The sequence below is a fragment of the Cucumis melo genome, chromosome 8 (genome assembly GCF_025177605.1).
Source record: "Cucumis melo cultivar AY chromosome 8, USDA_Cmelo_AY_1.0, whole genome shotgun sequence".
Taxonomy (NCBI): domain Eukaryota; kingdom Viridiplantae; phylum Streptophyta; class Magnoliopsida; order Cucurbitales; family Cucurbitaceae; genus Cucumis; species Cucumis melo.
Window position 1 is genome coordinate 22,206,924 of NC_066864.1, and position 144,179 is coordinate 22,351,102.

A 144,179-nucleotide genomic window follows, 5' to 3' on the forward strand; every position below is an offset into this window, starting at 1 on the left:
AACTAGTGTTAAGTTAAACCTAGTTTTATCATAACTCTTGTTTGGGGGAAGGGTTTAAAAATGTAGTTTTATGATAATATGTGTTTTTAGGAAGGGTTAGATGGGTAGTTTTATGGGAATTTTATGATAAAATGTGTTTGGGGGAAGGATTAGGTGGGTAGGTTTATGTGGATTTTATGATAAATTTTATTTGGGAAAATTGTTAAATGGGTCGGGTTAATAACTTTTTTTATGTGGTATAATATTTTTTAAATTAGATTGTAAATATGATAAAAAAAAAATTATTGCATACTTTTTTATGAAACCCTCGAATCCGTCTTATTGCAAATAATTTGTTGTATGTGTAATGTTATTAAATTAGTACATACAATTGTCCAAATTAAAATTAATTTCTGAACATATTGTGAAAAATTTATTACAATTCATTTTTTAGAAAGATAAAAAGATTATTTAATATTTCTAATCGGCGATAGCGATGTCCTCCTATTTTAAACCTATATAAATAGCCGTTATAACGCTTTTGAGAAATTGTGACTATTTTCCTTAATTTAAAATAAACATTAGCAAGGACGAAAATAAGTTCTTTACAATAGGAAATGCATAAATAGTCAACATGATAGACAAAAAAACGTAAGGAAATAATAAGCAACCCAGGTCCGTAGAAACATAAACTATCTCTCTATGTCTCGTAGGAGGACTCTACAAAATCCCTCCCTCTCATCCTCAGGCATGAGTACGAAACCCCCAAAGGTCGTCCATACGAGACAAAAGATGCATTTGCAATAACGCCCTATCCAAACTCGTAAGTTCTGGCATCTCACGCAATATGCGGAAGAATTTCGTGCGCACATGGTTGTCATTTGCAAGGTTGCGTGCAGGCCACTCCGCAATCTGCCTGAGTTGCTCGTTTGTTTGGTCGAGCGCCAGATGTATCGCTTCAACATCGAAGTCTCGCTGACTTCCCCTCTTCCTCTTGGTTCCACTCGATCCGGTCCTACCCTCTGAAGCGCGAGAAGGTCGGGATGCACGTACATCGTCCTGCAAGAGGTCAATCCACTGGCTGTACACGGGCGGGAACTCATCGTTTCCATCCCCCATATCAAATCTGCCATATCCGCCACCAGGCTCGTTAGACCCGACGTTCGCGAATGTCTCAGCGAAGCGACCGGTCGCCCTATCGCGATCGAAGACATATGTAAGTTCGTCGTAATACGGGAATGGTTTGTTGAGGAGTCCCTTCGCTATAGGATGCGACTGCAAGCAAAAAAAATATCACGTATGAGTACTGATTGAAAAATTGTTAAGTAAATATACATTGTAAACGTTGTGTGACGTTTAAATTATTTTCCTTACCTTAACCCAATTATCAAATAATTCCTTCTCCGCAATGATACATTTCTCTTCATTGTTCCACCCAAAGCCACTGCACGCTGCAACCCGCATTTCGGCAATGGCCTGGAATGTTCGCTTCAGTGTCTTAATTCTACAATCAATTACAGTTGCTGCTCGGACCTGACATTCAGGTAGTTTCTCCACCATCATGCATACCAACTGTGCAAGGTAACCTGGGCGGAACGTACCATTATCTGATTTCCATCCCCCCATTGACACCAACTCCATTAAACATTCCACAAGAGTGCCTTCCTCCTCCTTCGTCCAGACATGTCTCGGGGCATGATTTGAGGTTGACATACTGAGAATGAGAAATTAGAAAAAATACATGGAGTACGTAAGTAATTTCACAATTTAACAGTAAAAAAAAGGCATGATACAAATTCATGGCACGCGTACATTTCGTATACAACACCCCATATTACTTTTTACAGTACATTTTAGACATGATAGAATTTCAACCTTACAATCGAAAACTTGTAATGTAAAATTGTCTTAGCTAAGCGTTACGCAACTGCCAATCGGTGAACATCGATTCGGCTAGGTCGTCACGCCACTGAGACCACTCGTTTGTTGTCTCATGTACTGAATGTCTTCTGAAGCGGTGGTCGTCGCGTACGTGGAGTCCCCCTCGTCCTCGTCGTCAACATCATCGCAATATGTCATTTCCATGTTGATCAAATTGTGAAGCAAGGCACATGCTAGTATAGTGCGACACTGGACTTGAAGGGGATAGTACGACTTCCTACGAAGAATGACCCAACGACCCTTGAGAACACCGAACGCGCGCTCAATAACATTCCTTGCCGAGGAGTGCTTCATGTTGAAGTACTCCTTTGCATTTGTTGGCGCATTTGCAGCACCACGCCACTCTTGCAAATGGTACCGCTGGCCTCTGTACGGGGCGAGAAACTTCTCCGCGTTTGGATATCCCGCATCGCACAGATAATAGTATCCTGTTATTAAATGGTTCGTTTATGACCTTTAAATAGGTAAGTAGGAAGCGGCGGTGTTTTATTATAAAGAAGATATACCCTTTGGCACTTGTAGTCCATTTTCTCGTGAAAGGGCATGACGTAGGATCCGCGAGTCTGCTGCGGATCCTTCCCAACCGACGAGGACATAAACGAAATCCCCTTTAGTGTCACACACCCTCAGAACGTTTGTGGCAATTTCCCTCTTACGCGTTCTGAATGTAGGTCGATCTCCTGTGGGGACATTGGCCTTTATGTACGTCCCATCTAACGCGCCAAGGCAATTCTGCAGGTTGAAATAAACACGTTGAAATAAGTGCGACGTAGGTAAAGGTCAAATATAGTGAACTTCTATGATGCCCACCTCGAAACACTTCCAATGTTGATTATTGCAGCTACTTGTTATCGGAACAGGTCTCTTTATCAACTCCTCGTACAGTCGAAGAACAGCCAACAATACGATGTTAAAATGTCGAGATATTGTCTCACCGGACCGTACAAATTCCCGTTGGATGACGCGGTTCTTCACGTCATGAGCAAGGACGTGCAAGAACATTGCTAACATTTCCTCAACATCGACAATCTCAGTCGACGAAAGACCAGCCACATTTCTAAGTAAATGGTATAGAATTGCGAATGTTTGCCTATCCATCCGCGTGCTCTGCTGACACACAAGATCTGACTCGTGTATCATGCGAAAGTAAGCAAGCTCCCTAATTCTATGGCGTGTATCGGACGGTGTATGTGGAAGACGCTTATTGTTGTTCATTAATAGCTCCAATGTTAGTAAAATCTAACGTTGGGCCAATGTGAATGCAGTTAGGACTCCAATAAGTGTTTGTTCATCCATTACAATGTATGTAAAGTTTCCTAAAAAACATGTACTAAGTGAATTAGTACAATATCGATATATATTGTGAACATAGAACAAAGAAAGTAGATTATGGGTGACTAGAACATTGAAAATGATACATAAAATTAAAGAAGTTGAAAATGGAAGGCATGTAATTAAATATTTCCATGATACATAATGTACGTACTCGAGACAATAGTATTTAAAAAAACCGAACAATAGTACTTAAAGACATATTTTCCAAGTTTATGAAATGTGTATTCCATTAATATAATTTAATTAGTATCAAAATTTGTGATTATATTGAAAAAAACAGTATTAGTAAAAAGTTGTTCATATGCAAATTTATGATGATATTCAAAAAACAAGATTAAGGAAGGGTTGTTGATATGCAAATTTATGATCATATTGAAAAAACACTATTAGTAAAAAGTTGATATGCAAATTTATTATCATATTGAAAAACAGTATTAGTAAAAAAGTTTTTGATATGCAAATTTATTATCATATTTTTACCGAATTAAACACTTGTTTTCAAAAATCGATAACATTACTAAAATTATTTATATTACTAAAAATCATTGGTAATAAAATTAAAACTTTCTACTTATAAAAAACATTGTTAAATGTACTTATTAGGTAGTAGAAAAGCTTTTATATTTTTTAAATTACGAATTGTTGTTAATTAGTTTGATAGTTAATACGAATTGTTGTTAATATTTAATTGGACAATTAATTCAATTTTTGTTAAATAGAAAATGTTGTTAATTAATTGCATATTTTGTAAATACAAATTGTTCTTACTATATACAAAAAAGAATAGTTAAAAAAGAGGAAGTTAATAAGATACAATATTTAACAAAATTAAACAAAATGTTCTATATACATATTATAAACTGAAACAAAATGTTCATTATAAAATTATACAAAACCCAAAAAAAACTAAATAAGAAAAAATACAGTATACAAAGCCTACAAACGGCCATTACAATAGTACCTCTTCGAATAGTAAATTCGTGAATCGCGACGTTCTACATAACACAAACAAGATGGATAATAATTGTACATAACACACGATAAGAAGGTACGAAAAAAAATATTACATATACATACCTTTTATGACTACAAATCTTACCCCAAATGAATATTGAATGGGGAAACCGAAACAAGAAGTTTATTTTTAAATTCATAGCCTCAGAGTTTTGATTCCATTCAAAATAATGAATGGAATTCCATCATAGTTAACACATAAAAAAATAAAGGAGGACAGAAAGGTATAGGAAAAAGATCACAAAAACATAACAGAAAAGGAGGACAGCAACTTAAAAGAAAAGGAGGACATAAACATATACGAAAAGGAGAACAGAAACATATAGGAAAAGGAAAATTAAAACATATATGCTAACACAAATGAAGAATCAGCAAACAGAGAAAAAGAAAAAGATAACTTACAAAAGATAAGTTAGAACCAGAGAGAGGATACAAAGAGAGACAAGAATGCAGTGAATGAAAAGAGGAAACGTGGTTATATATAGGGGAAAGATGGGGCAAGTTGAGAGGACTTTAATGGAGGCAAACCAAAAAATAAAGACCAAAGTAATGGACTGCAACCTATCTATCAATAAAAGACAGGGAATCTTTCTGCTACAACTGACATAAAGCATAGCAAAGTCCAAAGAGTCAAAGCCTATATACTGAAAGCTATACCAAAACTATACAATAAAAACAGAGGGAAGAGACAACACTGGAAGGTATACAGAAAGGAAGACCAATACAGTATGAAAATAATAGAAGAATGTAACAATATAGTATGAAAAGAATAGAAGAATTGTAACAAAATTTGTAAGAAAATAGTATGTCAAAACCATACAATAAAAACAGATGGAAGAGACAACACTGGAAGGTATACAGAAAGGAAGACCAATACAGTATGAAAATAATAGAAGAATGTAACAATACAGTATGAAAAGAATAGAAGAATTGTAACAAAATTTGTAAGAAAATAGTATGTAAGAAAAGAATACAAGAATAGAAGAATTGTAAAAAAGTAGAAGAATTGTAACACATGGCCGGAAAAGCTAAAGCAATAACAGAGAAGACATGGCAACAATACACAACACATGGCCGGAAAAGGTAAAGCAATAACAGAGAAGACATCACAACAATACAGAACACATGGCCGGAGAAGGTAAAACAATAACACAGAAGACATGGGCGCAATAATACAGAAGACATGGCTGCCAAAAGTAAAGCAATAACACAGAAGACATAGCCGCAATAATACAGAAGACATGGCCGCCAAAGGTAAAACAATAACACAGAAGACATGGCCGCAATAATACAGAACACATGGCCGCAAAATGTAAACAAATAACACAGAAGACACAACAGAATGCAAAGAAATACATAAATTCCAAAAGAAATCAGTTTCAATTCAAAATTGGAACTCATCATCGGCTTAAAAAAAGTTGGATTCAAAACTCCAATACCTCCCTACCAAGCTCCATCGCATCCAATGGCAGAGTGAAGTTTCTGTCTTATCAGTGAAGGAATCACCAAATGCCAAGCGAAACACCCGGCCGCATAATGGAACCGCGAGCGACATGGAGTAAAGAAGAAGCCAAAACCCTAGATTCCAAAAGGAAATCGTGTTTGGAGCCAACGACATTGAACGGTCGGCTTCAACAAACACAAAAATCCTTTCGGGAGTGAGAGAGACGGATGAGAGAGATGCAGAGAAAGATTCAGCGTAACGAAATCGGGTTTCATCGTGAAAACGCTACGGCAAAATGAAGGAAGAAAATATACAGAAAGTGCGGGTTAGGATCGTTGAGGGAGAAGATGACAAAACGAACGAAATGGATTAAAGGATGAAGATGAAACAAAACGAAATGGAGCGGAGAACACAGAACGAACAGAAACCCTTGATTCGTTGAGGGAGAAGACAAAACAAAATAACACGCAGTCGATTCCTTGAGGGAGATGAAACAAATGGAGAAGACGAAACAAAACGAAGGAAATGGATTAAAGGATGAAGACGAAACAAAACGATATGGAGCGGAGAACACAAAATGATCAGAAACCCTCGATTCGTTGAGGGAGAAGACGAAACGAAACAACACGAAGTCGATTCCTTGAGGGAGATGACAGAAAGAAGAGAAAAACGAAAATATTTTCGATGAAGAAGGGTTGAGGAAAAGATTGAACACGGTTTCAACGCGGAAATGGAAGACGGATTGAGGGGAATGACGAAACTGGATTAACGAAAAGGGGGAAGACGCGAATCGGCGTACAAAGCGGCAGACGAAAACGGGTTAAGGAAACCCTAAAACTAGGGTTTCCTTAACCTTCGGCCCAAACGGGGGTTAGGGTTGGGCTAACCTAAGCCCACAGTCCCAACCCTAACCCCAAACGAGCCCTTAGGGTTTTGGGATTTTGAATTTTGAATTTTGTTTAATGACACACAAAATTTGTATAAAGAGAAATTATATTATGTTAGTAAAATTATTCATCAACGACACAATTTAATCTACCTTATCCTTTTTTTTAGACATAATATCGGTAATGTCATTAAAACTCATTCTAATAGTGAGAGAACTAAGAACAACCACTTAAAACACTTAAACAATCCACACTAAAGAAGCAAATATAACAAACCATATTTAAAAAGGAAACCAAAGCTAGAGAACACGTGAACGTTAAGTTAAAGCCAACAGAAGATCAACAAGCAAACACTTAAAATTAGAATGATATTCAAACTGAGTAAGAAGTAATTTCAGGTTCAAATATTTGATTTCTCCATTCACATCAACTAACATCCCAAATTTGGAGCAACTTATTCTAGTATATGGCTGCAAGCGAGCTGTGAATAAGAGATGAGTTAGGCAGCCTCTATTGAACTTTATTAGTGCTCAATCTTTATTTGTTTACAAAGACCCACAGAAAAATTTCACCTTTCTCAGGAACTTTAACCTTCCAAATGAGATAGCTACTAAACTCCCAAGTTTACAACATCCACAAGCCCCCATTATGAAGCTAGTTTTTTAAAATAATATAGAAAGCTAGACCGGATCTTGGGAAGAGTTGTTGTGATTTGTCAACTCTAAACTGGGGGCGTGGTGATTATCCATTGAAAACTAGTTAGATAAAAATGGATTTGGTAGTTTATCGTAGAATTTGGAAATTGATTAAACAATTGGTATTTAAAGGTGAATGAGATTGTTAGACAGAAATCTCTTTCTGTGAAGTAGACAAGTAATTAGTGGGCGTAAATATTAGATCATACATGAGTTGTTGTCGATAGAGAGATAGAGAATCCTCGTATGGATTTCTTTACTGTTAACAAGGAAGCGGTAACTTTGTCATTTTGAGAGGTCATTCTGTCAAGACTCAAGAGCTAAAGGGAAAACTAAATAAGTGGTTTCTTAATGCTCCTCCAACTATACTTGAACATGGTACACCATTATATGTCTTGAAAGAACAAAACTAAAAAAATCGTTACTTATAAAGTCTAAGGGATAAATTGTTACTAATTTTACAAGTGTAATGACTCAACCATTACAACTCAAGTTTATAAACTAAATTAGGACAACATTTTCCTCTCCATATAAATGCATGTTATCACATTAATTTCTATGACTAATCAATGGCAAAACAGAACAAAGTAAATGAGATATATTTTAAACAAAAAAGTAGCACCAAACGCTTGAGAAGCCAATACACAAACATTGTAGATATAACATTGCAGTTTATTTAATTAAATATACTATCAAACTTCAGCATAAACTTCAACTAATTAAACATACATCCATGTTGTATTAACATTGTAGTTCATTATTATCCCATTCTTTGTTCTTTTTGTTACTTATTGAAAGTGACGACGGTAAGAGATCAGATGAAGCTAAGAGATCGCAAGTATGGGAGATGAAGCCAAGAAATAAAAAAAGTGACAATGGTCGTGTGAGAGATCGCAAGTCTTGGGAAATCGCGTGATGGAAAGTGACGACGGTCGGAGTAGAGAGACGAACAGACGCGACGATGACGAAAATAAAGTCAGTAGAGAGACGAATAGATAGACATCGTCGTTGGTTGAACGGCCATTGAGGGAGGGAGGGTATTGCGGTGTAGTCGATTGTTAAAGTGTACCATATTCACACGAGCAAAAAGACGAAATGAGAAAAGAAAAGGGTTATTTTTTATGTGTACGAGTTTTTCGATGGGATTACACGCCCCCCCCCCCCCCCTTCTCTTACCCCTTTTTCTTTTCAATAGCCCATTTTAAATGGGTTATACTCCAAAGCTATTAAAAGCTCAGTGAAGTAGCAGAACTAGTGGTTATAAAGAAGGGGTTTTAACTAGTATAACATAAGTAGGGTGCCTTATTACAAGTTGAACCTAATAATATTGCCAAATTTTTCATAAATGTTCTAATGTACTTCAATTTTATACAAATGTAAAGCCCAATAAACTAAACTACCCATCTTTATTATTAATAATATACTAAAAAAATAGAAAAATGAAATAAGAAAAGTTGACCATTGCATGTGATTAAGATTTGCATTTATTAGATTTCCTATGTAAATATGGTATGAGATTAATTCTATTATAGTAATATTATAATCAAGATTGAAAAACAGTAAGTATAATCAAGGACCCTTCATTTATGACTACAGTTAATAATGTAAGTAATCACTAGTGAGACAGTAGAAGAGAATAACACATGAGACTTTAATAACCCAGTTCGGCCAATATTATCTACGTCTGGGGAGCTACGCACAGCTCAGATGAGTCATTTTATTAATAGTCACCATAAACATCAAGACATCAATATAGTTTATGTATACTTCTCAATACTATAACTATGTGACATGAGTATTAACGTTAGACTCCAGGCTCCCCCTGGAATAAAGAAGACTCCCGTCAACAACGTCTGATAGTCAGACTCCCCCTGAACGTATGCGTAACTCTACTATTAATCAAACCAACCATAGATTCATTCTGTATATTACTCATCCGCAGAATTCTCTACTTTAGGTAGTCATGTTGTTTCAAAAGACCTAACTCAAGCTACCTTTCGTTGCAGGCGCTTTAATGATAAGCCGAAAGGAAGTATCACCAACAAGACTTTTCTCACTATTTCTGCACACCTTTTACCGATCTTCAAAACATATATATACATATTAATCCAGATATGTATAAGACTTGTATCTTTAAAAAGATCCCTAAGGAATATGAGCTTATTATATTCTTGAAGATAATTAGAGAGATTCCCTAAATATAGGAGAATCAAATATTCATTGATTATCTACTCTTTTAAATAAATCTTCTCTTTTAATTTTAAAGATATTCTTTTAGACAAAGAACACTTCAACAAAGATTACCCCTTAATTATTTCTCTTTTGGTGATAATTTTGTCCAAAAATTATTCCCTCCGTTTGGTCTTTCTCACTTTTCGATCTCCCTCCATCCATTCTTTCTTATACCGTTCATCTCCTTCAAAAAATTTCAGTACGTCGGTGAAATTTTTTGGTAGATTTTTCCTATAAAGAAAATTTACTGTGAATAAAGTATATATGCCAAGTAATTTACAGTATATACCCCTATTTACAGTCAGTCAAGTATATATACCACGTCATTTTTTTCGTTTTGCATTGTTTTCTATATATTTCACGTAATTTAATAATTTTTTATATAGACTTATTTTATTTCATCAAAGTTGCATTAATTTTCATATATTGAAAGTTAATTTGTAAAATCTTACCATGATTGAAAATATTTTCGATTTAAATAGATCATTATAAACTTCTGTATATTTAACACAATATTAGATAACAATGTATATGTGCATACCTAACAAAAAATAATACAAATATATGAGTCACTGATTACGTGTTATTGCAAATAGTCATGAGTATATAATGAACATATAATAACAATATTCGAAATATGCATTGGTATATAATAAATATGTGGCACTGCTTATGTATTCTTATAAAAATGGAAGTGTACATGATGAACACAACATAAAATCATTTTAATAATGAAATCGTATATACTAAAAAAAAGACAAGAAATTCATTATATAATGTATACTATATTTAAAAAAATAAGTTCATTAACCTCACACTCGTATTTAAATAAGAAAATGAAAAAATTTCATTATGTACTACATACTATATTTCAAAACCATTTGGCTTTTAAAACCACGATCAAATTCAATTTTAATACTAATAATTTTGGCTTCAACTAGATTTTAGTCTTTTGTTCAAAAGTTTCTGAACTAACTTGTCCTTGATCGATATAAATATCATTGTTAAAAGTAACAACAACGGAATTGAATTTGAAAATTTAGGTCTTAGGAATAACTCCACATGCCACTAGGACATTTTTTTATTCATACAAGTTTGACTAGCTATATTAGTCTGAAATACACTCACCACCTGAAAAAACAATGTGAGATAATCAATTAAGTCTTCAGTTAATACTAAAGCTAATAACAGCTGTAATATCTAGAGGGACAGCAGAAGAGAATAACACAAGAAACTTTGTTAACCCAGTTCGGCCAATATTGCCTACGTCTGGAGAGCTGTGTACAGCCCTGATGTGTAATCTTTATTAATATTCACTTGAGTCAATATACATCAATACAACATATGGTACTCTGTTCAATAATACGACTTAATAACATGCGTCTTGACATCAGACTCCAGGCTCCCCTTGAATTACTTATCTTCACGATGTCTAGCTTTAGGCTCCCCCTGAACACATGAGTGAATATCTTTGACAACGTCTTTAAATCTCTCTAAAGATCTCAATGATCACTCAAATCACTATTCCGTTTGTTACTCATCAATTATTGTAACTTCGACCAACATGCGATCTCATAGACATAAGATCATAATACCTTTAAAATCCGATAGCTTCTGCAGACGATCACTGATATGAGTAGTCTTCTTCAACTTGTGTTTTTCAGCTTTTTTGTCATCTCCCACAACTACACCGTAACAACCTATTTATACACATATATCTTATATGTATAAATCTTCTTTTCTTTTAAGGATATTAGCAAGCTTCCTAAAATAATGGGAAATCTTTTATCTTTTGAATATCTCATCTTTTAATTAATTCATTAATCAAAGATATCCCTATAAAATCTTTTAGACAAAATCTTCAACAAACTCCTCCTTTTGTCTAAAAAGAATTTCTTTTCTAGTTCAACTGTATCGCACGTTCTGGCTGATGCCTAAAACGAATGATAACAATGTGTTACATACCACAGACTTCGGTACTGATGAATTCATTTCCAAATATGACTTCTCATAACACGAACAAAATATTTCAATTACTTCAGTCATTAAAAAGGAACAACAAAACTACTTCTGTTACTAAAAGACAAACAACTCACAAAGAAAACAAACTTCAAACGAACAAAATAAACTTCAAACAAACAAAACAACAATATCAGCAACAACAAAAACATCAGCCTGCACCACCACCACTCCCCCTTTGAACCAGAAAAAAAATACATCAATTAGAACTAGGATCCCCTCGACTTGATGATGGAGCAAAGGTCTTCAGATGACGAATAAGAGAATTAATTTCCAAACGACGTTCATACAACAAACTAATGGCAGTGGATAGCGAACGAGACTCGGCTGTAAGGGAATTAAGAATTCTGGAAGCCAATTCTCTATCAACAAAGAACCCATCAGTAGCTTCATCCCAGTCCGTTGTATCAAACAATCGAGGCCCTAGAGAAGGATGCACATCATGATTTATATCAAGCACATGACTGCCCTAAAAAAGTCTGTAGCTCAGTGATAAGGTCTTAGGATCAGGACCAGGTGCATCCGAGGTGGTTAATACAGCAGCATTTAAGTGTAGCAGTAAATCAGAAAAGGACCTTGGTAGAGCAATCGGAAGCTTGACCCCAAATGATCCAACATGCCTTAACAGTTAATTATAGATAAATGCATTAGCGTCTACCCTGTCGTCATTGCTGATGCGATACAAGAATGTCCCTAACGCAACAGAAACGCTAGAAGCATGGGATGAAGGAAACCAATTTGCAATACCAATCTTATGCAGAATGGCATACTTGACACTTAGAGCAATAACAGGTATACCATCAGTAGGCCAAAAAGATAATGTCCCTCTAGATAATACAAAAGCTAAAACATCAGTGTCAGAGCTGATGGAGAAAAGTTATTTGAAACAGTATTCTCTAGAAAGCCATTTATCATAGTAGGAGAAATTGTAAATTTAAAACCCCTAATATGAACAATCTGACTATCCGGGCTACCTGGATCATTAAAATCAGCTGGCAAGTTAACTATGAATTCTCTAATAAGCTGAGGATAAAACGGGCCCACATCCGAAATAGTTTTTGACAACCCAGCCTTCTCGATAAGATTCATAATACTAACACATGAATGATGTTTGTCTGAAATATTTACCTCGTCAGCTATTCTCCGTTGCACAACAAACTTCTACCGCTATACGCTTTCCTCCTGATGAAACGATATACCATCAATCGGGATTGATGGGATATTTAGAGGAACTTTCTTTCTACCAGTTTTGGTAGTAATGTTTCGTCGATTTTCCTGAACCTTCTTCCTAGATGGCTTTGGTTCTGTAAGAACTGATTGTGTTTCTTGTTGAGCACTCTGATCCACATTATCATCAACGGGAACCTCATCATTATGATCATCAGTGTCAACATGCTCAACAACATCTTCATTACCAACAGGTTCAACAACATCTTCATCTGAGTAGAATGTGGATCAGTCGAAGCAATATTGTCCGTAATAGGTGACTGAATCAGAGGGGAATAATGCGATGGACCTGGTTCTATAGAAGAAGTTTGGCAAAGTCCAGGGGTAGGGACGAACACATCTTCAGACGACGAACTCTCTTGAGAGTGAACAGACAAAACAGGATCAGCAGATTTTTCAGGAAAGACATCAGGAGCAGCAACCTTCTTTAATAATCGAGCTAAAGGAACGTCATCTAGGTCATCAGAGTTTGTAGGAAATGTCTACATGTGATTTCTCAGACAGAAGTTTATATGGTCTCCATGGCAGGGTGCTTTTGAATTGTCGTCCACGAACTCGTATGCCATGCACAGCTGCTCTTGGACTCGGAGCTTCAAGCACTTCTTCAGTGGACTTGTCAGTGTAGGTTCCCTTACGATTGTTCACCATTGTTGAATCTTCTTAAGGATAATAAACTTCAAACGAAATCACAGCTGGATATAAGAAGATGAAAAAGCTTGACGATTTAAGAATGAAACGTGCAGCTTAAAAAAACCCTCAAGCCTTCTTAACTACTCTCTCTTACCAAAAAGAACTACCACAGAAGCCGAAGAGATAAGCGTTAATCCCTATTACGGCGTAGACAAATCCATCATTACGGAACGTGTAAAAGTGCTCCGTCATTTTAGCTAGTTAAGGAGCTATATTTTACAAACTCCTAAACAGACACGTAAGTGCTCAAACGTGGTTGCATCAAGAGGTTTAGTAAAAATGTCTGCCAATTGTGAGTTCGAGCGAATGTGTTGCAATGTAATAACCTTATTTTCAATGAGCTCTCTAATAAAGTGATGTCTTATATCAATGTGCTTAGTTCAACAATGCTGGACTGGATTTTTTTTATATATATCTACATCACTCATATTATCACAATATAAAGTCATAACATCTTGAATAATCCCATATTCATTCAACATGTTTCTCATCCATACCAATTGAGTACATCCACTCCTTGCAGCTATATATTTAGCTTCTGCTGTGGAAAGAGATACACAATTTTGTTTCTTACTGAACCATGAAACAATATTATTTCAAAGAAAGAAACATCCACCAGAGGTGCTTTTCCTATCATCAGCAGAACCAGCCCAGTCAGCATCACAATATCCCACCAGTTCAGAAGATGTATTGTAGGAATACAGAATTCCGAAATCGGTTGTTCCGTGAACATATTTGATTATTCGTTTAACTGCATTCAAGTAAGAGATACGAGGATCTGACTGATATCGAGCACATATTCCAACAGCATAGGCAATATCCGATCTGCTTGTCGTTAAATATAAGAGGCTCACAATCATGCTCTTGTACAATTTATGATCTACTGCAATACCAATACTATCCTTGGTAATTTTAGCATGTGTCGCAGTTGGAGTCCTTTTGTATTGTGACTGATCCAGACCAAACTTCTTGAGTATGTTCTTGGCATACTTTTCTTGCGATATAAATATACCTTCACTTCTCTGTTTGATCTGCAACCCCAAAAAGCAAGACAATTCACCTACTAAGCTCATTTCGAATTCTGATTTCATTATGTCAATGAAGTTATTAACAAGTGTTTTAGGAAATCCACCAAAGATAATATCATCAACATAAGTTTGAGCTATAATGAGATCAGTGTTGGTTCTATTAATAAACAGTGTCTTGTCAGTTTCTCCCCTGGAATATCCTTCTTACCCAGATACTTTGTTAAACGTTCATACCAAGCCCTAGGTGCTTGCTTTAATCCATATAGAGCTTTATTAAGCTTGTAGACATACTGAGAAAATTCAGAATCAACAAACCCTTTAGGTTGTGCTACATAGACTTCCTCATTCAAGTATCCATTTAGGAAAGCACTTTTAATGTCCATTTGATACAATTTAAATTTTCGGAAACAGGATACATTGAGCAAAAGGCAAATAGCTTCAAGTCTAGCCACAGATGCAAAAGTTTCATCAAAATCAACACCTTCTACCTGTGCATAACCCTGAGCGACCAAACGGACCTTGTTCCTTATTACACACCCAGATTCATCAGTTTTATTTTTAAAGATTCACTTAGTTCCTATGATGTTTGCCCCATCAGGTTTAGAAACCAACGTCCATACATCGTTACGCTTGAACTGTGGTAACTCTTCTTGCATGACATTTATCCATTATTCATCCTTGAGAGCATTTTCAACAGATATGGGTTCTATTGTTGACACATAACATAAATCAACAATCATTTTCGTGTAATCTACCTTCTCTTTCCTTCTGGTAGTGATTCTAGCTGACGGATCACCTATTATGGAACTTGGCGGATGATTCTTTTTAACATGTGCAGAGGGGACAAGCACAGTTTCATTGTTTATGACCTCATCAGTTATTTTTGAATTTGTCTTCGTACTGTCTAGATGAGAATCATCTTTAGGCATTTTCTTAAGAAGAGTTGAAGTAACATCAGGTGTAACATAGGTCTCATCATCCTCTATATTAAGCTGATTGACATTAGATTCAAAATCATTTACCATAACATTGATTGTTTCCATAATTGTTCCTGATTTAATATTAAATACTCTGTATGCTCGACTATTCTTGGAGTAACCAAGAAAGATTCCTTGATCTGATTTCACATCCCACTTTCGATGATACTCTCTATCGGCCAGAATGTAACAAGTACTTCCAAAAATATGAAGATACTTAACATTTGGCTTACTTCCCTTCCATAATTCATATAGTGTGACTGTAGTACCAGATCGAGTGGTGACCCTATTGTGAAAAAATTCAAAGGTAAGCTTTTGGCATGTATCATAACTCGAGCCATTTCTTGTAAAGTTCTGTTCTTCCGTTCAACTACTCCATTTTGCTGAGGGGTTATAGGAGTAGCAAATTCATGATGGATTCCTTCTGACTGACAGAAATTATTGAGGTCTTCATTATCAAATTCCTTCCCATGATCACTACGGATCCTGATTATCTTTTACCCCTTTTCTCGTTACAAATTCACACATAGACTTATACATAATTTAATAGTATCTGATTTTCCTTTTAAGAACCGAATCCAAGTAAATCTGGAGTAGTCATCCACAACAACCAATGCATACTTCTTTCCACCAAAACTTTCAGTTTGCATGGGACCCATAAGATCAAGATGTAGGAGTTCAAGGACTCTGATTGTATAACATTCCTTAAACTTCTGTGAGACGTTTTGGTTTGCTTTCCAACTTGGCAGTCCCCACAAAAGAATTTGTCATTGATATTTAAAGAAGTGATGCCTACAACAACTTCGTTTCTGTTAACTTTATCTAAGCTTCTCAAGCTAATGTGCCCCAGTTGCCTATGCCACAACTAGGTTTGGTCAGTTTTAGTTAAGTGACATATGTTTGAACTATTGGAGCTCCAATGATAACAATTATCTGCTTGTCATCTGCCACTCATAAACACTTGATTATTTTTGTCAGTAACTACACAACCAGTGTTGTCAAAGTTTACACTGTATCCTTGGTCACATAGTTCACTTATACTAATCAAGTTTTCCTTCAATCCATCCACATATCTAACTTCATTAAGACAAGGTAGATTACTTTTATTAATGTTTCCTTTTTCAATAATTCTACCTTTGGCTCCATCTCCAAAAGTAACATGACCTAAGGCACATTCCTCTAATTCAGTAAAGAATGATCGATTGCCAGTCATATATCTTGAACATCCACTGTCAAAGTACTAGGAATCAACATGGGTTTGAACTGTGTAAAGGCAACATTGCACTTCTCAAAAATCTTCACTCTCCAAATCATGTGGGTTCCCCTTATATTATTGTTCCATTCGGCGAACATACAATTATTCTGATGATTTTTAAATTTTGACTTCTGATGATAACTCCTGTCTCTTAGTAATTTGTAGCAAAATGACCGAATATGACCTTTTCGACCATAATAATAACAGACCCATCTGGAAGATTTACCACCTGTATTAGCAATCACATTTTTATAATTTGGTTCGGTTGTTTCTTTTACTAAAGTTGGAACAAATCTTACTTCAGTTGTAATTTTGACACTCCTTGTTGAAGCATCAAACCTGAGACCATACTTACTTGAATCATTCTGCCCTGAGTTCAGGATTGAGTCTAAGCTGTCAGTTCCTGAATTCAGCATTTTCACATACTTAATTGTTTTATCATACTCATTCTGTACCTCTCAATTTCACTTTTAGAGATGATATGACTCCCATTAACCGTTCATTTTCTTCCATCAAGTCTTGAATTCTTTCTTTTTGAATCGCTCTGGCTTTAGAGTCTTCCTTCCTCAGCATTTTGAGTTTTTCAAGCGTTAGCTCTTCATCCTCATCATTATCAGAATATTCACTCTCAACTTCAGAATTGATTTATGTAATACATGTTGTGAATGCATTCATGCTATGATCAACTTTGTCATCATCTGAGTCCTCATCAGACAAGGTAGCATAATAATTTTTCTTTTATCTTCTGAGATACGTGGGACATTCAGCCTGATAATGACCAAACCCCTCACATTCTCTACATCTAAATGACCTCCCTATATCCTCTTTTTTCTTACCATGGTCGCTATTTCTTCTGTATGAGAAGTCATTACCCTTTCTTGTAGAGTTCTCACCATCATGTTTTCCAGTTTTAACAGTTGTTCCAGTAGTATTCATACTTTTGAACTTTCTGGCCATCTTAGAGAACTGTTTCGTTAATAGGGCTATTGATTCATCTTGATTAAATTCATTGTCAGACTGATTTACAGTGCTCTTCTGTTCACAGGCTGATTTAAAGACAATCCCCTTAACCTTCTTACTTTCTCTATTTAACGTAGTCATTTCAAAAGTAAGTAGCGACCCAAATAGCTCATCAAGTTTTAAGGTTGTTATATCTTGAGCTTCTTCTATGTCAGTGATCTTCATGTCAAATTTCCTAGGTAAAGAGCGTAACACTTTGCGAACAATTTTAGACTCAGATATCTTTTTACCAAGTAGTAGTGAATCATTAGCTATCTCCAGAACCCTCTCATTATATCCAGAGACTGACTCATCTTCGGTCATTTTCAAAGCTTTGAATTTTGAAGTTATCAACTGCAGTCTGGATATCTTCACTTTAGAAGTTCCTTCGTATGCAACTTCCAATATTTTTCAAGCTTTTTTAGCAGTGGTGCAGGAATTAATAAGTTTGTACACATTTAAATCCACACCATTGAAGATAGCATTTATAGCTCTTGCATTTCCAATTGAAGCTTGTTCTTCAGCATCTGTCCAATCAACTTCCGGTTTTGGCACTGATACTCCATCCATAGTGACAATTGGAGGTTCATAACCAGCAACAAGGGCTCTCCATGCTTTTCCATCTAAGGTTTTAATGAAAAATATCATACGAGGCTTCCAGTACGAGTAATTTTTGTCGTCCAGTATAGGAGGACGAGAAGTTGATGGTCCCTCTCTGATTATCTCCATGATCTAATAACCCGCTCTACTACAATAGCTTCTGCAGACGATCACTAACGTGAGTAGTCTTCTTCAACTTGTGTTTTTCAGCTTTTTCGTCGTCGCCCACAACTACGCCGTAACAACCTATTTATACACATATATCTTATATGTATAAATCTCCTTTTCTTTTAAGGATATTAGCAAGATTCCTAAAATAATGGGAAATCTTTTATCTTTTGAATATCTCATCTTTTAATTAATTCATTAATCAAAGATATTCCTATAAAATCTTTTAGATAAAATCTTCAACTCCACCACCACATGCTATAATATTGAATGACACATAATAGTATATAAATGTATATATTATTCATAAAACCTTTACTGAACAAAAAAATGAATAAAATGATCTAAATATGTCGTAATGAAACAAAATACCATTAGTGTTACGTTAATGTGTAATCTAACGAACCGGAAGATATGATAAACAACAAAATTAAGAACATGACTGGAAGACAGAATTCACTGAACATAGGGATTACGAGGTAGGTTTACGGTAACTCATATACTAAAATATAAATAAATAGAAAAGATAAAGAAACATGAAGTAAACAAATTTTGAACTAACCAGATGGGCTTGAAGGAGACAGAAAAAGTGATTGGAGAAAAATGAAATGGTTGACGATGCCGGAAAATATGTAAAATTTTGATATTGAGTTGACTATGAAATTGGAAACAGTTTGTAGTCACCTAATTTTATTCGAAATTATTTAAAATCAATTTAATTGTTAGATTAATTTTTGTCATAATTTGGTTTATGTTTAATTTTGTGATTAACTACCTTTTTCTAAAAAAAAATGTTATTTAACTATTTATAAGTTTTGTAGGTAGTTTGGTTTAAGTAACTAAACCATTTAGTTAGGGTAACTAAGATAAGTGGAGAAATACCGAATATGGTATCTTTTTTAAATTGGTTTTGATAATAAAGGCTTCATGCCATTTTGAGGTGTAAGCCAAAGATGACATTATTTCAAATTAAAAAAAAAAATCCCACCCTTTTGAACTTTTAGCCATTTGAAGAAATGATTTTGGCTATAAATATTCCTCTTCTTCATCCAAAACACAACACAGTGAAAAGTTCACACCAAAAAAAAAAAAAAAAACCTAAAAGTTTTGACAACATTCACATCCTCTCGTATTCATCTAAGTCTCTAACCTTCGTAGCCCCTACTTCTAACCTTCATATCTTCTTAAAAAAACCAAAAAATCTACAACATCCATTTTTATCTTCTCTAAATCTTCATCTATCTCCCTACAATGCCAATAATCCAACACAAAAAAAAAAAAAAAAACTCTAACTTAGTTGAAGGTGTATGGTAGGGCTTTGGTCCTAATGATCCACACCTCAAACAACAAGTAAATTTAGTGTGTTGGAATTTCAATCTCTCTTTTCTTTTTTTTCTTTTCTTATTATTTTGTTCAATTTTTCTTCAAAGTTCTTTATTTTTTTTTCTTATTCTTACTATTCTCACTCTTTTATTTATCTTTCTTCACGCTACCATGAAAAATGTACAAAAAAAAATGAAAGAAAGAAAGAAATATCAAATGATTAAATATTTACTTATTATTTTTATTCTTTTTTTTTTTTTACTTTTCTTTCTCTTGTAATTATTTATTTATTATCTTGTGATAATTTTATTTATTTATTTCTTCATACCTTGTACTTATCTTTTATTTATTTATTATCAAGTATTTCATTTGTTAAATTATTCTTAAGCTTTATTTTTTATATATTGTACCTTTACTTTATATACATACATATATATATATATATATATATATATATATATATATATAATTATCATTTTTATTTTTTTTCTTTTTATATCGTTGATTATTTCTTCTTTAATATTTTTCTCATCTTTATTATTGCTTCTTTAATATATTCTTGCTCTTATTATATATTATTTAATATTGTATTTTCTTCCCTTCTTTTGTGGTTAATTTAATATGTTATTACTAATAGTTTTTAGGTTTGTTAACATTTTAAATTATTTTTTCTTTAAAAAAATCTAATGATGGAATCTAGGAAATTTGGGAATCTAATTTCTTAGAATTCTTGAGGTGCGGAAATCGATTCTTTGTAAGTTCGAGATCGATGCCCAATATGTTTTTATTAATATCTCAATATGTTATTTTATGTTTGCGTAATTTATTACGATGCTTATTTACTCTTGTTTATTTCTACTTTATAAGCTTCATTTTGTTTCCTATTTGAAATTTTCAACTATTTGTAATTAAAATTCTCAATGTTTTAAAATCTTTCTAACTTAAAACTATCCAAGTTTTAAAACATTTCACAAAACTATTTTCTTTTAATCATTTTAAAAAAAAATTTCTTTTAAAGTTACAATTTTTTTTATGTTTTTTAAACGTTCAAAATTTAATTTATGATTTCATAAGATTTTTTAATCAATATTTTCTAATAAATTATACCATTTTTCCTAAACAAAATCCTACAACGGAATCTAGAAAATTTGGGAGTCCGATTTTCTAGAATTCTTGAGGTGAGGGATTACATCTTTGAGAGTCCAAGATTTGATCCCAAGAAAAAAATGATTTTAATTAATGTTTTAAAAAAATCTCTTTGTTAGAAGGCTATTATTATGACAAATTTTGAGAAATTGTACTAATTCCTCACATTTTTTAGGTGAAGATTTTCTTCAAAATAGTCTAATTGATGGAATGTTTTCCACTTATTTTATGAGATGGTCAAAATAGTCAACGACTTAGGAAGGAATATACACGAACATGCAAGTTGAGATGGAGAAAGGTCGTACTTGGTGTTTGGTGAGCCTTAACTAATGAACTAGATGGAGGAATGACGACAATGTGAAACGGATGGAGGAGGGAGGAGAGGCATTGGACAGTTTGGTGGGCTCTTTCAAATGGCGGTTGAAGCATCTGTGAGAGAGAGGGAAACTTGCGAGGATTTGAGAGAGACATGACGATGCAAAAAAAATGCCAAGGTTGTTTTATGGAATTTACAAGAGGGAAGGGAATTTGTTTGGAAATAATTATTTTTTATTAAGGTAATTATTCAATGACTTGTTAATTCACGGTGCATAAATTTTGTCAAGAAAAATTAAATTATGTCAATAAAATTGTATCAATAAAAATTCCATATTTATATTTTTAACAACACATTTTATCCTACTCTATCATTTTTTTTTCTTGATTTCTTGTGTCATTAAAACTCATTTTTCTAATAGTGAAAAATATATACATATATATGTTTATATACACATTAATAAATATGTATGTGTGTATGTACATATATATATATAATATATGTACATAATATATGTGTGTATGTACATAATATATATATATACACACTTATTTATATTTATTTATTTATTTATGTATTTATATTTATTTATGTTTATTTATCAAAAGTGAAAAAGCAAAAAAAGAAAAGGGAAACTACATCCCCACGATATCCCCATCTCGTTCTTGGTGTAAAAATTTGTGGACATATCTAGTTTTGAGTTCAAAACCTCCATTTTTATTTTTTATTTAATTTGTAATTTAAATGAACAAATTACCAACTTTCTATATATATATATATTTAACAATGGTCTTGAATTTAAAACCTGACCACCTATCTTTTTTATTTTTTTATTTTTTAGTTTACAATTAACTGTATGTATAAAAAAAATTATTGTTTTGTCTGTTACCAATTATGTTTTAGTTTGTTACTAAACAATTAATTTAAATCCATCTGTATTGAAATTTCAATTCTTTTATAGATTGTGTTTTATCTTTGGTTCATTTATCACTGATATTAGGAAAATTTATAATTATATTTTTAATAATTAAAAAATATAAATAGCATATGATTTTAGCTTAATTGACATCTATATCTTTTTTAGGATAAGAAATTTTGGCTTCATATCCCCACCCGAAGTTAATTTTTGAGAAAAGACCTTTAAAAAAATATATGATCATTTTATTTTTCTTTTTAATAATGATCCATAACTAAAAACAATAAATGTAAATTAAAATATATGTATCAACGTTTTACATTCATTTAAAAATTAAAAAAATCAATGTCTTCTGTTATATATATTTAATTGTCTTAATTTTATTTAATTTTATGATGTTTTAATTTAGGGGTTTTTAAAAAATAGAATAAAGCACGAAAAAATTTACAATGTATAAAACAATTTTGAAAAAGGAAAAAAATTACAAGCCCACAACATGAAATAACAAAAATACCCCCGCGATTAATCTGTCACACACACGTGAAAAAACGATTTTGTACCGAGTTTAAGCCATCTTGTACCATTGTACAAAGTCTAAACGATCTTGTATACTTGTACTTAGTCTAAACAATCTTGTATTCAATCTAAACGATCTGGTACCAAATATAAACAATCTTGTGCCCAATCTAAATTTGTACCAAATATAAACGATCTTGTCCAAATCTAAATGATCTTCTATCTAGTCTAAATGATCTTGTACCTTTAACCTAGTAACGATCTTGTACCAAATCTAAACTATCTATTAGTGATAGTGGTCTATCTTTGTCAATTTGGGGATAAACACTTGATCATTTAGATATTGGTACACGATCATTTAGATCCTATACCAAAATCATTTAGATCTTGCACCATGAAGAAAAAAAGATGAGAGATAAAGAAGAAGGAAGAAATTTTGGAAGAGAAAATGAAGAAATCACGAAGAAGAAGAAGTGAGAAATTGAAAGAGAAGTGAAGTGAAGATTGGTCCTACAATATTCAAAACCGACAAGGGACAAATCTAAAATTTATGAAAAAACAATAATGGCTTCATGGACTTTAATTTTTTGTATACGAATCATAAATATTTTTGGATTTTGTTATATTAATGTAAATTAACATTTTAATTTATGCGAAAAAAAAAAAGAAAAAAGAATACAATGACATTTATAGGTTGTAATAGTTAATTAAATTTTTTAATGAGGAAGACTAAGAACAATATATAAATATAGACATATAAAAAGGAGAGCCGTGTCATTTGATATCAATTTAATTTTGGTTTCTAAGTTTTCTCTCCTTTTGGGTTGGTATGATTTTGTTTGTTATATTAATTTTGCTACCCTAATTCTTTCTTAACCTTATACATTACAACTCCTAAATAACGAAATTTGAGGCATCCACATGAACATGACTAAAAATCTAAACAAAAAGCTGAAAAATGAAAAGAGAGAATAAGAGATGGAGGCTAAATAATGAGATTGACTTAAAGGATGAAAAGAGAAATATATTTAGAGTAATCATCAGATTTCTTTTCATTAGGATACAACCAAGTATATTTAGAGTAATCATCTAGGAAGGAAACTAGTATTTATAGTCATTTATTAATACTTCTGGGGTAGGGCTCCATACATCACTGTGAATAACTTGGAAAGGACACAAAAAGGAAGATTTTGTTTGGAAAAAAGGTAGTTTGTGCATCTTTCCATACAAATAGAATTCACAAAAGCAAGATGGTTTAGTACAAGTAGGTAAGCATAGATGTTTAAGGATAGAATTAAGAACTTGTAAATGCGGATGGCTAAACCATTTTTGCCAAAGAAGAAATGAAGTTGAGGAGATTTGATTCCAACATGAGCAATGGGTTTGCTTTTGAGAGGAGTAAGAGGATAAAGACCATCGACACTTAGACCTTGATGCAAAATGTGGCCCGTAGTTATGTGTTGAATTTTAAAGGAGTTAGCATCAAAGATAATAGAACAATTATTATCAAGATATAATTGATGAATAGAGAGCAAATTTGTGGATATATGAGGAACATATAGAAGTTTGACAAATTAAAGGAAGAATTTGGTGAGTAAGATAGGGTACCACTGCTTGTGTGAGATATGGGAAGGTTGTGTCCATTACCAACTGTGATGTTTTCCTCTCCATTGTATATTCATTTGCTATGAACAAATTCTCAAAGTCAGAAGTTTTAACATCAACATTACAGCAACTGGAATCAACCAGCCAAGGAGAAGAATGATTATTCTGATTGTTGAAATATTGATGTTTTTGAGTTGCAACTGTGGTTGCTTGTTAATGACATTGATAATAGTAATTCATTCGATTATAACAGTAAAAAGTTGTATGACCAAGCTTGTACAAACTTGGCATATAACAGAGTTTTCTTTATCTGTCATGGAAATTGTTGAAGTCCCTTTCCACGACCAAAACATGAATGAGATCCATTATTACCACGACCAAAACCTCTTCCTTGACCATTGGTTATGACAACGATCTCTTCCTCTAGTGTTTGATTTATTTGTTGAAAATTAAACATGTTTAATGAATAAGTTATATGTGCATGAGAGTCGAGAAATTAAAGGATGTGAGAGTTAAAATGTTAGAGTTAATTTAGTAAGAGTTTCACCTTAGTTAATGTAGGATGTAATTTGTTATATTTAATTGTGATAAGCGTTATTCTCATGACAATCCTATAAATAGGATTGAAATGTTGTAATCTAAATCATCCAAGTGTGAGTTTTATACACATAAAAAGTCTTCTAATAAGTTTTTTTTCCTCTCAAATATTCTATTTGGTGATTATTTATTTGGGGTGTTCATCACACGCTTCCAACAAAGTGGTATCAGAGCTTGAGTTTGGAGTTTAAAAAATTGTTTTTGCAAATGGAAAACATCAATTTAGTTCCCTTCCAAGTACCTCGACTTACGAAAGAAAATTATAGTAGTTGGTGTATTCGAATGAAAGCTCTACTTGATTCATAAGATGTGTGGGACATTGTTAGTAATGATTATAAAGAACCAGAAAGTGATGCAGCTTTGAATCAAGCTCAACGAGAAGCTTTACAAAATACAAAGAAAAAAGATCAAAAGGCTTTCACCGTCATTTATCAAGCCATTGATGATTCCGATTTTGAGAAAATTTTTGGAGCAACTATTGCATATCAAGCATGGCAAATTTTGAAGAATACGTATAAATGAGTAGATCAAGTCAAGAAGGTTCACCTTCAAAAATTGAGAGGTGATTATGAATCACTACATATGAAGGAGTCTGAATCGTTTTCATATTATACTTCAAGATTGCTAGAAGTAGTAAATGAAATGAAAAGATTTGGTGAGACAATAAGCGATGAGCAAGTAGTAGAAAATATACTCTACTCATTGGATGAAAAATTTAATTTCATCGTTGTAGCTATTGAAGAATCAAAGGATTTGAGTACAATGTCCATTGATCAACTTATGGGTTCTTTACAAGCCCTTGAAGAGAAGCTTCTTAAGAAGAACAAGCAGATGGCTGAGCAACTTTTTCAGTCAAAGTTGAAATTAAAAGACAAGGAAGACATCCTAGAAAAAGGCAATCGAGGTCGAGGACGTGGTGGTAATCGTAGACGTGGAGATCGAGGTCGAGGAAGCTATAGTCAAAGAAAATTTGATAAGAGTAATTTAAACTCAAATTCATCAAAAGGTCAAGGAAGACAACATTATTCGAGGTCAAGTAGAGAAAGATCAAATAATGACAGAAGGTATAAAAAAGACAGGTTGAATGTTATATAATTGTCATAAATTTGGGCATTATTCTTAGGAATGCAGAAATAAAGTTGAAGAAAATGCAAATTATGCTGAGAAAGATGAAGAAAGCGGTGATTCCTCATTGTTTCTAGCATGCAAAGGTGCAAAAACATGTGAAAACAGTGCATGGTATCTCGATAGTGGTGCAAGTAATCACATGTGTGGAAGTAAATCAATGTTCGTGGAGTTTGATGAATTTGTTGGTGGTGATATCGTATTTGGTGATGCCACAAAAATTCCAGTTAAAGGAAAAGGTAAAATGTTGATCAATTTGAAGAATGGGAAGCATGAGTTTATCGCTAATGTTTATAATGTGCCTAATATGAAGAACAACATTTTGAGTTTGGGACAACTCTTAGAGAAAGGCTATAGTATTTTGATGAAGGATTATAGTCTTTTGATAAGAGATAATCATGACAAAATAATTGCTAAAGTGCAAATGGCGAAAAATAGAATGTTTTTATTAAACATTCAAACTAATGTTGCTAAATGTTTAAAGTTATGTTTGAAAGATCCCAATTGGATTTGGCACTTGAGATTCGGGCATTTGAACTTTGATAGCTTGAGATTATTAGCCAGGAAGGACATGGTGAAAGGGTTACCATATGTCAAACATCCAGATCAACTTTGTGAAGGTTATCTTCATGGCAAACAATCAAGGAAGAGTTTTCCACAAGAATCATCTTCGAGAGCAAAGAGACCAGTGGAGTTAGTTCACACCGATCTTTGTGGACTAATCAAACCAAGTTCTTTTGGTAAGAATAACTATTTCTTATTATTTATTGATGCTTTCACCCGAAAAACTTGGGTTTACTTTGTCAAGGAGAAATCAGAAGTATTTGACATGTTTAAGAGATTTAAAGCTCTTGTTGAAAAAGAAAGTGGTTATTACATTGCTTTGAGATCAGATAGGGGAGGTGAATTCACTTCAAATGAATTCAAAACTTTTTACACAGAAAATAAAATTCGTCGATCTATGACAGTTCCATTTACTCCTCAACAAAATGGTGTTGTTGAAAGGAAGAACCGAACAATAATTAACATGGCTCAAAATATGTTAAAGTGCAAGAAGATGCCAAAAGAATTTTGGGCACAGGTTGTTGAATGTGCAGTGTACTTGTCAAATCGTTCCCCTACTAGAAGCTTATGGAACAAAAGTCCTTAACAAGCATGGACAGGAAGAAAACCGTCCATTGCTCATTTGATAGTATTCAGATGCATGACTTATTCGCATATACCTGATCAAAAGCGTAGTAAGCTTGATGATAAAAATGAGAAATATGTTTTTGTTGGCTATGATGCAAGCTCAAAATGCTACAAGCTTTATAATCCTATTACAAAGAAGACGATCGTAAGTAGAGATGTTGTGTTTAATGAATAAGCATCATGGAATTGGAATAACGAACCAGAAGATTACAAATTTTTGTTTTTTCCCGACGATCATGATGAGCCTAGTGACATTGCTTCTCCATCAACAACACCAACATCGCCAATTACTCAACAACAAAGCACATCTTCATCATCTGCAAGTTCAAGTGAAGGGCCTCGTGGCATGAGAAGCTTACGAGACATATATGATGAAACTGAAGAGTTAAGTCAAAGTTTTAATAAACTTACTCTTTTTTGTCTGTTTGGTGACAGTGAACCTCTGAATTTTGAAGAAGCTTTGCAAAATGACAAATGGAAGATTGCTATGGATGAAGAGATAAAAGCCATAAAAAAGAATGATACTTAGGAACTTTCTACTCTTCCAAATGGAAAGAAAGTAGTATGTGTCAAATAGGTGTTCAAGATAAAAAGAAATGAAAAGGGAGAAGTGGAGAGATACAAAATAAAATTAGTTGCAAAAGGATATTCTCAAAGAAAAGACATTAATTACTTCTTAAGTATTTGCTCCCGTTGTTCTTTTGGAAACCATAAGCTTGTTAATTGCTTTTGCTACTTAAAATAATTGGAAGATCTTTCAGATGGACGTCAAATCAGCATTTTTGAATGGATATCTAGAAGAAGAAGTCTACTTAGAACAACCTCCTGGTTATTCTGTGAAAGACCAAGGGGATAAAGTTCTAAAATTGAAGAAGGCATTATACAAATTGAAACAAGCACCAAGAATGTGGAATAGCAGAATCAATAAATATTGTTCCTTGATAATGGGTATTTGAGGTGTCCTTATGAACATTCTCTTTATATTAAGGCGCATGGTCATGAAGATATTTTGGTGGTTTGTTTGTACGTGGATGACTTAATTTTTACAGGAAATTGTGCAAGTATGTTTAAATATCTCAAGAAGGCGATGACCCAAGAATTTGAAATGACAGATATAGAACTGATGTCATATAATCTTGGCATTAAGGTGAAGCAGTCAGAGGAAGATATTTTCATATCTCAAGAATGATATACTAGAGAAATTCTAGAGAAGTTCAATATGATCAATTCTAAGCCTGTCACAACTTCGATTGAAACTGGGACCAAATTGTTCAAACATGAAGAAGGAGATGATGTTGATCCTTCATATTTCAAAAGTTTGGTTGGGAGTTTGAGATACTTGACTTGCACACGACTAGATATTCTTTTCAGTGTTGGATTGGTGAGTCAATTTATGGAATCTCCTACAACTACTCATTTGAAAGTGGCAAAGAGAATTCTTCGTTACCTGAAAGGTACGCTTGGCTCTGAGTTGTTTTATTTTTCATCTAAAGAATTCAAGCTTGAAGGCTATTGTGAGAGTGACTGGGCTGGAGATACTAATGATTGAAAGAGCACTAATGGATATGTTTTCTTCATTGGTAATACTGCATTTACTTGGAGTTCTAAGAAGCAACCTATTGTGACATTATCCTCTTGTGAGGCAGAATACGTTGCTGCAGCTTCATGTGTTTGTCATGCAATTTGATTAAGAAATTTGTTAAAGACAGTTGGAATTTTGCAAGATGATCTAACTGTGATCAATGTAGACAATAAGTCAAACAATTGCTTTAACAAAGAATCCTGTGTTCCATGATCGTAGCAAACACATTGATACAAGATTTCACTTCATTAGAGATTGTATTTTAAGGAAGGAGGTTCAAGTTGAATATGTGAAGACTGAAGATCAAATTGCAGATATTTTCACAAAGCCACTCAAAGTTAATGTGTTTAACAACTTAAGAACTTAGCTTGGAGTTTAAAAAATATATATATATGTTTAAGGGAGGATGTTGAAAATTAAACATATTTTATGAATAAGTTATATGTGCATGAGAGTTAAGAAATTAAACGATGTGAGAGTTAACATGTTAAGAGTTAATTTAAACTTAGTTAAATGTAGGATTTAATTTGTTATATTTAATTGTGATAAGAGTTATTCTCATGACAATCTTATAAATAGGATTGAAATGTTGTAATATAAATCATCCAAGTGAGAATTGAATACACATAAAAAGTCTTCCAATAAGTCTTTTTTTCCTCTCAAATATTCTATTTGGGGATTATTTATTTGGGGTGTTCATAACGCGCTTCCAACATTATTTAGAAAGAATTTGGACAAGAAGTGTGGTTGGACTTCGAGGTGGCTGTAAACATAACCGTAGGTTTTAAGGAGATATCTTCTTGTTTGAACTGTTTACCCATGGCAGTTTCTTCGGATCCCATCAAAGTATGTAGTTCAGTGAATGTGATTGACTGTGACCTAGTTCTCATTGACATGTGGAAGGTGTTGTATTTATGGGGAGTATTTAGTGCATAACTCAATAGATTTTAATCATCAAGAGTAAAAAAGTTTGCTACTGTGTCCTTATTTTCCTTGATTGGTTTAACATATGAATCAATCTAATTTCTTCGAAATTGACTAAAGACCTATTTTGAGAGTCGCAATATTTGATTGAGAACTTGAGAAATAATGCTTTTTAAGGGTAGTCCATACCTCATATGCAAATGTGCAACCAACAATGTAAGTGAAGGCTTCAGGAAATAAGGTAGCGTTGATCAACATCATGAGTGCATTATCTTTAGCAATGGTAGGTGAGGGTATAAGTGTATTTATCGAAGTGGATTCAGTCGTTGCAGATGACGATGGATTTGTGATTCGTATAGAAGGTGCAGGATTAGATCCATGACCGAAATTGGAGAGTTTGTGTGCTCTCCATGTTAAGGAAAATTGGAACTTTCAAAGAACATTATTTGAAGAATCAAGTCTGATTGAGATGAGATTGCAAATTTTCATCAGAAGAAAAAGCAAAGATGAAGTTCCTTCGATAAACTCTTTGATGAGGAAGCCATGGATTGGGGGAGAAGAAAGAGAAGAAAAAAGTTTATGAACAAAGGAGGAGATTGTGATGTGAGTCTATATGCTCTGATACCGTTATTTTTAGAATTTGTGAAGTAATTTCTCATTCACTCTTTTATTTATTTTTGTGTAATTATAGTAACTCATTCTTAACAGACTCACAACAGAATAATAAAAACTAAACTAATCTCAACAATATAACTGATAACAGATACTACAAAATTTCAGTCTGCCTTCAATCCATTCACCATATACATAATATATATGGTTGAATTTGAAGATGGACGGACAAAATTCAAGCAATGCTCAATAATTTTTAAAACTCTTTATGTAATAGCTTAAGTAATAAGATTTTATAAAATCAGAGCCATCTAAGTCTGTTCCAGTTTCCGTCAAAACTCAAAAAAGGGAAATTCTAAGAATTTCAACTCGTCCTATTGATTTGAACAGAAAATATCCTTCCATTTTTGAAGAATTTCTTCCTAGAGACATTGGAATTCAACCTCATGTCAAGCTAACCTCTAAAGTTCTTGAACTTGATGCAGAACAACTAATGTATCAAACTTCAACTTGTAGACAATTAGCTGCAGATCGACTTGTGAAACTCTTAATGTTATCAAGAGTTAATAAAGTAACTGTAAGTGTCGTTGATCAATTGAAATGGGACTTGGGTCTTCCTAAAGATTATGTTCAAAGTATAGTTCCTGATTTTCCAGATTACTTCAAAGTTGTAGGACATCAAAATTTTGCATCTGGATTAGGTGATACGCGGGTATTGGAATTGGTATGTTGGAACAATGAATTGACCACTTCAGTTGTAGAGAAGATGGCTGCAAAAGTAAAGTTTGATACATATAAAGGAATGCATATTACTTTTCCTATGAAATACTCGAACGGTTTTGAGATGGATAAGTTCAAGAAATGGGTGGATGAGTGGCAAAAGCTACCTTACATCTCTCCCTATGAAAATGCATCACATCTTTCTCCTAATAATGATGAATCTGAAAAGTGGACTGTTGCGATTTTACATGAGCTTCTTCATATGCTTGTCACGAAGAAGACTGAGAAGGAAAATATATTGTGTATAGGTGAGTATTTTGGTTTAAGAGAGCATTGCTTCACCATCTAGGGATATTCTACATATCAAGTAAGGCTGGAACCTACATGGTTGTCTTGAAAGAGGGGTATAAAAGGGGTTCCGTGGTTGAGAGTAATCCTTTGATGAACATTAGAAACAAGTACCTTCACCTTATGAACATAGTGGAGGAAGACAAACAACAAGCAAGCATATCGGTACTCGCCAACAGAAGCAAAAACAGAAAGAAAGGTCAGATGATGCAGCCCGAGAACATAATGAAGCTGAATTACTCAACTCCTCGGATGATGAAGATGAAGATGAAAATACTTCTAGTCGTCGTAATGTTCGTGCTGACCAGAGAGACCACGTCAATGTTAACTCTATTTGACTTTCGCTTTTGCATGATTCTTTTGCTTATGCTTATTTTGAAACCTATTAGACTTTTTTTTTCAATAGATTTACTTCTTTTGATTTCTTGATTGGTGGTTTATTACTATGGGTTTTCTTCTATAACGGGGCATTGGATTTATTTTGCTTTCTTAGTCATCATGACTTGTACATAAGAGTATCATATGGGCTTTGTTTGGAAAGAACAGAATCCAGTTGAATGCCCAATGAAGATGTAAAGCATTTTCCTTAACCGTCTTATTTTCCCTTTTTCTTTGTTCTATTAACTGGATTTTTGCAACATATTTTAAGGATTTGTCAAGGAAATTGCAATCTTTCATGGATTTTGCTTGTTTTGTAATTTTTGTTTTCGATGACTCTCTAACTGTGAAGAAATTTGAGTAATCTGTGTTACTGATACTAAATTCTCTCAGGAATCTCTTACCTATAATTTGAAACTGCATGATGCCTTTTATCTATTTATCAGGTTAAAATGTCTTGATTTATCTGTGGCTGGAACTTAGGGGCCTGACGCTCATAGTTTTGCCATCTTGAGGATCAGCCGTCTTTGGAAGTAGTAGTACTTTGAATATATGTCAAAGAAAACACCCTTCTTTGGTTTGTCCCTATGGGTTTTGATCTGCTTATGTGTTTGTGCATTTATTGTTTTGATTCTTGGTATCTTATCTGTATGGGTGATGTTTCGAAGACAAACAAGGAGATCCCTAGAAAACTTCTTTATTTCTCAAATACCAAATGTCTCAAAGGATATTAAGGTGGACGGAATCACTACTCAATCCGCTGACCACAATCATCTTATATTTCTATTAATGATAAATCAAGTGAGAAGAATGTAGAGAAGATGATTGGTCATTTGGGTATGAGCAAGTCTAGTGATCCTGATAACATGAGCCAATGCAGCTTCAATTATCATCATGAATGGGTTTTTAGCTCACATTCAGGAGAAGAAGGAAGCTCTGGTACTGTTAGAAAACAGTCTTCAATGTCATATGGAGGGAATAGAGGCCTTGTGACTACCACTCCTCTCGTTGGCTTGCCTGAAATTTCACATCTTGGTTGGGGTCATTGGTTTACACTCAGGGATCTAGAATTTACCACAAATCGTTTTGCTGCAGACAATGTGCTTGGTGAAGGAGGTTATGGGGTTGTCTATAAAGGCAGACTGATAAATGGAATTGAGATTGCTGAGAAGAAACTTTTCATTAATCTGTAAAGAATTTAGGAGTTTGAAACATTAATTGTACTATTGTATTGATGATTGTTCTTTTCAAGTTTAAGTTGCTTCTATATAGGGGACAAGCAGAGAGAATTTAAAGTTGAAGTGGAGGCCATTGAGAAAAAAGATGGAGCGTTCGAATTGGTGAATTATCCTATTGCTTATGTGGTGGGCTTAGGTCAGTATGTTTAACATTCCTTACCATCAATTGAACTCCTTGTTTGCTTGTTTAGATGCTTTGAATCTGGGTCTGGCTCTGCTTTTACTTTTCATCTCATATTACAACTCTAGTTCTCTTGATGCTCTTGTCTGAGGTTTAGTTTGGCCACAATGCAGCCTAAACTTTATATAGGAAGAGACATATGCATGAAGACATGTTCTCATTACTGAAGTAAGTATACCTTTATGTATTAATTCCTTTACTTCCAATTTATCACAAGGATTGAGGGAAGTTCCACTCAAGTGCTGCTACAGTTGTAGCATTGCAAATTGTGACTACGATTTTAGGTTAAGGATCTTATGCTAGGTTGCTTTTTGGTTATTTGAGTTTTCTGCTTTGGTATCTTTTCCCCTTTGCATTACTTGTTTTGTTGACAAAACTTTCTTGGGTTCAGGTACTCACTGTTTTGGATTCTGCTGCTAATCAATAAGCTAGCATTCAACTACTATGTAAAGGTGATTTTCCCATCAATCATTAATTTGGTTTTAGTATCTTACTGATATCATAAATACTATTAATCTATTTGTTTTTTTTTCTTTTTTGCTTTTGTATTTAAATAGGAATACTTGTAAAATACCGAGAGTCAATGCAAATAGTAACTTATAGGAAATGAGTTTAGGTTATGGTGCCACCCATTTAGAATTTAACATTTTATTAGTTTTTTTACCACCAAATATAGTAGAATCAAATACTTTCTTGTGAGACTAATTGAGGTACATTTGGTAGCCATCCATTGAGGATTCAACATCCTATTTGTTCTTTTGGCAACCAACATATAGACTTGTAAGTACATACAACCATTAACATTCTTTCTAGCTTATGGATTTTCTTCATGCTCTTCTCAATAAATTTTTACTCAAATTGGATAAATCCTTTTAATAAATTTGGATCCTTTTAATAGCTCTGGTTCCTTGACTGAATAAGTTATACATTGAAGATTGATTGCTTTGCATCCATTACAATTATTTGGAATGGGGCTCAGAAAAAGTTATACGATCTTGTTTGTCATTCCTTCATTAACTATTAATTAACTACTCTTTATATACCATGTGATATTTTCTATTATTTAACTTTTAGTGAATGACTAGTTCCATCATCAAATAGAGATTCAAAGGGAAAGAACTTGATACCGTAAAAAACTAATGATCATAACATTACTTAGAGGTTGAGTAATTGGTCAAATAATGTCAAATTTCTAAAATGTCTTTTTTAAGAATAGTTTAACTTGTTTAGTGCGTTCTAATTCTATCTAAGGAGGCTATACGTTCAGCTTATAATTAATGACTTCTAGCCATTACTCTAGTTATTCATTTTGTTGTATAAAATGTACTCTTCCATCACAGGATGAATCACTAGTAAGGAAGAATGTCACCAACTCCTTTCATGTGTGGAATGAGTTCATACTAACTATGCGCCAAGAGGACCTGATCAGTAATAGGTCATCACCTCAATCAAGTTCAATTGATATAAAAATTGGAAGATCCCTACATTTCTTTTGACTCGAACTTTCATGCAGGGATAGAGATTTACTACTTGTTCCATATTCTTCAAACGATGTCTCAGTAGTCCAATGGCCTCCTTTCTTGCTTGCTAGTAAGGTATAAAAAGATCCTTGAAGACTTGTAAGAAAACTATTTAGGTGACTTACTTCACTTTCTGCTAATTATACGTTAGATTCCAATAGCATTGGATATGGCAAAAGTCTTTAAAAGGAAAGGAAGATGCTGATCACTTATTCAGGAAGATTAAAAGTAATGATTGTATGTATTCTGCAGTAATAGAATGCTATGAGACACTCAGGGATATAGTAGCTGCACTTTTGAAGGATGAAGAAGACAAGAGGTAAGGCGATCATGATATCATATTCAACGTTTTATTTTTATATAGTCTCAATACTGCCTTTCCTGCTATCACTTCTCAGGATAAATTGATATTTTCTTTTATAAAACAGAATTGTGTGGGATATTTGCCACGAAGTAGAACTTAGCATACATCAGCAAAAATTCTTAAGCAACTTCAGGATGAGTGGTCTTCCTTCGCTTAGTGAGAAACTAGAGAAATTTTTAAAACTTTTGGTGGTATGTGTCTATTGTATTAAAAACAATGTTACCGACGATGATGGTACCTTTGATAGACTGATGGCATGAACTTGATTAACTGTGTACATTTAATCAAGTATTTTCTTTGACAGCGTGATGGTGAAAATGAAGTTGGTGGGTCACAAATTATCAATGTTCTTCAGGACATCTTTGAGATTATCATGCAGGATGTCATGGCCAATGGCTCTCAGTAAGTCTTTTGAAGTATAAGTACACGTAAACATTAAAACACTGTCTTCCAATATAATGAAGTTTGTTTGATATTCTTGTATGTGTATAACCCTATTTTCAATGCAAGAATTCTTGGAGCAGATGAAGACCCAAATGATAACTCTGATTGAGAAGGGGTAGAGGTTTGAGAATATTAACATAGACCTTACACAAATCAAAACATGGATAGAAAAGGTTTTCTTAGCTATCCATTAAGCTTTTTGATGTTATTTTCTTTATATGTCATCTAAAAATGAGGGTTTATACCATATTGTTTTTGTTAAGAGGTTAGGCTTTCTTTGCTTTTAACTGTCAAAGAATCTACAATTAATGTGCCTCAAAACTTGGATGCCCGTTGGCGTATCACGTTCTTTGTGAATTTCTTATTTAGGAAAGAGAAAGGTTTTGTAAATACATAAGCATAAAAAAAAAATTGATTTCCAATACCAAAATATAAAGAAGATAAATAATTTTTCCGAAGACTATAATATAAACCGGACAAAAAAATGTGCAATTTGATCACGTTCTTCATTCATTTTTATTTCACGAACCGAAAGATCATGTTCTTTATTGATGTACTCATAATTTCTTTTACAGATGTTAAGATGAAGTAGATTTAGCAGAGAGAAACATTTGTAAACCCCTATATTTAAATATATATATAAATACACAGTGAAAAAAATATTATCAAAGTATTTAAAAATAAAAATAAAAACAAAAAAGAACGATGGAGTGAAAAATAGATAGTAAAAAGGAATAAAAAAATAGAGAAAGAAAAATAGATATTTGGGAGAGTTTGTTCGTTAAACACCAAATAAATATTTAAACACCAAATAAACATTTATTTTAAAATTTGGTTGCATGTGTTTTTTCTAAAATGATTTATTTCATAATCACATTTTTTTAAAAATCATTTCAAACCAACGCAAACACCTTAATTTAACTTAAAATGAATTATTTTAAAAATTAAACACTTCAAAAATCCATCCAAACATATCATTGATACCTTGAAATGATTTTTTTGTCCTGTGTGCAATTTTTCTTTGTTATTAAAGAAAAATTAAGTTGTGGCTCAAACAATCGGATACCTCCGGAGCAAATAAAAGTTTGCTTGACAACTTAAATAAACCTAACTTTAATACCAAATTCCCCAAAAACCATGCATGAGCTAAACTTGGTTAATTTTCCCTTCCTAAAAAGTTTACTTCTACTTGAAAACCTTAGATGGAACTTAACTTAGGTAATTAGACAATTTACAATTATTATACAAAAAAAAGAAAAAGAAAAAAAGCTTGGGTTAACATAGTCGGAGTCGTATTCAAGTTTAGTGTTGTTGGTGAAGAAAAACGATGATGGATAGAGGTTTCGTGTTGACTATCGCAAGTTGAATCAAGTACTGACGATAGCGGATAATTACTCATTCCAGTTATTGAAGAATTACTCGACAAGTTGCGTGGAGCGATGGTTTTCTATAAGCTAGATCTACGTTTGAGATACTATAAAATTTGGATGAGGGAGAGTGTGATCATATTGAGAAGACAACATTTCGTACTTATGAAGGGTATTACGAATTCCTTGTCATGCCTTTTAATTTAACAAATTCCCTAACAACATTTCAATCATTTATAAATCAAGTTTTTCAACCATTTTTTTAGATACTTTGTTTTGGTGTTTTGGTTATCAGATTAAATAACCAGGAGTAATTTACTTATGATACTTAGTTGACATTCAGAAAAGGTATTTAAATGAATTTTGTGTTCAAAACATTATGTTTAGCAGAAAGATGGACATTCTTTGTTCATTATCAGACAATCACTTATTCATAAACCTCGTGTGGGGTTGATAGATTTCATTTCCCATCTTATGAGAAACCCTTTTCACTCCGCTTAACCCTCTTCAGGGGTGACGACATCCTAGTTTACTGCACATACATCATTGAACATGAGAGTCACTTGGAAGTGGTATTTAGCATCCTCAAGGACAACAAGCTTTTTGCGAACAAGAAAAAATGTGTAATAGGTCACTCAAGAATTCAATATTTGGGACAATAGATATCTAGCAATAGGGTGGAAGTCAATGGAGAGAGCCAACGCAATGGTGAATTGGCCGCAATCTAAAGTTGTATTTGAATTAAAGGGGTTTCTTGGCTTAACCAGATATCATAGGCGTTCCGTAAAAGGATATGGAGACATTGTTGTACCATTTACTAAGTTATTATGAAAAAAATGGTTTTAAATTGGATGAGGAAGCTACAGAATCGTTTGAACGGTTGAACCAAGCTACGGTATCCATCCCGGTGCTGGCACTTTCGAATTTCTCCCTACCATTTACTATCAAAACGGATGCATCAGGCGTGGGATTGGGGGCTGTATTATCTCAAAATGCAAGACCTACTACTTATTTTAGCTACAAGTTGTTGCTTTCGAGCACAAGCCAAGTCCATATACAAAAGAGAGTTGATGGCTACTGTAATGACAATGCAAAAATGGGGGAATTATCTGTAATCCCTAGATCCTACCGTTTATATTTTTTTTTATTAAGTCAAGTTAATTATGCCAATATCACTTTTTGGAGGAATTAAGTAACCTAAGAGTTTAAGGTGGATTTTTATTTTCTTCCTATATTTATCTACGGGGAATTGGGGCTATTTGATAAAATTTAAACTTAAGGAAATAGTGTGCTAAAGCGTTGTTGTAAAGAAAAGGAAATATAAAATTTGTTTAGTATAAGTTGGAGCAAAATTTGTTAATTTTTGAATTTATGTAAGAAAATTATATGGGGGTTGTTTAGGTTTTAAAAATAGGAAATCAAAGTGGTGGTGGTAAACAGGCCTTTAGTAGGGTTAGAGGGCGAAGTAGGAGTTGGCTTAAGGAGGTTTTAAGAGAGATGAGGTGCAGTGGATGGTGTTTCTTTTTTAAAAACAAAAGGAAGTGTTGGTGTGACCTTTTCTCACGAGAAAACATCAACTTTTTTCAGCTAAATTACATAGAGAGGTGTTGGGAAGAAGGAGGGTTGTCAGATAACTGATTTAGATTAAGTTGATGAAATAGAAGAAATATGGAAGCTTGTCTGAAATTCGGATAAATCAGAGACAAGGTTGTATTATAAACATTCCCAGGTGTAGAAAATAAGTTAGGAGCTGAAATTTTGAGGTTAGTAAAATTAAGAGTTAATTTACATTTTTCATGAAGAATGTTGGAGCTAACTCATGTTTGAACTGGCTGGAATTATAGAATATTTAATGTTGCACAGGAATTTGGTTAAATCTGATTAAGGGTTCTTTGGAGTTGATTTAGATCGGTCCAAGGAATTTTCAAGCTCCAAATTCTCAGATTAGTTAGTTAAGAGATTCCCTATGTGTTTTATAAAAAATATTTGGAAAGATTTGGTTAAAAGTTGATGGAATCATCCATGTTTTTGTGTGTGTTGGTTGCTGTCGAAAAACAGGGATGTCCACACCAAAAGACCGTCCATGAGCGCCCATCTGGCATGTGTGTGAGGTGTTATCCACCCAATGTCACAATCGTAACCTTTCAAACATGATTGTACGGCACTTGTTTTTCTTCGTCAACAAGTCAGAAAGTCGCATACAAACTCGCGATATGATATAACATTCCTTCACGTTCTTGAGAAAATTGTTTTATGAAACGTGAGAGAGAAAGGAAATCATTGAAAACATTGAATACTGTCAATTGCAAAGAAAAGCTTAGCTTGCAAAGAGTGCGACAAGGCTTAATCGGGGATTCAACTATTATGTCTCCCCTATAGTATATTTGGAATATTTTTAGCCTTGTCAAGCTTGCATATGAAAATGTCGAAACGTCACACCCTAGCCCGACGATACAAAAAGGAAAGCAATAGACTAGACTATATACAAGACATAAAGACAAAGCGATTTGGTGGTACTTGGGCATGCAACCATAGGCAAACAACGCCTTGGACAAGCATACTCATGACACCCGGCACCCTAAGCTACACACCAACCATCACTTTTTACCCCTATTGGCTCAATTTTGAGTTATTTGAAGTTTGTAAGTGATTCCTAGAACTTTTTTGGATATATAAACCTTAAAATGCATAAATTTGGGTCTCAAGCTAATTTTGGGATAATTTCATATGATTTTGGTATATGTCTTAATCCTAAGTCAATGATAATCTAGGTTCAACAAAACTCAAAGGAATTATGGTAGAAGCTATAAATAATTTATAGAATTTTGGGACGGAAATTTGGTTGGTGTGGTTTAATTTTCAAGTGATCAAACAACGATAGGTGAAGCCTATAAGTCGAGGAATCAAAGTCGTAATTGCGAGTGAAAAGCGATTCAATAAATTATTTCATGATTTTAAGAGTTATCCTTATTAATTATATTTTGTGGGTTTATTCATAAATGTTTATATTGGAAGGTTCATTTATTACAGTAAAACCTGTCACTCACTGGATTGCGAGAGAGTTCCAGGAACCTTGCTCAGACTATCTACCACAACTCCAAAGCATCCACTATTTTTTATGCGTATATTTTGTATGCATGTAAGTGTTAGTCTAGACAATGCATATGTAACGACAGAAGTGAGGGATAGTCTTGTATATAACCTTTGTTTGATAAAAACTGTGTACAATTGTCCATAGAGATTGCTTGGTTTTTCTGTCCTAGTTGATACTGATTCGACATTAGAAGTATATTGATTTTTTCCCAATAATCGAATACTTTTGTCTGTAAATACTGCATATTTGATTCCATCCATAAATTTTCTTTCCTATGAGTTCGAGTCTGTATAAGAATACCAGTTCTTACTGTTCATATGTTATGATATGAATATACAGCGAGAATTTTTCTTGTTGCTCGGCTTCTTCCGCTTTTTATAGTAATACCTTACATCATGAATCTAATAGCTTTGATAGGTATAATAACAGTACTATTTGGAGCTACTTTAGCTCTTGCTCAAAAAGATATTAAGAGAAGTTTAGCCTATTCTACAATGTCTCAATTGGGCTATATGATGTTAGCTTTGGGTATGGGGTCTTATCAGGCTGCTTTATTTCATTTGATTACTCATGTCTTGATAGCCATTGAGGTTGTTTTCGAATGTTTGATTGTATGTTTAATACATGTATATGGGGATGAGAAAGTTGTTAGATAATGGGTGTTGATGTGGAAGTGACATCTATTATCTTCACATTTTCTTTCGGATAGGGAGTGGTTGTCTAAGAGAGGGTGTGATATTATCTATTAGAGAGGAAATTTACAGTTATTTCTAATTAGAATGACCTAAAAATTTTAATTGAACAAAGAGAAGTTCAGTCTCAATTCCAAAGATGGTTGACAAAATTACTTGAATACGATTTCAAGATCTTATACCAACCCGGATTACAAAATAAAGCGGTGGATGCTCTATCAAGGATTGATCATGCAATGGAGTTGAAGGTGATGACATCCCCAAGCATATACAATATCGAAGTGGTTCTGAAGAAAATTGAGAATGGTGAAAAATCGCAAACAATCATTGACATTTTGAAGAAAGATCCAGAGGGTAAGCCTACCTATCAATTGATCGTTGATTGGTTGCTTTATAAGGGAAGGTTAGTCTTTTTAAAAAAACTTCTTCCTTGATTCTGTTGTTGTAAAATACCTTTCATGATTCGGTTTTAGGAGGCCACTCATGGTTCTTAAGGGTGTATAAATGGATGAAGGGAAAATTTCATTGGGTGGGAATGAAAAATGATGTGAAGAAGTATGTGAAGTAGTATGAAGTATGACAACGACCCAAATCGGATGCTCCATCTCCTGTTGGCCTTTTATAGCCACTACCCTTACAAGACTTGATTCTCGAATATTGGACAATGGGTTTCATAGAAGGGTTGCCAAAAGCTGAAGGATTTGATTCTATTATGGTAGTGGTGGATAGACTAAGTAAATTTGCACACTTCATCACCCTTAAACACACCTTTTTACAGCCAACAAATGGCAGCGATTTTTATCGACAAAGTGGTAAGTAAGCATGAAATTCCAAAATCGATAATCACATACCGAGACAAGATCTTTTAAGCAATTTTTTAAAGAGTTGTTTTTGGCTATGGCGACAGTTTTAAAAAGGAGTACTACCTTTCACCCCCAAACGGTCGGTCAGACAGAATGGATAAACTGTTGCTTAAAAATGTATCTCTGTTGTTTTGTAACGAGCAGCCGACAAAGCGAAATAAATGTATACCTTAGGCAGAACTTTCGTATAATACTACTTTCCATGCTTCTTCAAAGATAACTCCTTTTCAAATTGTGTATAGAAGGCCCCCACCTCCAACGGTATCGTATGGAGATAAGAAAACAATTAATAACAATGTTGAGCAGTTGTTTAAGGGCAGAGAATGTGAATTAAAATTCAAAGTCGAAGACAATTTATCTGAAATTGAGGCCTTATAGGCAATAATCTTTTATTAGAAAGCGAAGTGGAGAAGCTTTCCTCCAAACTTTATGGGTCGTACTGAGTGAAAGAGGAAATTGGTGAAGTTGCTTATGGGTTGGAACTACCTATAGAAGCTATTATTCACAATGTATTTCATATTTCCCAACTTAAACTAAAGTTGAGTCAAGCACAACGCGTGCAACACTTCCCACTAACCCTGACTGAGGAACAATGACATGTGAGCTAATTAATGGCTAGTGAAATAGAAAGGATTACTAGACACCAAAGCTACTTGGAAATTGGTTTATGTCATGTCACACCCTGCCCTACAAGCACTTGTGAGACGTTGTATGACCTTGAGCATTTTGACGTGTAAATGCCAAAATGCTTAGCTTGAGGTTCTTAAGCTTTCTTAATCGTTCTAGCTTCTTTAACTCAACTTAGAAATATGCTTTAGGCGATATAACACTTAACACATCACAGTAAGATTGAAAACATTTCCTTATTAACTTTAACCCAACATTCTACAACACTTTACAAGATTACTTAAATACAACACTTAAACTTTAAAAGCAAAACACCTAGCAATCTCTTCTCGCCTATCAGCTTCTCACCATTTCCTTACTTGGTCTTAACGTCTGAAACCTGGAAGGTGAAAACTTAAAATATAAGCCAAAAGACTTAGTGTGGTTTTAAGGAAACCTTTCATAAACACCATTTGTTCACACCAAACACTTAACATCTTTTCACATAAGCATATCATATCGCATAAACATAAATTTTACATAAACACACATTAGTCACAAACACATTCCTTTCACCAAGACCTTGAATCATTCTCTACACAAAGACTCATCATCTTGCGTTTAGGCCACTGAGATGGCCTTTTCATCAACGGTATACGAGAATATCCTAATTCATTTCTTGTTGTCCAGACCAAAGCGCAATACACATCTTTTATGTATTGTCCCGCTTCATTTCACCATGCACATCTTTTATACATGATTGCCTTTATTCTTTATATGCACATAACAGTTAGTTTATTGATAGGAAGAAGACTAATGGTTTGGACACCATTTTACATCATTGGAATCATATAAAACATAACATGAACTTTTCATATAAATTTCTTTGGAAACATTTGCATTGATTAATAATTTCAAATCAACAAGACTTTAAAGAAAAACCTTTTGAACATAAGAAATACTTTGAAGAAAAACACTCGCCAACTTAGAAACTTAGTTTCCTTAGACTCCTCTTGCTTCAAATATTATTCTTCTCGCTCAGCCCTTCCATAGCAGCTTCACTTAGTTAATTCTTTCAGAATTTCAGCAACATAATCATGAACCATGCATCTAACAACAATCCCTTTTATACTAGTCTTACGATAGATTAGTCATGCATAAACTCTTGTTATCATGCCAGCTCCTATTCATACTGGTACATGTGTGAACTTCTTGTTTAACTTAATCATGCTTAGCTTAATCTTCTACACTTGTCCCATTAAACATCCGTAGGAAATTTCTAAAATTTCCTTATTCCTTCTTGCCTAGTCTTTCAACTCGCGAAAAACTTTAAACACATACTAACACTTAACCTTCAAAAGTCTTGTCGAATAACCCCTCTCGCGAACTAACTCAATCACCAACTTCTTATTGCATAGTCTTGCTTCATCGCCTATTGTTAACTTGTATCAAACCTTTCACTCAAAATGCCTACTTCTTATAGTCTAGCCCATGTCAAAACGGTCAAATTTTAGCCCTTCGTAGGTATAGGTCTCACATGCCATGAACCAACAATTCTCTATATTTCACCTAGAGAAAAGGGTGAATTTCGAGCCATGCAATAATGTTAGGCCTCTATGATCCATACCTACACAACACAAGAGTAAATTTGGCAATACACAGAAGGCAACACCTAGGGATATTATTGAAGAGGAGAATAATGGTTAAAAAGCCCACATGAGGTTTGAGTACTTGAAGATTGTTTTGGATTGCCAAAATAGGTTTTATTTTGGAAAAAGTTGCTATGAGCTTTTGAGGGAGAACAAACCAACCTGGTCGAAGGAACTAGAGCTTATATCTTTTATTTTCCTTTGTTGTTGCTTGTTATTTTTTATTCCTGTGTTGATATTTGTGTTAACTCATGTTGATTGCCATTCAATAATTCGTAAGAGTACCATCTCCGTTCTATTATGTTGGGATTTTATGAGATTAAGGTGGAAGAATTCTAACGTAATTTTAACTTTATAATATAAAATAATAAAAAAAAAAAAGCTTTAGATAATTTATTTTGTTTAAGTTTGGATAACTTTTGAAAAAGAAATGTTAAATCTCTACCCATGCAACTTTTACATCAACCATGCTGAACATTATCCAAAATTGAGTGTGATATGATTAGAAAGCTACAAAAATAAGTGCAAATAAACAAGAAACAAATGACATCATTTATACTGCATTTTTCATATGATACATAAACATTTGACTTTATCTATGCTTGAGTGAAGGTCTCTAATGAATTGACAAGGCCTAGTTCTAATGCTTCTCTAAAAATCTCCATCCCATACATATACATAAATAACATTCCTAAAATTGACTTCTCAACCCAAGATCGGTCGACTAACCCCTGCAGCTTGGTAGAAAATAAGTTAAAACTGCCACGAAAAAAATGAAAAGGGATGCCTCAAGCTTGAAGAACCAGGCTCTTGCCAAGGATTATGTCATCTGTTGAAAAATCAGCCTCTTTTCTGAAAGTGCCTCTGCCAAAGTCCAAATTGTAGGAGTCTGCAAGACCTTCCACCAAATCAAATTCGGGCTTCCACCCGAGCACGCTCTTCGCTTTCTCAACCGATGCAAAGAAATGCTGCATGACATTTATATTAACAATGGGACAATTTTTTCTATCAGATTCCAGTAAACTGCATCATATTTATCATTACATCGACCAGATTACCTGATCACGGAAAGGGAATGGCTTCTTCTTTCCAAAGTCAAACTCCTTCGGATTGTAGTGAACAATCTCGGGCTCAGGAAAGCCTCCAGCCTGTGAAGTTTAACAGGAGAAAGAAGCCAATTCAGATGTTATCTCAACAGGAGAAAGAAGCCAATTCAGATGTTATCTCAATGATGAATACTACGGTGTCCTGATTATTTCTTCAACAGGCTATTACCTTAGCACAAGCTTTGGCTAACCCATCAAATGTAACATATTTTTCACCAGAGATATTGAATACTTGCTGGCTTGCCTTGTCGTTACCAAGAACCTGAACAAAAGCAGTTGCCAAATCCTGCAGTTGACAAAAAAAGTTCAATTATTAACTCGATCTCAATTGCTACATTAACATCAAGAAATGTTTTAAACTATAATACTTTTTCCAGGCTATTCACATCAAAGGATCTCTATTGGCCCTCTACCTACAACAGACTTAACGATTTGTTCCTATTGCATTGAAAGCACTTAACAGCACAGACCTTGACGTGACCAAGTTGAGTAATTTGAATGCCTGAGTTGGGAATTGGAATGGGGCGACCGGCTTTCAACCGGTGGAAGAACCATTCTTCCACAGGATTGTAGTTCAATGGTCCATAGATGTAGACTGGTCTTATAGAAGTCCAATTAACATCTTTCGACGCCAGTAAGCTCTCTGTCTCAAGCTTTCCCTTATGTCTACTCTTTGGATCAACTGCATCTACCTACGAAATGAAAGAGAAGTGGAGGTCAAACTTTGAGTGAACCAATTATTTTGGTATTGGACAAAGAAAGTAATCTGAAAGCTTTTGTTTACAAGGAAAAGAGAAGGTACCTCAAAATGAGGTAGGAGATCAGACTTGAGGTATACACCAGCTGAAGAGCAGTAAATAAACCTGAGAATAATTAGATACATCACATTTTATCGAACTCCGCAAAATCTACGTTCTGTATCATGGTTCTTTATGCCAATTTTTGTGAATCGTAATATTTGGACTAGCTTCCATACTTTACTGATTTCACAGGACAATTATCTTATAATGTAACATTTCAGTTTGGAAAACTTGTAGAACATTTAATATTTCCACTGGATCATCACTATGATTTGAATATATGACCTTTGATTCCTTGAAACACCTAAATTTACCTTGACAGCTGAATACTATATCTTCTATATCTTTATAAAATTAACAATGTTGGCAACATTTCCGAATTCAAGTCCAACAATCGGAATACTTTCACCCACAGAAACTCAACAAACCAATCCCGTAACACCAATGGCACAAAATCATTTTGTAAATCAAAATTGTTCCCTCTAGCATTGAAAAACAAGATGCACATGACTAACAACAATTGCTGTGAAAAGAAAGTAGATATTATTTAGGAAATCATACTGCTCTAGCTTAGGCAAAGCATCTAAAATTGGTTCAACTTCAACTGCTTCTCGCCCTGAAATCATGCAGCAGTGTGTAGACCGAAAAAACAATTAGATATGGCGGTTTTAAAACAAATCAGGGTGAAAATTTTAAAACCAGAAGTGATGAATCCAAAATCAGACTCACCATTAATGTCGTAAACAACATCAAACCCCGCGGCCGAGAGACTGGATTTCACAAAATCAAAGTCTTTTCTGTCTCCCTTCAAATGCAGAATCTGAGAAATGGGAATCAAAAGACAAATTTATCATCTGTACTCCCACAAATCCACAAGTAATATGCTTAAAATAAAACCATGGTACCACATTTCCTTTTTATGAAAGCCACCAGAGTTTTAAGGCTTAAATGGAAGCTTAGAAGACCTTGGATTTAAAATCGGCATAATCTGCTTCCGACTCGCCCGGCAATTGTTGTGTAACAGGTGCTTTTCCTCTTGTAAACAAAGTCACCTGCCAAAATTAGCAAATTCCATGAATCTTCTAATGGGGAATCTGCAGCAACCAAAAAAAGAAGAAAGAGAATGGCAAAACCTGATGACCCTCTTTGACTAGAAGTCTAGATAAGAATATACCAATAAATCTAGTGCCACCCATTATAAGAATGTTCTTTTTGGCACTTGCTGTAACATGTAATCCTCCTTTTGGCTGCATAACCTTTCTTTTATACTGCAATCCAAGGCCAAACCAAATTGAGAAAACATATAAAGAACTAAATGCATCATAATCAATCAGCCTACACTTCCTAACGTAATGTAATTTAACACAGTATCAGGTTAAAAAAAAAAACTCATATTTGAAACCTCACTACCCCACTTATTCATTTTAGCAGCTCACATGCTAATCAGGCTTCATGAATTAAAATTATATTTTAAAGCTTTCGTGATTAACATGGTATCAACGCAGAATGTTCCGAAACCACATTCACCCTCAAATTCACGTTAACAGCTTTCATGTTGAATGAGTTTTTTGAATCCAATTAATAGTCGATGTATCCTATTTCTTCTAAGCTTTTGTGTTTAGTGGCAAACAACATATATGAATCAATCCAAACAGAGGGAAAAGAAACTCGCATATAGCAATATGGCCATTTAAGGGGAAACCCAGTTCAATGTCCACTGATTTTTAGGCTTTAACAACAAGAACCCCTCAAATAATATCCAGACTGAATCAAAATTTAAGAGATAAACGCAAAACCGAAAACAGAAAGATAAATAGGAAAAAAGAATAGAGAAATAGACCTGAACTTGGGCGTGGAGTCTGGCGCCATTGAAATCGGAAAGAGAAGAAGGAAGAACAGAGAATGAAGTAAATTTTTGGTGGTGAGCAGCCATTGGGTTTGCCATGATTCCCATTTAGAAGCCCTTCGTCTTCCTGTTTGGTGGTGGGATTAAAAAGGGAATAGATTTGAAGGTTTGTTCTTCTAAGGACATGGCTTCTCATTCTCTGGCTGAATTTCATTCTAATGTTTTGAGGATAAGACAGTGATTTGCCTCCACCTCTCATTTAAAATTTATCGAATCTAAAACCCAAAAACGAAAAAGGAAATCGAAATCGAAAGAGCCACTTCGACTTCTTGTTCACCAATTGCCTTCTCGAGTAAGTACCCACTCAAGTCATCAGCACCACAAACCTGAGATAATTGTATAGCCTATACTTAGGACAAGCAATGAAATTTATCCCACTTTTTAAAATGCAGGAATCTTTTTTGGAAAATTTCGTAAACTAAATAGTAAAAAATTTTCTATTATCAGTGACCTATTTCTAAAACTTTATCGTAATCAACCTTTTGGCCATCAACTGAATTTAAATTCTTACCTTTATCTATTCAATATGTTTCCTTTCTCTCTCCTAACAACTTCTTCCATGCATCAAGATTTTACAAATTTACATATTATCTAAGTTATTCAGAGATTTGTTATCATCCACTTAATATCACATGATCGTTTAGATAATTCTCAGAGATCGGCTAATATTTACTATGTGATCACTAAGCCTCAAGTCTGTGATCACTTAGTATTTATTAAACGATCACTTAAGTGCCCGATAGTTTAGACTCAAGTACGCTATCGCACAATAAATAATTCATCGATCGTTTGTGGTTCCTTCGTTTAATAAAACACGTTGAACGACTAAATAACATTTGAAATATTCTTTTTACCCGTGTGATATCAAATAATAAGATTGAATGAGAATCGTCTCTTACCTTATTCACTTACTTTTCTTCTCATTCGATTTCTCTCTTCGCTTACGCTTTTTTTAACGCTCATCTCACTTTTGCACTTTCCGTATTCCTTTTGAACTTCGAAGGTATTTTCATCGACCTAGTCTTTCGTGTACTTTAATTGTTCATATAAAAAAAAAAACATTTTCATGCTAAACAATTTGAAAGAAATGTCCTTATACTAAACAATCTCTTAACCCAGAATTAATGATCTCTCAATTTTTACTAAACGATCATCACTTACTCAACGATCGCCTACCAATAATTGATAGATCGTTTAGTCTAGGTCAAAATATCGTTTAAATTTGCTGAAAGATTGTTTAAATAATTTAACCAAACGATTAGATTTCCTAAACGATCGTTTGACATTTCTACACGACTGTTTGGCATTTCTACACGATGGATTAGGGTTTAAGGTTTAGTAAATAACTGACGTCTGTATTTTTTTTCCTATGGTTAGTTTGTTAGGATGGTTGTATTCGAGGACAAATATTTTTCGCCATCATTTTCTTGCCAAGTACACAAGACTCATACAGTGAGTAAGGATAAACTAACCAACAAACATATGGAAATGTTCAATAAAATGATATTTAGACTGTTTCTAAATGTTGACATAGTCTTCAATAGCCAATTGTTTCACCACTTCTTATTTAGGGAAGAAAGTGATAATAGGTTGAACATCATAAGTTTTGAAATACTGGGGAAGAAAGTTACTTTCTGACAAGAAGAATTTAACTTGGTAACTAGATTGTGATCGACCTATGTAATAGTTGAAAGAGGCACCTATGGAAATAGGTTGCGGGAGCACATACTTGGACCAATGCTCCCAAAAGAGAAAGCAAAAACATGTTTGGAGGTTGAGGATGCCTTCAAATGATGCAATTTTACAACCAATGAAGACACTATGAAGGTTGCTCCGACGCTATTCATTGAGGTTGCATTGATTGGGAAGGACAAAAAAACTCAATTTGATGTAAACACATTAGGGATTGTTGACGACGAAGAGGTGTTTTGGAACTATAACTGGTCATTTGTCTTGTTAAAACGTTTGCTTCACAGTTTGAAGACATTTCGACATGGAAAGAAGGATGCACATACAAGTTGAAAAGGGCAGACAATCCCAAAGCAAAACAATTCTACAACATCAAGGGCTATGTACTTGCATTTCAAGTGAGTTTTATTCGTGGAGATATATATGTGTAAGTTTACTAAACATAATGATTTTATAATGCTTCAATCATGGTTATATAGGTGTGGGCTTGTGAAACCTTGTCAAGTTCAAGCAAGTTTATTGAAAACATGTAGAAATATAAGTTATTATGGCCTTTTAGGTAGAACAATGGAACCAAATCCCACAATAATATGTCAAAACCCATGGCTTCTATCGCGAATTCATAAAAATAAGAGAATGCAAGTTACATAAGTCTCAATGCCTTTTTACCCTATTTTTCAGTGTCTTATCGCAAGATTATGAAGAAAAAAGAAAGATAGTGAATCGAAGAGAAGCACGTGCTACGCGATAAGAAGCTTGCCTGACAACTAAACTTCTCTAGGTGAGAAACCACATCAGCACGTGATGAAGATTCACTAGCAGACAAGAATAGTAGTTGGAGTTGATGTGACTTGACAAGGCTTCCAACAGCACTGACAATTGACGCTGACCAAATTAGACTAATGATGATAAAACTGCAATCGATGCTAACATATACGGAAGGAATAGACGTTTCATGCCGCAAGTAACCTATATAAACCCTCCTTCTATATAAACCAAATCAAAAACTTAAAAGTAGTTCTACACTTGTAATCTATTCTTTCCTTCTACATTTATCAGTAAAAATGTGATCTATACAAGCCCTCCATATAGTACTATATATGAATACATGATATATTTTTTTTTATAATGACAATGAAGAAAAAACAATTCAGACAAAGCTCATGCACTTACAACATTCTAGTTATGGTACATGATTTCTTCTTGTTTTTTAATTAGAGTAATACACACAAAAAACATAAAAGGATGGGAAGGCAGACTAGACAGTCCAACTCAAGCCTACTGCTACAGAGAAAAAGATAAAGTATAAGGTGTAAAAGGGAGAATGTTAATGTTTTGTGCAACTCGTCTTTGGAAGTCTTCATTGCAGAAACTATGGCTGCTCTTCTAATATTTCTCAAGCCTATTCTCTGAGATTATCGTGTTCATCATGAATCGTGTTATGATCGAAAAAGGTGTTAGAATCTATTAGAGCAGCTTACGTGAGAAATATTTTGGTGAATACTTTTAATACTTCTACACACATGGGGGATGCCTTTTCAATTGGAATATCAATCTTTGTCTTTGAAGATTCAACATGGGGTGTTGAGGTGTTGCAAAAGGAAGTACGACCTTTTGCTAATGCTGATATTTCGAAAGATTTTTTCGTGCCTCTTTCTAGGTTTTGGACTACTTTGACATGATAGTTTTGAGATCGCTTGCTGCATTTGCTTACTAGTCTCTAGATTCAAATGTTTCCTTTTGAGAGAGTTATTTCGTTATGCTTTGTATTTAGATCTCTTTGTTTTGGTTCTGATTTAGCTCTATTTTTCTTTTGGATTTCACCTTTTTAGCTTTTTCTTTGTGATTGTTTGTTTTGGTCTTTTTTTCCCTTGTATTGGCTAAGATCATCTTTGGACAGTTTGTTTGGTAGTTTTTGTCTTTTATAATTTTGCTCTTAGTATAATTCTCTTGTACTTTGAGCATTAGTTTCACTTTCCATTTTTAATAAAGAGACTTGTCTCCGATTTAAAAAAAAAAGTAAAAGGTATTAAATATTGATAAAAAAGATATATAAAATTCTTCAGATAAATATCCCCAATACCAAATACAATGCAATTGTTGAGTCTTTTTAGCATCATTTTGTTTCTTGTTTATCTCTTATTTCTTGTTTTCTGTGTTTGGTAGGAATTCATTTTGTTTCTTTTTAACTAAAAAACAAAAACATACTTGTGTTTGGTAACTATTTTTTTTTAAATTCTTATTAAAAAAAGTAGGCTAAATTATAAAAAATATCTTTTTTTTCTTTTTAGTAGACTAAACAACTCTCATAGAAAAAAATGAAAGAATGCAAAGGCATTAGAAAAAAAAGTCCACCAAAAACATCCCAACTAAAGGGTTCTTACCAAGTGAATAATTACAAAAAAAAAAAAGTTTCAAAATGACTATCATGGTTGGCCTAATGGTAAAAAAAAGGAGACATAGTCTTAATAACAATTTTCTATAAGTTTCCTTAACACTAAAATGTTATAGGGTCAGGTGGATTGTCCCTCCTTTCAAACAAGAAGAGAAGCTTCCTTCAAATAGTTTATCCTAAAAAACCTCCCCCTCCACGAGAATGGATTATAAGGAAATAGCTCATATAAAGGCATCCATCCCTGATCCACTAACTAAGAAGCCAAATTTACTTTGAAAGCATTCCAGAAAGCCACGTATATTAAAATTAAAAAAGCACAAAGCCCCAACTCTTCCACGAATATTCTTGCACAAAAATGCACCAGCTGGCAGCTATACAAGTAAAGTGCAGACTCTTCTTCAAAACTAATAGGGATATCCATTAATGAAAGCATTCCAGAAAGCCACGTGTAGACTCTTCTTCAAAACTAATAGGGATATCCATTAATAAAAGTATCAAATGTTCTTCGAGATAGGAGACATTTTAATTGATATCATGAAAAGATCTATAAAGCTCTGCATCCTCTATTCCTCCCATGGAGATTTACAAAAATACTCTCTTGTTTGAACTAATAACACATAGTGAGTAATTATAAAAAGAACAAGAAATGGAACACCATATTTGGTAAGATTAGAAACATAGACCCAACTACACACTCATTTCCATTAGGGGGTGTTTGAGGCATCGTCTTGAGTTCACACGAGTTGGGTTGTTCAGTGTTTAGTCCATAAATTACTCAACTCCACCAACTTCAATAATGTTCACTTTTGAAGTTTGCACATTTATCGAGGAATTTCATCTTCTACTTTTACTCTCTCCCTCTCTCTAATCACTAATAATTCCAATGACTCCACCCGTCAAGCACTGCCGCAAGGGAATTCCAACGACAATCATTGAACTTGAGATGCTCCGATAACCATTTCCAACAATCAACTCCAACAACTATTGTTGTGCAACTATAGCCGCTTGCTCCAGTGACATGCTTTGACGATCATCTCTAGCAACCGAACAATGAAACCACCTCAAACAAGAATAGCCTTCGACAACTACCTCTAGCAATCATCTCTAACAATCACCTCCGACATCCATCTTTGAGCAATTACCTTTAGTTGCAAACTTCAAAGATCATTTTCGGTGATCAACTCCAACCACCAACTTTATCGATCATCTCGAACAACTAACTTTGACCACCAACTCGTCCAATCATATACTAAAAAAATATTGGAAAGTTTGGTCGTGGAAGTATTTTTAAATCCAATATTGAAATTATTGGTTTATAGTGTGTAATAGTATTGAAAGTAGAGACAAAGAACACATAGATTTACGTGAAAACATGAGTATTGAGAGAAAAACCACGATATTTTGTTCTTATTATTTTCTGATAAATACAATAGATACATAAGGGGGAATAAATAGAATAATACACAAAGATTAAAGAAAAAAGAAAAAAGAAACATATTTATGGTAAATTGGGGCAAAATTTTCAATAGGCTAAGCCCACTAATTCTAACAATCCCCCTCAACGTGGGACGTAAATATCAATGAGGCCTAACTTGCTAACACAAAAGTCGAAGTTTAGTCTGAGAAGCCCCTTTGTGAGAACATCAACAACCTGTTGACTCGAAGGAATGTACGGAATGCATATGCTCACACTGTCAAGTCTTTTTTTAATGAAATGTCAATCAATTTCAACATGTTTGGTTCTATCATGTTGAACTGGGTGGTTAACAATGATGATGGGCTTTATTATCACAGAATAGCTTCATCAATGTCCCTCACTTCTAATGAAGATCAGACAAAATTTGTTTTAACCAAATTTTCTTACATATTCCCAAACTCATAGCTCGGTACTCGGCCTCAGCGCTGCTTCTAGACACAAAACTCTGTTCTTACTTCTCTAAGTTACAAGATTGCCCCATACAAAGGTACAGTAGCAGAGGTAGATTTCCTATCAACAACATATCCTACCCAGTTTAAGTCAGTATAGGCTTCAATAGTTTTTCTACCTATCCTTTTAAACATCAACCGTATACCAAGTGCCATTTTCAAGTATCTCAAGATTCTGTTGACAGCTTCCATGTATTCCTCATAGGGAGCCTGCATAAACTGACTGACAACACTTACAAAAACGAAATATCAGAATGAGTATGGGATAAGTAAATTAATTTACCCATAAAGCACTGGTATTATTCTTTATGAACTCGAACTTGGTTATCTGAATTTCCTAGTTTACAGTTAAATTCAATAGGAGTGTCAGTAAGACGACACCCTAACATACTTGTCTTAGTTAGCAAATCAAAGGTGTATTTTCTCTGAGACACCGAGATGTCTTTTTTAGATCTGGTCACCTCCATTCTAGAGAAATATTTCAAATTTCTTAAATCATTGATTTCAAATTCATCACCCATTCTTTACTTAAATTGATCGATTTCTACCTGATCATCTCTATATAAAACAATGACATCAACATATACTATCAGAACAACAATCTTTCTAGTCTTGGAAACTTTTGTAAATGAAGTATGATCAAAGTGCACCTGAGTGTACCCCTTGGACTTGACAAAGGTAGTGAACCTGTCAAACCACGCTATAGGTGTATAAGGATTTCTGGAGTTCAAAGACTTGTTGACCAAACTGGGCTTCAAAGCCAGGCGAGGGACTAATGTAGACCTCCTTTACTAGATCTCCATTCAGAAAAGCATTTTTAATATCTAGTCGATATAAAGGACAATCTTTGTTTACAGCAACAAATAGAAGGACTCTTACAATTTTCAACTCAGGAAGGGGAGAAAAAGTTTCTAAATAATCAACACCATAGGTTTGAGTAAACCCTTTTGCAACTAACCTTGCCTAGAATTTGTCAAATGTTCCATCTATTTTGTATTTGAGAGTGAACACCCATTTGCATCCCACAAGTTTATGTCTCTTGGGTAGAGCACAAGTCTTCCAAATGTTATTCTTTTCAAGAGCTTTCATCTTTTCCATTACAACATTCTTCCATTCAGGACAATCTAAAACAATGTAAATATTTTTCGGTATTGTGGTAGAGTCAAGGCTTGCTGTAAAGGCTCTGAATTGTGGAGAGAGATTATCATAGGAAACATAGTTACAAATGGTATGTTTTGTACAAGACCTTGTACCTTTTCTCAAAGCAATGAGAATGTCAAAGGAAAGATCATACTCATGAAGTTTCCTTGTATGACCCTATTCAACTTTCGTATTACCCGGTTTCTGCTTTGTTTTCAGTCTTGTCACTACTATTCTTTTCTTCCACATTCTCAAGAACAACAACATCACACCTACCATTCTCACTCATTTTATTATCAATACAAGGCTCGGTAGGGTTTACCATACCAATCTCAAGGAGGTTCAAAATCTTGGATTGGAGTCGACAGCTGACTAGTAGGGGGACTCAACTTCCTTCTTAAGATTCCTCTTGTAATACATTTTTAAGGAACTTAGTTTATGGGTAGGACTATGAGATGAGGATCGAAGTCAAACACGATACTAGGAGTAGGTTAAGTAAACTCTAAGGTACAATTAGACTCTTCACTCACACTCTCCCTTTGAAGATGGCTAACGAGGAAGTAGGGTCGATCCTCACAAAAGTAACATCCATAGTGATGAAGTATTTTCTAGATGGCGGATGAAAATATTTATAACCGTGTTAATGAAGGGGATACCCAACAAACACACATGCCTGAGCTCGAGGGGTGGTCTGATTAGGGCCAAAATTATGAACATAAGCAGTACACGCAAACACACAAAGGAGACCTCAGAAATTAGACAAGTACAAGGGTAGAACTCCTTAACACAATCTAAGGGAGTTTGAAGGTGGAGGATACGTGAAGGCGTTCTATTGGTTAAATAAGGTGTTGTAAGAATAACACCTCCCCACAGGTATGAAGGAAGGGAAGTAGATAGCATAAGAGAATGGGCTACTTCTAGAAAATGACAATTTTTTCACTCCACCACCCCATTTTGTTGAGGAGTGTAGGTGCACGAGTTCTGGAGAACAAGCCCCTTGAAGGCTAGGAACTCACTAAGGTTATGGTCTTGGAAATCACTCCGAAGAATTGCAATTCTTGTACAAAATTGCGTTATAGTGGTGTGATAAAAGTTTTAGAAAATAGAGGAAACCTCAGATTTATCAGTGACAACGTAGACCCAAGTAAGACGGGTATGATCATCAATGAAAGTTACAAACCACGTTTCCCAAATGAGGTGGGAACCTTGGATAGACCCCAAACGTCACTATAGATAAGGGTAAACAGTTGTGTGGGTTTATACTGTTGTAAAGGAAATGAGACCCGATGTTGTTTTACCCGGATACAAACATCACAAGATAGAGAGGGGACATCAACTTTAGAAAAAAGATGGGAAAACAAATATTTCATATAAGCAAAGTCCGAGTGACCCAATCGAAAGTGCCATAACATAAAGTCTTGTCCAAAAGTGCTAAAATAGAAAGACAGTAAACTAGTCCTAGAGGTACTATCGAAGGTATCATCAAGGATATAAAGTCCCTTGCTATGCCATTTAGTACTAATCGTCCTCCTTGAGCTCAAGTTTTGAAAACAAATAGATTCAAGTAAACATGTAGCTTTACAGTGCTTCTACAGGTGATCTTACTGATAGATAACAAATTATAAAACTTAGGCACATGCAAAACTTGAGCAACCAGGACTATTTGTCCTTTGCCAGCAACCAGGACTAAAAAGTCATCGACTATCTGAATTTTCTTATTACTGACACAGAGGTATAAGAGACAAAGTGCTCAGAATAACTTGCCAAATGATTTATAGCCCCCGAGTCTAAAATCTAAGGATTTTTTCCATCAACACTGATAAGGCTAAGGGACTTAGGCATACCTGATTGAGCAATGACGCCCATAGTAGGAGGGTTAGTCTAGTTTAATTAATACAAAATATAGTTTAAGAACTTAAATGGATGTAGGCAATTGTATAGATTTTGATATATTTTGTAAATAGTTTCAATTTTTAGCTATATTTGAAAATGCCCCATTGAGCTAACTATAAAAATTGTGTAGAAGTTTTGCAAGAAGAGACCAAAATAGTCTATTTTAAGAAGTATCTGGTTCTTAATGGTCGTTTTAAAAATACATATACTAAAAAATGGACAAATTTTGAAAGTATAGATACTAATGTGAAGTTATAAGGACTAAAATAGTATTTAAAACTCCTTTTTAGTACTAAAAAGAAACATCAACTTTCATTTGAAATACAAAGGAGTAAGCTTTGTGCATACTAATCAAGCATGACATGAGAGAGGATTAGTGAAGAAAAAAAGTAATAACCTCCCTGAAACAAATAAGTGAATGAGAAACATGGAAGTAAGCTGCATTCCTTCTTTCTTTCTTTTTGTCTTGATAACCACTTGATTTTTAGTTTTAAGTCTATAAATACTACTTCCTTTGTAAGTTTCTTTTGTTTTATTATCTATTTTTTAAAATATTTTCAAAATATAATCCAAGTTCTAAAAGCTAAAAAGGAAAAAAAAAAGTTGTTTTTGTCTTTTAAATATAGCTAAGAATGTAAAGAGAGGTAAAATTCATAGCAAAGAAAGTAGGAAGGAACAGACATAATTTTCAAAAACAAAAAACCAAAATCGTCATCGAACAAGCTAATATTTGAATTCCTAAAAAAATTTAGCTAAGAATACAAATATTTCACTAAAAGAGGTATAGTTGATAGCAAAGAAAAGAAGCTAAGGAGGAACCAACATAATTTTAAAAAACGAAAAACAAAACTGTTACAACAAGCTAATATTTGAATTCATAAGAAAACGATAAACAAATTAATCCAGCATTTTTCTATTATAAGAAACAAACACAAAAGGAGTAGAGCCTAGAGGCGGAAAGGTGAAAAAAACCCCAGAAAAAAGCTAGTGAAGAACTCCTCCTAATCAGTCTGATGCATAAGTAAAGTTAGATTCATAGTTTAAATTTCCCCATTTATCTCTTTGGATAATTTGCCTCCATTAATGAAATGGTTAATTCAAAAAAGAAAAAGCAAAGAGAGAAAAAGGCAAGTCATATCTTCGACGACCATACGATTCGTTTACTTCAGACTTCCCAAAGGAAAGCTTGAACCTTAGTTTTTCCAGTAAAATTCCACCCATAAAATCCATTCCATCGCCGAATTTGGTAAACACAAAGACCCAGAACTGAATATTACGTGAATTTCACTACAAATTAGTGCAACTACTGACAAGTATCTTGCTTTATTTTCCTATTGATATTTCAACACAATTTCAAAGTTGTATTATGTGGGTTCTGTTTTTCTCCTACCAGCCGTTTGACTTGGTAAACAGAGTCATCCTCCATAAGAAATTATTCATACAACTAAAAGTTCTTTTTTTTTTTTTTTTTTTTTTTTTTTTTACTTTTAAAAAATCATATTAATTTGAAAAAAAAATTTAAAAGATGATTCTTAAAGCAGAAGGGACAGCAAAAAAGTATTTATCGAGAACCTTGAGAAATAACAAATTTGTGACTAATAAAATCACGTAGTTTTTCAAAACAAAATTTGATTAGAAAAAAACTGTCAGAAAGAAAAAATGATGAATAGAATCACTCTTGGATAGATACTTTCATTGTATATAAAAAGAGAAAAAAAGTGATCTCAAACTTCACCCACCCTTAAACAAAGGTAGTCCACAAATTAGTAGGTTTAATTTACCAAATTATCATGGTTTTTGTAAAACAATTTATCTTAATTTTTTAAATACGTCATTTATTTTCAATCTTTCTTAAGCAATCGTTATGTACGAATAATTTTTTTTTAAATTCATATTTTAAATCTAATACACGAATTTCTTATATTTAATTTATCAAATTATCCTATATTTTGTAAAATAGTTTGTCTTAATTTATTTAACTACGACGTTTATTTTGAACATGTTTTAAACATTCGTTACGTTCTAATAAATTGTTTTTATAAACGTGACACGCAACTCATAAACATGTAAATAGGTGTAAATAATAATTGAAAATACGATGAGTATCGAAAACAGAAAATAATAACCAAGGAATCTAGTTTTGTTTTCTAGTGGAAAATTACAATGAATCTAGTTTTAGGTTTTTTTTCCGGTTTATTTTAATCTACTTTTAAAATATTAACTCTAATTTTCATTTTTTTTAACAGTGATTTATATACTTTTAAAATATTTATTTTCGTCCATCTGCAACAATATATTATTGGGTGCAAAATTCATGAATCTACCATCTCTATAACAAAAGATTTGTTATGTTAATTTAATAACCAAAATTACATTATAAAAGTGATAAAATATAGACAAACTACCTTTAAATAATAGGTTTTTTGAAACTACCACCCCAATCATTTTTAATTTAGGGTAATTAGAATGGATAACAATTGTGAGAATAATTATTAACTATGTAGCAACATTTTAAACAAATTGCAAATATAGCAAATCTATCGGTGATAGACTTCTATCGTTGATAGACTCCTATGGTTTATCAGTGATAGACCAACATTTGCTACATGCTCTATCGGTGATAGACTTCTATCATTGATAGATTTTGACAAATTTTACTATATTTGCAACTACCCAATCAAATAGTCTTTATAGTTGTTTGTTAGCTGTTGTAATCGATTTATGGTAGTTTGTTAAAATTTTACCATTTTTTTTTATTGAGTTGGCATTTATGAGATATTTAAGTCAATCAACAAAATACAATGCGGTTGTGGTTGATATCAAAATTTTAATTTCATAAATATATTGATATAAATTCGAATATAGAGTTGATCAAATTAAAAATTGAACTCAAAGAATAAAGAAAGAAATTGAAATTGTAATAATTTAATTGTATCACATTCATAGATAGCTATTGTGTTTTTAAAATAAAAAAGATTAAAATGGATAAAATTAGGGTTATTATAAGTCTATCCCAAACAAGGGATGTGTCCCTTTATAACCCTTCTCTATCAAAGTCTAACGACATAGACAACTAAAGTATTCTTTTAACCAAATGGAAACGAATGAAAGTGGGAATTTGAAACGCTTATGTAATATTTTTTTTTTCCAAGAAGAGGGAAAATGAGAAGACTTCGGCGGCCAACTCCAAAATCAAACTTCTTCCTGGCGCTTACAATTCGAACAGAAGATTAGGAGAGTGCCCAAGGAGAACTCCAGTCCGGCGACGGCGACCACGACCACGACCACGACCACGACCACGACCACGACCACGACTTCTTCTGTCCGACGCTCGGCAAAATAACGAGTTGTATCTTTTTGCATAAGTTTTGATAAGTAATCAAACTCATTCCCACTCCGACCAGCAGCCATTCAAGTGTATTTAGTGAAGTTTACTAGGTAACAAGTCCACCTAAACCTGTTCACATTCGACTAATGTGTGTAAATTAGTTTCTAACTATTGGGACACTTCTGTTTGTATTTTCGGACTAGATTTGGGGTTTTGGAACCAACATTAAGATTGTCATTGTATAAGAACTCATTGCTAACCTCTCTTGATCTCCCTTGTATTTTTGATTGAGTTTTTCGGACTGAATTTCAAACCTCAGGATCCTACTAATTTATTTATTGTTGTTTCAAGAGCCTAGTAAATAGTTTAGGAGTGGCTTAGAAATAAGGACGCTTTGTACTCATAGTTTCAGTCACAGTGGTTTTTGGAGTTCTGTTCAAACGCTATTTGTTCTGTATAGAACACTTCACTTTTTCAATTCTATTCTGTTCAACAGATCTCAATTCTTTTTCGCTAGAAAAATTCATGAGAATGAGGGAGGAAGAGATCGAAAAGCTCCGAGGTGTTGTAAGGGATTGTTTGAGCAAGCATCTCTACTCATCCGCCATTTTCTTCGCTGACAAAGTCACCGCTTTCACTGAGGACCCTGCCGACATTTACATGCAAGCACAAGCCCTCTTTCTTGGACGCCATTTTCGTCGTGCGTTTCACCTCCTCAATGCCTCTAAGATTGTCCTCCGTGACCCTCGGTTTCGCTACCTTGCTGCTAAATGCCTTGTGAGCTACTCGAAGCTCCACTGTTTATCTGCTTCTTTTATTTTATTTTTTTTATTTAAAATTTTTGTGCTGATTCTGAACCTATGCTCCTTTTTTCTTTGTGTGCGTTTGAATTTGAGGAGTTGGGAATTATTATTGTGAATTACGTTTATGTTGTGTGGGTCTCATGATGGAACTTTCTTTTTGTTGGAAAATTTAAATGCTGGGAATTTAGTTTCTTCAAAGATGAGAAACACAGACAGCGGGACGAAAGAGCAATCTGTGGTTACTTATCTTATGGCATCTATTCAATCTTCGCACATGCTTATAAATAAGGGAAATAGAGAAATAATTCAACCATTTACATGTATTCACTTGACAAGAAAAACTTCACTCAAATATTACAGCAGGGTAAAACAAAAAACTTGGAGATTAGGTAAAACAAATAAATGATCAAACATGGTGGTGGAACTACCTCAGTGGATAAACTGCGATGCCTAAAAATTAGAGTATATTTGATGTGTAGAAATTACTGAGTTTCTTTTCAGGTGAGGAAGCAAACGTTTGGATATTATTTTGTAATGGAAATTGAATTTCCTGCTTCTCTGGTCTGTGTTTGCATTTCGTTACGAAGTCTTAGGGGTTCAAGTGACAGGAATAAGACATTTTTTTGGTGTGTAGAAAAGTTTTCTATTCTTAATGTCCTTCATTTTTAAATCTTTGATTGACTAGGAGGAATTGAAGGAGTGGGACCAATGCCTCGCGATGCTTGGGGATGCCAACGTGGATGAGCATGGCAATGTGCTTGATAATAAGGATCACAGTGGCATGTACCTTGACAAAGATTGTGAGGATCGTGAGATTAATGTACTGTGCAATTACATCATGCCAATTTATTTTAAATGAACATTTAATATAAAAACACCTTTAATTAAAGACTTTGTGATGGTTTGGGTTTAGGGTTTAGACTTTGTGGTGGTTTATGATTAGAATCTTGATTGAATCATTAATTTCATTAATTTTACATTAGGGTCCTTTGTTTTCCTTCCTTATAACAGATAGTGGCGGCAACATGCTTTTTAAGAGGCAAGGCATATGAAGCTCTTGAAAACCGCACCCAGGCACGACTTTGGTCAGTTTATGATGGCATTCTTACCTTCATCGGTGTTCTTTCATTCCCTCCAAAACCTATATAGTTGTTAAACCTTGCAACCACAAGTTAATGAATGATGTCATTTATTATTCTCTTTCTTTTATAATGATGTTTAGGTATAAAGCTGCTATCAAAGCTGACCCACTATGTTATGAGGTAAATACGTTCTTTTTTTTTTTGGTTGAGTTTTGGTATTTCTAGCTCAATATAGTGTACTCTTCTATTACCATTTTTTTCATGAGAAACTAAGCTTTCAATGAAATAGATTAAAGAATGTACAAGGAACGGTAGAAAAGAGAATACAAGGTTTACGTGGAAAACCCTAGAATAGAGAGAAAAAACTACTATAGATAGAGAGACTCTTTTATTATTTTCACAAACAATGAAAGTTACGACAACTTTATAGGCTCTAGCAAGCCCTAGTACAGAAAAGGAAATAAACTTAGGGTAAAGTAAAATACTAAAATACCCTTGAGGCTATAAACTATCAATGCAACCCCTTATTTTCAACACTTCTCCTTAAGTTGGGGTGTAGATGTCAATCAAACCTAACTTGGAAACACATAAGTCAAGACTTGGCCTAAGTAACCCTTTGGTAAGAGCATCACCAACTTGTTGACAAAATGAAACATACAGAATATAGATATTGCCATTGGCCCATTATCTAGTTTCTCTTATATAAAGTGTGTTAATCTCCATATGTTTCGTTTTGTCATGTTGTACATGATTATTGACTGTGCTTATAGCCGCTATATTATCACAATAGAGCTTCATAGGTAAAACTCAGTCTTAGTGAAGATCAGACAGAACTTTCTTGAACCAGATTTCTTTACCAATTTCCGAACTCATAGCTCTATATTCGACTTCAAGATTGCTTCTAGCAACAACACTTTGCTTCTTACTTTTCCAAGTTACTAGGTTACTCCGCCCAAAGGTAGATTTTTTGTCAATAACTGATCCTGCCCAATCAAAGTCGGGTTAAGCCTCGATGCATTTCGTGTTAGTTTTTGTAAACATTAGACCTTTAGCCGAAAAGCTTTCCAAATATCTCATAATTCGATTCATAGCTTCCATGCCTGCATAAACTAACTAACAATACTGACAACATAGGAAATATCTGGTCTAGTATGAGTTAAGTAAATAAACTTTCCAACTAGATGCCCATACCTGTCTTTATCAACAGCAACTTTGTCAATAGAATCTCTCAGTTTTGCATTGAATTCAATAAGAGTGTCGGTAGGTTTACATCTTTTCATAATGTTCTTTAAACTTCTTCTAATTCACCATTTAGAAATGTATTTTTCACATCAAGCTAATGGAGAGACTAGTCTTTATTAACTGCAACAGAAAGGACCCGAATCGTGTTTAACTTTGCTACATGCGAAAAGTCTCAGAGTAATCTATCCCATAAGTTTGAGTAAACCCTTTTGCTACAAGTCTAGCTTTGTATCTGTCTAGAGTTCCATCTGATTTATACTTTAGAGTAAACACCCACTTGCACCTAACTTTTTTATGCCTTAAGGAAAAGCACAAAGATCCCACGTGTTATTCTTTTCAAAAGCTCCCATTTCTTTTATGACAACAATCTTCCACTCAGGAATTTCCATTACCATATGTATGTTTTTTGGTACTGTTGTTGTATTAATGCTGACAGTAAATACCCTGAACTCAGAAGACAAATTACTATAAGACAGAAAGCTATGCATGGGGTACTTGGTGTAGGACCTGGTGCCTTCTCTCAATGCAATTGCATCTCATGAGAGATATCGTAATCCCCTGATTTGTTTGATTCTTCATTTGTAGTGGGTTTTTACTACCCTTTTCAGGTTGAGGAAGAGTCTCACCCTCTTGTGTTTTTGTCGAATTTTCATCATTGCTTGCAACCCCGTTATTCTCTGGAACTAACATATCGGTTTTGTCATTCTCAACCAATTCAACAATATCATCCTCAATACACAAGTTAGTATTGTCAAGGCCAATAGTACCTCGAGCTTGTGTTGGGTCAGATCCACAGACCACAATTAACAAAGTAGTAGGGGACACGACTTGTGAAAATAAAAAAGAAGGATCATCATAAAGACTCTTTGATGTTGAATTCCAGGCAAGAAGAGCGAAAAGATTATGCTTCTGGTTTGATGAAGAATACTTATCCGGTCATAAGTGTAAAGCTAAAGAGCAAAGAGAGTTGAGAATGTTTGTAGTGAAAGCAAACAACAAAGAAGTAGAGATCATAGAGGAAGATGAGACTGAGGAGAAGGAGATGAATACAATGGAGGTAGCAAAAGAAAACAAACTGATTGTGTCACACCTAGCCTCGCAAATGTGCTTGCTTGTCATGGAGACATAATATGACTTGAGTATCTCTGACGCATTTAAATGCCAAAGACACTCAATCTTGAAGTCCTTTTGCTTAATCGCCTAACCTTTTAAATACAAACTTAGAAATTATACACTTAGGCGATGAGAATATTTCACACAAGATGATAATGAATAAAATCCTTTATTAGATCAAGCTAAGCGTTTTACAAAAGTTACACCATAATACAATAACACAAGTCTTTAAAACTTAGAAAGTAGAACGCTTTGGTAGCCTTCTCGCCTAGCAAGCCCTTCAGTTTTCTTAACTTGGCCTTAACGCTTGATTCTTGAAAGATGAGATTTAAAAACGTAAGTCTAAAAGACTCAGTGAGGTTTTTAAGAAATCATTTTCGCAAAACCTTTGTAAATATCATTTTCTCACATAAAACAGAAATACATTAGTTCATATAAACATAACATTTCGCATAAATGCTTCATCTCGCATAAACACACATTAATTACCAAACATTCCTCTTGCCAAGGGTCCCGAATCATTTTCCATGCCAAGTTTCATTACTCCACGTTTAGACTACTATAACAACAACAACTGAGAATATATAGATTCGTCCTTGTTGCTTAGGCCACTAAACTCAAAATGTTCTTTTCAACATATTTGTCAACTTCTCATCACCATGTAGTTCCTTTCACCCCATGATTGCCTTGACTCATTATGTGCACATAATAGTTAGCTTGTTTATAGGAAGTAACTAATGGTTTGAACATCATTTCATAATCATTGAAATGTAAAACATGCTTTAAGACATAACATAAACTTTCCATATAAATCTCTTTGGAAAACATTTGATTGGAAATCATTACTTAAATCGGTAAACACTTTAACAGGAAAGCTTAAAAACATATAAATCATTTTGAAGAAACACTCACACTACTGGATTTACTCAAACCCGAAATACTCTTCTTCCTCTTCTTCTCACGTAGACAAATTGGCAGCACTTCAACTCCTTAGCTTTTCTTTTAAAAATTTCCGAATAACACTCCCAAATAATTTGGCTGATACCCTTTATTTATACTACATCTTAAACTTAGTCACCCTTAAACACTTGTTAGCTTGCCAGCTCCTACTCTTAGTAGTGGACATGTAAGCTTAAGGTTTAACCTAATCATGTTTAACTTAATCTCTTCACGTGGCTCATTAAGTAAACTTGGGAAGTTTCTGAGAAGTTTCCTTACTTCTTCTCGCCTAATCCTCATTTTTGCGTAACGCCTTAATCGCAAAGTCGCACTGAGTCTTTAAAGTCCTGCCACCTAATCTATCTCACGAACTACCGCATAAACCTTGTTTCAAAACATCCGCCTAATCCAGAATACTTAGCCAAATTTTAACCTCTTAAATCTTTATTTAGGTGCGGGTCTTACAACTCTTCCCCTCTTTAGAAATTTCGTCCTCAAAATTTAAGTAACAAGAAAATGACTTCACACTTTCAAAAATTCTATCTTCATTACTTATCCTTGGAAAATACATCTTTACATGGTTTAACAAAGTTATAAACAAGACTACAAGCTTAAACTTTACACCATTTTCTTTTCTTATTTTTTTTTGAATTCTACATCTACCACTCGCTTTCCCTTATCAATTGTAAAGCCTCATTGCGTAGGTTGTATTGAGTGAGATACCACTTGTGTTTGCATTGATCCTTCTTTGCCTATCTTCATCTTATTTTGGCATTCATTTTGGTAATGCCCTTTCTTGCCACATTGGTAGCAAGTAATACTTTTCCTACTACAGATTCTCGTATGAGTTCTTCCACAATCTTTACAGTGAGATTTTTGATCGCTAAACCAACGGGATCCTTGACTAACAATGGTCTTAGCATTCTTATTCCCTACTCTTCCTGTTTTTCCTTCTTCACTCAACCCAAAACTTGATCTTCACTACTTGCAAAGCTGCGTCTACTAATTGTGCATAGTCACTCCTTACCGTAATGGGTACTACAGGTGTTCTGATTTCCCCTCTTAGTCCATTCACAAATTGCCTACATTGTTATTAGTGACTTTGCATACTTAGCTAACTCTGTGAACTTCTTCTCATACTCTGCGACAGAGAGCTCTCCTTGCTCTAAGCGAAGAAATTCATCTCTTTTCTCATCTCTATAAGTCCCGTAAAATATTTGCCATTGAAAATCTCCTTGAAGTCTTCCCAGTCTACTCTTCCTCGTCTATTCTCCTCCAGAGTCCACCAATCTTCAGCCTCTTCTTGTAGTAAAAACACAACTAAGTCTACTTTTCTCTCCTCTGGGCATTGCATAATGCGAAAACACTTCTTTAGTGTCCTTAGCCACTTTTCCGCTTCTTTTAATCTAGTTGTCCCACTAAACTCAATGGCTCCTAACACTTTTAATCTTCTATTCCATGCTTTTTCTGAGGCTGTGGCCCCGGACATCTATCAATCTTTGAGAAACCCTATCATATAATGCTTCTTTTGCTCTCTCCTCGCATCAGGGTTAACGAAGTTCACAATAATTTCTCATTTTCATCCATCTTTCCACCATGGTCTACTTCTTCGTTGCTCACACTATATGGAGACTCAGGTGAAGACTCGCATCTTTCCTTGGATGGAATAATCCAATACCTTCCTGAATTTCTTTCAAAAGGTTAGTGTAGGTAGTCTTTCTTGGCTTGCTCTCCTACTCTCTCAAGAATGTCAGTGCAAACCTTGACTTGGCCATAGAGTGGCATGATTAGGTATTCTCACCTAAATATGGCCTCTTTACACCCTTTTGCCCGCTTTACCTTGCCTTTTGCTCTTTAGTGTGCTGCCCTACATACCATGCTGTTGGGCTTGGTGGCTCATGCAATATCCATTGACCCAGCCGCATGCCTCATGTTGGAGGGTCTAACACTTTGCCATTGCTAGTTAAATTAAATGATTTGTTCGTTTTCAAAGATCAAGCAACAAATTATCTCCCTTTTAGATGTAGCTATTAATTTGTGAGATGTAAGTTTTTTTTTTAAAAATTTATTTATGTTGGTTCCTTTCTTAATAGACACCATTTTTATGTATATTATGTTCCAGGCTTTGGAGTGCCTCATAGAGAGTCACATGCTAACATGCGATGAAGGTAAACCTCCGCACTGCTCATCTTTTTTTCTTTTTACATTTTTTCTGTTTTATTTTGTTTTTTCAACAAACTACCTCAGCACTTTTCATTAAGAAGACTTATTGTGTGTGTACACATATATACGCATAGATGTGCATGTAGTTATAGATATCCACACATATTTTTACTGGTTCTACAATCTATTATGCTCTGAGTGGTTCATTGATGAAATATTTGTTTTACCAAAATTTTCAGTTTTCCCTAATCTTGGTTGAGATTGTTAACAATATATTTTTTATATGATGTGGAATTTCAGAATCAAGCTTACTTTCATCACTGCAATTTGGTCCTGAAGATGGATGGCTCCCGTCATTTTATGCATGCTTAATAAAGAAGGTGAGGAGGGCGAAATTTATTTTTCTTCTATGATAAGTACTTAGTACTAAAAGGAAGATTTTATTATATTCACTTTCTAATTCTTAGGATGTCTTGTTTTTACTTCCAACATTTTTCCTTGTGCTGGTGTAATTCCTGCTAATTTGTTTTCTTGTTCTACAGTATGATAAAGAAAATATCATTGAAGCGAGATTCAAAGAACTTGAAAGGGAAACATTTAATTCTAAAAGTTCTGATCCATCGTTTATACGTACTCTGAAAACTAACACCGATCTTTTAGCTTGCAAAGCTGAATACTACCATCAATGTGGTGAATATCAAAAATGCTTTGAACTTACCTCCGTGTAAGTCTACAACTGTCTAGGAAACTACATGAATATAATGCTATAATTTTGTTAGAATTATCCTTTATTTTTTTCCCTACCCAGTTATTTATTTATTTTCCCCTGTACATTTATAGCTTGCTTGAAAAAGATCCCTTCCATCTGAAAAGTACACTGGTACATTTAGCTGCTGCAATGGAGCTTGGACATTCAAATGAACTTTATCTCATGGCGTGCAACCTGGTCAAGGACTACCCTCAAAAGTGAGAGTGGTTTGTGTATTTGAACTTTATATTTTTCAGTTGTTTGAAAATCCAGAATATCTTATTCGAAATAAATATTTCATGGAAAGTAAAGGAATTTAGTTTTCCTTGGATGAAGCATGATTTTCACAAGTATTTCGTAGTTATCAAATTGTTGGATCACAAATAACTTTTTCTGACTTTCACTCCCCTTTGCTATTTGTTCGTCACTTATTTTGGATATCCTTTTCAGAGCTTTGTCGTGGTTTGCTGTTGGCTGCTATTACTACTGTATAAAAAAGTATGATCAATCACGTCGATATTTCAGGTGAACATGGCTGCTGTATTTTCTTTCTTCTCAATTCCAATTGGGTGCTGTTATAGTGTTAATGTGTTATGTAACGACTTATTATTACAATTAAGCCTAACACGACTACTTCAGTTTCCCGGCCTTCTAACCTGCCCAGCAATGTGAAATTTAGCAATATGTTGGAAATGCCACCAGTCACCTTCTCAATCTGTGAATTTTGCGGAGTACCTTTTTCTTTTTCCCTGTTAATTCCGAAGTTTGTACTCCATAGATGTAATAACTCATTGTTTTCTCAATCTCTGAATTTAAGTGTATCTTTTGCAATAAGTCTTACTTGGTTGGGTATTTCTCAGTCAACTCACTTCTCATGTGCTATTTTATAGACCTTATTGGTAATAAGAAGTTTGATATTTTCAATAAGAATATTCCTTCTGATATCTATGATTGTACTCTATAGCAAAGCTACAACTCTGGATGGAACATTTGCACCTGCATGGATAGGTTACGGTAACGCTTATGCTGCTCAAGAAGAGGGTGATCAAGCTATGTCGGCCTATCGCACTGGTGCTCGATTGTTTCCAGGGTTACTAATTTTGTTACTCTTGAGTTATTTTATTTTTTACTTCTAGAATTCAGTAGCATAAGATGTGAAATTATATATAAGCAATAGTTTTGTTATCTATTTTAATTATAAGTGATTGGAAATCTGTTGTTGATCATTTCTTTAAAAGTGTTAGGAAATTGTTCATTGGCAGTTCTCATATTTGATCAAATTCTCTTCCGTAGAATGAATTTTGCATTTATTTTTTTCCAGGTGTCATTTACCAACATTATACATTGGGATGGAATACATGAGAACGCACAGTTTCAAGCTTGCTGAGCAGGTATATTTCTTTTTTTAATATCAGTGAGTGTTTAGGCCAACTTACGTGCATCTCGACTAATCTCACGGAAGAATCTGCCTAACCTTACGACATTTGGGTGTCAAGGAAACTCGTAGTAAATTAATTCTTAGATAGGTGCCATGAACTAAACTCGTGGCCTTTTAGTTAGCTTGCTAAGTAGGTATTAACTCAACCCGTGCTATCATCGATAAACTTGACATGAATGTTTCTTTTTTCCTAATACTTCATGCATTTTTTGTGTGATTTTTATAACAATAGTTGATCTCTTCTGATATATAAGAATGCTTTAATTGGTCAATGCTTCGACGGAGGAAGATGGAATTTAGTTTCCACCTTTGGTACTCTTTTACGTAATTTTTAGGCTCCATATTATATGATGGTAGAATTCTAAGATATAAATTTATTTAAGATTTGCATCATGGATTATAGTTTGAAATGTATATCTGAATGGCCTTTTTTATTTAGTTTTTTGTGCAGGCAAAGACAATTTGTCCATCGGATCCTCTTGTTTATAACGAGCTTGGAGTTGTTGCTTATGACATGAAGGAGTATCTATATTTCTCTCTTGATTCTTTATTTATTTATTTTTTTGCATAATAATTTTGTCTGAAGTTCCTGCTTCCACTTAGATGGTGGTTCATCTTTATTTATAATCTGATTTTAGTACAAAATAGGGTAGATCATTTGAAACCAAGTAAATTCTATAAATTTTGCCTGTATATGATCATTAAATTTTGAATGTTAAAAAATCGGTAAGTTTCTGAAGTCCTAACTGGAGTGGTTTTTAATTAATATTAATGTTTGACCTAAATGTTAAAATCAAAATGAAATATACCCTTTGAGTTAGGTTAATGTTAGGCACCAGATATTTTGTATGGTGTTGGTAGTTAAGGGGTACAAGGGTAATTAGATAAAAGATAGTTACTTAATATAGATAGTCACTAATGCTGTTATAAATAATGGGAGGGTGAGTAAAGGGAGTTACATTATGTTGTAGAGGGATCTAGTGCTTGGGAGAGTGCACTCAAGAGGGAGGTTTCAAGTTCCTTTATATTTGGGTTTATTTTATATTTCTTCATAGTCATATTTCAATATATTCAAATCTAGTTCTTGTTAGGAAGTATCCTAACAGTTATTTACTTTGGGGACATCTAAATTAAGTGTATAGCTAGGATTCTAGAATTACTTTGGGGACATCTAAATTAAGTTACATAAAAATGATAATGGGACAGCTTTTAGAAGTTTCAGTTAACATTAATAAAGAGACTCGTTTTCGTTTTAAAAAAATACAAGTGAGAGAGGAAGCTTTTGAAAGTAGAATATCTTTTGGAAGGTTACAACTAGGCACAATATTTATCTTCAGGTTTTTTCGAATTAGGAATACATTAAATTATGAATTTGGAACTCAAATTTGCAAGAAAATTGAAAATGAGAGAAGATGTGATGTTCTACTGTAAAGTAGTTTCAATAGAATACTTTTAGCCTTCTTACTTTTATTTTTGTTCCCAGTCATGGATTGTAGTTTCGTTTCATTTAAAGTTTAGGGATTAGATGCCAATTCTTAATTTGGAACACATTATGTACTTGCACTCTTGTTTCATCCAGTCTTAAACTTAGGACAGACTCTTGTGTTATGTTCTTTAAAGTTTGGTTGTTTATAAAAAATAAGAAAGAGTTGTTACATGTAAAGTTCTTAATCATTGAAGAAAATGTTGACTTCCTATTGATAGGGTGAGAGAACATAAGTTTTTGCTATTGTTTCAATTTACTACTTTTTTGTGGTTTACATCTCAGTTGTTAATACAAAGTGTATATTATTTTATCCTTAGGTACAATAAAGCAGCATGGTGGTTTGAGAAAACTTTGGCATGCATTCCATCTCCTTTGAGTGAAATGTGGGAACCCACTGTCGTTAATCTTGCCCATTCGTACCGAAAGTTAAAGTATGTTGGTATTATTTATTACAAGAACCATGAAATTATATGTGCCTATCACTGGCTTTATTTTTGCATTTGAAATGTCCCAATAGTTCTAATAAAGGGTTTCTCAAAGAATCTTAAATATCTTATTTTCTGTGGATTGTACTTTGGACAGATGTCACTAGCATCTACGAGTAGGAATGCAGTTCGGTTTGGTTTGATTTACCTCAAATAAAAAATTGAACTGTCTACTCTGTTTTGCAACTAATGCAAACTGAGCTTTTGAAATTATGCAGCTGGGCAGACGTCCAATTCACTAACTTTTCATATCCCAAACTGAAAAAACCATATTATTTTTTTTGAAAAACTTTAATGAAGAAAATTGAGATCTTTTAGCAAGTTGCACTGAAGTAGTTGGCCCGGATTCTTGTTCTCCTTGCATGGTTGCTAATCTGATTAAGTTTTTCATCTTCTCAAATAGTTGGTTTTTGTAAATTGTAAATTGTAATAGTAACATGGAATATGTTTTATGTTACTGCAGTAATTCCCGGCTTCGTACTTATTTGGTTGACCCTATTTGCTTTTGTGCCAGGATGTACCGTGAAGCAATTAAATACTATGAGAAAGCACTTGCATTATCGACTAGAAGTCTTAGCACTTATGCTGGTCTTGCATATACTTGTCATTTGCAGGTACTTGAATATTTGAAATCTTCTCTTCTCTGTCCTAATGTTTCAATGTGGTTTTTGTTTTCGATTTGTTAATGATCGTTTGTGTGTGTGTGTGTGTGTGTGTGTGTGTGTGTGTGTGTGTGTGTGTGTGTGTGTGTGTGTGTGTGTGTGTGGTGTGTGTCTGGTTTAAACATTTATATATTTGTGTAAGCTTTTTAAAATAAAATTCCCTTTGTCCTTTTGTGTAGGATCACTTTACTGCAGCCATTACATATTACCACAAGGTAAGTTACAACTAACTTGGTTTTAGTTTTGTGACTCTATTCTGCATTCCTTCCTTACAAATTTGACATGTATCCTATTTTGTGGGATTTACTGATTGTTTACCTTGGACATTAGTGTTATTGTTTTTAGTCTTGATTGAATGAAATTTTGACAGTTATGTGAGTCATAGGAGAGTGTTGGTGTCAAGAACCTATCTTAAAAATGTCTTTTGGGAGGAATATCAGAGTTATGAAATCAATGCATAATGAGAATTTGGTGGTGTTGGTATATTGAGAATTTGGGCATATAATATTATATTTCAGGCTTTATCATAGATATGATTTTGCTGTATTTCAGGCTTTGTGGCTGAAACCAGACGATCAATTCTGCACTGAAATGTTGAGTTTAGCTCTTATGGACGAATGCCAAAATGGGATGGATCCTAAGGTAGAGGTTTGTTGAAATGAGGTCTTTTAATTCGGGCCTGTTCTTTACAATAGTTTGTAAAATAGTTTTTAAATATTGTAAATTAGGGTTGGTTGTAGCTGATATAATTATTAATGTAGTTCATTGTGCTCAAGAGAAATAAAAAAAAAAAAATATACTTTGCACTTTTATTCCTTTTTCAAACAAAACATAGTTTACTCGAGCTTACTTTGCACTTTGGATAATCTCTTTTTACTTGTACCTTTACCTTTAGCTAGCCGTCTCACCATGTCCAATAACCATTTAGATTGTATGGATTTGTCAATTTAACTCGAAAGATTGATATCTTTAACCTTGTGGATCGCACATATGCTGTCGAATAAGCCACAAAATTGATCCATTGTCACACATAAAGAGAGGCCATAAACAAGAAGTTTGTTTCTTGATTATTGTTGGCACAAATTTGCTTGCTCTTAAGAATATTGAGTTTGGTTGCAATTACTCTTTTCCCTTACTTCCTTGATCTCTAGTTGTTTGTCTGATCATCTTCTACCATCAATGCATCCCTGTCTTTAGAATTTGGATGAAATGCATCCTTAACTTGCTCCTGATTACACATTGTTGTACCCTTTTGTTCACGGGGCTTGTAAACTTTGCTAATTATTTAAGTTACAGAGGATTATTAAATAATAAGTGATATGAATCCTCTAAGCATCAAAATTATTAATTAAATTTTATTTATTAATTTTAATGTAATTTTAGTATTTTTTTTTAAGTTTATTCTTTCTTATGAAATTTGGATCGGGGTAATCTTACATTAGGATTTCATTGGGAGGCTATTTAAAGTATAGGTCGAGGTTGTTTAAGAGTTTTTATGTTTATCGATGGATCAAATCTGATATTCTTGCTTCTTTCAAGTTTAGCAAAGAGCTTATTGAATTTTACAATTTATGTGTTGCGATGGATACGGAGAATATTCAAGTGAGATTGATTATCCTATCTTGTAAAGTGTTCAAATCTTGGGTAAAGAATTTGTTCTTTGTCTAAAGATATTTAATCTTAAGGTAGACCGTGTCTAACATAATCTTTAAGATTGGAATCAAGTTGATACTAGAGTTTTAATAATCGAGAATTAGAGGTTCTCATTCTAAAGAGTTTCTAATTTCAAATGGTTAGAGATTTGGTTATTAAGAAGACTTCTATGTGGTAAAGACCTTTGACTCAAATTTATTAAGAACACTAACCATTATTTTGTCGGTGAACTCTTTTGATTTGAAAATTTTTCGCCGGATAGTATTATCTAATTTAGGATGGTCTTAACACTTTTGTTGTGCAGTCCCTCGTTTAATCTAAATCCTTTAGTTTCAGCATCTTAACTCCACCTTGAGAGTCGATAATTAGATCACGAAAATGACCCTCACGCTTCCTTCAAACTCCTCCTACAATGTATCCCAAGCTTCTTCGTTTTACAATCAATAATCCTCGAACATGTAGGATCAAATAAAGTGACATGGATCACCGATAGAGTTAGGCCTCCTTAATTTCTCCTCTTCATGCAGTTTGATCAAATTCCACGTTGGGATTTTCTCCAAATGGTTGAGGATCAACATTAGTTGAAATAGATTCCAAAATCTCTTGTGCTTTGGAGATGGGATTGGATTCTAATAACCCCAAACTAGTATTTCTCACCACTAATCATGTGGATGAGATGTAACACCAAAATTGGAAGACATTTTTCAAATACAAAAAAAAAATAAATAGAAAATTTTCACTCTCAAATAAAATTACAGAACCTTTAAACCTAAGGCTCTAATACCACAGATTTGAATGTTGTGGAAACAAATCATATTTCTATGTTTGTTATACAAAGAGAAGAAAAAAAAAAGAAAATGAGAGTGAAAATTCAAACTTGTTATTGAAAAAGGAAAAAACTGGTGAGGCAAATTTTACATGGGAGATTATTACCCTTTTACAGCAACAAAATAGTTTCAACTTAAAAATTAAAAGCATGAAGTTACAACTTAAAAAGAAAAAACTGAAAAATAAGTCAAAAAACTTCAAGCATTAATTTTGGAAATGAAATGTGAAAAAAAGAAAAAAAAAAAAAACTCATCACTAATGAATAGTTGCTATATCTTTCTTTAGATGAATAAAAACACCCCATCATGTCCTCCATTTAAAACAAAATCAACCACATTTGAAAAGGTGTAGGACATCCCTGATCCATTTAAGAATGTATAAGAGTATTTTAAAATAGTTAAAGTAATTCAAACTACTCTTAAATATGTTTTTTAATCCTTCAAAGCTAACTCTAATGATATGAGAGTTGAATTCAAAAGAAAAATTAAAATAATAAACTAATGTTAAGTGATTAAAGACATGTTTTAAAGTGAGCAAAAATGATTTTAACATTTTCAAAATCACTACACAATTACATATCTTTAAATGGATTGGATTTGTCCTCAAAATTGTGCATTGGTGATAACACCTATCTTGCTATGTCAAAACATTTCTTTTGGCCTCAATTGCACAAAGGTGTTACCAATTTCACTAAAACATGTTTTGTGCCAATCTTCAAAATATCATTCTCAAAATACATCTCTCTTTACACACCTCCCATCCCTACCAATATTTGGGAGGATTTGTCAATAAAATTTGTCCTACCAGTTGTTCATGACACATTATATTGCTTGTAAAAACACATCTAACGCTATTAACATTGGTCATTTATGTTTCACAGGTTGGATTCCACACCATTCTTAAAAGTAATGTGTCTCAAATACATCATATGTGAAAAATATGAGCATTATTATTGGATGACGTTATTAGTTGCAAGCACGATCTCAATAGACTATTAAAACTAGAGTAACGAACCTTTCAATTAAGTGAACTTCATATTTCTGAGTAACTGTGTTGACCTTGGTCGAGGACAATCAGAAATTAAGTTGAGGGTGATCTTTTAGCTAATCAAAGATGATATATCTTATTCCACTTAAGCAGGCTCATTCTATTCTTTTGATTAAAGTAGAAAAACTACGGAACGAATTTGGCTCACTCTATTCACGAAATCAAAATACCCTGCCATTTCGATTGTAAGTATATCGAAGGAGAAGAATAAGAAGAAACAAAAGGATGGTGAGTGTCCAAGGCCAGAAGAAAACGTAAAAGATTTCATGATTTTAGTAAAGACATAAGGTTCTAAGCCTCCTCTCTCATCCATCAATAAAAAGAAAAATGTTAAATTGACTTTTAAATCAACCTTTCGGAAAAAGAAATGCTAACTAAAGCTAAAAGAAACTCCATACTAAATATGTGAACTTGTCCTTTGTTTTGCTTCTTTGCTTTTGTTGCGAGCTCAAGCTGTCGTCCGAACCTGCTTAGGCTAAGAGGTCTCCTTCTTGCAAAACATTTATCTTATTGAAACTGTGTTCAAAACAAGCTAAGTTATAATAAACAATCTAACTGATGATGAAGGACTTTCCAGACGAGTCTTGAACTTATGGTCTCATTCCTCGTTAAGCCCTTTTTGTATGTTGATAGGAGTGGGAGAATCAAACATTTGATTTCGAGGTTGATAATACAAGCACCAAGTTGATTGTATCACACCCGTTTTGGCTCCTCAAAGCTCTTGATACTACAAATGTTAACGTGGACATTTCTTCTTTTTTTGGTTGATCCACATGGCATAATACGCCTTACTTGAAGCGTGTCACTAATTTTCTTAAGATCCCTAAATCACATATGCACAAAGATAAACAAAGAATACACATACCAAAACACGTTGTGTAATCCCTAAATCTTACTGGCATATCATCATTATCATCTCATATAAGGCTTAATGTGATAGTTTTTGAACTCGGAGCCATATGTTTTAGACTCTTCTTCCAGTTTCTTCTTCAATCTTCTCCAAGTTCTCAACATATCAGATTGTATCAACCCTCTGTAAAGCATCTCAAAAGTAACCTTCTGAGGAAGAAACCCCCTTTCAATCATCTCAACAAAAAATTGACAAGCCTCACTCCATCTCTGCTTCTCACACAACCCGTGTATCATCGTTGTATATGAATCCAAATCTGGCCCTACACCGCTTGCTTTCATATCATTCCACAACTCTTTCAGAGTCTGCTTCTTGTCCAGATTCAGAAACAAGGCTAGTAATATGTTATATGTATGCAAACTAGGAGCACATAAACGATCCTCTCTCATTCTCTTGTACAGCCTCAAAGCACCAGCCCCATCCTTTCTACCTCTATACTCTTTGAAGAAACAGTTATAAGTTGTAGGAGATGGAGAAATTCCACTTCTCACCATTTCTCCAACCAAGTTTTCAGCATCCTCAAGCCTCCCACAAGAGCAGAGGCATTTGATCACCGATGTATAAGTTGCCACCGTGGGAGAGATTCCAAGCTCTTTCATCTGCTTCAACTTATCAAGCGACAACTCCGGCTTGTGGGCACGGCTATAAACATGAAGCACAATAGAGAAACTCGTCACATCAGGCTCAATCCCTCTCTTCCGCATTTCATCAAACACCTTCTCTGCATTCCTAATCGTCTTCTCAAACCTCCCCTCTGGATGCAAACTCGCTCTCCTGCAAACCCCATTCAACAAAACATTATAAGTAACCACATTGGGCTCAATCCCACGCTCAACCATATCCTTCAAAAACCTCTCCGCCATCTCAAATCGCCCAATCTTACACCACCCATAAATCAAAATCGTGTAAATCTTCACATCAACACCAAACTCCTCCTTCCTCTTGTTAAAAACCTCCACCGCAACTTTCACATAGCCATATTTACAAAGGACATCCAACAAATAGCAAAAATCATCAATTCCTACCTTATTTCCAGTAAGCCCCTCAATGTCATCAAACGCTCGAATAGCCTGGCGAGTGCGACCTGAAGAAATCAAGCGGCGAATCAGCAAGAGGAAAGTATCGGTACCCTTGTGGTCCATTTGAAGAATCAAATGCCAGGCGGCGTCGAACTGGCGGACTTTGGCGAGAATATCAAGGAGGATATTGTAGGAGGTAGTGGAGATGGGGTTGGAGGGGAGGGTGTTGGCGTAGTCGAAGAAGGAGAGGGCGATTTTGGAGTGGTGGGTGAGGCGGAGAAGGGTTTGATCGAGGAGGTGAGAGGAAAAAGATATTGAATGAAGTTGAAGAGAGGATTCCATGGAATGGAAGGGATTGTGATGGTGAAGAAGGATTTGTGAAACCAAATCGGCATCTTCAGAGGGTTGGATTTGGGGAAGAAGAGAAGAGAGAAAGCGGATGAAGGAAACGGTTGAAGGGAGAGGAGAAATGAGTGTAGAACAATGGAGTTTTGCAAAAGCCATTGAATGGAATTGAGAGAGATTTTGAAACAAATTAATTATGTATATGAATCTCTCATACCATATCATATCTCTCATGTGTTGCTTTGTTATTAAATTACACATCATTTAAAAGTTCCCCTCAACTGTTAATTTTCCTTTTTTTTCTTCTTCTTTGGTTTTTATGTATTTATTTCATTTTTTATTATTATTAATCTTTTTGAAAAGTTATTTCAAGTTTAGAATTGGTTTAGTAGTTTGTTAAATTTGTTTATATTATTATTGGTTGTTAAGTAGGTTTGTCGAGAGAGTTAGAATAACTTCTTTTAATAAAAGTCAAAGCTTAAATTTTTAAAAATAACTTCTAACTTACAAAAAGAATACTAAATCAATGAAAATAAATATTAATCCTCATGTAGGTTTTACTTCAATTTAGGTTCTTATGTTTGTAAGATATTATTTTCAATTTATTGTATTTTCAATCTATGAAAATGCTTTCAAAATGTGAAAAATGAATCAATGCTTCTTAAAGTTGGTCTTCTGCCAAATCAAAACAAACATTGATGAGGCAATAGTAATTTCTTCCATCAATTTGGTCATTTTCATGTCTATCATTTATATGCAATTAAAAAAAAAACTTTTAATCAATGTGTGTGCCATTGAAGTATTACTTAATTTTCTTTGGGAATTTTTTAAATCTTACTTAATTTTCTTCCCCGATTGTTTCTTTTAAACAAGTTAAAAGATGGGAGGCTTTCCAAAAATAGCAAAAAAAATTTATGATAATAGGATCCATATCACTACATTTTCTAAATTGCAAAAGTAGCAAATTTAAAAGCGGATAGTGCTTTGATAGTCTTCTAATAACCATTTGATAGTCTTCTGATATATTTAATTATTTGTCATATTTGCAATATGCAAAAAAGATGTGCTATGGACTGTTTTTTCTAAATTCTTTTTTATCATGTGATGCAATGTTCCTAAAAGATCTTGTAGTGTTTGTTATGGACATAATTTTTTTTGTTAGAACAATGAATTTTATATTAGTGTCAATAAAAACAATGTAAAATTAAAGCAACCTCAATCGTTTAATTTTGTTTCTTTAATGACATGTTTCACCCTACTTCATTTATAATAAAAAGATTATTGTTAATGGCAAAATTGGTGAAGATATTTACAAAATATAGCAAAATTTTAAATTATATCAATGATAGACAATGATAGTTATTGATAGACTTCTATTGGTATCTATGCCTTTTCTCGAGTGATGTGAGCAGAACAGGTCTACACCCTGATGTTGACTAGCCATTCCATTGATCTAATGCCCCTATCCACCTTTCTAAACAAGTGATTTTTAGTCAAACCTGCAGGTCCGATTATCGAATTCATAGTAGCTGGCATAGGTCGATCGACATGGCATCAGTTGTGAAGATCAGCCTGAGCCCGCTGAAGGGAATTCAGTAGCGTCAGTGGGTGTTAGTGGCGTTGCAGAAGTTGCTTTGCAGCTATATCTCTTGCCCAAGGGTAAATACCCTTTTTCAACGTTCAAACGAATAACCCTCAAATTGCATGAAAAAGTATGATTATGACTGAAAGGGGATTTCATTTTACTATATTTGAAAGTGTCCCTTTGTAATAATATCTTTTTTCTAAAAAAAAAAGAGAATATAAGGGGGTGTTTAGGGGAGGGAAAGGAAAGGAAAGGTCCTTTCCTTCCACGGATTTTTTTTTTGGGAGGGGGAGGGAAGGAATAAGGTTATCCCCCTTTTTCCTTCATATTCCTTCTTTTCTTTCCCTTAATCCATCTGAATTTCTCTTATTCCTTCTCTTTCTTCCCCTTAACCCATCTCATTTCTTATTACTTATTCTCTTTCCTTTTCCCCTTTTCACCCTCATTTCTTTGAAAGTCGTCTGTCTTCCTAATTCATTCTCCATTTTCGTTGCTATCTACAACCTTCCTCTAAACCTTCCATTTTTTTCTCCTTAATCGAGCCCCATTTGGCTACTGATCTATAACCTTCCTCGGCCCCTCATTAAAAGCCCTCGATCTCGATCTCCTTCCCCTTTACCCCCTTCAGTCGCTTTAGGTTTTTCTCCACCGTTAAACGATACATATTCCACCGATTTATCTTCCTACATTTTTTTAGTACCGATTCGGTACTACCCTTCTTCTTCTTCTTCAGTCTATAACTTCCACCGTGGTTATGAGTTTCGTTGGCTGGCCCCATTTCAAAACAATTTGGGGCCTCTGAAGCCTTCCTGTGAGTTGGTTTTTGGTTAACCGAGCGTTTTAGTTCCTTGCATGGCTTGCCTTCTAGACTTGCCGCTTGGATCTCTTATTCATGCTTGGTCATTTCCTTGCCACTTAGATTATCCCATTTTCGCTCTGATTTTTCTCTTAAGATGAGTGACAAATACTACCTCAATTGTGGCCTTGGTGGTTCCGTGCAAGGTAGAGATTGAGGTAACTACACTGATTTCACATTCCTTGTTTATTCTATTTTGTGATGTGTTCTTATGTTGATCGATTTATGTGTTGTTCCATTTTTTTTATTTAGAAATGGATCGAATATGTGTATGCATCTGTTGAAGGAGGTTCCCTTATTCGACTGCTCATTGTCCTTGGTGCTATGTTATATATAAATAGGCCATGTTGATTCTTTTGTGTTGAATTTAATTTTTGTTTTGTGTTTCTAGACATTTTATATATACTTGCCATGTTCATTTTTGTCTTGTTGAAGACCAAACTGATGGGTAGTATGGTTAGAGGGTCATAGATGCCTACTCATCTGTTGTTGTTTCTCTCTGATCTCTGTTATCTCTCTTTGACCATATTTTGATTCTTATGTGTTGTCTACTCCATTTTTGACATTGATAGTAGTTGTACTTATTTGGTATGGATCTTTAATGGAAGATTAACTGTTGACTTTTATTCCTTTATATATACATTGTTTGTATTTGGCATCCATGGTATCATGTTTTCCCATTTCATATTCATATCCATGCCTTTCATGTCACCACATTTGATCGCCGTATTACATTCCACTTCTTAACTTCTCCATTTATTGCATTCGTGTAAGGCCTTTCATATCCCCACATTTGATGACATTGCATATGTGACGATTCTTTCATGTACGTATGAAGTTGATTTCAATCTATTGAGCAAACTTCCTTCCTCTAAGGCACAACAAAAAAAAAAAACTTTTGAAAAGTATTTCAGTTTATATTTTTGGTTTTCATGTAACTGTTAACATTTTGTTCTTTGTCATGCGTATGCGTTGTTAGGTTCGTAGTCAAAGATATGCATGCACGTCCTTTTCCATTTTTTTCTTTCCACATATCAGTGGTGAACGCGGTTAACGACCCTAACATATGTTTGTTGTTTCTCTTTTGCAGTGCGTCCGAGTATGTAGCGAGATCTATCTTGAGGTACTAGGGTTTCTATGTATTCACGCATAAGGTCTTTAAACATGCATTTCCTTGTGTTTTTCTGTTTTACTACATTTGTAATGAACAAACATTTTACGCTAACGCTTTTGTATTTGGGACTTTTACATTAACTTTTGTAAAATTTACACTTTAGGAGATGGTAATTGTTTTAAGCATATTGTAGGACTAATGCATGCTTCTTTCTTTCTCTTTCCATGTCATGTAATGCGTTTCCCCATCATGTTTTTCCCTGTTAGCGTCGTACAATTTAATATTCGATAATTAATTGTCCACATTCCCAAAATTAATGATTGATTATTTCAACCGATGACCACATATCTACTTTTCAAAATTGTTTTAATAAAAAAAAAAAGAAATCACATAATCTTTGCATAATTAAATGAGAGTTATTTCCTATGTTTTCCATGTATCTAATTTTCAAACTTTTTTTTGATACAAAAAAAGAAAATAAATAAATAACTTCTGCATAATGAAATTTTGGTTATTTCATTTTCAAAAAAATTTTTCATAAGAAAAGAATGAAAATAAATAACCTTTCCATAATTAAATTTGGGTCATTTCAATTGTCGGCCACGTATCTAAATTCCAAATTTGTTTTGAAAAAAATTAAATAAACAACCTTTGCAACATTGTCAATATGTGATAATTTTGAAATGATTTTTTCATTACTTAAAATTGTGTTAGATTGAAAAAACTTTTTAAAGGGTTTTTTAATGAAACAACCGAATTTGAAAAACATAGTAATCACACATCTCGGATGCTAGAGAAGGAGATAAACATTTACATTGCACAATTCAACCAAAGAAACAATACACCTTCCTTAGACATAGGTGACAAAATTAAACATGGTAAACGCAAGTTTAAGTCCATACAACTACACTATCTAGGCTCTCAAACACATTTTGGTTGATAAATTTCTTATAATCTCCTTGACCGTTAGTAGGTTCCCCTCTCATGGTAGATAAAAAATGGATCCAAACAAAATTGTCGTTGTTTTGATTGCCTTTATAATCACCCAACGACAGTTGCTATTGATATTAGAGGCACTAATGAATGACCACAAGAGGATATCTCAAATACCATGCGACATTAGGAATACGATTAGGCACCTAGCGTACTTTTGCATGATACACATGTTTGACCTTGTGTGTCAGTAAAGTATACAGATGGACAGACGATATTTCACAATTATGTGCCATTTACTCCGAACAATGGTTGATTTAGAATCCACGGAAGTTTTCAACGTTGAGGAGATGGTTGCTATTTTCCTTCATGTGCTGGCCCACAATGTGAAGAACCGTGAGATTTAAAAGGAGTTCGTATGATCCGGTGAGACAGTCTTGCGACATTTCAACATTGTCTTGATGGTCGGTGCTTCATTTGCATGACGAGTTATTAGTAAAACCACAACCTGTGACGAGCACATGCACAGATGCGAGGTGGCGGTATTTCGAGATTAAGGTTCAAATACCTTATGTTGTTTTTATAAACAACGAACTTTTCCTAGTTCTTATTCGTCGTTCGTCATTTGCTGCAGAGTTGCCTGGGGGTCATAAACGACACGTAGATCAAAGTTAATGTGTTCGCAACTGATCGACCAAAGTATTATACCCGAAAGAACGAAGTGGCGACGAACGTCCTCAACGTATATGATACGAAGGGGGACTTTGTTTTCGTCTTAGCCGGCTAGGAAGGATCTGCAGTGGACTCTCGTATCTTGCGAGATGCAATTTCACGACCTAACGGTCTAAAGGTTCCAAAGGGTAAGATCATATGTTTCCACTAACCTACGTTAATTTTTTTACAAATTTTTTTCTTTCATAGACGACTTAACACTATCCAAACTCATATCTCCAAGGTTCACTACCTGTGCGACGCAGGATACCAAAATGCGGAGGGTTTTCTGGCACCGTATAGAGGCCAAAGATATCATCTACAAGAGTGGCGTGGTGTCAGAAACGCTCCAATAACACTGAAGGAATTCTTCAACATAAAGCATTCTTCTGCACAGAATGTCATTGAAAGAACGTTCGAATTGTTGAAGGGCCGATGGGAAATACTACAAGGAAAGTTGCACTACCCAATTCAAGTCCAATGTCGAACTATTATGGCTTGTTGTCTTCTCTATAATTTAATATATCGGAAGATGTCGAACGCCAACATATTGGAGGACGAAGATAAGGGTGACTTGACATACGCAAATACTGACGGTGACAAAATAAACTATATTGAAGCCTCAAACGAATGGACTCAATGGAGGGATACCCTTGCAGAGTTGATGTTAAACGAATGACAGTTGCGTAATGACTAGTACCATTTTTTTTGTAGTAGAACCTCATTTTTAAGACGGTTGTACCAGCGTATTCCCATTCATTTACCTTGTCGCCTTCTTGTGTGTAATGGGGATTTCTTTCATAAATTTCACATTGATGTTTAACTAATATACTACTTCGTTGATTTATAAGTTTATCTGCATTTATTACTTACAATACTTTTGTTCATTCAATTGGTTTGTCAAAATGGCCAGTTTGTCTAGGAACCCTAAGCATCCATGGACGAAGGCGAAGGAGACATGCCTTGTTGACCACCACTGTCATTGAAAGCCAAATAAAATTAATGAAAAGAACATTTAGACCATTGCTGAAATGAGGGGACCAGTGGGCAGTGGCTTCGGATGGAATGATGACGTGAAGTGCGTCATCACGGAGAGGGACATGTTCGAGAATTGGGTCTAGGTAAGATGAAAACTTAATTGTTTGATTAATGCGATGTAATGAAATACTAATCACAATGTTTTTTTTTTTGTCCAAACACATCCTGCAGCAAAAGGATTCCTCAACAAGCCTTTCCCACATTACGATGAGTTGTCGTACGTCTTCGAAAAAGACCGTGCGATAAGAGCACGTGCAGAGATGTTTTCTGACATCGGGTCGAACGTGCCAGGACCTAGCGATGGTGTGCAAGCAAAAAATATCCTTGATATGGAGTTTCTAGCTACGTGTAGGCCTAGGATGAACATGTCGCTCGACATGGACCGTATGACCGGACAATCTGGTAGGTCTGACGATTGTAGGTCGGGTTCTAACAATCAAAAAAGGAAGTGCGACATGTAGATGTTTGAGACTTATAACCTCATTCGAGACGACATGGACTGTATGAATGACCAACTTAGGGCCATTGCGGAATGACCAGATAGAGCTAGCTAGAAAAAAGATGTTTTGCGATGGAAGGTCACTACGCATATGCAGTCCATTCCGAGCCTTAGTATGAAGGACCTCACTAAATGCGTGATGATAGTAACAAAGAAGGTGTTGCTCATTGAAAACCTTTGTCGACATGCCTGATCCGATAAAGGCCACATACTGTAGGGTCATTCTCCGTGATAACTCATGACTTTGTATTCGCTTTCCTTCGCATGACTTGTATTTTTTGTTTCCATGTCCTTAGATTGATGTTTTTTTTTCCTACTTTCCATTATATGTTTGTACGATGTAACCGACGTTCACTATTTATATTGGATTGTTTTTCGATATTGCATGGGGTAATCAATTAATTTATGTGGCATGAAAATGTTGCGTACTCGACGTTCAAAATTGTCATTGTTTTCTAAATAGGTAATGGAACATGATTTATGTTAAAAATGTGACATTTCGATAAATAAAATACAAATAAAAAATGATAATTTTTAACAAAAACAATTCCGTTGTACAAATTAAAAAAACGAAAAAAACTCTATTCTTACCAAACTAAAAAAAAAGAAAAAAAAAACACTAAGGTCTTATTCCTTCCCCAAACAATGATTATAATAATCCCTTATAATCCTCCTACTTATTCTTTCCCCCAAACAAAGATTATAAATAATCCCTCATAATCCTCTCACTTATTTCTTCCCCCAAACAAGGATTATTTTAATCCTTTCCTTTTCATAATCCCTCATTTTCCTTATTCCTTTCCCACCTTATTCATTTCCTTCCCCCAAACACTCCCTAAATGACTATTATGTTTTTTGTGGACCCTGACATAGGTCTAAAGATATCGTAACCATAAATGAGAAACTGTAATGTGTGGCAAACCCATTTAAGAAAATAAAACAATGTAGCTTGAAATTTTAAATTTCTGCATATACAGCAAACATTTCATTTTTTTTTCATCTTAACTTTTCCCATATTCCATTTTATCTTCAAAATTTCTTCCTCCTCACACGTCTCTCTCACTTTCACTTTCACATTCCTAAATGGAAACAAATAGAGAGACTAGCGATCGAACATGGCTGACCATAAGTAAAGCGACGGTCAACAATAAGTAAAATAGTGGTAAAATTACACAAGGGAAAAATATACCAATTGACGACATAAAAGAAATGTGGGTTGGGGGTTATTGCTTTTGCTTTTGTTTTTCTTCCTTTTTCTTTTTTCATTTTTAAACTAAAATTAATAAATTTATGGATGGGTTGCAACGTGCCTAAGAAAGATGTTAAATTACTCTTGGTTGGTTTTAAATTACTTAAAGAGCGTTAGTGGTTAATTTGTAATCATTTTTGTATTTGGTTTACAACTAAAGCAATGTTTTTTATGTTATTGAAATTGAGATAGTTTTTTGGTATATGTTTAAGTTTCCCTTCCCCAGGTGATCAGGTATTAAGGCCAAGTAAGGAAAGGTAAGATATTGCTAAGCGGTTAAGGAGAGGGATAAGAAAGGGATTCTTATACTCCTAAACACCTTGACGCGAAGAGTAGCATCTCAGTGGATGAAGGAAGGTGGGTAGGTTTTATTTTTTGCTCCTTGCAAAAAAAGAAATGTAATTGTAAAGTATTGGATTAAGTAATAAAAGTAGAGTTGTGTTTTCTTTTTCTTCCGCTGTGATTTGTTTGTGTTGTGCTTATCAGCTAATAAGTTTAAGTGTTGAAGTGGTGATTAAGCTAAGTTGGTTGTTTAAGTGTTTTCTGCTGTGTTGAATTGTAAAGGTCTTTTGAGTTTGAAGTTTGAACTTTACATTGGAGATTGGTTTGAGAAGTTCCGCTTACTAGGCACTTAACTTGTTATCTCGCGGTTAGGTATGCGTTAGGTGTCTAGGCGACATGCCTCCTTTTGGTCGCATGAAGTGGCTAGCGAGGTGAGGCGTGAAATTTGACCTATCTGGTGTTACAGACACTTGTGAAAAATAGCTTACTGTTATTTGTCTATGTCCTTGGATACAAAAATATATTTATATTGAGAAGAGTTCAGTTGTGAGTCTTTAGCGGGGTGTATACGTTGTTAACGTATATTGTTTAACATGGTTAATGAGTTTAGTCAATTAATCTTATATCGGTGTAACTTCTGATCTGTAGGTCAATTAGGTCCCCTTGTTAGCTTGTAAGGGTTAATGAGGTTAATATATATTGGATATAATTTGAAATGATTAAATTTACTTTGGTAATTAATTTAATGTATGGTGATACATTATCCTATACAGTTTGTATGTTAAACTTTGTTATACAAATTTAATTTTGGTATATATCTTTGTATTTCTCCTATATAATGAATTGTGTATAGAGATAGACAAATATCTGTCTATTTCTTTGTATCACTATTGAATGCTTAATTTACTTTCTTAATAATCCTATTTCATTTTATAGAATACAATGTCTATTCCTATAGTTATTTTTTATGGAGGTTAATAGAATAGATACAATGTCTATGAGAATTACTCAGTTGCTGGAATTTTGATAGATGTTTGAATGGATTTTGATTGTTTAGTTGGTTTAATATATGAAGAAATTCAATTAGATGTGTTGGTAGAATTATCTGTTTCATTGGTTTTAGTAAAAGCAATGTTCAACCTATGGTGCCAATAAAAGAAAAGAAGATTTTTTTCTTGGTATCTGACTTTTGCTAAAGATGCAACTAGTAGACATCCATTAGTTGCTCATGTAAGTGTCAATTTTTTTGAAGAGACTTCTTCTACTGTTAGTAGTGCATGAGACAATTATTATATGGCTTTAAAGGTAGGTTCTTCTTCTTCTTCTTCTGTTTCAAATGATGAAGTTATAAGAGAGATTTCTTATCATAGTGATTTAAAGGAGAAAAAAACATTATCTGAAAGTAAAAAACATTATCTCAAAGTAAAGAAGTGCTTCCAAAGTTTTTTTTTTACATAACAACGGTGAATAACAACTTTTAGTTTAGAACTACAATATCAAATTTGAGGTCTCTTGAATTTAGATGTTTGCAAGAAGGGTGCAAATGGTATGTTAGGGCATCTCGCTATAAGAAAAGTGAGTTGTGGACACTACAAGAAAATATGTATTTTTCGACGCACAACACGAACGGCGGGATAAGTGACGTCGGGATAGAAAAAGCTTCTTCCAACGTCGTAGAAACTCCGTAGGGAAAGGTTGACAATCTCGACTCAACATAAGATGACAACAAGGCAATTTAATAAAAAAATTACAAACTTCTCCTGACGTTGTCATGCATGATGTCGGGAGAAGTTTATAATTTTTAATATATTTAACTTATCTTGATGCCGTTATGTATGGTGTCAAGAGAAGTTTATAATTTTTTTTTAATATATTTAACTTCTCCCAACACCGTTATGGATGGAGTTAGGAGTCATTTATAATTTTTTAAATATATTTAACTTCTCCCAATGTTGTTAGTCATGTGTCGAGTGTTTCCCTTCAAATAGCATTTTTAGATTTGTAAAACAGACTTGTGTTAGCCGAAAATGAGGGAAAGGGAGACAAAAAATAAGGGAGACGAATGAAGGGTTTGAAGGCTGAAAGAGGAAAAAGAAGGTCCACTGCCGCTCACCGTCCATCGTCTGTCGCTTGCTATTGCTGATGACGCTTGTAAGCCGACGCCCGCCCCTCATCGATAAGTGTTTGTTTTTAAATTTTTTTCTTTTTCTGGTTTGAGTTTGAGAAAAAAAATATTAAATAGGTATTTTTTTTGTGATTTTCAAGGCCTTATCTTATGTATTTTTCTCCTTGTCATTGTTGTCCACCGCTGCCCTTCCACCACGACCGTTGTCCGCTCCTCGTCGGTAAGTCTTTGTTTTTTTTTTTTTTTAATTTTGGTTTGAGGTTGTGAAAAATATTAAATATGTGTGTTAGTTTTTGTTATTGATTTTATTGTTATTGTTTGATTTTATTGTTATTATTACTGAAGGTATTTCTTTGTTTCTTCTTTCTTATTCTAAGATCTCTTCTGGGTTTCTTCTAATTTTGCTATTTTTCCATTCGTTTTCCATTATGGGTTTCTTTTGGGTTGCAGTATTTTTTTAATCTAGAAAATAGAGGATCTCTCAGCGCATAAAATGTATCGTTAGGAGATCCTCACTACAAGAAATCGGAATTTTTTAGATGCACAAAACGGCGTCAGATGATGGAACATCGAGACAAACGACTATTCTCAATGTCGTGATCCAAACATCAGGACACGATGAAAATATTATTTTAATATCATCTTTGCCCAACGTGTCATGAAGAATGTCAGGAAAAAAGAAGCCAATCCCGACGCTTATCAGACGACGTTAGAAATAGGAATACAGTTATCGATGGATTACACGAGACATCAGGATAAACTCGAACATTTATTATGTGTCAGAACAAGATCCGCGACGCTCCATGCATAACATTGAAAATAGGAATATAGTTCCCAACGGGTTGTATGAGACGTCGAGATAAACTCAAACATTAATTACGTGTCAAAGCAAGATCCTCAAAGCCATGCATGGAGCATCGGGAATGGTTCACCTACTCTCGATGACATTAGTGATTCGTTGGAACTTTATCTTATTCCCAACAAATAGATAATGACATGGGGAGTTTCCCTATATATTTCGTTTCAGTTCTCTAAAAGACAGAACTGAAATTTCGAAGAGATTGTCTTCATTCCTTTTTGTCCGACCGACGAGCCTCGTGAACGAAGCCGCATGATCTAGCCGATGTTGCCCGCCTCACGCACCGCACGCCCATCTGAACCATTCGTCTCTGTTCATGATCCACATCGCAAGTTTTGTCATCTTCGTCGTACACAACCGTCATCGAAGATCCGTGTCTTGATCGGCCTTCATCGCATCTCGTCCATTCATCGTGCTCCAACATCTTCAAAGAGAGGAGAAGAAAAGGAGGAGAGGAGAAGACGTCTGTCGCGCCTATCGTGCCTTTCCCTCGCCGTCATTCTTTAATTTTTGATAAATTTCAAACCATTTAGATTTTAGTTTATATTTTAGTTTTGATTTTAGATTTTATTTTCCAACTAATGATAAATATACAACTTATATTCAATAGAGAATAAGGGATATAACCACAAGTCGTTTAGTTTGCACAAGTTGTAAGTACACTATGTTTCATTAAGTTACAAATAGGCATTATCCATTCATTCAACTGAAAAGAAAAAGAATGAAGAAAATGAGATGCTATTGTATAGACATTTCAAATCTGAACATTGAGGACATTGCAAATCTGGACATTGTATTCTATTGTATGTATGTTGATGGTTGTTCTATTATATGTATGATAATGCTTTTGAATGTAAATTGATGGTTGTTTTGTTTTATGTATGTTAATGCTTTTGAATGTATGTTGATGGTTGTTCTGTTGTATGTATCTTGATGCTTTTAAATGTATATTGATAGTTGTTCTGTTATTTCCTACAAATGTATCTTTTTTTGTATGTATATTGTATCTATTTTTTATATCAAATTTGTTGTATATTTCTGCATTATGTGCAATGGAGAAACTCAAACAGAGGAAGGGAAGTTGAACATTATTTTAGCTAGTTTGATCGTAGAGACATGGACAGCATGTGCAAAGAGGGTAGTTGGACATTATTACGAGTTGTGTCCGGAGAAACACAAGTTTGCTTGAAATAGAAAGAACCCTAACTCTGGTGGTTCAGAAAATTGATTAGGAAGAGAGGAGCAGAAAATGACATGATAGAGAACTGAACAGGTAAGTCATTGAAAGTTCCTCCTCTTTCCCTACCATCAAAATTTTCTTCTTTCTTCTTCTTTCTTCTTCTTCTTCCCCATCTTTCCCTTCAATTCTAATTTCTCTTCCTTTTGATTTAGACATTTCGCTGTTTGGTTTTTGTAGTCGAAAAAGTCTATCCCTCTTCCATTGAAAAACCCCCCTTCACTTCTCTTCGAAATCCATCTCTACATCTCTCTTAACCATTTCTCTCACTGTCCGAAACTTGAACGCGTTTTATTGAAGGCTTGGCTAAAAGTTTTTGCCTCCAAAACATTTCAGTTTCCTATTTGTGGGTTTTGTTAAACAGCTGAGACTATTCCTTGCCTCCGAAACCTTCCTTCCATGTTTGATGGGTGTTCTTCGTCAACAAGCAAGTTTGTTGTTGCCCCTTGGAAGTCTCCTTGCCGCTCGACTTGGTGATTTTCTGCTCAATATTCCCCTTGCCGATTGGTGTTTTTCTTCACTGATTTATGATCGGTGCTACACACCACACTGTTTGTAAGGAGGGTGAAGCATGGTAAGGAGGTAACTCTCGGTTTGTTTTTTTGTTTTTTGCAAAGCCTGTAATGAGTTTGTTGGTCCCGGACTGGTTTCTGAATTTTTCTTCTCATACTTGAAATGTTTAGATTTTTTCTTCTGTTAGGTACAAGTTTGGCTATGTTGTTGTTTCTTTTGGTTCCATTAAACTTTTTTTTCCTGTTTGTATGTTCTTTCTTTCGGTTCCATTGAAGATTGTCTTCATTTCTTTCCAATGCTTGTATTTAATTTTTTTTTTTGCTTCAATTCTTATTTTTTCGGATCTATGAAGATTATACCTATTCCACAATTTATCTATGAATTATGAATGCATTCTACCCTCTTCTTGTAATTTCTCTTCACTTTGATTTAGTACTTTCTTTCATGTTATGTTGTTTTCTTGACTCACTGCTTTTATGGGGAAAAATTTTGGCCGCCTAAATCTGTTCCTTGCATATTGTTTTGTCTCTTCAATCCTTGTGACAATCTTTCTTTCTGTACTAAATAAGGTAGCTTCCAATGGTTAGCGTTTGACTAATAAGTGAATTTTCTATGCTTTTACCTTGTCCTTTACAAAGATTCCCTTTTTTTTTTGTGTGGTCATTAAAGACATCATAACTTCCCTCATCCCTCTATATATACATCTTTCCTGATTTGCCATAGCACTTGCATTTTCAAGCTTCATTGGCTGCCTTCTTCTGTCTTTTGCTATTTTCTCTTTGGTAAGTCACTTTTTGTTTCCATATTTTTATCATTGTCCATTCTTTTCTGCCTTCTTTCGTATGTATAATCCATTTTCTCTCTGCACAGTCATTCACGTATGTTGCACTATTTCACTTTACTTTCAACCACTTAACAAAAACGGTTATAGTCTCCTTATATGCTATTACTTCCTTTGTTGAGTTTGTTGGCTATTTTGTGTGTCCTTTGTACCTTGTTCTTCGTTTGTTCATTATGTTATTTCTATACCATTACGATCCTCCATCACTTTCTGTCTTCTTTTGTATGTATGCTCCATGATAATATTAGTGTCATTTACCTATGTTTAAATATTTTAATTGATGTTTCAACCACTAGAAAAATGGTTTTAATGTCGTTAAATGCTTTTACTTCCATCGTTTTAGTCTTGCGTGTCCTCTGTACCTTGTTCTTTGTTTCTTCATTTTGTTCTTCGTATATTATTAGCATCCTCCATCCCGTTCTGCCTTGTTTTCTATCTAGGGTCCATCCTATTGTCTGTGTTTGTTCCTTTTCTTTTTCCTTTTAATTGATGTTTCCACTGCTATGAAATTCAATTCAAAATTTTGAATCGATTTCTTTACTCTGAGACTCCTAATTATTTTTTCAAAAATACTGTTTACATTTGCATGCTTATTAGTAATGCCTTACGTTTTGAATCTTGATTTCGGGTCTATTCATTGACGTACAAGGTATGTAGTCATTATTGTTCTTTTATTTTTTTTCCTTTCATTAACTCCACTCATTTACAATACTTTGTGCGCACGTCCCTTCGTCGTCTCCTAGTCTTATTTTTCTTATGCAGGACATCCGCCGTCATACCATCCTTGTAAGAGGTACTACAGATTAGTCGTTTGTAGATCATTATTTCGGTTTGTTGTGGTTTTTCTTTCATTTTTCGTTAGGAATGTGTAATTTAATTTCAATTGTAGGGGACAAACTTTCGGTTTTGTAAGTTGGCATTTTTTGATTTTGTATGGACACTACATTTTACATTTTGTAGAACATTTGTAGTATGCTTTCATTCTATGCACTTAAAAATTTGAAAATCTTGCCAATTTGTTCGATGCATGGTTGATACATTTCTTTTGCAAAAGTACCATCTCAATACTTTGAATTTCACTACTAATACTCACATTAGTCTAACAAAATATTCGTCGATAAAATGTTTTTCATTATTCACTACTATCTTTTTAAAACAAGCATAGCCGTCAAACGTGAAGTCGATAAATTGAAACATAATAAAAATTAGAACTTTACATTCAAATTACTATGTCACTTTTGAAAAGTGAAATGATGCCCCTAAGTTGTTAAAAAATGAATCTAAGTAGATTTGAAACCACATGGTTTGCTTTTTAAATTTTGTTCACATTAGGAAACATAGTTCTAAAACTATAGTAATGTTTTCAAATTTCACCATTAATGTGTTCTAAAACAATTTTTAGTGGAATTTGCTTTTGAGCGATGTGAGAAAAATGTTTTCCTTTGTTTGTAGAACTACTTATTTCAATAATGACTCACTAAAAGTACACATTTTACACAAGATGTACAAAAATTTCTTCCCATCTAGTTTCATCACACAATGTTACCAATTGTCATATTAGACTTTTTAAAACATATATGGTTTTGTATTGTTTCTTTGAATTTCACTAATAACACAAGTCGTCATTGTTTTGAAATTTGAATTTGTTAAAGAGTCGTAGGTATCTTCCATATTCGAACTTGATGTTTACTAGGGTATTTTTCAACATATATATCAACACTCTAATAACACATATACTTAATCGTTGTTAGGAAAGTTGTTACCTTTAAATGGATCCACAAAAACTTGCTGCATTCCTAACTGTGTTCACAATTTCCCAATGTCAACTACTGCTAACGTCGGAGCCACTCATGAACGAAAATAAGCGCTGTCACATACACCCTACGATACTCGACATAGAATTAGGTAGCTTGCATACTTCCGCATGATACATGAGTCTGACCTAGTCTGTAGCCAAAGTACTCGAATGGACAGGCGGACATTTGCTTTTCTATGACATTTCCTATGGATAGTTGTTGGGATTTCATCAATAGAGATTATCGATGTTGAGGAAATGGTTGCAATGTTCTTGCACGTCCTTGCCCATGACATGAAGAATCGAGTTATGTAGAGGGAATTTGTTTGATCCAATGAGACTGTTTTGAGACATTTCAACCTCTTCCTTTCGGCGAGTTGATAAAGAAACCACACCCAATAATAAACACATGCACCGAACCACGGTAGAAGTACTTCGAGGTGCTCGTAGTATAAATCATTTGTATGTCACGTAACGCAACGTCCCTGTAATTAATGTTGATTTGTTTAACTTTGCAGAATTGTCTTAGAAAATTGGATGGGATGTAGATTAAGGTGAACGTGTTGCAAAACAATCGCCCTAGATGCAGAACGCATAAGGGCAAAATTGTCACTAATGTCCTAGGAGTATGTGACACTAAAAGTGATTTCATATTCGTTCTGGCCGGCTGGGAAGGACTCGTAGTTGATTCATGCATTCTTCGAGATGCGCTTGCACGACCAAACAGACTTCAAGTTCCTAAAGGTATTTGAAATTTCTACTCCTTCCACGACGTTTAAAAAATAATACATCACCACATATTACCCATTGTCTTACGTAATAGGGTTTTACTATTTGTGCGATGTAGGATATCCAAATGCAGAGAGATTTCTCGTGCCTTATAGAAGGCAGAGGTACCACTTGAAAGAGTGGTGTAGCACTAGAAATGTACCAAGCACTGCGAAAGAGTACTTCAACATGAAACACTCATCCATACGAAATGTCATTGAACGCGTGTTCGGTCTTTTGAAGGGTCGCTTGGTAATCTTTCATGGGAAGTCAAACTGCCCCGTCCAATTCCAATGTTGCACCATTCTAGCATGTTGTCTACTGCACAATTTAATAAACAGGGAGATGACGAATGTCGATGACTTAGATGACATCGACAAGGGAGACTCGACATACACGATGACCACCGCAAGTGATGACATTCACTACATAGAGATGTCGAATGAATGGACTTAGTGGCTTGATGAATTAGCTGCAGTGATGTTCAACGAATGACAGTTACGTAACGAATAGCTCCCAACATTTGAAATTAGAAGCTATTAACTTATTGAATGTTCAAATGTATGTGTGCATGATTTACATTAATGGAAATATACACATTCCCATGATATATGTTTAAGTTCTTTCTTTTTCATGTTTCTTTACTGTTATCATTCGACATTACTTACGTATCAATGTCTTTGTTTTCATATTCAATGTCAGTATAGCAAGTTCGTCGCATGCCCCTAAGCACTACTTTAGAGAATAAGTAGAAAAGATGTAGCTAAATGCGTATAAGGAGTATGGAGACAAACTACATCCTCATGATTAAACCTCCATCACTTGTGTCCCGAAAGGAGAACAAGTGTTGTAACACGGCGCCGAGAGATTGTCACTCTTAAAATAGAGGTAATGTGCCCCTTACAAGGCAGCAATCTAGATAGCTATCCCATAATTTATCTTTATCATTTGCATCTGGAGAGGCGAGTAAGTGTGGCATTTAGATACTAAGAGGTATTTGTCATAATTAGAAGATGATTACTTGATCCATATTGCATCAAGGACTACCGCATGGCTTAATTGCCTAGAACGCGAAGACTTTCCTTCACACTTTCCTAATACAAGTTAGTTCAGTCTCCATCTTTCCCCCACTTTCTGTCATCTTTTCAGCATCTCTCGCGTATACAGTAGTTTTAATACGCATACTCACATTTACTTTATACTATATAGAATTATATATCACCTAGACGAGAAGTGGAGTTTATAATTATGGTTTAATAGAAATTCTCTGTGTTCGATCCTGGCTTACCCTGAAAACCAATTGCTTCGCTTACACTTGGCAAGCGATAGGAAAACTTGTACTACATGTTTGTCATTTGAAATTCAGCAACGTATAGATAGGAAAGCACATTTTATCGATCGCCTGCTTCTATCATAATCGCCTACTAAGTCATACACTTAGAGCTTAACATAACATATCCATGAACAACTCTATGCACATAACAAATCAAGTGACATACGACAACAAGCAAGTTTCTGGCACCATTGCTAAGGAATTTCTTGTTCAAAATTAGAGATAAGGTTTTACATCTATTTTAGGCAAACACTCAATTATGTTGAATTACGTGTTCAACTGAAGAACTTGTGAACAAGTTTATGTTACCATAGCAATTGAGTGAATCTTTTGGCTATGACAAGAGGAACTTAGGTTGATACAATTTAAAGGAAAGAGATTAAAGGTACCTTAAACGCTCGGAGCCAGAAACTTTTTAACCTCCTCTGCGGAGAATTATTATTAAGGTGTCATAAAAAGTGTCTACGAGATAGACTCAATGAGGCACCTAGTCATCACTTGCTTATGTGAGAAATGGTCAAAGAATTCAATAGCAACATTGCAATGAACGATTACGAGCAAAGACTCATTGCAATGAGCAATCGCATATCACATGGTCATGTATCAAAAAATCAGTCATTTAGAAGGAAACAACACATTTAGAATGATTGTGTTGTTGGACTTTATGTCATAAAACTCATAGTTTGTAGTTTAAAATTATATTCTAATCAATAAAATATTTATTGAGGATTTATTAGTGAAAATTGAATACTATAATCTTGAATCCAATAAACTGAGGTCCCGATGATATTTATTGTAGACTTAAATTTTATGTAGAGACATAAACGCGAATCAAGTTGGAGTATATAGCCCAAACAGTCAATAGCATATGAATAAGGTTGAACCTCTTATTCTACAAACACTATGGATGCAACCCATTTTGTAGTTAGTATAAACGATGTGATCCAGAATCATTCATGTAGATATATGGAAGTGGAGGCATCCTATGTAAATAGTTTACATAAGATTGGAACCATGAAATAGTCACGTTATAACACTGTTCTCTATAAAACTGACTATATCAATTTTTGATGACCTAAGTAACTTAATCTTAATTCTGAGCTAACTATGAACTTCTATTCAAAAGCAATTATCCTTAGATCTGCATAGGTGAGGGTAGCTCATCAGCGCTGGCCCAATAAGCCTCCAATTTCAAAGGTATGACTAGGTAGATGGATAAGGACATAGGGTGCAAGATGGAATTCGCTCCTACCTGCTTTAAGGTTAGTAAATAGGTTTGTTCCCTTAAGAACTGAATCCAAGTCTTGAACAAGGGGCCCTACCCTCTCATTAGCTCGAGAGGGATTCAGTTTATAGGTTTGACCTAAAACAAATTATTCAATAGTAGATCAGTGGGACTTAAGGAACAAGAGGTAATCTAAAGAGTAAAACGGTATTATGACCCAGCCAAGATTATGAACAACCTGTGAAGGATTAACTTACTGATCATGGTTATATCAGATAGACAGAAATATATCTACAGTGAAGGGAGTGCAAACTACGAGACTTTAGTGAAGTGACACGTTAGTAACAAATGTTGATTAGCTCAATCTAAAAGGGTTTAGCCAGTTAATCTCGAATCGTTGGAGCCCATGATCTATAGGTCCATTAGGTTCCCCTGCTAGCTCATATGGAATTAACTTAGAACAATATGTTGGAATACTTGAAATTGTTTGAATTAGGCAGAGAGAAACCGACAAATATATGTGATATAACCATCGATTATGGAGCTTTTTGTTTAAATATGATTTAAATATTAAAAATGTGAATACAGATTCATATTCAGAAGCTCGGAATTGATGGAAATGATCAAAGTTGTAAAAAGTCAAAATGTTGAAGACTTTGAAAAGTCAAACTTTGACCGAGTTTATATTCAAATATGATTTGAATTTTAGAAAAATAAATGTAAATTCATGTTCGGGAGGTTGAAATTAGTCGTGACGGATAAAATGGTAAAAAGTCAAAATGTTGACTTTGACTTGAATGGTCAAATGACCATATTACCCTTGGACTAAAGTTAGTGGGAAAATCCAACATTTTGTTGGATAATCCCACTAACACTTAGTGGGATAGGTGGCTACATAAGATGTAAACACCTAGCCCACTAAGTTCCACTAATGGTTAGTGGATTATTAGGTGTTGAGATTTAACAAACTAATTACATGCAATTTTGCATCTAATTAGCTTATTTAAATGCTACTTTTAGTTATTTTGAAGACTTTTTTTGGCCAATTTTGTATTTTGGTTTTTACAGAAAGTTTACCAAACTTTTTTTTCTCTAAAAATCTCAACCAAACTTCACCTCCAATTTCCATCTCTCTATTTTTATTTCCTTCACTGAACGGGTCCTACAATCCGGTTCTAAATCTGGAGAATAGCGGATCAACGCTATTGGTGGTCCCGCCCGAGTTTGTGAGAAGATTTCGAGGAATCGGGAAGCTATGAGGGTAAGTTTTCTTCTAACCCTAATTTCATTTAATTAGGATAGATTTTGCATGTTAATCTCTAAAATGTCTAGATGCATCTAGAGTAAATTTTCGTTGCGCATCTCTACTTTTTTCCATCATATGTAGGATATTGATCGCAATAAGGATCCAATCATTCACCTTTGGAATCCAAATGCATGGATGCTCTTGTAATATATGGCTTTCTTTAACTCTATTATGATTGCATCATTTTTGTATTTACTGCTTTTCTTTACTTCTTTATAGTTTAGAAGTTTTTGACAATGTAGAAAAGAAGTTGAGTTCTATCATGTGAAAGTTAGGCAAAGAAAGAATAAGGTTCTACACGATAAGACCACTCTGCGAGCTTGGAACAAGGTCAAGATGCATCATGCATTATAATTCTCTCACGAAGCTTATCAGGTACAAGGAAAGGCCATGGGTTAATTAAGGTTTCAGAGAAGGTAGAAGGTCAATTTCAAGTTTCAAATAAATGCAATGATGAGCAACCACCTAGGGAACCCAAATGACGGTGTCAAATGTCCCGTCATAATTAAAGAGCATCATGATAACCGACGCAATAACCCAACGTAAACCATGGTTAGTCCTCCCTTTAAAAATCCACAAAAAACCTAATTCACACTTTTCGCCACCTGCATTTCCTAAATAACTCTGAGCTCTCAGCATTTCTCCAACTATCACTTTCAACGAGTTGCAACTAATCTTCATTTCCTACTCTTTTACATTCCACTCATTTAATTTCCTCCCTATCCTAAAGGCCGAAAAGAAGACCATTTGACAAACTATTAAGGAGTACCTAACCTTCAAGGCCAGCAAATCTCACAATGAGGCTAAACAAGTCTGTTTCGACGGTCTTGTGTCAAAACAAGCCTAACTCAACCCCATGACCCAAGCTTATGAAGGAACAAGTAACCCAAGCCATGGTTAGACACAAGGGGTTGGGAGGGGTTAGGAGTGAAGAGCAAGATAAGGAGGCATTGAAGCCATTGATAGTTAATGGAGTATAGGTCAAATTGTGTGAATCTGATTTAACTCCTCTGTTAACAATGGTTGAAAAAATGAAGAAATCTCAGGAAGTACATGAAAAAATGGCAATGGAAGAAAAGGAGAAAGAATAAAAAGAGAAAGAAGAGAGGGAAAGAAGGAAAAATAAAGGAAGGAACAAGAGGAGAAGACAAAAAGAGAGAGAAACGAGGCGAGAAAGACAAGAAACAACCTCCTTGCCTATTGCCCCAACTAAGTTTGAGAGGGTCGCGATAAAGGCCCATAAGCAATGCGTTAAAATGCATTATGCCAGAGTTCTTACCATCACCTGTCAGAGCATTCAGCTGGAGAAAGTTATTCGAAGGGGTGATTGCGATAAGAGCAAACATAGTAAACGTATTCTATAAAGGATATATCTGCGAAGAAAAACACTACGCAATGGTCAAAGGGAAGAAAGTGTATTTTGGGCCATAAGCAATCAATATGTTAAATGGACTAGATGGCAACGCGATTGGGCATAAAATTTTCAAGAACCCAACGCAACAAAACATGAATAATCTATTGGCAAGAGTTGCTTGGCTGAGAACAAAGTGGGACAAAATGCCAACTGAGAAGTACCAACTCTTCCTGCATAACTTGAACACCGCAGCCAGTGTTTGGTTGTTGTTTCTGAAGAAAAAGATCATGCCTATGCAACACGACACCACCATTTTCATTCACAAGGTCATGCTCCTTTACTACATTATGAAGGAGATCCTAGTAAATGTGGGCGAGATCATCTGGGGTAAAATGTGTTGTTAAAAATAAAAATTATTCCTCAACACATTTTTTGTGATACAATTGAATTTTTCTTGACACAATTTTTGCGTTATCAATCAACGATAATATTATTGTGTCATTAAAAAACTTCTCAAATAGAAACCCTTTTTAAATTAATCCCAAAATTTTTAAATTATGTATTTCAAAATTTTTAAATTATGTATTTCCCTCTCTCTCGCAAGAAAAACGTAAACATTCTCCAAATTTTTTTCCTCTCCCGCAAAAACAGGCGTAACATCTACAAACCCAAATCCGTCGATTCCTTACTCCAACTGCCATCGAAATTTGCAGGTGCACCGTATAACATCTAAAGAGAAATCTCCCTTGCTTATCTTTAGTGGGTTGCTTTTAAGTTTTAATTATTCAATATAGGTTGAGTCCTTGTGAAGATTTAGATAGAATGCCCTTTTTCAATACTTGGAATTCTAACCCTTGCTTATCTTTTCAGCAGTAACAACTTGACTTTTAGGAGCCAACCAAATCTTCAATGAATCCCCAACGGACTTTGATAAATCACTAACATGTTTAGACTTCATGATATTTGATTAAGTTTAATGGCAAGAAGATGGGGCACAATCTACCATAGGAACAAAATAATTAGGTGACCCAGACCAACTAGATAATCGAGAAGGATAAAGCTTATAAACATTAGCATCAGTTCCCCTTACTTTAGAATGGAAAGAAGAGTTGGTGACCTCAAGCTTGTTGTTAGACTTTAGGTCAGGCCAGCAATCATGTTGATTTAGTGACCTTAAACTCAAATCATGAGAGCCTAAAACTCGAACAGTAACTGGAAAAGGCTTTTGAATTAGGCTATTACCTTTACGAATGTATGAAGTACTCTAAAGCATTCCACCTCCTCCATGTAACTGCTCTTGGGGAGAAATAGAGCTCAAAGAAGTCTTATTTTCAAGATCTGGAGATGGAGAACTTACATTTCGATACCAACTTCTGGGTTTTTTACTACAGGCTTATTTCCAAGTACTTTATCGTTTCCTCTTCCAAAAAACATCCTTATCTTTTTGAAGAGTTTTTTTTCCTTCTTTGCTTGAATTATGGCAACACACTTTGAGGGTGTTTGGGGTTAGGGTTTGGGCTGTGGGGTTGGGTTAGCCCAACCCTAACCCCCGTTTGGGCCCAATGTTAAGGAAACCCTAGTTTTAGGGTTTCCTTAACACGATTTCACTCTTCCTTCGAACGGCGATACGCGTGTTCGTGAATCCGGTTTCCTCCTTCAGCGCAATCCGTCTTCGATTTATCCTTCAAACCGATTTCATTTCGTCCTTCAGCGCAATCCGTCTTCGATTTTTCCTTGAAACCGATTTCATCTTCTTCTCAACCCTTATTCCTCGATATTTTTTCCTTTTTCTTTCTTTCTGTCATCTCCCGCATGGAAACCACGAACCGTTTCGTCTTCTACCTCATGTTTTCTAGGGTTTCTGTTCGTTCATCCAATGTCCGGTCGATTTTGGTTTTTTTCCTTTCATCCTCTAATACACTCGTTCGTTTCGTCTTCTCCCTCAAGTTTTGTATGGTTTCTGTTCGTAATCTTTTGTCCGGTCGATTAGGGTTTTTTCCGTTTCATCCTTTAATCCATTCGATGGTTTCGTCTTCTCCCTCAACCTTTAATCCATTCTGCCCTTGCGTTTTCGCGATGAAACCGGATTTCGTTACGCCGAATCTCTCTCTAAATCTCTCTCATCCGTCTCTCTCACTCCGAAAGGGCTTCTGTGTTCGTTGAAGCCGACGAATTCGTTGGCTCCGAACACGATTTCCTTTTTGGAATCATGGCTTTTGGCTCCTTGAAACCTTCTTGCCGCCGTGGTTCGTTTATGCTCTCGGGTCCTTCGATTGGCAATAGGACAGATTCTTCACGTAGCCATTGGAGCTTGGTAGGGAGGTTTGGAGTTCTCAATCCACTTTTTTTTAAAGCCGATGATGAGTTATAATTTCTGCTGAATTGTTCTCTATTGTTTACCAATGTGTTATGTGTTCTGTATTGTTACCTATGTCTTCTGTGTTGTTCTGTATTGTTTACCTTTCTGTTGTCTGTTCTCTATTGTTTACCTTTGTGTTGTCTGTTCTCTATTGTTTACCTTTATGTTGTCTGTTCTCTATTGTTTACCTTTGTGTTGTCTGTTCTCTATTGTTTACCTATGTATTCTGTGTTCTCTATTGTTTACCTATGTATTCTGTGTTCTCAATTTTTTAGCTATGTGTTATTTTTTAGTGAATGTATGCAATTCCGGCCATGATGAGTTCAAATTTGTGTAATACTCTTACAATTGTTGTTTTTTTTTTTTACAATTGTTTTAGTATTACCTCTCTGTGTACAATTGTTTCATTTTCAAATTTGTTACATTAATTTTCAATTCTTCTATTGTTCTGTATATGTATTGTTTCTATTATTTTGCCATGTCTTATTGCTTTACTATTGTCTCTTCCATGTCTTTTTAGTGTATGGATTTGACTTCACATTTCCTTACAAAATTAATTTCACTCTTCTATTCTGTTTTATTGTTCTGTTACAAAATTTATTTTACTCTTCTCTGTATTCTTTCTGCCCAGTGTTGTCTCTTCTTCCTTTCTGTCCAGTGTTGTCTCTTCTTCCTTTCTGTCCAGTGTTGTCTCTTCTTCCTTTCTGTCCAGTGTTGTCTCTTCCATGTTTTTGTAGGGTATGCTTCTGTTATAGGTTTCAGTATATAGGCTTTGACTATGCTATGCTTTATGTCAGTTGCAGAGAGATAGGGCCTGTATTTTATTGATAGTTGGCTGTACTTTGCTATTTTGGTCTTTATATTTTTGTTGACCTCCCTCCAAGTCCTATCAACTTGCCCCATCTTTCCCCTATATATTGGCACCTTTCCTCTTTTGATTCACTGCATTCTTCTTCCTCTTTGTATCATCTCTGTGGTTTTAAGTTACATTTTGTAAGTTCTCTTCTTCTTTACTGTTACCATGTGTCTTTTGTACCCTCTATGTGCTTGTAACTTATCTTTTGTATTCATTACCGTTACCATGTACGTTGTCTCTTCCATGTCTTTTTAGTCTATGGTTTTTGCTATATGTTTTCTATACATTTCTGTCCTTTATTTATTTTCCTATAACTATGATGGAATTCCATTCATTTTTTTGGAATGGAATCAAAACTCTGAGGCTACTAAATTAAAATCAATCTTATTTTTACGGTTTCCCGATTCAATCTTCATTTGGAGTTTAATTGTTCGTCCTAAAAAGGTATGTATATTTAATTTTTTTTTCATACGTTTTTTATTGTGTTTTAATTACAAATAATAATCATATTCTTCTCTTATGTAGGACGTTGCGACGAAGAAGTTCGAAATTATTTGAAGAGGTACTCTTGTAATAGCCGTTTGTAGGCTTTGATAATGTATTTTATTTTTTTTTCGTTTATTTCCGGTTTTGTATAATTTTATAATAAACATTTTGTATATAGAACATTCGGGTTAATTTGTTACATAATGTATCCTTTTAATTTTCTGTTTTTTAACAAAAAATTTTTCTATATAGTAATAAAGTTTGTACAAATGTGTTTGAAGCTTTCAAAATTTAGTACACACGTTCCAAAGTTTAATCACATTTTTTTTTGTAATTTATTCCAAACCGTTTTAAACATAAATTATAACTTTTATTTTTCTACCAACAAATAATTAAAAAGTGTAATAAAAACTATTGTATATAGAATTGAGAGTTCGTGGCCTTATAAAAAGTTTTGCAAGTTGTAAGAACTATAAAATGGACATAGGTTGAGAAAATAGAGATAAAAAAACTCTCCAACGAAAATGTATTTATTTCTTTCATAAAAAAACATAAATGATATATTATTTATTTCACTTCAAATATTTTGTATTTTGTTAATTTATATTTGAAGATCAAATGTTGAGATTAGTAATTATGAGCAATATAGAAGTCATAAAAAAATTCATATACATTCTAAATAATTAGGTTATGTAGCATATTGTGAAATAATTAGGTTAAAAAAAATATATACATTGAAAATACATTGCTTATTATTTCGTTACGTTTTTTTCTGTATCATGTATTCGATGGTTTATGCATTTTATATTGTCAAGAACTTCTTTTCTTCATTCCTAATGTTTATTTTAAATGAAAGAAACTAGTCACAATTTTCGAAAAGCGTTATAACGGCTATTTATATAGGTTTAAAATTGGATGACTTCGCTATCGCCCATTAGAAATATTGAATAATTTTTTTATCTTTATAAGAAATTAATTGTAATAAATTTATCACAATATGTTCATAAATTTATTTTAATTTGGCCAACTGTATATATTAATTTAATAACATTACACATACAACAAATAAAATAGGAGAATAATACGGATTCGAGGATTTCGTAAAAAAATATGCAATAATTTTTTTATGATATTTACAATTGAATTTAAAAATATTATACCACATAAAAAATTAATTAACCTAACCCATTTAACAATTTTCCCAAATAAAATTTATCACAAAATCCACATAAACCTACCCACCTAACCCTTCCCCCAAACACATTTTATCATAAAATTCCCATTAAACTACCCACCTAACCCTTCCCCCAAACACATCTTATCATAAAATCCCCATTAATCCTCCCCACCTAACTCTTCCCCCAAACACATTTTATCATAAAATCCCCATTAACTCTTCCCACCTAACCCTTCCCCCAAACACATATTATCATAAAACTACCTTTTTAAACCCTTCCCCCAAACAAGGGTTATGATAAAACTAGGTTTAACTTAACACTAGTTTTATCTTAACACTAACCCTTCCCTAAATCAACCCTTCCCCCAAACGCACCCTTTATGTTTTATGTTATGTGTATTGATTGATTTGAATTTGGTATATGTTTAATATATAAGACAACAAGTCAACTATTCTTTAATTTATTGAATTAAACTGAGAATTCTAATTCCTTGTAACCTGTCAAATGGAATGTTGTCCCTCTTCTGCTAAAATAAATACAGTTGTTGTCTGTTCTACTTTTCCTTTCAGACTCTTGTGTAAAAATTTTAGGATTCCAAAGTTAGTATGAATGTTTTTCCTGCAAGTGGGAATATTACTTGATCCAATGATTCTTCATTTCTTCTCTTTGGCTTGATTTGATTGAATCCTTGGCTTTTGAAATTTGATGGTTGCAGATTTAGTAGTTTAATGTGCAAATCTCATTTTCTGGACTAAAAGCAAATCTTGTAGAATGGCTATCTCACAAGAAACATCCAATTTTGATGAGATTTATATAAAGTAGAGTTTGATTTTCTCTAATTGTTTCAAGGTACTCATTCGCCCTTCGTAAAGGTTTTCGAAAAAGGACAAGTCTTCATCCATTACGTACCCTCTTTCTACATTTGATTTTTAGGATTTAAAGAATTTGATGGCACAAGTATACTCAGCAGCAGAGTATTTGGAACTCTCATACACAAATGACGACAAAAAAACAGATGTGAATTAGTTGAAAGGGTTTTCAGAAAGAAGTAATCAGAATTTTCCTTCTATTAGTATTAGTTTATTAGAGATTGAACTGGAAACAATCATTTTTTTCACTATTATGAAGGAGCTAGTCTAAAAAAGATTTGATTATTTATAAAACAAGAACAACAAATAATCAAACAAATATTCTACTAATGTGGTTTTTTAACAGATTATACTACATTCCTAAAATCCACACCATGAAAATAAACTCTTCTGTAGTGTTCATATTTTTACTCTAAATTGTATTTCAATGGAAGATGATGGCTTCTTTCATTTCATTTCATTTCTTGCATGGATATGATAATGTTAGTAACATAGCCATGCATTCAGGGCTCGCCTGAAGTCAGGCATCGTTGAGAAGGTTTACTCGTGCATTCACATTTAGGGGAGTCTGAAGTCAGACATCGTCGAGAAGATTTACTCATGTATTCAAGAGGAGCCTGAAGTCTAAAGCTAATCATGTTAATTAGTCATATAGTTGAATAGAGATTATATGTTGTATCGATGTATATTGACTAAGAATGAATCATAATAATATTACTCATCAAGGCTGTGCGCAGCTCTCGAGACGTAAGCAACATTGGCCGAACTGGGTTACCAAAGTTCCTTGCGTTATTTACTTTTCTGTTGTCCCTCTAGCTATTACTATTGTTAAGTATTTTAAATTTAACTAGAGGTTAATTTGATTATCTCATACTGTTTTTCAAATTGAAAAATAACGACGTCAAACAAGTGTCGACATATAAACCTTTATTAATGAGGAATAGTGTCGTGAAAGCACATTTCTTGACAATAATTATGTGTAACGTAACATTTAAACATGACAATATATTGGTATCGATTTATAGATAAAGGGGACACATATAATACGTCAATATAAGGGTATTAATGATAATATATTTGTGTTGAATGATAGACAACGGTGACACATTTAAAGCGTTAATATAAGTGTATTAATGACAATATATTCGTGTTAAGGTATAGATAACGGTGACACATTTAAAGGGTCAATGTAAGTGTATTAATGACAATATATTAGTATCGAGATATAGACAATGGTGACACATGTAAAGCGTCAATGTAAGGGTATTGATGATAATATATTGGTCTCGAGTTATAGACATCGGTGACATATTTATTGTATCAAGATTTAGGTACTAATGACACAATTTTGGTGTCAACTAAGCATATTTAATGACACATTTTTCAAAGTGTCGTTAAATAGCTTTTCTTGAAAATGGCTTTAATGACACTAAAATTGTATCGTCGAATGTCTTTATGATGCAAATTTTGCGTCGTTAAAATCCAAATTTGTACTAGTGAACCTCCCAACAAGGGTCCTTCACATCAAGAATTCCTTTTTTGGATTAGGGCCTCGCAGTGCTAGACGCCTAATTTTTGGTATCCATCACATGCTTCTTTTTCGCCATATGTTCTCATCATGTAGCTTACTTTGACGCAATAGAACTTCGACTCACCTATTTCTCTTCACGTCGCCTTTTCTCCTTTGAATCCTTCCTCGCAGGATGCCTCATACTTACACTTATCCAAAATAACTCCCCAACAAGGCTCCTCTTCAACATGGCTCCCTTCCTTTAAATCAACGACTCACAATTTATATGTACAGTTGAACTACACGATCGTGTACTTTATATTCTTATGTAATTAAACGACCGTGTAGATGAGGTACAAAATCTATGGGTATGTGAGTTTACATTAATGGATGCATCATTTTTTAGTTATTTTATAAAAGAAAATTCATATCCAAATTAGATTACATAATCATATATTGATTACATTATTTTATTTATTCTTTCAATTGTTTAAAAACAGAAAAAGTGTTCAACTCTACGCCCAACCATATCGATTAAGTTATTGTTGAGAAGACTCTCCAAGTAATCGCATGATGCATCCCCTAGCTGTTGATAGCCATTGGAAAAGACAAATCTACGCAATCCAAATCTATCTCATGGCGAATAGTAAAATCCAAAGAGACATTGCAACAAAGAAAATTGGATTACGAGAACTTTTGTGCAAAATTTGCCAAATGTCTCATAACATATTGTAATTTCAATTGTTTAAAAACAGAAAAAGAAAACCGTTTAGACAATAATATGTTGCAAAACTTTTGACTAATAAACTCTTTTGATAATTTAATTTTTTGTTTTCGATATAATATGACAGTAACTTTCTTTTGTTAATTAGTAAATAGCTTCTGACAGGGTGTTTACCAATATTTAAATACTTTTAACAAGTGATTCTTAAACATGTTGGAAGTAAATGAGTAGACACTCCTGACGATCATGTACCCAATCTAAACGACAGAGTAAATACTCTTAAAGATCGTTTCTTAATAGTCTGACTCTGGCAATCCATATCCTTGCAAATTAAAGGACAAACCGTTCATTAGTAATATCAGTTTTTGGTTTATTATTAACCTTCACATTAGACCAACTTGCAACAACAACCATAAATGTCATTCGTGTAACAATTACTTCAATTAGAAAGGGGACGTTTGGGTGTCACAAGATTCAACCATTATCAAGAAGCAGCCACATGAAGAGATGTCATATAGAAAAACAATGATGAAAAGAAAGTATATCAATTCCTTCCCTGTGTACAAAGACTTTTCAATCTGTGTTCAATCAAATTTGCTATATTCCTAAACACAAGCTCCATGCTCCATACCACTTCATTTTTTCAACATCTAGTAAACAACTTCATCATTTGCGGGAGATATGGTGTTAGTAGTCTTTCGATTTACTCTACTAAAAGTAAATATCTGGTGGCCTGAGAAAAAGAACAATCTATTCTATCATCAACCAAATCTTTCAAGTCTCCGACGACGCATTTCCTCTCGAGTAAAATCCAATTGACTTGATAATTGGTTAGAATGCAGCACCCCATCCTGCCGATCTGTCCCACACATTTCACATGTACTTAATAAACCAGAATTGTCAAATGTACATGCTCGACACCTCCATGTACCGATACTCGTTACAGGCCTTGAACCGACCGTTCCTCCTCCAAATATCCTACGCTGCCGAAAGGGATTCAAGCGGCTGAAAAATCCAAGAGGGCGACTCAATATTCGACCAACACTTCTAATAAGAAGCGTCAATGGATCTGACCCTGAATTGGTACCCTTCAGACGCAAAAAGAGAAGACCAGCAAGTATACCACCAAGATGACCAAGGAAAGAGACACCAGGTGAAACCATTTGGATAAGTATTAGTTCCAACCATGCAGCATGACTTGATGGTACTCTTAGACCATGAATGTAAGTGTAGCTTTCGGTTTCAGAACCAAGAACAACTTTCAAAGCAAAAAGTACACCGGAAAACCCAACAGAATATTCATAGTAGTAAGGCCTCCCATAATTAAAGAAAATTAGTAAGGATTTGATGAGCAACAAGGTAATTCCCTGCGACATTACGAGTAATGCACCAACCATTGAAGCAAATTCAATACTACCCATTGATGTTTCCAACTGAGTGCCTTTCCATAGTAGAGATATCATGTTGTAGACAAGGTGAGGGTCACCCACATGGTAGAATGGTGATAGTAAAAAACGCTTCAAGTCCTTGTGCTGGCAAGTGGGAAATGCAAATGATACCAATATTATGACAGTGATAGCAATGCCAATATCACATTATCTCATTCAAAAACGACATACAAACAAATTGATAAACAACAAAAAAAAGAAAATAGTCCTACGGGAGTTCAAAAATTCTTAGGTATATACTTATCAAGGAGGACTAAAGAATTACAATACTGAAAAGCAAGAAACTGTGGATATTGTACAAAAATCAAAGCATCAAAACTCTTAAAAAGCTTTTCATTTTTCTCAAAATCAAAGTTTAACTATAATTTGAGGCCATCATATAACCTCACTATGAGGACAACTTGTAAGGACACAAATTACACACAGTTATGTGGGGGCTACCCAATCTAGATGTGTTTTGCAACGTTCAACATATTACCAAGAACCATTTCTTATGGTAAAAGCATACAAATTTGACTAGTATCTACTGATTTATTCCATTTTCTCAATGAAAAAATGACTACAGCTAAAAAGCTCAATAAATAAAGACCTATAGTTTCAATGATGCTATAAAGCAGGTAGTCAGTATCTAAGGAAACTACAATATTTTTTATACAGCTGATCAAGAAAGAAATATGACATCTATTTCTGAATGAGACAGCAATTCTTTATTCCAGAGAAAGTAATGTGCCATTCTGTTTAAGACTTCCTTACCAATGTATTAATAAATAGGAAGGTCCTCAGCAGAAAGATCTATCATTAAATTTTTATAATCATCACCAATTAACCCTAACATTGAGAGTGCACTTAGTCTTAAACAGAGAACAGAAGAAGAGAACTAATTAGCCAGAATAGTCACCTTGAGGATGAGATGTGCATTAAACCAGACCTCATCTATGGAAGGGATGATATGATGAAGAAAATTAGGCCTTAGATGAATGAGAGTATTAGAGGCAAGGAGCCCCAGAGTGATGGGGTTCCCTTGGAGCCTGTAGTATTGGCTCACTACTTGGTAAGCTAGCAGTGGTAACATTCCTGCCTGCGCTTATTCCCTATAGTATCCAATAAAAAGATGGTTAAAGTAGGAACAATAATACAAAAGAGGAAAGAGCAGCATTCTCATGCATTGCAACTCGAGCAAATATTGTTTCAAAAAGAAATATAGATATAACTAGGGTACCAAACTGTTAGGATCCCTCCTAACAAGAACTTATCTCAAGAACAAAGGATGAGCTAAAGAACAGTTATAGAACAATCAAATATGAAAATATATGAAATATATTCTAGAATACCACAAGAGCAAGAAACAAAGTAACCCTAGCCTTTCAAGAAGGCTAGACTCTCCCAAATTCCCTTTACAAGGAAATCCCTCTACAAAATTCTTCACACCTCTCCCCAACCCCTCTCCTACTGTTTATAACAAAAAGACCTAACTATCTTACTAAATATTTGCTAATATGCCCCCACTAATAACCATCTTCATTTTCTACTAAAAATCCACTATTTTCCTATCTAGGTTCCTTACACAAATTTCCTGGAGCAAGCCCCTATTCTTACATTAGCATAGTATCTATGTCAGGAAGAAATAAATACCAAATTATAGTCAAGGTTCAAGTGGAAGAACTGGGTTGCCATAGCAATGCCTTAAGTTTGGCATAGCTGAAGATGACTTTTAGCATTGCATGCACTGCGAAGCTAAAGATATCTTTCTCCAGTCTCTGACGTGTCATTAGGTCGATTTTGACATGTGCCACTTTATTCGTTGTGATTTTATATTATGTACAGGAAAAGGCCAAGGTTGTGCATACATGATATACAAAATATTAGGCTGGAAACCTGAAGTCCAACTTCCAAAATGGAACTCCCATAAATAATTAGCAGTATCAAATCCTCAAATTTCAAGACCATTCCAAATCCAAAAGAAATTCAATTTTAAAGCAGTCCATATAGCTTACACAAAACAAATCATCTATGGTAACTCACATAACTTGCAACTATTAAAGATCAAACGTCAAAACTAGACCTATTGAGAAATGGCATTCGAGTATTCTAGACTTGAAAACAAACAATAATGTGAACAACGAGCGAGCAGCAAGTGTTCCCCTTATACAATCACAAAACCAAGAACATGCGACAGAGGAAAAAACAAACTCACTAAATTGATTACACAATACTGATTCTATCAAAAGATAGTCCATATTTTGCAAAAAGAAATAAATCGAGGAGTGAAGAAATCAAGGAAATGGCGTTGGAAAGCAGGAAATTGAGAATTAAACCGGGAATCTTACCTGTTGAAACTTGAAAGAGCAGAAAAGAACGAAGGGAGCAGCAAAGTACAGTATTTGATCAAAGGGAAAGGGTGTCGACGTACAGAATAACTCCGATGTCCCACCGATTAAGAACTCCACCTTGGATTGCCTTGCCGACTACGAAATCTCTAGAAACTCACGAATGTTCTTTTCCTTTCTTTTCTTTTCTGTTCTCTTTTCATTTTGGCTGAATTACATTAATCTTCAGCCTTTTTTCACGAATAAGCTCCAAAGTCTACAATACAATACCCCTTTATTCCATAAACCTTACAGAAATAATTTGTTAATTTCGAATTTCACTTTAACGGTGTAATTATTCATTTGAGTTAAAACTTAGGGTTTTTTCAAAAAAAAAATGTAGGAATAAATCTAAAAACAGACAAATGACTCACATCGATAAATATCAAAAAATACTTTTTTCTACACGTAATCAATCAATATCACATCTCAATAAAAGGAATGATATGAAAGTAAGGTAAAAAAAAAAAAAAACTTTAAGACAAATTAAAAGTTAAAACCTATACTAATAATGTGCATCTTCTTTTTTTTTTTGGCTCAATCATAAGAACTTCAAAGTTGAGCGTGTTTAACGAGTACTCTAATAAGCCTTTAAAACAAGTAAGGATATACTGACAGGTAACGGGAAATGCAGGAAAATGTCTGTAAATACTCAATTCTATATTCTAAGTTATTATTCTAAGTTGAGGTAATTACTATTAAAATAAATAAAGATTTTATTATCTAAAATGAAAGAGAAAACTTAATTTTCAAATGAATAATTTCAAATACTCATTTATTAATCATAATTTGGAAAAATAGAAATAAATGTTAGAAAATTTAGTCTTAGTTCGGGCCCTATCTAACTTTTTAAAAAAATAACACAGAAATAATCCATAAATTCAATCAGTTCAAATAAAAATACTAAAAGTCAAATACTTAAAACATGGAAGGCGAAAGCAACATAAAATTTTCCTATGGTACGTCACGGACCCTTCTCATCATTCATCAACTTTCCTTTACCTCTACCTCAACCTTTACCTTAAAAATTAAACGTAGAAAAAGTGAGTATAAATATACTCAATAAGGGATCCACTACTAATCCCGCTAGGTGTTTATTAACTTTCCATTAGGGTCCCGCAAGGAAATACCCAAAACTATCATGCTCCCAAATACATGCAATCTAGTGATCCCATAAGGACACATCTGGTCTGCCAGTGAACCCGAAGGAACACCTAAGACATCGGGTTGTAAGTGACCCCGTCAGACCATTCATAAAACATCATTACAATAAGTTGAGGGACTCTCGACACTATCATGCATCGAGAAAGATTGGAAACGGCGTCAGGGAAGGCTTCTCTGATGTACAAACTAACATCGGGAAGAATGTCGGGAGAAATGCGTCAGGAGAATTATTTTCGATGTGCAACCAGCACGGCATCGAGAATACACTTCTCCCAACGTCTCTGTGGTCGACGTTGATACAATGTCGAAAAAACATAATCCCCGACGTCACGCCTATACATTGGCAATAGTGCACCGCCAACGTCGTCTTTTGGCGTTGGAAAAAGATATTTCCCAATGCAACGTCGGAAACCTTTCATGTGACGCTTTCGACCAAGCATTGAAAAAAGGGCATCACTTTCGATGCCTTATGTGCATCGAGAGATAGTTTAAATATATATTTTTTATTGAATTATGTTTTATTCAATCGTATAGCATTCTTTTCGATTCTAATTCGATTTAAATTGAATCAAATTGTACAAAATAAATAATAAATTAGTAAATAATCATATAAAATATCAAATCCAAATAAATTATATTATAATTAAATGTTACATTGTCTAATAATGTTTGAAAAGAATTACATAGAAATGAAAAATACGTTTGTCTCCTAATGACCATGTATGACATATTACAACAAGTTCACACCTATAATGACACAAAAGTGAGTTTAGATATGCATATCATTGAATAATGCAAAGTAAAAACCTTAATAATTGAAACATATGTACCGCAAGGGCTCATGGTTCCCCTCTGTACCTGACTCATTTCTTCCATTTGTTGTGTGTGCAACTTCGATGTCCTTCTCTGTTCTTCAATCATGTGTTTAGCTTCTTCAAGCTTGACTCCTTTTACTGCTTAATCAGAACTAGCTTGACTCTTTGGTTCAATAAGAACTTTAGTTTCTTCGACGTTCCTAGCTTGTGAAAACGAGGTCGAAGAACTGCTAGGCCTTCCATCTTTTGAACCTACCTACCCGTTCCAATTTCCAACAAACTTTACAACCCCCTTACACAGCTTCAAACCCTAGAAAATACTAACAAATTCAAAACCAAGTTTGCACTGAATAGGCTACCATAACTGCAGGCTAGCCGTAACAAATCAACAATAAATTATTTGAATATTTACAAGCTATCTAACAATTCCAACAAACAAAACTACTAAGAAAAATCAACTAAGTTTGAACTAAAAGCTATCAAACTGTAGGATAGCCAAAACAAATCTCTACCATAAATTACAATAATTATAAAACAATAACAACCTTCACAAAGAAAAATATTAAAATCGTTACACCCCTTTCCTCAAATTTAATACTACCCTCTTTAATTTTCAATTCAACCCCCTACCCCCATCCTAAATTCAAATTTTCAATTATCAAATCCATAAAACACATAAAATTCAAATTGATTTCTAAAACTTATTCCAAAACTAATTCAAAACTAAATCACAAAATTAATTCAAACCCTAAATCATAAAACTAATTTGAAATAAATCTAAACCTAAACTAAACCAAAACAAACTAAAGTACTTACCGTAGTTAGGAGCAGCAGCGACAACGAGGATGAACGACGGTGAGTGGCGGACAACTCTCTTCTCTCTCGTTTTCTTTCTTTCTTTCTCTTTTTATTCTGTGATTTACAGAACTAAAAAGAGTTATTTACAAGGACACTCCAAATGCACCACGAAAAGTCGGGAGAAGATGCCAAGTCCCAACACTATTAGTAATATGTTGCTCTTGTTGAACAATAATCCTGATGCATTACTAATGACATCAAGATATATTAGCCCCTGTCCTGACATTGTGCATCGCGTGTCGCGAGAAAGGAAACATATTACTTAATTGTTTCCTATCCTCTGACGTTATTGCTAAATACGTCGACAATTGGAGTCAAAGTCCCAACGTTTGCTACATAGCATCGGGGAATGTGTGACGATTAAATTATATATTTGAGTTTTCCCAACATCTTGTTCATATGTATCAAAAATATGGAAGCTTATCATGACGTCTCTCAAAAAGGCATCGAAAAAATCAAATATATATTTAATTTTCACACGTTCACCAACGTTCATGTTATAGGGGTCAGGAGATGTTTACCTTAGCCCAACATCGATTTCACAGTGTCAGGATATATGAACTTCATCAGCATAGAGAATAATGCGTTGGAGGGAACACCTATCTCTCGACGTTGTTTTCTCCAATGTTGGTTTATGCGTCGGGAGAATCTCGATTTCTTGTAGTACATGTCATGACAGACTGATAGTCATGTCGAACTCACACAATCATAAATTTGTGAAAGGTGGTGATCCTAAAGGACACCCATGTAGGTACAATCCTAAGAGCCAAAGTTAACAGAACACCAGACAATAGCATGTAGTATATCATAAATATCATTTGTAGGTAGCATATTCTCAATCCCTACCATGAATATTTTCAATATTTTGATATTTTTGTACAAAATATGAAAGAAGACTCCGATACGAACTCAACGCAATGAAAATCACGTAAAACAGAGTACAAACGAAGGAGAATGGGCAATTTAAACATCAGGGGCATTTTAGTAAATAACCCTTGACACACTTTAGCCCCACACGTGCGAATCAGCTTTCAAATCACCGACTCGAATCTTACCACACGTAAAATAATTCCAAATTTCTTTAAAATTTCGTTCGCGCGTGTCTCATTCGCCTCCCCTCTCTCCTTATGCCATGTTTCAACTTCTGATGCGCGAACGCCTTTCCCACCATCCGAGTTCGAATCTGGTAGTGTTGATTTCATTATTTTCTTCGTTTTTCTTTGATGGAAAACTCGTAAATAAAATTAGGGGTGTAAGAATAACCCGACAACCCGAATAACCCAGACTACCCAACCCATATTATGTGGGTTGGGTTGGGTTGGTTTAAAATATGGGTTGGGTTGGGTTGAAAATTTTAAATTTTTTCGGGTTGGGTTGGGTCTCGGGTTGGAGGGTCGAAAAATTTGGTTCAACCCAACCCAACCCGAATTAATATATATATATATATATATATTGTTTTTTAATAAAATATAAAGTTAAAAGAAACTAAAACCCTAAAAAGACAGACGCACGCAGTAGGCAGTACGCACTCAGCCTTTCCTCTTCTCTCACATTCAGTTCTGTCTTCGACTCCTCGCCCGTCGCCCGTCGCCCGTTGATCTCCTCTCCCGTCGCCTGTCAATCTCCTCCTCCTCATCATTCGATTTCGATCTCATCAGTTCGCCTGTCGCCCGTCGCCCGTCGATCTCCTTACCGTCGGTCTCGTCTCTCGCCTTCAGTTTTGTCTTCGTAAAGGTTAGTACGTCTTCTCATTCTCGCCTTCTGTCTTCGTTATTTCGGCCATCAGTTCTATTTTTACATCTTTGTTATCACTTGCTTCTGACTTCGTTAAGACAAATTACTATTTTTACATCTTTACATATTTTTAAAGAAACGAAACCAAAAACAAATGAATAAGAAATGCATTTGCTTCTGCCTTATGGATGTAATTACAATTACATTTTGTAGAATCTTGTATTTGAAATACTGTAATTACATTTAGATTTTGTAATTGATTTCGTAGAACCAAAAGTATATAAGATTGAATGTTTGGTAAATGTGGAAATGCGTACATAGGATGATGAACTAAAGACGAAAATTGTCTTTTGTAATTGTTTTAGTTACTGTGAGTCTGTGATGGACAAATTGGGCATTCTGGTGCTGAAGGAGCGATTTGAAACAAAATCAACTAATTGGCAACCAACAAAAGATCTAATGCTTGCTGGAAATAATTTTGATTGTGGTACTTGTCTTAATTGTTTATATTGTTGGTTGTTTGTGTGGGTTATCTGACTTTAGCTATTATACTCTTTTAGAAAATTGAAAATAGTGGTTGGTTGCTTAAAATAGTGGCAGTGTTGACTAGCATTAGATCTTTTGTTGGTTGCTAAAAATAATGCATGGCAATGGTGACGTGACTGAAAATAATACTTATATTTTTTTGTTGGTTGCGGTTGCCTTGATTATTTATATTGTTGGTTGATTGTGTGGGTTATCTGACTTTAGTTGTTATATTCTTTTAGACCATGGAGACAAGTAGTGGACAACATAGTGAAACTAGCCCCAATCTTAGTCCTAGTCCTGCCCCTTCCACTAATAACGCAACGGAAACTGTGAGTTCAAGTAAACCACCACTATCCGATAAGAAGAAAGCTAAAGCCACTAAGAAAATAACTTCCACGGTATGGGATCACTTCACAAAGTTGGAAGAGAATAGTTCTAGGTGCACATGCAATTATTGTGATAAAGAGTATTGTTGTGATACTGCATCATGTGGAACTAGCTCATTATGGAAGCACCTAAAAAATCAATGTAAGAAGTGCCCATCTAAGGAAGTAGAAGTAGGACAAACTATTCTGACTCTCCAACCTTCCACTAGTGGAAAAAGTGGTAGTAACTTTGAGACTACTCTTTTTAGTCAACAATTATGTAGGTAAGCATGTGCTAAGATGATAATTGTTGATGAGTTGCCATTCAAGTTTATCGAGAATGAGGGATTTAGAAATTTTTGTAGAGTAGCTTGTCCTAAGTTTGACCCTCCTTCAAGAGTTACAATTGCTAAAGATATGTATCAATTGTACCTGATGAAAAGAAGAAGTTGAAATCATTCTTAGTTTGCAATTCTCAAAGGGTATGTTTGACAACTGACACATGGACTTCTTTGCAAAATGTTAACTACATGGTACTCACTGCACACTTCATTGATTCAGATTGGGTTTTGCATAAAAAGATTTTAAACTTTTGTTATGTTGCTAATCACAAGGGTAAGACTATTGGAAAGCTGATAGAGAGTTGTTTATTGGAATGGGGGATCGATAAAGTCTGTTCTATAACTGTTGATAATGCAAGTTCAAACGATGGGGCAATTTCGTATATTATGAAAAGACTTAGAAGTTGGAAAACCCTAATTTTGGAAGGAGAACTGTTACACATGAGGTGTTGTGCTCACGTAATTAACTTGATTGTAAATGAGGGATTAAAAGAAATGCATTATTCAATTGCTTGTGTTCGTAATGTTGTACGGTATGTTAGATCATCTCCTAAAAGATTGATAAAGTTTAAAACTTATGTGGAGCAAGAAAAAATTGATTGCAAAGCTCTTGTTTGTTTAGATGTTCCAACAAGATGGAATTCTACATATCTTATGCTTGAGCATGCACTTAAATTTGAAAAAGCTTTTCAAATATTAGAGGAAGAAGAGTTAGATTATCAAGACTATTTGCAGAAGATGAACATGGGAAGAAAAAGATTGGGCCACCAAGTAATTATGATTGGAAAAATGTTGAAGTGTTTGTCATGTTTTTTAAGGCGTTTTATAATGTTACTAATAAGATTAGTGGTTCCTTATATGTGACTGCCAATTCTTTCTTTCATGAGATGTGGGGGATTAATGATCTTTTAATTGGTTGGAGCAACGAACATAACTCTATTTTACGTAATATGGCTATAAATATGAAGTCAAAATATGACAAGTACTGGGGTTCAATTGAGAAAATTAACAAGCTTGTATTTCTAGCTGTGGTGCTGGACCCTCGATATAAATTGGACTATGTTGGCTTTTGCTTTGGAAGTATACATGATGATGCTACGGTTAAAGTTCTTGTTGATGGGATTCAAGCTTATTTGATGCGTTTGTATAATTGTTACAAATCACAAATTGATGGCTTTGCCTTTCGTAATGATTTGAGTGGTCAAGCTGTTGTTTGTGAACAAGTTGAATCAAGTGATAGTTTAAAAGTATTGAGTTCGGGAACTACAATGGAAACTGACGCGAGTTGTAGAGTATTATCACGCTACAAGAGAAGAAGACAAGAACAAAATACTTTAGAATTGAGGAATGATGTTGATCGGTATTTATCTGACCCTTGTAAGGAGCTAAATGATCAGTTTGATGTTCTAACTTGGTGGAAATTAAATGCGGTCAAATACCCAATTTTATCAAAAATTGCTCAAGATATTTTTGTCGTTCCGGTGTCTACTGTGGCTTCTGAATCTGCATTTAGTACTGGAGGAAGGATTCTTGATTCTTTTAGGAGTTCCTTATCACCTAAAACAGTGGAAGCTTTGATTTGTACACAAAATTGGATTCGTGGCAAAACAACCTTATTGGATCTTTGTCCAGAGCTTGAAGAAATGGAAATTTGTGAAAAATTGAGAACGGTAATTGTTGTACTCTCCAACTTTTATTTTTATTGAACATTGTATTCTTATATAGTTATATTACACTTTATAATTTTATTTTGTGTTTTTAGATAATATCAAGTCCTCCATCACATCACAAACATGATCTAAACATGATTTATGGGTTGACAATTTTCATGGTAAGTTGAATACTTGTATTTTCGTCATTTCGTTTATTTTATATATTTAAACTACTAACTTGGTATGTTTTTTTTTTTCAATTTTCAGGACAAATTTGATTGCTTGGGATGCTTATTGGATTTTGAAAATTTATATTTGGCTTCTCTTATGTTTAAGAACTTTTTTATTCCTTTATTATTAAAGTTGTACTTAATGTTCTTTTATGAGTAATTTGTTTGGATTTATGTATCTTTCAAAACTTTGAATTTATCTATGTTTGTAACTCTTGAAACCTTCGATTTATGTATGTTTAAGAACTTTGAATTTATCTATGTTTGTAACACTTGAAACTTCGAATTTATGTATGTATGCACTTTAAATTTATCTATGTTTGAAATTTGAATGTACAATTTTCAATTCTTTTTAAAAGAACAAGTTTGAGCTTTATAAACTTTGGAATTTATAAATTAAAAAAAAAAAACAACCCGACAACCCAACCCATATTTTATTGGCTGGGTTGGGTTGGGTTGGATACTTAATTTGGGTTATTCGGGTTGGTAACCCACCCAACCCGAAAATATGGGTTGGGTTGAGAATATCTCCCAACCCAACTCATTTACACCCCTAATTAAAATGCAACGTTCCGAAATTTCTCCACTCTTTCGTCAATGTGAAGCACGCGCGACTCAGAGGTGATGAGATCGAATCCGTTCGATGGTTATTCCCATGCTTTTCTATATAAACTCTTAATTTTCCCTAATTTCATCATCAAATCACTATTTTCTCTCAAATAAGCTCAAATTCTCCCAAAACTCTCTCAAACTCCAGAAATTACTACGTTTTTAGTTCTCTCAATTAATTTCTAGAATTATTTTTTGATTGAGGGCTAATCACCAAGAGATAAGTGGATTTAGGGCTTTTTAATTCTTGGAGAATTCTTCTCTTATTTTTTCTTATTAACTAGATATGATCGAATCTTTGAATTTCTTGTAGTTTTTGTTGAATCCCTAATTTTCTTGTATAAAAAATAATTCATTCTTTCAAGTACAAGCATTCTTGTCAATTTAATTCTGGACATTGTTTTTTATTCACCATTTTGTATGCAAGATATTTTGGGTATGAAAAACTAATGAAGATTAATTTAATTACCTTTGTCTACACAAAAACTCAATCTAATTCTTGATTGCAACATGTCAAATCTTGAAATTGATTAATGCTAGATGAATCTACCTTGTTCTTGGCAATTTTTTAATTTGATTGCATTAATTTTATCATGCACAATTAAATCCAATTAATTCATTGATTGTAAATTGTTCCAAAAAAATGTGAAATATACTTTGATCTTTAAAGAGCAAGATTAGGCTTTAGTTGTTATTGAAAAAATAAACACTAAATGCTTGAGGTGATTGTCTCCCTTCTTCAAATCTTGACCAAAGTTCTTACAAGATCAAGCAAATTGATATTGGAAGAATCTGATCAAGAACCCCTTTTAATTGAGCAAAAATCATTTCATAATCTTCTTAATTCAATGATAAGGATTGATTAGTGCCCTTTGCCACTTCCCTCATTTTTCTCCTAAGAGTTCAATTTTTACTCTTTTTTTTTTTTTGTGAATTGGGTTTACATCCTAAATCACTCTTAAGTCTTGGTTCTACTTGATTTTCCCACACTCTTCAATGCTTTTCTTTTGCTACAAACATCATTCCTTTGAAGTTTAATTTCAAGAAACTTACTTAGCCACCATTCTCTTGGGTTCGACAGCCCTACTTCCCACCAGACTCTGGTAAAAAGTAAAGGTAAAATTTAAATTCCTTTTGTTGAGGCAAAATTAGGTAAGCACAACCTACCCTTAGCAATAAATTTCATTTCTAAAAGTATTTGTGCCTGATTGTAATGACCTTGTCTATGCATACTTTGATAAGTATCATCTTTGCCTTGACACGTGGCTTGCGATGTGCTACAGCCGACGATAGAGGTTGCAACGATGCATCACATTGGTTCGTGACAGTGAATGAAGATGGCGGATGGTGATGTGATCAACGACTCGAGTTTTCTTTGATTGGGAAAGTAGAAGATGAATAGTAATGAGTTACTCGCTTCTCAATGCCTATTTAATAAAATAATAATAACAACTATTATTATTATCGATTCCTTTTTAATTTCCTAAGCATTTTACTTTTTCCTTTTCCAAATATAAAATATCAATCTTCTCTTCCCTAAATAAATTCCCATCACATCCAACTTTCTCTTTTCCCCAAATAATAATATAGTTTAAAATAATTATATTATCTCTAATATAATTATTTTTTCTCTTCCACGAATTAATTAATTAATTAATTAATTATATAAGTTAGGAGTCTTTTTAAAAATATAACAAAGAGAAAAAATATTTATATTGTACATAACAATTCCAAAAATGAAAAAAATTGACAGACCCACAATGGAAAATACTAAAAATGTCTTATCAACCATGTCGTCAACAACACGTGTAATATATTTGGTATATGATCGTTTAGATTTGGCTACTATTTGGTATACGATCGTTTATATTTGACTCTAAATCTAAACGATTTATTTTTTTAAATTCTATCGATTAATTTGATTACTCATTTAATTTGGTTACACGATCGTTCAGATTTAGCTAGATTTGATTTTTTTTTTCCAAAATTTGGTACACAATCGTTTAAGTTTGGCTAAACGAACTTTTTCAAGATTCTTTTGTACACAATCGTTTAGATTTGTTTACACGATCTTTTATTTTTTTTAAGATTCTTTGGTACATGATCGTTTAGTTTTGGCTAAATGATTTTTTTTATTCTTTTGCTAGACGATTCTTTTAGATTTGGCTACTCCAATCTAAACGATATTTTATATTTTGTTACCCTAATCTAAAAGATGTAAAAAAAGAGAAGGAAAGGAAGAAAGACGATGGAAAGAAATCGCAGCGAAAAAAAAAAGAGAAAAAGAAGAAAGACGATAGAAAGAAATTAGGTCGTAAAAAAAAAAGAAAAAGAAGAAAGGCGATATGAAGAAATCCAGCAAAGAGAAGAAGAAAGACGGAATGACAAATCTAGAATATTTAAAAAATGGCTAATTTCATTTTTAATAGTTTGTTATATTTATGAAAATTTCCCTATAATTTAATCATAATTCATTAAATCTCACCAACTTAATCAACCGATATCAAATCTTTAACAACACCAAATTCCCAATTTCCAAAATTAAATAAATATTCATCTAAAAATATTTAAATAAATTCTAATTTCCACAATCAAACAATTCTCAACAAATATCTCACATTAACACTCCAATAATTCTAATATAATTAAATCAAACTAATATAAAATTTACCATTACTTTAATTTTTGGGGCGTTACAATATCAGAGATCTGAATTCTTAATCCTCCTATGAATTCTAGGCCCAGGGTTTAACACATGTACTATAGTGTAAACGATTAATTTGAACGATTTTGATATTCTCAAATATGAGGAAGATGAAATAGCTTCAAAGAATCTTTCTAAAAATGGTGAATTTGAAATATGAGATTTAAACAAAATAATAAATCGTTTAAAAATATAAAAAAAGAAAATCTAGAAGAGGAGATGAAGAGATCTAGAAGATGAATAAATTGCAAGGAAAAAGAAAGAGCAGTGACGAATCGTCCGCAATATTCAATAACAAATCTAGAAATTATGAAAATATTTTACTGACTTTATGAGTTTTTGTTTTCTTGTTACATGGGTCATAAATATTTTTGGGTTTTGTTACATTGATGTAAATTATCCATTTCTTATTTCTTAAGTTAGGTTGTGAACTTAAAAAATTTCCATGGCAAATTTCTTCCTCACATAATTATCTTTTAGAAAAACTACTTTTTTAGTCCCAAGTTTATAAGAGTACGTGCAGCTGGTCTCTAAGTTATAAAAATGAATTTTTGAGTCCCTACCCCAAGTTTTCAAAATATATTTTTTTAGTATATGATTTTTTAAAAATAGGTTTAAAATGTCTCTCAAATAACTTTATACTTTTATTTTAAATAATTATATGGCATTTTAAACTAGAAAAATGATTTATAAAAACCATATCCTCTCTAAAAACTATTTTCTAATTTTAAATATCATATAATTATTTTTAGAAAATTAAACAAAAAATAATTTTAGTATCTTTTAGACCTATTTTTAAAAACTCGAAAACTAAAATTGTATGTTTTGGAAACTTAAAATCCAAATAAGTCTATTATTATAAACATAAGGACTAAAAAGGTGTCTTTCTAAAACTTAAAAAACAAAACACACATATTCATCAAAACTTATGGACTAAAAAGATAGTTTTCTCCTATTTTTTTTCATTGGTCTAGTTGAAAGTTTTTTCTTTTGAAATGTTTGCAGATATTTTATTAAATATAATAAATTTTATCATTCTAAAAAATATAATATATTTAAAAATATATATCTATATAATGATTTTTTAAAAATATAGTTTTACACTTATGTACTAGCTGTATATTATCATGTACATTTGCACGTGTACTTCTGTATCAATACAATTGTACATTTAGTCCTCAAAGAAATATTAAAATAGAAGATGCTAATAAATTTCTAAGTTGGTGCTCACGTTTTATTAGTTTCATATGATAATGAATTAAAATAAATTTATTATTTAATTATAATCCATTTAATTGTTTAAATTAATTCAATTATATTTCTTAGTTATTTGTTTAGTCGGCAGAATGAGTATGTTTTTTATTCGCACTTTTTAATTATTAAAAATACATACAAATAAGTTTATAAATTATTTTTAAATATAACTTTTACATTTTTTAGAAGATAACCCATTGCTTTCGTTAATTAGCAATGCTATAGTACTTGGAGTATTTCGGAATATTTATTGATGGTGGAATCGAAGATATGTTAAATGTTGATATCTTAGAGAATTCATTTTTCTCAAAAAAGCTTCTACGGCTTATTGGGATTCTTTCTTCCTTTAAATCAGAATTGAAATCTGTTATTGTCTCCTATTGCTTTTATGTTTTATTGTTATTTTTATGAAAGTAATAGATACAAAAATGTTCTGCAAATGAGTAACGAGTGTTTTGATGAATATTTATTATTAGTATTATATGTTTAAAAGGGATTTTGTTATGTGCAAATGTGTATGGTGTAATCTTATTACTAAGACTTTAATATCTAACAAGTACGTGTCAAGGAAGATCATGAACCATACTTTTACAAAATTTCAATCAAGATTATGGATTGCAACCAAAAATTAGTTTTCATTACTACAAAAACAATATTATTTGACGTTTACAGTTTACAAATATTTTTTTGACAGTTTTAATAAAAACCATCAAGTAAAATAAAAAACGTCAAGAATAACGAAAAAGTAGAAAAATACGTAATTTTTCAATTTTTTTCGATACTTTGACCAATTAAAAGTATTAAAAGTATAATTTTATGTATTTAACATTTTTTGAAACTCAAGAATGACCGATTTGTATAAATGATTATGATTTAAAAATATAAAAGAAAAGAAACAAATGCCTAAAACCCCCTTTCTCTCCGCTCTACACAAATGTCCCCTAATTTCTGGAAAACACTGATCCCCATTTTCGGTGACACACGGTAGCCTCGAACGACGATGGTTGATGGTGACCCACGGTGGCGATGGACGTTCGACGGCGAGCCACAGTGGCGAACGACGTCTGACGACGACCCACGACGCGAACGGATTAGCTACACTTGAACGGCTACACGCGAACGGAACGTCTGGCTGTGACCCTTTATGTTTAATTGCTTGAGAATTCTGGATTTCACATAAAAAAAACTTCTGTAATATATGTAACACTTCGAACTATGAGCGGGATGAAATGGTGACCTCCAGAATTGTACAACTTCTATGTAGGAAGGTCTATAAAATCGTTATGTTGGAGGCCTGATGGTAAGGTGATAGCAGTGGGACTTGAAGATGGCACAATTTTATTGCATGATGTTGAAGTGAGTAGCCTTACTTTAACTTTAAAACACAGTTTTGCTATTGATTAGTCAATTGTGGAATTCTTGCGCTCAATTATGGTGATCCAGACTCCTGCTAGTCCAGTTGTACTATAATTATTTAGATTCAGCTTCCAATGTGCCTAATATAGATTTAGTTCTCTTGCTGCTTTTTAGACCCTTTATTTTGTGTCTAACAGAATGGAAAGTTGTTGAGAAGCCTAAAGTCTCATGAAGTTGTGTGGTTAGTCTAAATTGGGTGGAAGATAGCCAGTTGATTACAGTAAGTAATTCTCCACTTATTCATTTGGTGTTTTCCATGAAGTTTATTGGAAAATCATTTTGCTAACCTCATCTAGAATGTGCAGCATGAATAATGATTTCCAAATATGGGTTTATGTTCTTATCCAAAAAAAATTTGTTTCCCTCTCATCCTTCACCTGTTTTCAAAATTGTGGTACAGGACAAAAATGAAATCTTGTCAACTTATGAAGATCGCACTCGCCGTATTTTCCCTCCTGCTCCTACAATTCCTCGAATGCCTGGACTTGTTTCTGGAGATACTGGTTGCATTGACGACTCTGAAGACTCATTTACGGAGTTGTCAAATTCTTCACATCAGCTGTTTAACATCTTGTGCAGTGGTGACAAAGAAGGAAGCATCTGTTTCAGCATATTTGGCGTTTTTCCAATTGGAAAAATAGTAAGTTAACTGCGATTATATTTATAACCACAACCTCAAACCTTTCTTCTCTCTTTTCAAAAAATAGGTACTTAACTGGTTCTTTGCTCGCTTCATCAGTATAGTTCTTGAATACATTGATTCACTTGTATGAAAATTCAATGTAGTATGTTAATTTCAAAATTGTATATTTCTATTTTGATTGTGATCGCTTCTTGAATACTCGGTGTATAAAGACCGAAACCTGATCCCTAGCTTTCCTATCCTCTGCTGGACGAAAAAGCTAGGGTTCAGGATTAGGTCTTGTACATTTCAAGTGATCAAAAAGTAACGTCAATCAGAACAAAATATACAGTTTTGAAATTAAAATACTACTTTAAATTGTATTACAGGAGAAACGAAATATTTTTATCAGTGTATTTGAGAACTATACTGATGAATGGAGCAAAGTTATGAGTTAGTAATAATTTTCCAAAGAGAGATAAGAAAGGTTAGTGGTTATATGCGTGTATAATTTCTCAATCCTAAAATTATCTGTTAAATAAAGGTTTTTGGTTCTGCAGGTGTGTTCTAGTTTTGATTTTGACATTGCTTTATTGCTTCTAATATATGTTGAAGTTATGATTTTTTTTTAGAGTGCAATGCATAGATTAATTAAATTTATATTAAACTTTTGATACTAAATCATGACGAAGGGCAATATTTCATCTGTCAAAAGACTATCTTTATGTTATTTAATGACAACTTAGTGATTCAACTTTTGGTGCAACACTAAAATTTAAATTCTTGCTTTGGACAATTTTAGTTCAACAAAACTTAATATGTCAACATCACAGCGATAATGTCACTTCCTCTTTAGACCTACGTGTTTTTCACTTTGTTATTGGGTTCTTACGTGTTACGTCGTTCGATGCACCCTTGGCTAGGAATGATTGTATCAACTTCAATATTTTTGGTTTCATATCAGATTGATACAAGGAATTTATACAGTCAACTCGAGTTGGATGAGGTGCGAATGGAGCTTGTTGATTTTTTGGTTGGCCACGTGATTATGGTGATAGCTAAGTTCTTTTGGGTCAGATGGACAATTTTTATTGATACTGGATATAGGTGAACTAGTTTTGTTGATATTTTGTTGATACTGGATATAGGTGAAAGACAAGTTTTGATATGGTACACCTTTAGGCTACATAGATGGAAAGTTTAAGCTATTATTAGAAGTTTAGGCTACTCGTGTATATATATATATATATATATATATATATATATATATATATATGTTGATATTTTGTTGATACTGGATATAGGTGAACTTCAAAACAGGTGCAAGATAAATTATATGGATAATTTAAAATATATAATTTTTCATTTGAAAAAAAAACTTAGACAAGTAAAAACTATAAAAAACAAAACTCCATTTATTCTTGACACCGGATTACTTGATGCATAAAAACTGTAAAAAAAGCTTATATACTTGATGCTTAAAAACTGTCAAGTAAACTTGTCTTATTACTTTTAATTTTCATGTCCGTAGAATTTTCAAATTAATTTGGATTTCTTTTGTAGCATATTTAGACATATCTCTCTATACGTGTGGTTTAGTTTTTCCATCTACTGTCATGAAATGCCTTAGTTTATCTTGTTTCTAACCGAAAGTCTATTTTTCTCTATCATACAGGCCCATACTCACTTTGTACATCTTTGACTAAGATCATCTTTACTACTTGGAAGATTACTGATATCGCATGGGAATTCTGTATCGCAGATGCAGTATGTCATAATTTAATTGGAAAAAACAACACCTTTCTATTTCTTGTGTACTGACTTGTGTTCTGTAAACATGTTGCTGTAGTTTACTTTAAACATGATCTTGAGTTTGAAGTGAGCTTTCTTCGTACATATATCTTTATACTTTGTTTCTATTTTTTTTTTCTCGCATCATCCTAACTTGTATTTGATATTTTTTCTCTATAGCTAAGGATAGTTTAATAAATATTTTGTAGTATATGTCTCAAGTAGATATATATACTTTCCGTTTAATATTAATGGAAGGTATTTTTTCTTTTTAAAATAGAGGATCTTCTGACGCATTTCACCTGACCTTGGTCTTAATGGGCATTTATGCATCGGGAGATCCTTTTCTGATGCATTTTCTTATATCTCCCGACGCTTTTGTGCATTGAGAGATCTCCTTTTGTGTCTCTACCTCTCATCTCTCTCTTGTCAACTAGATCAACAAACCCACCAATGACAATAAAGAAAGTTGCATACAAAGTTATTGTTGTCAAGCAACTCCTACACGAGCTTGTCACTCGCAACCACTCAAAGAAGATCATGCAAGAACAAAACACAAGGTTTTATCCATGCGAAAAAAAAGCTGGAAACAACTTCGATCATTTTTGTTGAATTGCATCTATTATACCTTCTCCCAAATATAGACGTGCATTTATAGCCAAAAATAATCTTAACAAAATATCTATATATCTATATATCAAGTTTGAAAAATAAAATTCAGTGCAAATATCAATTTATATTCGTGGATTTTGGGAGTGGTATCAATTTAAACTCTAAACTAATAGGCGTATCAATTTAAAGCTTAAACTTTTATAAATATTTCGATTAAACCCTGAACTTTCATATATGTATCAATTTGAAGCCTAAATTTTTATAAATGTTTCTAAATTGATACATTTATAAAAGTTTATGGTTTAAATTGATACAACTATTAATTTAGGATTTAGATTGATACAACTTCCAAAGTTCAGGGTTTAAATTGATCCAATTGTTAGTTTAAGGTTTAAATTGATACAAATCCCAAAGTTATGATGTAATAAATTGAAAATTTCCCTAAAATTTAAGATATATGTTTATTCTCCCAAGTTTTTTGACAAATAAAGTTCATGATTTCTAATCCCGATTTAAATCTATCAAATCATTTTAAGATAGGAAGATTATTTTAGATCACAAAATTGTTGAAAATATTTATTTACAAATAGTTCAGAATATAACTAGCCTATCACAATTGATCGCGATAGATTACTATATGTGTCATGATAGACTAAATAGTAGTCTATCACCATTTACTATGGATTTCTTGATGGGTGAAGACGTATTTAATACTATATTATTCATCACCATTTTCCACTTATGAGAAAATAACAATACAAGTGCTTGAATACAAGACATTTTGGACCACATTAATAGGATACTATCTTAAATCATTGATTGAACTAAAAGCTCAAACTTGGTAGGTGAAATATTTATCATAATGTCATTCAACAGGATTGATGGAAATGGTTTTCAATCATTGGATTTTATATCTAAAGGGTTTTTTTTTTTACAAGATAGGGAGGTGAATGGATGAAGTTTGAGCCTTACGAAACTTCACAAGGTGTGTATTATATTGCAACCCATCATTAGTTTAGATTTGTTACTTTTAGGGCAAATCATAATTTTAGTTACAGTGTATTCCTAAATGTTCATAAGTAAAAGTTGAGCTAAAGAACTCGCATAAATGTTTAGAATTGAACTCTCAAACTTACATAATTATAAAAATTGGATTCCTAAATCTTTTGAATAAAATAGGTTTCGGTATGCGTGAAGTTTCACTATTCATCTTCTCTTCACCCCAAAACTCTAGGTGCCGCCGCCACTATCTCCATCTCCGATCACCACCGTTCACACCTTCTTCTCCACCGCATCTCTCTCTATCGTTGTGAAGCCAAACGGGACGCTACTGATCACTACCTAGCCAAGTCCAAGCTTCGTTCGATTTTCCTCCTCCATTTGCGTTCTTTGCCACTGCCACTTTTCGTCCACATCTATCATTTTGCATTGTCGAACAAGCATCATTTGTCGTGTCGTCTGCTAGGCTCTGTTTCGTTGAGCCGTCAACATTATTTTGTCCTTTTCCCACCTATTTTGAGCAAATTTTAGTAAGTTTTGATGAGTTTTGTTTTTTCCATCAAGTGGAAATTTTTAGCTTGAAATAAATTAATATTGGATCTAAGTTGGATTTGTTGGGTTTTATGTCCTAAAACATGTAGATAGTAAATATAATCTATTGATCGTTATTAATAAAGTATTATTATTATTATTTCAATATGTGTTATTGATTACATTATTAGTTTTGTCTTAATAACCCAAATCCAATAAACTAACATTCTAAGCTATTTGGTGAGTCTTGAACAGTATGTAGAGACATATAGAGATCAATGTTCGAGATCAGCTTAAAGGGCTTATAGTATAGGGTTAAGGTTGGGTACTTTATCCTGGAAACACTATAGATACGATTCACTTTGTATTTGATACAAACACAAAGATTGTGTAGGTGACATGTGAGTAAGGGTATCCTATGTAATGAGTTTGCATAAGGCCGAACCACGAAATAATAACAACTAGATATAACTCCGTCAACTAGTTAGGTTTCTATTTCATTAGGATGACCTAGGTAACTTAGTCGTAATCCTAAGTGTATTATGAACTCTTATTCATGAGGGATTATCCTTTGATTTGTACGGGTGAGAGTGGTCAGATTTCTGACTCAATATGCTTATCATTTTGGGGACAAGACCGAGTGGAGAGATGGAAACATAATCACACAAGATAGAAATCACTCATTCCCGAGTTTAGGATAAGTAGATAAGTGTTCCCTTGTGGCGTCTCTGGAACTTAAACAAATGGTCCTACCCTCTCTATGGCATGAGAAGGATTTATGTTTAGCGGTTGGACCATAAACAAGTTGTTCATTAGAGGAGCACAAATATTTAAGGACTAGAAGTAACTCAAGGGTAAAACGGTATTTTGACCCAGGTGGTGTTACAAACAATTGTGAAGGACTAACTTACTAGTATTGGTTTATATTTGTGGACACAGAAATATGTCTACAGTGAGAAAAGCTCAGCTGTGAGTCTTTAATGTAGTGTACACACAGTTAACAAATATTGATTAATGTGATTAATGAGTTTAGCCAATTAATTTCATATCGTTGTAGCTTCTGATTTATAAGTCCATTAGGTTCTCATCCTAGCTCGTAAGGAGTAATGAGATTTATTTATATTGGTTGTAGTTTGAAATATTCAAATCTACTTTGGAAATTAATATAATATATTGTGATACATTATAACATAAAGTTTATATTTTAATTAAACTTTATTACATAATTTTAATTTTGTATATGATTCAAAATTAATTTACGAGAGAATAAAATATTTGAATGAGTTCAAATATTAATTTAATGTGAATTAGATTCATATTAAAACTATAGGTTAAAATTGTTGGAATTTATTGGGGACTTATTAGTGAAAACAAAATACTATAATCTTGAATCCAATTAACTAAGGTCCTGAGGCTATCTAGTGTAGACTTAAACTTTATGTAGAGACATAAATGTGGATCAAGTTCGAGTTTATAGCCCAAACGGTCTATATCGGAACACTATGGATGCATCCCGCTATGTAGTTAGTACAAACGATATGATCCTGAATCATTCATATAAAGACATGGGAGTGGGGACATCCTATGTAAAGAGTTTATATAAGACTAGAACCATAAAATAGTCACTTTTAAGTTAAAATTCATTGATTATATAAACTGACTAGCTATTTTGATTATGATGACCTATGTAACCTAATCTTAATCCTAGGCTAACTATGAACTTGCATGAAGGTTTGTTTGGCTAATTTTAATTGGAAGAACTAATCTATGAAAGTTTTCCCAATCAAGTTTAAATTGATTTCAACCTCAAATTTGGGTAAGTTGATTTGAGATGATTTTTGAGTCAATAATCAACTGTTAATTTTATTACTTTAGTAATTGGTTTCACTTATTGTTTAGGAAGTATTCATTGGAAAGCTTTAACTGTGACTGTTAGGAAATATTTGGTAGCTAATATCGAAGTAAGAGATTCTACTACTAGACTTTCAAACAAAAAATTAAGAGCTTGCATGTATTTTTCATTATGCATTGGTGTAGCTAAAATGCATAATGTGTTGATGTTGATGATTGATATTGAGGACTGATATGGATGACTGATATGTTATGACGCATGGTATATTAATCACATGATAATGACGTTATGATCGATATTCATGTCATGTTATGATATTTATTATATGTTACATGCTCTGGATGAGTGTTCTATGAACTTTGTCTATTAAGGTTGTACTCATATTGGTGTTCCTTGGGATCACCACCCTTTCAAAGATTTATGACTGTGTGAGTTCGACAGGACCACCAGTCTGTCATGATATGTTTTATAAGTGGTCCGACGGGGTCACTTACATCCCGACTCTCTTAGGTGTTCCTTTGGGTTCACTAAAAATGAGATGTGTTCCTACGGAATCACTAGATTGTGTGTACACATGTGTTTTGGAACACGATAGTTTTAGGGTACTTCCTTATGGAACTCTAATGAAAAGTTAACAAATACTTAGCGGAACTAGTAGTGGGTCCTTTGCTGAGTATATGTTTATACTCTCTCTTTCTATATTTAATTTTTCAGGTGGAGGTAGAGGTCGATAGAGGAAACCTAACGAATGACAAGAAGTGACCGTGATTTGCCATAGGGTAAACTTTATTTTGCTTCTGCCTTCCATGTTTTCAGTATTTGACTTTTAATATTTTATTTAAATTTATCAAACTTATGAATTACTTTTATGTTATTTTTCTTTAAAAATTAGATAGGACTCAAACTAAGATTTTATCTTCTAGCTTTTATTTCTATATATTTTATTTACGATTTATAAATGAGTATTTGAAGTTTTCATTGAAAATTTAGTGTTCTCCTTCGTTTTTTATAAGAAAATCTTTATTTATTTTAGTAGTAATGACCCGTTTTAAGGTTAGTAGATAGGTTGTTCCCTCAACTTAGTATAAAGAATTAGATTGTTATAGTTCCAACAGTATCGTAGTCCAACAAATAGCCCAGCCCACTTACACAAAAATTACATAAACATCCATCCAAATTCTAGATATATTGAACAACTTCCTTCTGATACTAATTTTTTTCTTCTTGTCATGATATACGTTTCTATTTGGACTAACTTTTGAAAAAAATGTTTTTCAACAAATCATTTTCATTTGAACCCTTTCGATAAAATTGTTTAAAATGAAATCACTTGTGTGTGTTTTTATGCATATTTGCTTGGTTTGTTATTTGTTATATGTTAAAAGTGTTTTGTTATTGTTAAAATTACTACAAAGGACAACTATAAAATATTATCGATTAATAATTTAAAATAATGGTTGTCAAAGTTGGTGGAAGTGATTGCTGGTAGCGAAGGTTGTTGGGCCGAAAGTTGTCGGAGTTGGCTTGTGACACACCATCCCGCACACGCCTTTGCTTGGTATGCAAGATGAAGTGTGGCTTGAGCATCCTCGACACGTCTAAACGCCAATGGTACTCAGTCTTGAGTTCCTTTAAGCTTTCCTTAATTGCCTCATTATCTTCCTTAATCTTAACTTATAACTTAATACATATCTTTAGGCGATATGAAACATAACATAGAGAAGGTAAACTAAGCTCATATTTATTAAACTTTGTCCAAGTACATACAACAACTTTACATACATAAACATAATTACAACAGATTAAACTTAAGCTAAAACGGCTTGGAGCTTTCTCACCTAGCCAGTCCGTCCACCTTCCTTACTTGTTAACGCCTGCTTTCTGGAAGATGAATTTTTAAAACATAAGTCTACAAGACTCAGTGAGGTTTTATGAAAACCATTTCGCAAAATACCATTCCTAAATATCATTTCGCCAGACATATCAAATTGCATAAATTCATCATAACAATTTCTCATTTAAACGTATCATTTCACGTAATACCCATTAGTTGTCAACATTCCTTTCGTCAAGGGTCCCGAATCATCCTCTACGCTAGGTCATGTAACTTTGCATTTAGACTACTGTAACAACAACATTTGAGTATATACATATTCGTCCTTGTTGCTCAGGCCGCTAAGTTTAATACACTCCTTTCAACGTATCAACTAGCATCTCATCACCATGTAGCCCTGTACACCCCATGGTGGCCCTTACTCTTTATGTGCACATAAAAGTTAGCTCATTAAAAGAAAGTAACCAATGGTTTGAACACTATTTCACAATCAAGTTATGGTTTGAAACATAAAAGCTTTTCAAACAAATCTCTTTTATAAATTTTCACATTGAAAACCATCATTTCAAATAATGGAAGAAGGTATAAGAAAAACTGGAAATCATTTAAATATTTAAAGAAATCATTCATAACACAGCTTTGCAATCAAACTTTAAAGGCCTAACTCCTTCCTCTTCTCACGTAGCTATTTAGGCAGCACTTCAACACTTTAACTTTTCTCTTTAAATTTCTAAAATAACAATAACCAATATTCTGACCTCAAACCTCTATTTATACTACTTTTCAACTAAGCTTAGTCACCCTTAAACTCTTGTCCTAAACATGCTTAACTTAATCTCTGCACGTGGCTCGTCACTTAGGAAATTTATGAGAAGTTTCCTTACTTCTTCTCGTCTAGTCCTTCTTTTTACATAATGCCTTAATCGCATAGAAACACTTAGACTTTGAAAATCTTCCTCGCAAACTACCTTGGTCCTCCCCTTCTTCTCGCCTACTCTTACTTCAAAACACTTCGCCAAATTTTACTTCTTTGCTCTTGAGGTAGGTGCATGTCTTACATAGCTATTAGAAGTGGTGACTAGAATTGGCAATGGAGACATTAATGGTGATGGCAGTGGTGGCCAAAATTGACCACCGAAACAACCTAGTTGATAAATATAGGTATAAAAGTATCAAAAATTAGTCCCCAAATATTGAATGTGCAATTTATAGCAACTCATACTCGCACCACCAAACACCCCTTAAAAGAAAGGTTAACAAAAGCAATTAACTATTTTGTTTTTTTAATCTCGAAAAGGTAAAACCTAACTAAGACTTTTGTAAAAACAAAAGAAGAAAAAGTTGTTGAGACACTTGTAATATAAGAAAAGGTTATGTTCTTCGTCTCTTTAATGAAGTTCCAAAAACACTCTCCTCTTCAACAGTCCAGATGGGTTTCTATTTATTTATTTATTTAGTTATCCTTCTTTTTTATTTTAAAGAAACCGGTAGGTTTGGGCTTTGTGGACTCGCCGACCCCATGACAAGTCACTTTTTTTTATACAATAAAAGTGATTCCCACCGGAAAAACATATAAACCTTAAACCTTATCCATTTGGTCGATCTTAATCGATGGACTCGATTTTTTGGTACCACCTCTATTAAGGTGATAGGTCATTCTAAGTGTGTTAGAGAGTAAAAATTGAAATAGCAATTTTGGAAAAGGAGATTTATGTAAATTCATTTTTAAACAATCATATATTTTGAATTGATTTTGAAACAATATATTTGATTTCAAATATTCATTTAGAGTTATTTAATTAGTAATTATATTTTCCATTTGAGGAATAATTGTGGTAAAAATAATATTTTTATTTATTTTATTGCTAAATAATTATATGCGTGATTAATATATGTTCATATAAAGATATTAAAAGAAAATTCAAAATATGTATAATTATTTGTTTTAGTAATAATTTAATTAATGATAAGTCATTTTTTTGTTCAAATATTAAAATTCAAAAATAAAAAACACACCTGATAACCAATTATATTTTACACAAAAGCTATAGGAAGTGATTGTGACAAAAATCCCCTATTACTTAAGTCCTCAAAAATCAATTTGAAATAATTTTATATTTTTTTTAAATCAATTTAATTTATGCCAAACACCATGTTTGAAAGAAAAAAATAACACTCTATTTTGCAAACAGATTTCACTAATTTTTTCCTTGCAAAAAAAAAAAAAAAAAAAAAAAAGAATCTCACTTCTCTCTTTAGGTAAAAAAATAATAATAATAATAATTAAAGCTATATGTTGGGCTGTTTTAATTTGAAAAAACATAAATTAGTTATCAAATAATGGTTTTCGTTTCTTTAACCAACAAACAAAGTATAAAAAGCCAAAACAAAAGATAGAGAGTAAAGAAAGATTTCAGCATCTCAGGGCAGGTCACGAGAACAATTTCTCAAACAAAGAGAGGTCATACAGAATCATAAAGGGTAAGGAAGCAAGATTGGATATAGAAAACTTTATTTAGATTCAAGGCACCTGCTTTTTCCCTACTCTTAAAAAGGCATAACAATCCTTACATGAATACACATTATTTTTCTTTTGTTTCTTCTTTTTTTTTTTTTTTACCCTTTTCAAAACCATAAATAAGATACCACGATATTAAATTGGCATAGTAGTACAATAGAATACCTCCCCGAAGTTGAAGGATTCTTTTGAACTTTTAAGCATCACAAACTGTTCTCAAAGCAACGAATACGAAGGCTGAACCATCAACTGACACCCATAAAATATTCTTTCAACAAATGTTTTATCCCATGAATTTCCTATGAACACGTTCCTCTGTGCAACCCAAAAAAGAAGATTTAGTTTAACAATAGAATATAAGTTTATATAGTAAGAGTTCAACCAATGAACAATGGTGCAATAGGACAGCAGAACATATAAACTACAGTGTGAACATTCCTCCACTCCCCATCCTATCTAAAGATTCATTCAAAGCTATTACATGATATAATATTAAATTTTTCTTCACTCGTTAGTTTATGTTTCTGGGTTAATAAGTGATTTAACGTAGTATCAAAGCAAGTAATCTACAATGTCCTATGTTTTTCAAAGCCCTACAATGTCATTTCGTCCCAAATTGACATTGATTTCTACTTGTCTGGTCCTCCACATATTTCAAATCCACAATTGACAGAAATGCTAACATTTATCTCCACCCATTAACTTAAGCTTTTGTATCAACTCGTAATTAAACCAAAGTTAGATCAACACCAAATTCGGTCGAGCCCATCTGGCCGTGCAGTTGAACCAAAAAGTAAATATTGTACTCTAGTTTGAGAGGAATATTGGTATCAAATGTGAATGGGTGTCATAACATAAGCTAGTATTGCATCAGACATTCCTGGCATATTAACTTGACATTTTCATAATCATGTGCATGATGAGACTTCTGATCTGCAGCAGTAAAACTAAAGTAGATTACGCTATTTTTCAAACAAAAGCCCACCACTTGGCTTCAGCTAAACCAACTTTAGTAACCCCATGATAAGTGAAATAAAAGATACAAAAGACAGCTTGATAAGTAACAACTACAAAAATGTGAAAAACAGAGAAACAAGTCGCTGCCATTACTTCTACCAACAACATACAGTTAAAATATAAAAAATGTTCATATCATCAGGTATAGCAGATAAATTAGGTTGCAGATAAAAGGAATGGAGAAAAATTAAATAAAGCCATAACAATGCAAACAAACCTTGGCGAGGAGAAACTAGTTGAAGTGTTTGGGAAGCCAGCGAAGACATTGGAGTATGACTTTGTTAGATAGGAAAAGTTGACACTTGGGGGTAGGGGTGGTATCCTTTCACCTTTTTTCAAAAGATCTTGCAAGTTCAATCTCTGCAAGGTCAGGACAGATTTGGACTCCTTCCAAATGAAGGCCAGTTGGCCATTCTGAAATACATAGAGAGAACCGGGCTTCGAACCAGGGTATCGAAATCCATACCCATTGGCAATCCCCTCTCCCGTAAATGTATGCTGAACATTCACAGGCAATAGATCCCCATCAGACTCCCAAGGAAATGGATCTGCCGAAGGTTCATTAATATTCACTCTGAACATTGCAGAACCATTAGGATGTAAAACATAATGTGTGCCTTCCAATATTTTTGTTGCAATGAGAAACAATTGGTCTTGGGATTTCTCATATGAAAGCAAAAGAAAGAAAAGGGCTTTTCCAGGTTTGTCCTCTGTAGGCTTCCCTGGAGGCCATCCGAATGTTCCTCCCCATAAACCAGCATACTCTTGCTCAGCAGTTGGCGCTCGCATTGGCAATTTATACAATGCAAACCGACTATCATGCATATTAGGCCATCCTCGGTAAGAAGATAGCTTCATGGTTGAAGCATGCAATGCCAATCCAATTGTATCACCCGATTTAAGAAAATCTTCAAGTTGCACATATTTATTCATACTACTTGAACAACCATTCTTTGATATTCCTTTGCCATCGTTGAATAAGCCAGACTTCTTAAGTACATGATTAAGGCTTTGAGTAAAATACCTGCCTATAGTTTTCTTCTTCCGGCATCTTATCTGATCATTGTCCCCATTAATTGACTTGTGAAGATCAGTAGAACCGTCAATAGACTTTCTGAACTCACTTAGTTCCAATTGATTAGGATTTGGAAACATTTCAGAACTGCCCTTCCAAGACATTTGACTTCCACCAAATTTACGATACTGCATAAGTACAGACCTCCTTTTTGATAACACCGCCATATCTTTCTTGAAGTTCTCTTCATCATCCCTCAACCTAGGAAATAGTGGTCCAGTAACTGGATTAGGAACCTTGACACGAACTTGACTCATCACAGTTTCAAGCAATTTTCTTCTATCACTAAAAGCCAACCGGCCAAATGGCACTTTCGACTCATGTTGTCCGAAAACACTCTGGGATCTATCACTGTTAGACCTACAAACCTTTCTAGACTCCTGATCTGAATGGTTAACAAAGCTCTTACTATGCAACAAGTTAATACTATAATTCTTGTACGACCTAGTGTCAACCTCAAGGAGAAGCACATTACAATTCTTGTCAACAGCTTTCACCAGACCTGGATAAAAATAATCGATTCCCTTCTCTCTTCCATGAAGACAAAACGATGCAGTGCCATCAGCATCGCCCAGGATTTCAAAAACAGGTGCCCAAAGGATCGGCCCCTCTTCAATGCCTAATGGACCAAGTTCTTGAGGAATTATCCTACAACCAACAACTGAAACAAAACCTGGCATCACATAAACTACATTGCCGAGCTCTGGATTCTGATGAACCCATATCCCCATCAATGGCTCAATCCTGATGAGAAAGCGGCAAAGTGCCTTATAGGACGCCACACCGGTTCGCCAATCAATAAGGTCTCTGGCAGCCAAAATTCCTACCATCTCACATTGTGTAAGCCAGATCTTTTCAGATGCTGTTGAAGCATGTAGACTTCGACAGCACAGGCTTAAATTACAAAGGTCCCTCGGAGTAAGGGACCGTGACACAATAGAAAACACATCATCTGGTAGGGAAAGGAACAAGCTCAATCCACAGACTTCAGGCAACATATGCAATCAATCGAAAATTGACCCACCAATGCGTAATACTACGTTAAAGCCCAGGAACACAGTTCATTCCAAATAGAAGAATTCCAAGTCCAGAAAAAAAAAACCATGAATTAGCAGACACAGGCGAGGCAAAGAATGCTGAAACTGCACTGTTTCTATATCAGAAGGATAGTCTCTATCAAATCAAAACCCACAAACAAATCAGACTAGTCCTGGAACTGTTCATTATTAACTACAAACTTCTGAATTTTTTGAATCCGTACAGAAAGGAGATACCAAATCCAAAAAAAGAAAAAAAGAAAAGAAAAGAAAAGAAAATTCACCAAAAGCTGAAATAGTCCAATTGATATGCCTTAAAATCCCAAAACGAAAAGAGGGTTTATCGCCAAGTCGCCATTTGTTAGACCCAGCTTTTCTGATGGCAAAAAACAATCGGAATCAAAATGAGAAAACCTAGTACAAACCAAACCTGATTTGCATATACGATCTCGAAAAGGGCACGCCAAAAGAGGAAAAATGGGAAGAAAAGAATCAAAATTGAGCTTTAGAAGCTTGGTATTGGCGATTTCAATGTTTGCGGTTTACGATTAAGTGGATTTAATCATCTAAAGAACCAAAATTGAAGGAGAATTGGTAAGGAACATAGAAGAAAAAGGGCCAAAAAAGAGAGCAAAGTAAAGAGAGGAAAGCAAGGGAGAGAAAGACCAAATCCATTACGCAAATTTTGACTGATGATAGTCTTAAAGGATTCTTCAAACAGTGTTTGAAATAATTATTTGGGAATATTGTCATCACTTTCATGCATGGGAAGTGGGCCATGGTGCTCTCTTTGATTTGACCTCAGTAGTTGTGGGTTAATTCTTTAATAACTCAAAGCTTTTATGTTTCTTTGGGGACAAAAACAGTCCTTTTGGAAAGAGTTCGAGTCTTCTCTTCTTCTTTGGCAAAGTTTACCCTTTTGGCTTTAGGGGGGGTGTGTTTGGCCAAGTTGAATTGATTTTTAACAACTTACCCTTTATTCTATCCATTTCATAAGTCGATATTGAGGTTCAATAATTTAATCTTATTACCTTTAATCATGGATACAACTATGTTTATTTTGTGGTTTTCATGAAATTGTATTTAGGTGTTGATGAGAGATCTCTAATTCTTCATTTATCTTATAGCTTATTTCCTAAATTTTATCGTGGTTAGCTAATGTGTGTATCATGAATTATATTTTAGCTGTTATGTTTAAGGAAAAGCTCGTTAAAGTACATCACCACGCTTGCTTCCCCAAACATCAACTTCTTTTTTTTTATAGTTATTCATATGTTAACGTTAAGTTCCACCATCAACAATGTAAGTGAGGTCTCTATTCCATCAACACATACTAAGATTTGAACCCACATAATAACAATTTTACTTATATCGATCTCAAAGGCTATCATAAAAAGTTTAAAACCAAAACCTAACAAAGAGAGCACAACCATACTTATGTATCCCTAAGATATTAATTCATTTTATCTTCTTCAAATAATAAAACTTTTATCTTCTCCAAATAATAAAACTTTTATCAAATACTGTGCTTTTCCTCACACCAAACTTTATTAAATCCAATTACCTCAAGGAGCTCGTTTTCACTTTCCAATGGAAACATATTCTTCATACCAAGTTATCTACCATTCATTTTGAAATTCAAACATTAGTAGGTAATTCTTAACCAGCTGACGTTGCTCTCAATTAAATTTAAAACACTTATCCTTGGTCTTGATATAGTCAATTAAACTCAAAGGATCGTTTGGGAGAAGTGTTGGGTTATGAAAGAGTTAGTGTTATGATAGTATGTGTCTGAGGAAGACTATGGTAGGTAGCGTTATGGTAATATGTGTTTGGGTAAGGATTACGTAGATATTGTTGTGTTATGACAAGATGTCTATGGGAGGAGGATTATGATTTTTTTTTTTTTGTTTCTAATGTTTATCCAATAAATAAATTTTATATATTTATTTTAATAAATCATATTATGAAATAATTTTAATTATAAAAAGTCATTTTTAAAAAAAAAATTCTTATAGGTCTTTTGTCGAAGCACTTCCAACCGTTCTATTGTAGTATGGGGCCCGAAGAGTGTTTCTGAACATGGCTGTCAATTCTTTGTTGGTTAGGGAAGGTTGCACATGTGCAGCTAAATCTCTCCATCGTTGTGCATACTCCTTAAAAGTTTCAACATTCTTTTTTTCCATCATCTGAAGATCCAGATAGTTGGATGTCATATCAATGTTGTACTTATATTGTTTTAAGAATGAATCGGCGAGATCCTTCCACCTATGCACTTGTGAAGCATCCAACTGCATGTACCAGCAAGAAGTCGAGCCAACTAAGTTGTCTTCGAAGCAATGAATCAACAATTTATCATCATGAACGCAAGCTGACATTTTTCGATAGTATATAAATAGATGACTTTTTGGGCATGTGGTTCCATTGTACTTCTCAAAATAATTGTAGTATAATAATAATAATAATAATAGAAGACTTTTTACTTATAACTTTTTCTCTTTCTCTATTTTTTCTAAAGAGAAGAAAAATGTTAAAAGACTCTTTTTTTTTCTTACCATAACGATAAAAAGTAGTAGAAAAAAAATTTCCTTATACATTTTTTTTCTTTATATCTATATTTAAATAAAAGAAGAATAAAAATAAGGATTCAATCCCGAAGGAAATTGCTTGTTGTCTGAGGTGTGGATCATTGCGAATAAATCTCTATGTAATGCAACTTCCAACTAAGTTATAAACCGACATTAAAGACCTTTAATGTCGGTTATAAACCGACATCTTTGAAGGTGTTATTGAAGATCTTTAATGTCGGTTCATCTTTAATGTCGGTTTATAACCGACATTAAAGCTGTCTTTAATGTCGTTTTTAAACCGACATTAATGTCGCTTAGTGCACATCTTTAATGTCATTTTTCCACCGACATTAAAGACACATTTAATGTCGTTTTTCCACCGACATTAGAGACACATTTAATGTCGTTTTTTAAACCAACATTAAAGACACATTTAATGTCGTTTTTAAAGATTCATTTCATGTCGTATTTATAATAGTTTTTATGACGGCAAAACCGATATTATTTGAGTCGAATTATGTCCGGAAATGTTCGTCATCGTATATTGTAAAAAATAAAAAAATGGCTTGCACACTAGCTATAATGCCTACTACTCAATGCACACAATAATACCTAATTCACCTGCAATGCACACAATAATACCTAAAATTCCAGCATACACTTCCATATAGAACTACAACAAATACACATCATCCAACACTTACATATAATCACATATCAATAAACATAGCTATATTCAACACTATAAGTCCAACTACTTCAAATCCTCCAATATATACACTTATATACAATCACACATATCAAACAACACATCCTACCATCCATGGCAAACCAATAGTAAACACCTACAATGCATAAGATCCAACACTAAAATACAAGCACACTTTTCCACACTTCCATATAGAACTACAACAAATACACATCATCCAACACTTACATATAATCACATATCAATAAACACAACTATATTCAACACTATAAGTCCAACTACTCCAAATCCTCCAATATATACACTTATATATAATCACACATATCAAACAACACATCCTACCATCCATGGCAAACCAATAGTAAACACCTACAATGCATAAGATCCAACACTAAAATACAAGCACACTTTTCCACACTTCCATATAGAACTACAACAAATACACATCATCCAACACTTACATATAATCACATATCAATAAACACAACTATATTCAACACTATAAGTCCAACTACTCCAAATCCTCTAATATATACACTTATATATAATCACACATATCAAACAACACATCCTACCATCCATGGCAAACCAATAGTAAACACCTACAATGCATAAGATCCAACACTAAAATACAAGCACACTTTTCCACACTTCCATATAGTACTATAGCAAATACGATCATCCAACACCTAAAATATCAGCACACCTTTCCACCCTTCTACATAGTATTACAACAAATAAAATCATCCAACTCCTAATCACATATTTAAATAAACAACCAACAACTGTAAACTCAAAAATATAAAGATAATATATAAGATCGTGATTTATAAACACAATAGAAAGTTCCTTCACTAACTAAAGTATAGGTACAAACTATCTAACAAACAACAATTAGTACGGGACCACCTGCCCTTAAAAAAACTATAGGACTGCCCGTCCCCTACAAAAACTTAACTCGACCAACTACTAACCTAACTACAAAAATCAACTACTAACCTAACTACAAAAATCAACTACTAACCTAACTACAAAAAGCAACTACTTACACAAATCTGCTAACAAAAGCTGCCCATTCAGTTCGAATCTCATCAATCTCCTCTTGCCTATATGCATTTTTGGTATTGAACTACACACAAAGAGAAAGATATGGAAAGTATGAGTTTGGATCATAAATTGTAATATGTAAAAAGTTAAAGTAGAAACTTACAAGGTTAGTAATAGAAGTACTAGAATTATGCACTATCTCATGTATGTACTTTTGCACGTAGTACCCGCACCCTACAGAATCCAATTGACGAGGGCACTGCATGTATATCAATTGAATACAAATTAATCTTATGTTTCATAAAAAATAATTACCTGTAAATGCAAATTACCTTTACAGGTCTCCATTTTGGAGTTGATCGATAGCGTTGTAGATCGTGTTTCGCTTGCCATGTCTTCAACCCTCTAAATATTTTGAAACATTAGAAGACAAGAAAGTTAAATAAGAAGTAATAAAGTAAATACACTTACACATTTATGATTCCATGAATGTCTTCATTGACTTTACTCCGAAAAGAGTTCAAAACATAAACGTAATTTTCATGAAGATCGATAACATGCAACATCCAATGAAAACTACAATAACAACATCTTCAATGTGAGTACACATTTAAGCTCAATGGAAATATATTAATGTGTTTCTCTTCTTTATTTACCCAGTATTATATGGAATTAGCACTTTCTGTTCCAAGTTAACTGCTTCTAGCTGGTTGGCTAAATTTCTGGATCGAAGATCACGATCTTTGATATGTGACGATATTTTTGATTGGTCAATGACAAAAAAATTCTTTGCACAGTCACATTTATCCCAAAGACATCTAAGTAAAAGCAACCATAGTTAAAATATCAACAAACTAACTACAAAAGTGGTATTGGAGATAAAGATGAGTATAAGTTGTCTACTTACGTAATATACGCTAGTA

The 144,179-nt window shown here is 33.8% G+C and overlaps 7 protein-coding genes, 1 long non-coding RNA gene and 1 pseudogene across 15 annotated transcripts; 4 read left to right on the forward strand and 5 right to left on the reverse strand.

Moving 5' to 3' along the window:
• Positions 1-11,745: 11,745 nt before the first annotated feature.
• LOC127150695 (uncharacterized) lies at positions 11,746-13,421 on the reverse strand. The gene is made up of 6 exons (XM_051089197.1): positions 13,329-13,421; positions 13,063-13,255; positions 12,720-12,985; positions 12,521-12,617; positions 12,205-12,389; positions 11,746-12,015 (listed from the first exon to the last, which is right to left on the reverse strand). Exons 1-6 carry the CDS (start codon positions 13,419-13,421, stop codon positions 11,746-11,748), a joined length of 1,104 nt encoding a protein of 367 aa, XP_050945154.1.
• A 16,590-nt stretch (positions 13,422-30,011) lies between these two features.
• On the forward strand, positions 30,012-32,272 carry LOC127150696 (protein WHAT'S THIS FACTOR 9, mitochondrial-like). Its single transcript, XM_051089198.1, has 4 exons — positions 30,012-30,093; positions 30,649-31,371; positions 31,413-31,704; positions 32,236-32,272. The coding sequence occupies exons 1-4, from the start codon at positions 30,012-30,014 to the stop codon at positions 32,270-32,272; spliced, it is 1,134 nt and encodes a 377-aa protein (XP_050945155.1).
• Positions 32,273-32,341: 69 nt separating this feature from the next.
• LOC103486187 (probable receptor-like protein kinase At2g42960) lies at positions 32,342-35,645 on the forward strand (annotated as a pseudogene).
• An 8,691-nt stretch (positions 35,646-44,336) lies between these two features.
• Positions 44,337-47,953, reverse strand: LOC103486073 (chloroplast stem-loop binding protein of 41 kDa b, chloroplastic). Its single transcript, XM_008443895.3, has 10 exons — positions 47,554-47,953; positions 46,847-46,981; positions 46,679-46,765; positions 46,443-46,533; positions 46,275-46,329; positions 45,716-45,776; positions 45,384-45,605; positions 45,083-45,199; positions 44,866-44,955; positions 44,337-44,775 (listed from the first exon to the last, which is right to left on the reverse strand). Exons 1-10 carry the CDS (start codon positions 47,665-47,667, stop codon positions 44,596-44,598), a joined length of 1,152 nt encoding a protein of 383 aa, XP_008442117.1. The 5' UTR covers positions 47,668-47,953; the 3' UTR covers positions 44,337-44,595.
• An 11,789-nt stretch (positions 47,954-59,742) lies between these two features.
• Positions 59,743-72,963, forward strand: LOC103486072 (anaphase-promoting complex subunit 6). 3 transcript variants are annotated; one of them, XM_008443891.3, is made up of 17 exons: positions 59,743-60,100; positions 60,487-60,767; positions 61,479-61,613; positions 61,805-61,878; positions 62,016-62,055; positions 67,292-67,337; positions 67,633-67,712; positions 67,875-68,056; positions 68,173-68,298; positions 68,531-68,605; positions 69,045-69,170; positions 69,402-69,471; positions 69,958-70,040; positions 71,322-71,435; positions 72,004-72,103; positions 72,331-72,366; positions 72,704-72,963. In XM_008443891.3, exons 2-17 carry the CDS (start codon positions 60,516-60,518, stop codon positions 72,806-72,808), a joined length of 1,644 nt encoding a protein of 547 aa, XP_008442113.1. In that variant the 5' UTR covers positions 59,743-60,100; positions 60,487-60,515; the 3' UTR covers positions 72,809-72,963. The 3 variants fall into 3 exon arrangements, with proteins under 3 accessions (XP_008442113.1, XP_050944258.1, XP_008442115.1); XM_008443893.3 differs by having other exon boundaries at positions 59,744-60,100; positions 60,508-60,767; XM_051088301.1 differs by lacking the exon at positions 69,045-69,170.
• A 2,868-nt stretch (positions 72,964-75,831) lies between these two features.
• Positions 75,832-78,166, reverse strand: LOC103486071 (pentatricopeptide repeat-containing protein At2g13420, mitochondrial-like). The gene has a single exon (XM_008443890.3). The coding sequence runs from the start codon at positions 78,110-78,112 to the stop codon at positions 76,592-76,594; it is 1,521 nt and encodes a 506-aa protein (XP_008442112.2). The 5' UTR covers positions 78,113-78,166; the 3' UTR covers positions 75,832-76,591.
• A 29,873-nt stretch (positions 78,167-108,039) lies between these two features.
• LOC103486069 (rhomboid-like protein 14, mitochondrial) lies at positions 108,040-111,585 on the reverse strand. The gene is made up of 3 exons (XM_008443888.3): positions 111,334-111,585; positions 109,905-110,097; positions 108,040-109,090 (listed from the first exon to the last, which is right to left on the reverse strand). The coding sequence occupies exons 2-3, from the start codon at positions 110,076-110,078 to the stop codon at positions 108,320-108,322; spliced, it is 945 nt and encodes a 314-aa protein (XP_008442110.1). The 5' UTR covers positions 110,079-110,097; positions 111,334-111,585; the 3' UTR covers positions 108,040-108,319.
• Positions 111,586-124,512: 12,927 nt separating this feature from the next.
• On the forward strand, positions 124,513-127,560 carry LOC103486068 (uncharacterized). Of its 4 annotated transcripts, none has more exons than XR_007823263.1 (5): positions 124,513-124,982; positions 125,180-125,262; positions 125,443-125,682; positions 126,629-126,771; positions 127,340-127,560. It is a non-coding gene; the product is annotated as an uncharacterized LOC103486068 (long non-coding RNA). The 4 variants fall into 4 exon arrangements; XR_007823264.1 differs by having other exon boundaries at positions 126,629-126,715; XR_007823262.1 differs by having other exon boundaries at positions 126,629-127,560.
• An 8,205-nt stretch (positions 127,561-135,765) lies between these two features.
• LOC103486067 (F-box protein At5g39450) lies at positions 135,766-139,628 on the reverse strand. Of its 3 annotated transcripts, none has more exons than XM_051089244.1 (3): positions 139,361-139,620; positions 137,036-139,066; positions 135,766-136,116 (listed from the first exon to the last, which is right to left on the reverse strand). In XM_051089244.1, exons 2-3 carry the CDS (start codon positions 138,889-138,891, stop codon positions 136,101-136,103), a joined length of 1,872 nt encoding a protein of 623 aa, XP_050945201.1. In that variant the 5' UTR covers positions 138,892-139,066; positions 139,361-139,620; the 3' UTR covers positions 135,766-136,100. The 3 variants fall into 3 exon arrangements, with proteins under 3 accessions (XP_050945201.1, XP_008442107.1, XP_008442106.1); XM_008443885.3 differs by having other exon boundaries at positions 139,215-139,620; XM_008443884.3 differs by having other exon boundaries at positions 137,036-139,628.
• Positions 139,629-144,179: the final 4,551 nt, after the last annotated feature.

Coding starts and splice junctions, on each gene's coding strand:
- LOC127150695 (XM_051089197.1), bottom strand. CDS start 13,421: ATGGTGAACAATCGTAAGGGAACCTACACTGACAAGTCCACTGAAGAA. Junction 12,986..13,062: donor AACTTCTTCTATAGAACCAG/GTCCATCGCATT, acceptor CATTCTACTCAG/ATGAAGATGTTGTTGAACCT. Junction 12,390..12,520: donor AGCTGATTTTAATGATCCAG/GTAGCCCGGATA, acceptor CTGATGTTTTAG/CTTTTGTATTATCTAGAGGG.
- LOC127150696 (XM_051089198.1), top strand. CDS start 30,012: ATGGTAGGTGAGGGTATAAGTGTATTTATCGAAGTGGATTCAGTCGTT. Junction 30,094..30,648: donor ATTTGTGATTCGTATAGAAG/GTGCAGGATTAG, acceptor TTATAAAATCAG/AGCCATCTAAGTCTGTTCCA. Junction 31,705..32,235: donor ATACTTCTAGTCGTCGTAAT/GTTCGTGCTGAC, acceptor TCTATTTATCAG/GTTAAAATGTCTTGATTTAT.
- LOC103486073 (XM_008443895.3), bottom strand. CDS start 47,667: ATGGGAATCATGGCAAACCCAATGGCTGCTCACCACCAAAAATTTACT. Junction 46,330..46,442: donor TGTTGTTTACGACATTAATG/GTGAGTCTGATT, acceptor GCATGATTTCAG/GGCGAGAAGCAGTTGAAGTT. Junction 44,776..44,865: donor CATTCCCTTTCCGTGATCAG/GTAATCTGGTCG, acceptor AATGTCATGCAG/CATTTCTTTGCATCGGTTGA.
- LOC103486072 (XM_008443891.3), top strand. CDS start 60,516: ATGAGAATGAGGGAGGAAGAGATCGAAAAGCTCCGAGGTGTTGTAAGG. Junction 61,614..61,804: donor GTGAGGATCGTGAGATTAAT/GTACTGTGCAAT, acceptor TCCTTATAACAG/ATAGTGGCGGCAACATGCTT. Junction 62,056..67,291: donor CTGACCCACTATGTTATGAG/GTAAATACGTTC, acceptor ATTATGTTCCAG/GCTTTGGAGTGCCTCATAGA.
- LOC103486071 (XM_008443890.3), bottom strand. CDS start 78,112: ATGGCTTTTGCAAAACTCCATTGTTCTACACTCATTTCTCCTCTCCCT.
- LOC103486069 (XM_008443888.3), bottom strand. CDS start 110,078: ATGTTACCACTGCTAGCTTACCAAGTAGTGAGCCAATACTACAGGCTC. Junction 109,091..109,904: donor ATGCACATCTCATCCTCAAG/GTGACTATTCTG, acceptor CCCACTTGCCAG/CACAAGGACTTGAAGCGTTT.
- LOC103486067 (XM_008443884.3), bottom strand. CDS start 138,891: ATGTTGCCTGAAGTCTGTGGATTGAGCTTGTTCCTTTCCCTACCAGAT.